The sequence below is a fragment of the Teleopsis dalmanni genome, chromosome 1, assembly GCF_002237135.1.
Source record: "Teleopsis dalmanni isolate 2A chromosome 1, ASM223713v2, whole genome shotgun sequence".
In the NCBI taxonomy this organism is placed as follows: Eukaryota; Metazoa; Arthropoda; class Insecta; order Diptera; family Diopsidae; genus Teleopsis; species Teleopsis dalmanni.
Window position 1 is genome coordinate 152,492,029 of NC_051846.1, and position 126,996 is coordinate 152,619,024.

The 126,996-nt window shown below is 28.3% G+C and overlaps 5 protein-coding genes across 7 annotated transcripts; 4 read left to right on the plus strand and 1 right to left on the minus strand.

The window, feature by feature from the left end:
- Positions 1–1,425: 1,425 nt before the first annotated feature.
- LOC119666466 lies at positions 1,426–2,748 on the plus strand. Its single transcript, XM_038075743.1, has one exon. The coding sequence runs from the start codon at positions 1,426–1,428 to the stop codon at positions 2,746–2,748; it is 1,323 nt and encodes a 440-aa protein (XP_037931671.1).
- A 43,648-nt stretch (positions 2,749–46,396) lies between these two features.
- LOC119669398 (pre-mRNA-splicing factor 38B-like) lies at positions 46,397–48,387 on the minus strand. Of its 2 annotated transcripts, none has more exons than XM_038079275.1 (6): positions 48,169–48,387; positions 47,975–48,094; positions 47,759–47,883; positions 47,399–47,534; positions 47,137–47,243; positions 46,397–47,066 (listed from the first exon to the last, which is right to left on the minus strand). In XM_038079275.1, exons 1-6 carry the CDS (start codon positions 48,176–48,178, stop codon positions 46,476–46,478), a joined length of 1,089 nt encoding a protein of 362 aa, XP_037935203.1. In that variant the 5' UTR covers positions 48,179–48,387; the 3' UTR covers positions 46,397–46,475. The 2 variants fall into 2 exon arrangements, with proteins under 2 accessions (XP_037935203.1, XP_037935204.1); XM_038079276.1 differs by having other exon boundaries at positions 46,978–47,066; positions 47,126–47,243.
- A 2,121-nt stretch (positions 48,388–50,508) lies between these two features.
- LOC119669399 (raf homolog serine/threonine-protein kinase Raf-like) lies at positions 50,509–53,930 on the plus strand. 2 transcript variants are annotated; one of them, XM_038079277.1, is made up of 6 exons: positions 50,509–51,380; positions 51,445–51,993; positions 52,053–52,178; positions 52,607–52,753; positions 52,837–53,210; positions 53,270–53,930. In XM_038079277.1, the coding sequence occupies exons 1-6, from the start codon at positions 50,967–50,969 to the stop codon at positions 53,844–53,846; spliced, it is 2,187 nt and encodes a 728-aa protein (XP_037935205.1). In that variant the 5' UTR covers positions 50,509–50,966; the 3' UTR covers positions 53,847–53,930. The 2 variants fall into 2 exon arrangements, with proteins under 2 accessions (XP_037935205.1, XP_037935207.1); XM_038079279.1 differs by having other exon boundaries at positions 52,640–52,753.
- Positions 53,931–56,020: 2,090 nt separating this feature from the next.
- On the plus strand, positions 56,021–77,841 carry LOC119669400 (homeobox protein extradenticle). The gene is made up of 7 exons (XM_038079280.1): positions 56,021–56,100; positions 56,400–56,430; positions 58,642–58,941; positions 74,129–74,275; positions 74,350–74,521; positions 77,222–77,484; positions 77,555–77,841. The coding sequence occupies exons 3-7, from the start codon at positions 58,674–58,676 to the stop codon at positions 77,839–77,841; spliced, it is 1,137 nt and encodes a 378-aa protein (XP_037935208.1). The 5' UTR covers positions 56,021–56,100; positions 56,400–56,430; positions 58,642–58,673.
- A 4,449-nt stretch (positions 77,842–82,290) lies between these two features.
- LOC119669402 (unconventional myosin-XV-like) lies at positions 82,291–121,678 on the plus strand (the record flags this gene model as incomplete). The annotated part of the gene is given in 4 exon segments (XM_038079282.1): positions 82,291–82,362; positions 110,374–110,595; positions 114,673–114,993; positions 115,061–121,678. Coding segments are annotated over 3 exon segments (7,065 nt in total), but the record flags the coding sequence as incomplete, so codon positions are not given.
- Positions 121,679–126,996: the final 5,318 nt, after the last annotated feature.

Here is a 126,996-nt window from a genome sequence, read left to right on the forward strand (position 1 = left end):
GTTACTTTTGCATTTAATCAATTAACATTATAAAAGGAATTATTTATTTTTGCATTTCTTGCATACAACAGGATTTATATTTAAAAGGACTTGCATTGAATGCTGATAGACAGGATATACTACTGATTTAAGACTTTTAAGCTTTTGCAAATAATTAGAGATATTGCTGAGAATTGGATAGGGTTAGTTGAGCTGTTTATATGTTTGTGTGTTTAATTGAATTAATATTACTAATAAAAATAAATTAACATAACAGGACTGCTAGATAATAGTTTGGGGTTTTTAAAAAATTATGTTAGTAAAAAATAGACCTTAAAATATCTAAAGGATATATACACATATGCATTAAGATTGTATGTGTTGAATAATTTTCAAATATAGGTAAATAAGCATAAAGAAATTTTTTTGTTTATATAAAATTATATTGTTTTATTATATTTTTAATTATTTTATTTAAATATAATTTTATATTTATTTATATGTAAATTTATTTTTATTTATATGTAATTTATTTTTATTTATTTTGTTTTATTTTTATAAAGTTTAACTTTATTTTATTGTTTTTTTTATATTACTTTATTTCTATTTTATTTTTATTGTGTGTAATTTAATATTTAAAAATTTTAATATATTTTAGTTCTATGTCATATTATTTTATTCAATCTTCTTTATTATTATTGTTGTATTTAAGGTCAGCTTATTTTAATTTATTTTCATATCATTTATTGTCATTTTAGAAACACATAAAAATGTATATTTTATATATAAATTCAAATTGTTAAGTTTAAGTTTGTTTTATTTTATTTCATTTAGTTTTACTTTCATTTAATGTTAATGAAATTTTATTTTTATATTAATTTATTTTATTTTTGTTTTATTTTGATTTATTTTATTTTTATTTTATTTTCATTTATTTAATTCTTATTTTATTGTGTTTTGAAATTAATTTTTTTCTATACTATTTTATTCACATTATTTTACATTTTTTAATTTACTCTCTTTTATCATATTTTATTAAATTTTTTTTTTATACAACATAATCATAATTTATTTTTTTTAACTTTAATTTAAATTTTAGGTTTTACTTTAATTTACATCTTTTGTTTAAATTTATCTTATTTTATATTACTTTATATATAAGTAATATATTTATATTATATATTATATACATAATTAATATATTTTTTTTATTTATTAAACCTTCCGGATAAAATGTAATTAAAAAAAAAAATATTCTAATTAAAGGTCATTACAACTTGAACCTTCAGACCAACTTTATATTATTAATTTTATTATTATTTTATTATTCATATTATTTTAATTTTTCTTATACAATGTTTCCTATATATAAATTTTTATACCACAATTAATCATATATATAATCAAAACTATTATTCTTATTACTTTCAGAAAAATTTCGTTGCAATGCTGAAATGGGCGGTAAAAGGTGCAAGACAATCGTACCTTCAAACACTTGAACCTACTCAAAATGAAGGAGCCCATACCAAACGTTACTCTTTAGATGCACTAAGTATACGTTGTGCTGAGACACCATCTGTATTGGTTACAACAACTGAGAGACGTAAACTGAAACGCAAATCCTCAGACATGCACTTACTCCGCAGACGCACACAATGGTTAGAAAAAGAAAATCACATGACTTCCACACCTCTTAATTCCACTCATAGTTATGCCTCTACCACACACATACGTCGTCTAAATAGCCTTAAGGACTTAAGTAATATAACACCTGTGCAAGACACCACTTCACCCAAATGCCGTCATAGCCTCAAGTACCAACACTGTGCCCAAACGCCTTTAGCACAGAAGACGAAACCTACTAACAATATGCCCAAACAATATGCATCCACCTTACCCACTTTTGATATACAATATTCACCTTGTGGTCTAGTACCAGGTCCAATGTTAGCGTTACGTGGTATGGGTATAGCTGATACTTACTTCGAAAAGCCACGCTATCTAAATGTTGAACAATTGAGTAATAACACAACGGAGCAAATAAGTAATATCGCCGAAACGAAAAGTATTACGAATAAAACTGCCGTTCGTGTTGAAAAAACTGAAGAAGTATCGCTAACCTCATCACAAATGGGTGATGTGACGCTGGAACGCATGATCGATGCTATACTAGAAAGTACGCGAAAAGAGAAAAAGTTACCAAAACATTTTAGGCAACTGCACGCTACTGCTGTCATGTCACCCACTTACACACCAGCTGATGATCCTGCAAGTGATTTGCATGAGTTTTGGCATAAGGGCAAATATCATCAGGAGGGTGCAGGGGCTGAGCAAAAATATAATGAACGTGAAGTGCGTTCGCCTGGTATTAGTACTAGGGTGAGACGTAATAATAGTTTTCATTTGAGAAGGCAACGTGCTGTGAGACGTAAACATAAATTAAATAAAATCAATTCAAGTATTAAAAACTCTGCGCAGAGAGTAACCGATGTCAATGATCCTCAGAATAGTAATTTATACAGCAAACTACTACAAAAGAAGAGACTTACTGAAAAGGCTAGCACAGAGCAAGCCCCAGGTAATAAAAATAACTGCTTTGAAAAACGACCGAATGTGAGTCCTGATAGTGGGCACAATTCTTCTAATGAGTTGGAGGATTATTTATTAGAAAATAACAGTCTTCAAAGTGTTGATTTGGAAAATAGAAGTAATATATGCCTAGATGCCACCAAGCGACGTCTCAACTTTTCAAACAGTAACATAAATTAAATTTAAATATATACAATATATATATTATTGTTAACATATATGTTAATATAATGTATACATATATTATTTATGTTTATGTTTTTGTAAATATAAATAAGTGTTAATAGTTGAATATATTTTTTAAAGTAAATCAAATTTTTTATACACATTAAATTAAATGATATCCTTTTGAAATATTTATTTGGACTGCCTTGTTTAAAAGAATAATTATATATCAAAAATTTATTTAAATAAAAAGTATATGTAATAAATTATTTTATTATATATATATTTATTTTGTTTTTACTAAAAACAATATATTGTTATTATTTTAGTAAATGTGTAATTTTGTTTGTAATATTTATAAAATAAATTATGCAAAGTCAAATGCTAATCTGCAAATTGAAATATAAAACATGTCTTTTATTTCTAATATATAATTGAATAAATAAATATATTAAATCACAAAAAGAGTATAATATGTGTACAGAAAATATTAAGAAATACTATTTAAAAATATCATCCAGGTGATTGATTATATTAGAAAACGTAAAATATTAATTCTTAAAAATTTTTCTTCTGTGGAACTAGATATAAGATATCAATATTAAATCGAAGATATTTATGTCATGGAACAGTGACGAATTTTGATAATTTGTCCTTATATATAACACTATTTTTCCTTTTGATAGCTGGGGGATTTCTGCAGAGTTCCACACATCTCACTAACTAATTTGTGTATTCCTCAGAAGCTTTGTGATTACTCAATGACTGATCTAAGATCTTCGTACCGCTCTGTACGGTTAGAGATTACTTTGAGATTAGATAGTGCTAAGTAGGGCAGCCTGTCGGTTTTCGCATATAGCTTCAGGGCTCTGTCCCTTACGTATTTTTTGACTGAATCTATTTTGGAAAATAAAAACTACTAGGATATGCACTATGCCAAAAGTAATATTTCATATACCAACTTAATTCCTAGAAACTTCATTGATCACACAAAAAATATACATTATTGTTTCAAAATTTTTTCCCTAAAAACCCGATCTTGAATAATTCTCTCTAATTTTTCATTCTTATGAAATATCCAAACTCAACACAAAATAATAAAATAAAACATATAACAATAAAAGAAGTAAAGCACCTGTGCGAAGGATATCATTCATTGTAAACTCAACTGCTATTATTTACATCCTGTTACGCTTTGCCATAAGCATTTATAAATTTTCCGCTTCTAAGACCATTGCTCCTAACTGCTGTTCTGAATATTTAAAGTTCTTGCACATTTCCCTGTGATAAATGGAATATACTTCATAATAGTGCACAATATGTATAACTTTTGCGGCCACCATGTGGCATTATGGGATATGCTAATCAAAACTAAGCAAACCATAACTAAAATATGCTCAATACGAAGGATACAATTTTCCATACAAGAGTGGAAAATTTCTTATGTTAGCTGCCCAGTATTAAAATTATATTTAACTTATAAGCGCAGTTTTAGAGTATTAACTGCCTCAAACACCACGTTCTTTTCACTAACTTATATTATTTACATTTTAATATCCTGGGAAAGTAATTTATTTAGGCTCATAAAACTGTAACAGTACAACTGAAAAAAATACCCTTACATCTATTCAAAATTTATAATTTCATATTATTACACTCATATTCATATTCACCAAAATATGCATAAATCATATTTAATAAGTTATTATCAAATAGAAATTATTATCCTGCATTAATTATACTTAAAGTAATCCTTCAATAAAGCATTTGAATATGTCATTAGCCTATTTCATGAATGCAGGGATGCATAAGCCTGCACTTAATTAAGTAATTAGGTAAAGAATTTGTATTAAAATATTTTATAATAACTTTTAAAATACTTATACTTGGGAGAGACTACGATATTGTAAGTATATTTAAGTAGAGCAAGGTTCGGATGAATGATAAAAAACTGGGATTACATAAATTTTGAATATATAATAAGCTACAAAAACGCAATATTTTTAATCACAATAAAGTCCATAAAGAAATACTGGAATATCGATAAAGATTATAATGATTCCATATGATTATAAATTACCATTTTTAATATATAAGGCGCAAAATAAAAAAATATCAATATTTCAAAAAACATCCAAAATAATTTCAAAAAATTCTGAGAAAATTAGATGTTTCAGAAAATTGATCAATATTAATTATAGGCCTCATGATTATCTGGAAATTTTACTTCAGTAAATTAAAGACTTGGATATTAAAGATATAATAGTTCTGTTTATATTAGATTTTTGGTCATAAGAGTTTAGAGGAAAATTAGATGGTAGATGACATTGGGCATTATTATTATTATTATTTGAAAAGGTGTTGCACTGTTACCTAAAACACCTATTGTGCTCTTTAGTCGGATTAGAGTGTTTCTCCAAGTCTGATTTCTTTAATGAAAGGCAATATAGAGACTGTATTTCTTAGTCTTGAATTCTTATGATCCATGAAATACCCTCCTAGGTGTATGTTCCGCTTGTGCATCAGTGCCGGGCACTCCCAAAGCGCATGGTATGCAATTTCTCTCTCTTCTCTACGGTATCTGCAGTCTAAGTTGTTGAATTTCTAATTTCGTTATGTGATTATTCAAGCTCCATTGATCGGTCAATAATAAGTGCACCTGATTGTTCCAGCCAAGTATAGACATGGGATAAATTGGTGCTAAATTTGTCAAGGACCAATCAAGAGAAATAAGTAGATGTCTGAGCGATATATACAGATATCTAAGCGAACACATGTTGAAGAAGGTAAAAGGTAGTTGACATAACTTTAACACTTGAAATGTCGCCAGCATCATGTGTAAACACTTATTTGGTAACAAATGTGCCAAATTGGTGTTATAATAATGTTTATTTAAAGGTTTACTTGGTAAAGCTAGTACTAGATATTTTATATGAGTTTCGAATGCAGGAAATATATAAATCTAAGCATTAAAGTAACTCTTCAAAACTTCATCTGTTTCTATGCAACATTTTGAAAAAAACATGACTACAATTCATTGTACAATTTCGAGAGACTTAACTTTGTTTCTGATATTGGACAGAAATATCTTTTGAAAATCGCTAATGGAATACAAATTTCAAGCAATGTTTATAGCATTAACAGCTTTTAAGAACTTTAATATGGTGTCGCTACGAATCTATTAAGCATATGTATGATCTTAGATAGCCAGCTTTACCTACTTAACTAATAAGGAACTAAAAAAAATTGCTCAGTTTTAAAGATAATAACTCTAATATACCCATCAAAAACTATATTTCCGTAATCCTCTAGCACTTTTGATAAGGAATATTTCTTTATTATCAGTACTGGATTTATTATAAAAAATAAGTCGCACTTTCTATTTAGTGTTCGTCCTATAGCTAATGAAGCATAAAAAGTTTGGGATACATTGATATATGTAAGCATGGGAGCAATTTTAAATAATTACTTTAAATGATATACAAACACTTCGAAATACACCAAATTTAATCTTAATCTTTAATTTATATGGAATAAATGACATTTGTTCCGAATTCTATTTGATGACACTTTGATTCAACTTTAACTATGAAGACCTCTTTCTGATTAAGCACAAATGATATTAAAAAGTGCAAATAGCTCTCAAGTTAAAATGATTGTATTTGTTAGATATATAAATGTTTCTGACATTAAACGAAAAATCTCATTTTTATCTTACATCTTTACACCTTTATTGATAGAAGATTAATCTGCAGTGATAAGCAGTAATATTACTTCTGGACCAATTAACAGGAACAACAATAAATAGTTCTCTTAAGTAAATAAAACATAAATCCCGTAATATAAATTGCTTAATGAAGTTGATGAATGAAATTGAAAACCTACTCATATGTATTTGGTTGATATTGCATTGTAGTCTTGGTCCTTCGAACATTATCAAATATCGCTGCTACTTAAAGAAGGAATAATTGAAAAAATAAAATAAAAATCAAAAGCCCATTCATATGTATAGACTCCTGTGCAGCTGTTCCAATTTTACTTAAGATATGTGACACAATTCCGGCAAATCCTTTTGTACACAATTGCGCTATAACACACGCATATGAAACTATAAATGTGAAGGAGCAACTGTAAGGTATATTCCTCGGCAGACATACACAAACCGACAGTAACAAATCTTTTCTCTCAAACGGAGAAACACATTTTTGCGCCAAAAAAAGAAAGAACTTAAAACATCCTTAGGCGCTGACTGGCACATGCCAAAGGAAATGCAAAATTACACAAAACAATAACAAAATCTACAAGAACAACACATAAGCAAATTCAAAATATATTTATGTGTACTTTAAGGACATCTGTCGTTTAGCACAAGTCAAGGACAATGCGGGAACTACTTGAAATGCTGCAAAATTACGCATGTCGTCAATTGTAGGAGGAGGTACGACCATACATTTGGCTACTTTGTTGTTGGCGGCTATTTTTATTGGAATAAGTGCACTTCAAGTAAATTTTTATAATTAAAATTTGTTATAGAAGTATGTGAAGTGCAAGTTAAAAGGTAAGGGTTCGGAAGCAGCAGGAGTGAATATTTAATCCTGTTGTGAAAGGTGTTCCGTTGACGAAGAGATTGCAGCGATATAATTAGGATATCGCTAATTGTAGGAATTAATATTTATGCAATAAGATTTTATTGAAGTTAATTAATATGATTGACTCAATACCAAAGATACTGACACAACCATAAAAGGCTTTTTCAATTCAAGTTTAATTAGAGATTTACAAATTTTTGATTTATAATTCAAAGTAGAAGTTTTAAAGCTGCTTTCTTTTCTTTTATAATATATTTTGAAATATACTAAAGCAAATTAAAAGAAAAATATCTAAATTTATTTGATAACCATAAAATAAATCGAATGTTGTGAATTTTCAATTCTCAGATTCATGGGATACCTGCATATAAAATTTGCTGAATAACGCTCATCATTGTTGTGTTTCAGATAATAAATCAGAAATTTAATAAATTTAATGACTATTAAATATTCTATATCTCAAGTAAGATATCGTTATAAAAAATATTATTTTTATTAAAAACTATGACAATACTAATAACGACTATTACAATGGAAAACTCTTTTGAACGGTACTCCTTAATAAATAATAAAGCTTATTTTACATATCACACCGAATGCTGTTAAATCACAATTAGAATAAACAGATTCAAGTACACTATGAAATAGGTTGATTTATCTCGTGAATAGGATCATACAATTCAACCTGTATTAAAAAAATCTAAAATTGCTATCAATACTCCATATAGAATAGTCACTATGTCACGCAAACACATTCCATACTGCACGGACTGCACATATTGCGTGAGCTTGCAATGGACACCAACATAATACAAGCATAAAGTATCTTGCAATTGTTTACAATCTTGCTATACCTAAACTCATGTATATGTGCTTGCAACGAAACAAAAAAGGAAAAAACAGCTGTTTTAACATCTGATGCTTCTCATGTGCATGAGCTATGCTGCAAAAACAGCTGTTTTATTTTGATGTTGCATTTCAGAATTGCTCCATTTCATATGGAGTTTCTAAATGAACTGATATCTGAAATTGTTTTGAAATGATTGCTCTAATCCATCGGCTACAGAGAATGATAAAATTGCAACGAAATCTTTATTTTACAAGACCTTCAAGAGAAAAAAAAAACAGAAAGTATCAAAAAACAAATGAATTTCAGGTTTTTTAAAAAATAATTTTCCAAGCATAACAACTGAACTACTAAAAGCTATATTTCTTTGTTGAATATAGTCACTTGCATTAATATATTTATCAACTCCTAAAAATAAACTGATCATTTAATAGTTGAGCTCAGACCATCTTCGATGAAATAATAACTTCGTTAGATGTTATAAAAATAATGTTAGACGACAAGGCCCCTAATAATCGAAAAAAATGTCCATATTTAAGGTTTTTCAAGATTTTTATAATGTAACTAGATGCCAGGGTACATACAAGACATTTATTTTACAATTCTGATAACATAAATCAAATTTAGTGTTGTTTTTCATATTATTAGTCATATTATTTTGTGTTCAAAAAGTTTAACATTGAATAATTGACAATATGATGAAATATCCAGAGACAAGAAGCAATATCATGTTGTCTCCAGATTAAAACATAGAATCGATAAAGTATATTTTGATATTTGTTTTCATATACAAAATTTTAATAAATTTTTTAAAAAAAATATAATTCTTATATATTTTTAAATAAAAAATTCCATTATCTTACTAATCTCAGTACTAATAACAAAACGGGTAAATTAATGTCATTTGTTATGAAAACAATTGTTGCACATATATTTTATATACATTTTTTGATCTTTGTTATAATTTTTTGTTAAAATTTGAAAAGAGCCACAATTACAAGCATAAAGAGGTTCACCTCTCCTTTTATCTGCAACATCATGAGAAAAAGTGCTTATCTACAGCACATGATCACGGTATATATAATGCTGATTTTACTTAACACGACAGATACAAATGCGTATGCCACATACACTTATACATACATAAAATAAATACATACGGATATGATATTTGACATACATTAGCGATACACTTCCTTCCTTAGATTGCTTCAGATTTTTTTTATTATTGGTTATATCATAGACATATTCAGGCATTTGTGCAACGATTAATCAATGTGACGTGTGAAGAATGTATGCATGAAATCTTGAAGAAGCAATGAGAAGAGCACGTCATTGCTTAGGTCGCACACAGTAGCTCAACTACTCGTATGTTAGCATTCATCTATGGGTATTTTATTGCGCCACAAAAAATTATGATGATGAATTACTTTTTTCAGATACTTTTTTTTCTGAAGTTATTTCTTTTAATTGATCTACTTTACTTACTTTTCCGTTTGTTATAGTTTTTGCGCCTGAATTCATTCAACTGCGTTACTTTCCTTTTGGAAATTCAGCTAAACAACCTTTTGCGTTTTTTTTTGTGTGACGAATTATATTCCAAATATAGGGCATTTATAGGAATCAACTAAGGAGTTTCTATCATGAGTATTATGAAAGAACAATATGAGTATGGGACAGTTAGATAAATAATATTACTTTTCATTTTTTGCCTCTGGCAAATCACTATCATAGTAGCATATAAAATGTTGAAATCAAGAATACAAATTAATCAATATTTGATTTCTATTGTAGAGGTATAATAAGGGATTGTGTAGCACATCGCTGTTATATTAAAATTAATATTAACAAAAATGTTTTTAATTTAAAAATGTCCCTACTTCATTATAATAATATTGTATGGTTAGAACTTTATGCATACAAAACCAATTTTATTTAAATATTTGATCTAAAACAACTTATGTAACATCTTACTTATATCTAACATTATACAAAACAAATCTCCAAGAAAATTTCAAAACTTGACCTTTCGATCGCCGTTCAATCTACAACGCACTATCATCATTCAAATGTATGCTCTAAATCAGGGCTGTCGAAAGTCGAAATCAGGGCCACATCCGGCCCTAATGTGGCCCTGATTACGCAAATTTTCTTTTGGTGTACTGATAAAACTATATCATTTTATTTTTATGGTATACTAAATAAATTAATTTATATGAAAAAATTAATAAAACTTAATTTAACATTATAACCGTGTTTTTATTTTTGTTGAAAATAACTATAAACGTATGTATTTGTTTCTGTGGCCCTCCAAATATGTACAGTGATTTATATTGGTCCACGATCGCATATGGTCTGGACAGTTGTGCTCTAAATCAAAGAACAATTACATTTGAGTAAAGAGAGAATGCGTGCGTAAAGCTCTTCGGTACGCAAAATAAAGAACATAAAGTAAACCAATGCGTATGCGCTCAGAGAGCAAATCACAAAAGTTAAACTTTTCCAATAAATTTTGATTTAATCTATTGGTAAGGTGACCCATGACTCAGAAGAAAACGTGTTCTAAACTTTTAAAATCGATGCCGCTTATGTGGTTTGCTTTAGACATGTATGTACGATTTAGTTCTGCTCTTTACATACATAACTTGATTAAATTGTCTCTTACTAGGAAGCAGTAGGAAGCAGAGAAGTCACTGTTAAATTCTGACATACGCCCAACGAGTATTAATGCAAGCATGTACTCATTGAGATATTAAAATTTCGAGAAAACAGTATTTTAATAATATTTGTAATTTAAAAATATTTTTTGATAAGAATAAGTATATAAGCAAATAAAAAATATTGTAAGATTTTACAAAGCCAATGCCTTTTAACAAAGTCCTTATAAGTTTTGGTTTTCATTATTCAACCAATTTATTTATTTTACTAAGATTAGTATTAATATTTGAAAGTTATATAACTTTTATTTAATATTATGATAAAAAGTGTTTTAATTACTTTAATTTATTTGTTTTAATATTATTTATATTGCAAAAATATTCATAAAAGTTCTTATTACCTATATAATTTTTAATAAAATTGTATTTATATAATAAATTCGTTTACATATTCCATATTAACAAAATAAATCAAATGGTGTATAATATTTTTTAAATAACATAATATTCGTATTTTAGACTTACCATTTCCGTATTAATTATCACCAATATCACACAATCCACAAAAGTAATTGAAAGTATTGAAATAAATATCACAAAATTAAGCTATTCACAAAATAATATTATAGCAAAAAACTGATATAAGAGAACTTGGAGACACATACACTGAAAGTTTTCAACCAAAACGCTCAACAATCTATTCAACCTATTAAAAACAATGGTCTTATCAATCACATGAAATATATATCAGATGTTGCCAATATTTCTTTTCCGAGGTTAATACAATTTATTACATCGACAAAATGATTTAGCAGTGCTGATAATTTTAATTCGATTAAAAGTTATATTAGAATATAATTTGAATTATAGATTCATATCGATTAATGATAGATATTAAAAAAGAAAAGCTGATTAAAAATGCTGTCAAATGAAGTATAAGAGATCGATTTAAATTTTATAAGAATATACCTAGTATCTTTATATTTCTTTGTTGTTTATGTTCAATTGTTCTAAAAACCTCTAAAATTATCTTAAATCCCCAGCCTAAACTGTAATTAAACATTTGAAAAACCAGCAGAAAATTATAAAATAATATATACACATTTAAAAAAAATCAGAATCAACCTTGAAGAGGAAATGTGGTAAAGCAGTTTTCTTAAAACGTTGAAAACTTGTGAAATCTATACAAAAACAATTAAATGATTTGAAAATTATAATGTATTATAAATCAAAAATAAGGTTATTAGGTTATTATAGAGATTCTAGTGATTAGAAACTTAAACCTAAACTGAATACAAAATAGTGCCACCTTCATAGTAGTACAAATACTACTTTGTTCTGGTCATCAAGCAAGACACAATTTGTATGATATTCAGCACAAATCCATTAAAACCTATGTGGTAATATTACCACATAGGCTCTAAAATCAGACCAGAAAAGAAAAAAAAAATTCTATCAGAAAAGTTGCTAGGTTATGTGTTGATAAAGGTAATGAGAACAAAATAAAATTCTTGCATTCACAAACCTATCTTAAAAACGTATACCAGCTAAATTTACGATTAACAAAGGCATATGTATATTAGACTAAAAATTGGGTATATTTGTGTTTGGAACTGGGTCTTTCAAAAAATAGGTTTTCAGAGAATGAACCTTGTACAATAATATTATAGGTTTATACAAAATGTGTGAACATAATTCCTTTGTTTTAAATGCCAAATCGTGATCTACCCTACAGTTGCAATATACTACTATACATAATATTTATTATGAAGACATTCAACACATATTCTGAATATTTTTCAAATGTAGAGGTAGTCTTTTAAAGCTAACCTCATCTTCAGTCCGCAGATGAGGTTAGAGTCTTGTTAAATGGTAGCAATACTAATAATCTGTAGAAATTTATAAAACGTATTTCATATTACAAAAGGCTAATTAATGAAAAATTTACATAAATAAAAAAATAAAAATAATAAAAATCAAAAATAATGTTAATAATAATGCTGATTTTACCAACAATAACAAAATTTTTTTACTGTCTCCTCTTACAGTATATTTACAATTCCTTGCATCATTTTTAAAGTACAAGTAAATAAGTGAATCACAGTCAGAAGCTTAAATCATTGAGTAAAAATACTTTAAAAACATTAACAGATATGTTAAAATGCACTTACATGTATGTTAAGTGATTACATGTGCTGTACAGCTCAAAAAAAAAAAGGAAAATTGCTATTGAAAAAGTTATGAATGAAGAAAGCTTTGAAAAAGTATAGCATTGCAAAAACAACTATTAACAGTAAGTATGCCGATGATCGATAACATGCTCTTTTCTATAGAAAAAGATAATTTGTTATTGTATTTTTGTTTACCTGTTAATGTAAGAAGCTATTATTTTTTGTTGTTATTTATTGCTATTATTGTTTTTTGTTTGTCTCCTTTTTATCAAGACAATTACAATCACAAACAAAAGCGAATAAATATTAAATTAATATGTAAGTATCATGATTACAACACTGCCTACATAAGTTTGTATATACGATAAAATATTTCTGAGAGCTTTTATCATTGATAAAAAGTGCAGACCGACAGATCGATATATTGGATTAACGGATTTATGTATTGAATATTACATGAATATTGTTGAATGAGGTTGTGAAAAGTGCAGGTCGGTTTACATATTGGATTAACGGATTTGAATATTGAACATCACTTGTATATTGTTGAATGAGGTTGGATGAATTCACTTGAATTCCACTAACAAAATATAAGTGATGTGTAATTTACATGAAGGTGACGCTTCATTGCATATCAGTTTATTTGGTATCAGTTTAAGCGCTTCCAAGTTCTCTTTTGAATTTCAAAATCTTATTTAAATTTATTTAAATTTGTTAGACACTAAATATATATAAATCACTTCTGTTTTTAATTAAATTATAATTTACACTTATAAAACGACCGTAATGTTTTTTATATCGGCACTTATAAAGTATAACGGGAACTTTTTCGCGACTTTAACGCGACGTCAGTGCGGAACTAGTCCAATATGAAAACTTCACTTTGGCATGCATTAATGACTACTGAACTTGGCTTTCTCATCAATCATTTTTGTTATATTATTGATGAAGAGAAATCATTAATAACGGATCCTCCAGTCAAGCAATTGACTAAGCTTATATTAACTTTTTGCAATGTTGCATTTTGAAAAATTAATATTTAAAAAATTGTTACAATAGAAAACATGTTAAAAATTTATTTAAAGTAATTATAAATCAATTTTTTCAATAAAATGTTGTGATTTCAGCGATAGATATACAAACAATACGAATTCATTTAAAAAAATGTATAATGGAATAAATTTCTAATGTTGAAATTAAAATTTGAGTAAATAAAAAATTTAATTTTTAATTTTCTAACATTTATTTAGAATTCTCGCAGAGTTTTTAAAAATACCTTAACCAATTTATTTCAAATTAAAAACTAAGTTTTATATCTTTTGTAAAATAAAATGTATTGTTAAAATAATAATAGTATTTGTTGTAATTCATTATCATCAAATTTAATGCCTTAATACTATAAAAAATGTTTAACTTATAAGAACACAAAATAAACCTTCAGATAGTATAGCATCGACATCCAAATAGCTTAGATAAATATAGACTTCTAAGATTCTTTATTTGAACTTTTAAATCTAACTACTGGAATGCTCTTTGGAATGGTGATAAAACTGTCATGCCATCATTCCTAAAAAGTGGTTTCAGTGGCTTAAAGTCTCACTTTGTGATTGTCGGTGGCTTTTGTCTAGTGCTGGAAAAAAATCAGTTGGAGTGTTTTTATCTTTTATTTATTACAGAACTTAAAACATTTTTCTTCTTATCTTATTCTTATCGCTTCTTATTTGCCTCGTATCTACATCCTTACTAAAAAATACTACCATAGAAGATATACCAGTAACGACCTTGCTTGTCCAGTCTATGTATAAAAAATGTTCAATTAAATAATTCTGCAAATATTGTAAATAGTAGCTATAAGTTAGATTAAGGTAGTGTTAAGATAGTTTAAGTAACTAACAATGATATTTTCGTTTCATTTAAAATTTTTTTGTAATAAATGTGTATACATATTTCTTTTTATTGAAACATTATAAGACGTACAAAGGTTTACCGTGATAGACATATAAATGTGGTAGTTATATACGTTATATTGAATATTATTGAGCGTGCGCCACTAGTTCAAAAGGTTTTCTACGTTTCAATCGTCTTCAATCGAAGTATAAATTAAATTCCAAAGTCAAAAATATTAAAATAAAATGGGAAGAAAGTGTAAAATACTTAGGTCTAACTTTTGACAAAAGTTACACTTGTCTGGATAATATAAAAGTCAAAAAACAAGCTTGTAATATAACTCTGTATGCTCTAAATCTATTAATACAAGTAATATTGAATGTGAAAAATAAAATTCGGCTCTATAAGTAAATAATTATCAATGTTTTTAAAATTTAAATTAGCATTCTGTATATGTCAGAAATTTGCCTTTGTTGTATATTGCGTGGTCGGTAGCGAGTTTTATAACCAGAGCCACTGCAGTAAAGATGGAACAATGTAGTGTAACTACCAGTCCAGTCCAGTCCAGTGGTGATAATGGAGCCATTTTGTTCTATAATTGCAAATGTGACATGATTTTCAGTTTTTGAACCGTCTGCGTACAATAGAATCTAAGTTACCTTATGGCTGGGAGTCGAAAGTGTAAAAAAAATACTTTCCAAAACGCTGAAATTGTTTAATTCTGCGAGTGCTCACAGTAATTCAAAATTATACTCTCTTGCAACAAATGCAACATATACTCCGTTAGGAGGATATGCTGGACTCTAAACTATACTTCTACAAATACTCACAAATAACGCATTATTACAATTTAATGGAGCTCTTGCTACAGTGGATCACAGAGTGGTTACAGACACTTTTGTAAAGTAAAAGTGCTTTAGACACTTTAGACACGTTGTATCAGGCAACGAAAAAGGAAATGAAGAATCATGTTATAGTTATAATAGTTTATATATAATTTCACGAGTCTTATATACGCAAATAAAGTTACTTATTACTATTTACAAAAAATAAAACTTTGAAATATTATTTGATGGAATATTCTTATTTTTTTTTAAGAGCCTAATTTTAGTGCGGCCCTATGCTTCTCCTAGGAGTTAAAGGATTCAATATATACATATATATATTTAGTGATAACACATGCGCACATACACAGTGCTGTATTGGATATTGTATTGTGTATACCTGTCGCGCCTTTTTAAGGTGTCATAAACATCTGCCTGCCTAAAAATCACAATCACACTCATCAACCAACGTATATGAAGTATTTTTTATGTTATCATAATTCTTGAGCCAAATATTGTAAAAATTGTAATAAATTTTCTTAAATATGTTTAAGCTGCCGAATGTTTTGAAATTTTCCATCACATTTTTCTTTTTTATTTTTATTTAAATGAAACAAACAACAATGAAAGGATTTTCTTAATTTTGCTGTTTTTTATGATTTGTTGTTTGAATTGCTTCTTATTTATGCAAATTGAGTTTAACGTTACTTAGTTGCCCATATCCTTACAGGACAGCGCCTGTAGATGGGTGCGCTTGCGCACTCACAACTTGAGTTGCTTCTGCCTTTTGCCTCTTGACAAATTATTTTTATTTCTACCTCAACAGGACAGCAAATACACAGATTCGACCACAGTTTTGATTTTTGTATTATTTTTGCCTTTTTCCTTTGAAGTCGACTACGACAGTCGTAGTCTTTAATTAAATCAATTTCAATGTTACGAAAGTTGTCAATCTTTGTCAGGCGAAAAAGGGTTTGGTTTGGATGTCTATGGTATCTGTTTTGTGTCGTCTGTTGTCTCTTATCTGTTATGTACAAAAAGGGTTAAATGTAAATTAAACCCAAAACAAAAATCTTGAGAGAAGAGAATCAGAATCAGAAACAAAATGCGATGTTAGAAACAAGAAATGATCTTAATTTCAAAATTATGCAGGGCAGTTTTTGACTGATATTCTCACATGGGACATGAGACATATCCTGCTGAGCTTCATTTTGATGATAGTAAAAGAATAAAAACGGTGAAGATGTAACATTCTGAAGGCAGTCTAAAAAATGGACAATTGGATGAAATTTGGTATTAAGATGCAATGTTGTGTTTATTAAATTAAATTTATGTAAATACGAGTAATGAGTTAGGCAAAGTTTTACTGAAACTGAAAGCGGGACGATACATGTTTGCGCATGTGTAGAATTTGAAAATCCTGCAGGCAATTAAGAAAATTAACATTTTTACATTTACCTTAACTTTAACTTAATTCTATTTAAAAAAAAAGAAGCAGAAAAAGTACATCTGCCTTACTTGACATTTTCTGTTAAATCAAAACAATAAAGGATGCTCTAAACAAACAACAAATCAAGCGACTTAACACTTTTTGTACCAAAAATTTTTATCAATTTTTTAATTAAAGTACTTTACTTTCCAAATCAAGCAAACATAAATGAAGGTCCTGTACCTTTGACATAACTTTAAACTATTTCTTTTGTCTCTGTTTTCTTTATATCACGTGTGGAATTAAACCGCGAAAAGCCTAAAGCGTTTGATGATAATTAATCCAGTTTATTATATTTTTATTTCTCTTCCATAATAAAATTTAGATAAAAGACAGCTGACTGTATTTATGTATTGTCCTGCACAAAAAGGACATCTTTCAACTAAAACATCAAACCGCTGGAAAGTTAACCAATGCGTGTGCTACAGCTCAACAGTTTTAATCCTTCGCGGGTAAGACGAGGAAACATAAATAATCAAATTTTTAACATGAAATACAGCAACGGGGCGTGTGTGCGCTGACCTCTTCATCCTTAAGCGTGCAATCGTCTTAAATGATATTTTCTTAGTTTCCTAGTTTTCATGCGTAGATCGCGTTAAAGAAATTCTACAAGATTTCCGCTATTACACCGGCGGAACTAATAATGACGAGTTCACCAAATTTGACACCATCAGCGTGGAAAATCAGCAACTCACCCAAACTACAATATCTTCTACGGACTACAAGAACTTCTTCGAACGAACACACCCTTCTTCTTTTTGACTATTCGACTATAGTTCGCTTTGCAAGTGAAAGACTCGAGAGATGGTCATTACTGTGTCCATTTCATTGTGAAGTCGCGATAATAATAAAATTTTGATTTGGGAAACACGTTTAATTGACCAGTCGACATAATGGAAAATAATAAACAAAAACTATAAGTTCATGTTTACGTTATTTACTCGAATCATAGACAATACCCAATGTATTCAAATCAAAGTCCATGATAAGGGTCAGCGTTGCTATTTGAAATATTGACCCTCTCTCAAAAAATTTAATAAATTACTTACTGGAGCATGTTTAAATGAACTTTTGCAGCTACCGTTTGCTCTAATAGTGTAACTTATTTTGTTGGTACCTTTTTTTGACAATATTTTGTATATCAAATATTCACGCTCCACTGAACTTTACCATGGGAACTTGTTCCAAATGAAATTTTTATCGTTTCTAGTTTAAATTTAAAGAGACGTGCAATATCACATTAAAGGAACCCATTAAACTGATTTTCATTTTACTTAGAGTGCAAATGGTTCCATAGTTAGAATGTGTTTGATTTTATAAGAGGACTTTATTTTACAATGATTTAGATTAGAATATTCTGTACTACATTTCAGATATTTTGAAGTATATAAAAATATATTAAATCAATGTTACATTATAGAGCGAAAATGTATTTATTATTATATTTATTTTCATATGCTTCTGTTATTATATTTTAAATATTATAAAAATAAATTATGGATAGAACTTTCTATATACCTATGCAAGATTCTTCTGAAAATATTTAAAGATAACTTGCAATGACTAAATTATAAAAACAATGTATAAAAACAGTTTGTTATCATCTCGATGTAAGTCTCGATTTGTAGAAGTTGACGTACTGGTACAACCACATTATTTTATTTTTATGGTATACCAAGTAAATGAATTTAAATTGATAAACTAATAAAACTAAATTTAACATTATAACCGTGTTTTTATTTTTGTCGAAAACAGCTATGGTATGAACGTATCTATTTGTTTTTGCGGCCCTCCAATCTGTACAGTGATTGGTATTGACCAGCGATCGCATCTGTTCTAGACAGCTCTGCTCTAGAGGATGATAGGATTTTTCAAGTCGTTCGACATATCGCTGCTTTTATATATTATGTGTATTATAAATATATAATAAAAATTGAACTTTTTTAAGTTTATGCAATATTCTTCTGAAAATATTGAAACGTGCCTTAAAATAAATAAATAAACAAAAACTGTGACTGAAAACTGTTTGTAAGCATTCTTATGTAAATTTTGGAATATAAAGTATCACGAAAAATGATTCATTGGTCCAATAAGCGAAAAAAAATCGCAAAAGACGTGGATGTATTTATAATAATTACTGAGATTCAGATACAGATTGTAAATACCAAAAGTTTATTTGAATTTATTCACAAGATTGTTGAAAACCATTCCAAATTCAATTATTTTGTACTAATTAATAAATAATAAATAATTAATAATTAAATTAAAATAATTCATAATTAATAAATAAATATATACAAAACCCTCAATTGCAGCAATAAAATGCCCTAAAATATTATTACAAGTAAAATATAATTACTTATGTATAATGCGGTATACATATAATACTATGGTATATAATATAATATAATTTAATACGATATAAAAAATGAATACTGTTTATATGGAAGATATGGAAAAATATAAAAATTCCTTTAAGTAAACATGTTTGTACCTTTGCAAGTTGTTATTAAAAATTATTATTTGTACACTAAGAATATCCTACAAGAACTTGTAGTTTTGTCCTGGGTAGAACTAAAACTAGTAGAATCTTAGATTGACAAATTATTAACTAAAATTAAAATTCTATTTATTAGAAGCAAAAGCAATGAAAGAATTTATTTATAACAAACATTTAAAAAAAATTTTTTTAATTTTCTGTCCAGAAAATTATTTGTTCTTACATATTGTTCTTTCATTACAGCTTACAGCGACTGTTCACTTCCTCCACTATTCTTCTCTAATTGAGTGGAAGATAGTAAGATTTGCCAAATTGTTCGGCACTTCGTTAATTCATCCTTTCTTAGGCAATTAACAATATTTTTCAATATGTTTTTAATTTTAATTAAAATAACTCTGAATAATTTTTCCGTAACTAAATATAGAGTTGGGGACGCTAACTCTCTAGTAACTTTATAGTTTACTCATCCCTCCTGTGCTTCTACATAACATAGAAGCATGAACAATATTGGGTTGATTTTTTACATTTTGTGTTAAAGAAATTAAGGAGTTACTGAAGCAAGTGTTGCCTACAGATGTAAAACCATGACGTGAGATTTAAGACCTCGTAATTTACTACCAGTAGAGTAATTTTGCGCAAACATTAGAAGTTACGTCTCCAACTTTGGACACAAATATTGAGTGTGATATTCAAAGGGCATAGTCTTAAATTTTCGGAAAAAAATATGGGAAATAGGATTACCATTACGTAGTTTATGAGATATTTTATCTTTCACGTCATTAATGTTATAAAATTATATGTCGAATAAAATAATATTTGACTTAATTGCTTAAATTGTGCTTGTTCTCTTTAAATTCGAAATCCTACATCTCTTAAAAAAAGTTTCACCGCTGCAAATGTTGAAACTAAAATATTAGCAGATATCGGCGGTATCGTCGATATGTTCTGCTAATTGTCAAATTGGCACTTCAGCTAATTAATGATTAATTGTTGGCCTCATTTCACCCCACTTGCCACTGCTAGGTATAACAGTCATAAATAAATGATATGACATATGTTATATGTTTGAAAATAATATGATACCGCATATATATTTTTAAGATTTTAATATTAAATATGTTCGGATTAAATAATTATAATAATATCATATGATTATTTGATTATAATATACTATACAATTATATTATAATATGATTACATTATATCATACGTACCGTATAATACATTATTATGATGTATTTATGTAGTAAGTATATTAAGTATAGTAAGTATATTTTGTAGAATATATATACAGTATTATTACCTTTTATGGTAGGTTAAGTATTAGGTGTTACTTCACTTTAAATCATCCAAGTACTATGAATAGTATCGGACATTTGTAAATAGATAGTTGAACATATACTTTAGACAAAATAAAAAACCAAGTTTCTGAAAATGACCATTTCATTTGGAGGAAATCTTAGACATTGCAACGTATTTCAACAAAATGTTTACTAACTAAAAAAACCTGTGTGTTTTATTTGTAATACTATAAATATAAAGTGGATCTAATAACCCACAAAAAACTATTAAATTAAATAAAAAAAATGCTTTATTTATATTGACCTACTGTTTGATCTAATACAATATATATGTTGAGCCTTTTCCGAGTTAGTGCATCTGGGCACTTTTACTCTATGATGGCTGGGGTGTTTCTGCAGAGTCCCACCCATCTCACTGACTAATTTGGATATTCCTCATAGTTTTCGTGATTATTCAATAATTGATCTAAGATCTGCGTACCACCCCGAGCGGTTAGTGATTACTCTGAGATTAGATAGTGCTAAGTAGGGCACATTTTATATAAGGTATATATCCAAGACTGATAATACTAAACTAATGATGATACATACAGCCTACAATAGACTGTCATGTCATTTATTTATTGTACTTTATGTTTTATTGTACTTTATGTACTCTTAACAAAAGTAACATGGTCTGAGTGTGCCTTCGGACGGCCCCAGTAACTTAACCTAACCTAACAAAAGTAACAATAATTTTTTAATAAATTATTTTCACAGTTTAATTTCATTTAACATCAATCACTACACAGTGTTATAAAAATTAATCCGTGAATTGTAATTGTGAACTCTAAACTATTAACAAGTTGCAGATGAAATATTTACGACACTTGAAAGTATTTAGAAAAAGGTTTCAATATTTATTCGCATTTAATATCCAATTTCACTCATTTCCTAACAATACTAAAACCCTTGAAAAGAAGATAATAAAATTGATTCAAAATTATTTTTGCGACTTAATTACGCTTTGTGTAGAAAATTTAAACATTTATAATTTGAAATATTTTTAATGGATCGATTATTGCCATTTGATTGAGCTATAGTTTGTTCTAGAGAACAAAGTAAAGAATAGATTGAAATTCTACACTAATGCGATATGCTTGCTGCTCCTGCTGCTGCTGCCAATGCTGCAATCAATAAACTAGAAAACATTTAACAGCTACTGGCCACCAACATGAGCACGTCGACATAACAAAGTTCATTGTTTGTCATTGTTTTGCACTAACGAATCCATATTGTAGATACAGATACAGAAACCGAAACAGATACAAATACGAATACAGATACAGATATAGAAACAGAATACAATGTACACAATACACCATGGTGGGTATTAAAAATTAACTGACACTTAAGTCAACGCACCTTTACCCGCATGTAACTGCACTTTCACCGGCTCGAAGGCACACATGGACGCACGCGTCAACTCAACTCTCACTGGAGTCATTTGCAACATTGTGCCTCAAACTGACACGTAATTATCAACAACAAAAAAAATAAATAAATAAATACAGGAAACAATTCGCGAACATGTGCAAAATATATATTTAGTCATGTAAACACAAGAGGCCTAGCACTACCAGGATGAATTCTAAAGTGGCTGCAAACCAACAGGAACGACAGGAACGATAACAACAGCAAATACTCTTAATGCAATAATGAATATGAATTTTACAAAACTCAAGGGATACGAACAAATGTTACTTTTAAGTGAAAATTATGGAATTATGCTGGCTAAAATGTAATTCCATACCTAAAAACATTTAATGAATTTGGTGACAACTCATATACAACATTTAATGATTACAAGTGACGTTTGAATGACGATTTTATGATATAATGAATGCTGCAATTTTAGAGGAGTGAATATATGAATATTTATTGAAATAAATTTTAAAACATTTCTTTATTAATTATTTATGCTTTTATATAATCAATCAAAGTTGTAACTAAAACAAATAACAGATAAGTTAATTAACTGATTTATTAGATTTTAATTAACGCACTCAGAACTTGGATATCATCGTAGATTTTCTGGAATGCTAAACAGAAAAGGTAACCGACTTGTCACAGGGTTTCTCACTGGGCATTGCGAAGTCAAACAACATCTAACGAATCTAAGTATTACAAGGAACGATAGCTGCAGACTTTCTCACGAAGAAGAGGAAACAGCAGAATACATTATATGTCACTGTGATAGTCTCGGCAGAGTCAGACTTCGGTACTAATTAACTGCCTATCCACTTATAACGGAAATATGAGTATCTCTTACTTACTGCTGTCATTATTCTCTGTTTAAAACAAATAACACTGAGAGTATAGTTTAGTATAATTTCCTAACAATAGAAATATAACATATTTTATGTCACTGTGTTAGTGTCGCCAAAGTCAGACTTCGGTCAGACTTATCAAATGCCTATCCATTTATAACAGAAATACGTAACATCACTCCAAAGGTCATATTGGGATTTTTAAATGCTACGCGCCTATGTAACTAAAGTGGGGTTATCACAAAAGTCCTCAAGGAATGCAGTGACGTGGTAACTTAGTTCTCAAACCTTTCTAAATCTAAATCTAAATCTAAATCTTGGATATCAATATTGTGATTATCAGTGTTTTGCACTTATATCATTAGAAATTTCTTATTTGCTTTTGTTTCCAATATAAATGTTCTATAACAGGAAGTCATTTGATGTTTCCGTCTGATATTATCTGTACAAAAATGACCTATTTGCTATTACTTTGCTATAACATCAGATCCAAGCATTATTCCCCAATAAATGAAATACTTGACTCAAGAACCACATAGTTAGACTTTTTCAAAACTAAGATAAAAAACTATATAATTCTAGAATCAATATTTATCTATACAAAATTAAAAAAAATTTATATATTCTATATTTTAATTATTAATCTAATTTTGCACTTTAAGAATGTAACGAATGAAGAGTTCCGATTTTCCATATACCTATACATCGCGCTTTCAGTGCTAAGGTTATTGATCTTTAAAGTGTTTAATTAATGACCCAATATCAGTAACAAAAAATTAGGTTAATGAAATATTTTATCGAATATATTCTAGTAAAACTCATAAATTTTTAACTCCAAATTTTAACAGACTGTTTTAAACTGCAGGTTTTAACTGTTTGAAAAGTGATGTTATGAATATCAACACTTTTGGTCGAAGCCAACTGTTGTCATTGTTTACAATATGGCAATTTCTGTTATTCTTGCTGAAATATTCCAAATGAAATAAAGGAGATTTTAAAACTCTACTAGGGTTAACACCGCCAATCCAGTAAAACAGCCATTCTCTTGACATTATAACCGCTTCGTCTGGCACAGATAACGATTGAGCCTTTCACAAGGCAATTACTGGCAATTAATTTTAAGCAACTTTATTGTAATTCTAATTTAATAAAAAAGTGAAATCAAATGAAATTAAACTTGTCAACAATTTATTGATGAATCCGCAAAATTACTGTGTACTTACATTAATATTTTAACTAAAGCAATGTGAATTAATTTTAATGCCATATTGTAGCACTTTTTTTCCTATCTCTATATAAAGGCGAAATGCAATTAATGTTAATGTACAGTTATTGTTTAGTATTTAATATACCTCTAATATTACAATATGAAACATATTTTCGGAATGTATTTTTTCGAAATATTCGAAATATTCAATATTAAGATATAATTATATAATAGAAAAAACATATTCTACTAGTCACAGAAAGAGAATAATAAAATTCTTTAGATTAGATCACGGTTGCCACTTATGGTACTTTAGTACCAAAATTGGTACTTTTTTTTTTTTTCGTTTGGTACTCATGTTCAAAAAATGATACATTTTTGACGACCCAACTTTATTGTGGATATTTCCAATTAATTTTTTTATAAATGCAACTTTGCACTATTTTATATTTTGTTCATTTATAACACTATGAAAAACACAGAACGAGAAAATAAAAAGGTCCAAAAAAATTTTGGACCTTTTTTTACAGAAATGGTACCTTTTTAAACCAATTTTGGTACAGAAAAAAATTTCCAAGTGACAACCGTGGATTAGATTTTAAGATGAGCTGGGAACTTGTCACCATGTCACTGCATCTTTTGCGGATTATTGCGACATACCCACATCAGTTTCATAGACGAATAGCAGTTAAGAACGCCCATATGTCCTTTGGAGAAATGTTGCCTAACTCCGCTATACTTGGATGGGCAGTGGATAAGTATCGAAGGCTTAGTCTGGCAAGATTATCACAGGGACACAGAATGTGTTCTGCTGTTTCCTCTTCTTCGCAACAAAGTCTGCAGCTATCGTCTCTAGTAATACCTAGGTTCGATAGATGCTTTTTAACTGCGCAGTGTCGAGTGAGAAACTCTGTGACTTCTGTTCAGCATAAGTAGCTCCCTAGTTCTGGCTTTTGATCGATACGGCATGGATTCTTTGGTTTATCTGCTAGCAATTGTATTATCCTAATCAGTCTGAGCTCCTAAAAAATAATATAGTAATTATATTATTCTTATAAATTTATCAATAGTCGAATAGTAGAAACTCTACTTAGGACACTCGGACTGCATATCAAATAATTCGAACAAATATTTTATCATGAAATGAAAAGATAAATTCAAAAACTGAAACACAAATTGTTTAACACATTAAAATTTATATCACATAAAATTATCTATAAATATTTTATTACTATACATACTCATGCGAGTGCTACTATTTGAATAGCAAATCAAAAAACATCTGTCCCCATATGAGTTCATTACTATTTGCGTAGTTTAAGACTTCTCCATGAACGTAGAAATATCCTTCAAAGTGCGTTCACAGTGATTAAAACCACGCGCCATTTATTCAAATTTACCGCCGAATGTCGACACTGTTGCGTATGCATGTCCTTGCACCTGTTCCTATTCGGACGTTAGTTGAAAATAATAATAAATGGCCTATTGATTTGTTATCTGAAGGTTGTTAACTTCGTTTCCATTTTCTACTAACGACGATGATGTGTTCAATAATGAAATACTTTTCTCTCCTGCTTAAACGTATTCGAATGAAATTTCGGTAACAGGTGATTTTCATGACGGTTACATAAAATAAAAATAAATACTCACAATTTTGTCTGCTACTCTGAAGTTGACTTCTAAAATAAAAAAAAAAAATTTAATTAACAACACAATTTTGAAATGAAATAAATTGGTTTGTTCTGTATCCTTATAAACAGATGACCGGCAGGATGCTACTTAAGAGTTCTTGAAAAGGGTTGAGTCGAATGCGAGACTTTCATTTACAATGAAAATAAACTATGTTTATTATTAATTTATATAATTGCTTATATTGCATTAAAATATAATACATTTATAGTATAATAATAATAAATTTCCAACTATAGGTTCTAGATATACTGAACATACTGAACTGAACATTTTTACAATGATCAAATTGATAATGTTTGTTATTTAAACATATAGAGTTCAGTTTCGAGAGTTTTTATTCTCGAATTGGAAATTTGATTTAAAGAGCATAAAGGATACTAAAAATTATAAATGAGTATCTTATACATACTACTGTTATTATTCCCTGTTTAAAACAATTAATACTGAGGGTAAAGTTTAGTATAATTTGTTAACAATAGATTCAGAAATAGAAATAGAAATAGAAATAGAAATAGAAATAGAAATAGAAACATAGATGTATAACTCACCTATAATAGGTTTCACATGACTTAAGATGCCCCGACAGCAGACTGTGAATGAAAAAACTATTTTCTTGCTGTAACAAAACCATCTTATGTTTAAGTTTAATATATCAAATAAATAATTAATGGTTAAGTTTATTTCTATAGCTGTTGTTTATGCGTTAGATTAAAAAATAATATAGCAAGGGCAACGGGTTGCTTGCTAATAAACAACAAAACTTAACAAATCTTGATACTTGAATGATACATTCACTTTCAAACTTAATAGCCCTTGATTCCTGAAATCTGCAGTTCAAAAAATATATACGGACAATTAAAACGAAATATGTTCTAATGAACACTAATTATATATTTTTGCCGATATTCGGAACAGCTGTATGGTGACGCTAAGAATTCCCTTATTAAACAGCAAAAAAAAAATTGTTCGATGCATAGATTTCTTCACTATTCTTTCCAAAATAGATACCTGAACTTCAAACCTAAAATTTGTGATGACAAATAAATAAACATAAATACTAGTTCCGAACAGTGAAAAAAATACAGGGTTCTGATTTGGTTAAAGACTGATTAAATTAAAATTCTTAGCGCAACTTAATCAATAAGTGAATGATAGTAGCAACATGATACTTACTGGTAAAATTTGAGTAAATTCTCTTGATATTTTACTGTTGGTTTGTGTAATATTACTTTGTAAACGAAACACTTTGTTCTACAAAAACAAATTGAATTATATTGTAAAGTGCATAAAAGTAGCGCAGAATCATATGAAATGCTAAATATACCAGGAAACGAATGCATGTCCCATGCACAGATTTTTCGCTAGTTTAATCAATTCCGAAACCGCTAACATGTCCTACGCATGGATTTTTTGTTGGTTTGATAATCAGCTAAAGTCACAGTGACAGCCGTGATGACTTTGAAGACGCTGATCAATGATCAAGCACTGGTAGTAAAAACTACTTTGATCAAAGATTTCGGCAAACAAGGCAGATTCTCCTGCCACATAAAGACGAAAGAGTTCAGCATTGCGAATTAGTCATGTCTCGACTATTGTAACTGGCATTGTAAAGTTGTGTTTCCGAAAAGATCAGCAAACAAAACTTCCAAGTGCAATATGAAAGTCACTAGTAGAATAAACGAGAGGCAAAAAGAAACTATTTTGAACAAACAAGAATAAGACATCAAAATAATAAACGCTTCTTTATTTTTTTAAAACTAGTCTCATCGCATTTTGAACAGACTATGTGTAACTTAATTTTTAACAAAATCTGATCTTTAACCTCGAAAAGAGTCGTGTACTTTTCATAACAAATGTTACAGGCATGAACTTGAAAATCTGGTCAAGATACATGTCATTTATTCGTCCCAAAATGTTGAGCAGCAACAATGCAAATATAGCTTTTCTTCCAACAATATTTTCCTATGAGAATATTTATTCTACTTCGTAAGTTAATGGCAATCAAATAGCATACCTGCTTCTAAAATACAGCTTGAGGTGTCTTTTATATATCATTCTGGTATTATAAGTTATTCTCAATTGTGTTGCTGTTGATGATAAAAACAACTTGTGTTTTTGGAATTATAACATGACACGTTTTATTAAATTAATAAATGTAACTAGTTTATAATAAATTAATCAGCTATTATTTATATAAGTTATTCCATTTGTACTTTGAGATAGAAATACCTTTGAAGATCTTGATAGCTGAGATATATGTACACTACGTAACAGCATATTTTGTTAGCCCGTTTGTCCATATAATATATTGGTCAATACTCCAATAAATAACAATTGTCTACTCTCTTCTTTATTTGCATACTAAAGACAGGTCTTTAATATGTCTACACAGTCTTTTAACCGTGACGATTCTATCAATTATATTAAGTTGAACTGATATTATCAGTTAGTCAATTAGTTAGTTCTTTGGAAAAAAAAATATCAGTTAGTTATATTAGTTTAATTAATTATAATACTAATATAGCTGAATTGCTGCAGCTATATTATCTAATATAATTGATAACCATTTTAAAAGTTTTATTTGCTTAAACTATATAGTAAGATCTACTGGTTTTAAACTGTAACATCAGATGAGGTTTACTATTGAAAAGTGCTTTAATGTTGTAGTTATAGTTGATTGCAGTTGATTATTAGAGTTGTCCTTCAGAACTTATACTATTTTCTATCAGTGAAAACTTGTACTTGTCTTATTATAGTTGTATAAATTTCGACATTTATTTCCACACAATTTTTAAAATCTTTTCATCTATTCTATAACTTAATAAGTATATGTGGTATGTTGACAGTGAATTAATAAATGAATCTATCAGTAATAGCATAATTGCTATTTTGGCACTATAACTTTTTAATATATTCGACTTCAATAAACACATTTTTATGTAATATTATATCGCAATAATTATTATTGTAATTTTAACTATAATTTTTAGAAATCTATCTCAAAAAAATTAAAATGTAAAGAAATTCTTATTTCTCTTGGCGCACCCTATTGTAGTGAAACTTGCAGTCGCGTAAGATGTCATGATACCTTAGTACCTTCTCAATACACCACTGTAACCAGTTCAGCTAGGTTAGTCAGGTTTGTGTCAGTTATTGACAGTGTCAGTTTAAGATTTATCTATTGGAATTTGAAACACTTTTTTTGATAAATTTAATTGATTTGAGTAAGGTCCGTCTATATACTAAGGTCCGTGCTCATAAAATTAATTAACGGATGAAAATTTTTCACCTTCGATATGTCCACTTGATGCAACCGAACACAAACGTGTCACCAGACACTTATAAATAGTTTTATATTTTTAAATAATTTTATTAGACATTAAATTATATTTAATTTTTAATAACCAATTAAATTTCTTTTTTAATGTTCTAAATTTATTTTTAAATTTATATAAGGAATACTTGCTTGATAATATATTTCATTGTTTTTTTTCTATGGCACTTCAGCTGTAGTTCGGTTGTGGCTTTCGTTTTTTTATTAGTTTTATTTAGTTTAATAGTCAAAAATTATAATAGTTTTGTTTATTTTGTAAATACAACACAGAACAATGTTTCGTACCCAAAAAGTGTGAACATAAAACGTTTTATGGTTTACATATCCTGAACATGCAAGTCCTCAAAATAGTACTTTAAGGATATTTAAGAAAGTAAAACAAACAAAAATTATTATTCATTTAAAACACATTATCTTCTCTACTACAATACTATATTTTTGACGCATTTAAGGAATAATTAAAATCTTATTGCGTGTCCTATTCCAAACAATTCAGGTTTCATCCATAAAAATTTTAAAAAACAAATTTATAAAAAGCAAAATAGAGTAGCCCCTTTAGGTAATTCTTACTACATAACTACAGATCCTTGTACTTGCTTTATAAAAAAAAAAAATAAAGTAAGGAATTGTATTAATATTTAAAATTTATGTCAAAAAAATCGCCTGTTAATTCCATCGAAGCGGAAAACTCGTTCCATTTACTTGACTGTCCGTCATTGACGAAAGGGTATGTGAGTTTGACGTCTTTCATTCATGTAAGGATATCTTGTACCATATGGTATATGCAAAGTGTAGTGTCAAATAGGAAGTATAATTGTTTTTACCTTTTTCAATTATTAAAAAAATAATCATGTTTTAGTAAAAAAAGTTGTTTTTTCCACTATTTGACTGAGAGTAAGAAAATATAACGAAAATAATTTTAATAAATTTGCAAATTTTTTTATTATTACAAAACTTTTACTAAAGTTTATATTATTCACATCTACAGAATAGTTTGTCAGATATTTAGGGAAGAGAATCCTACCTTATAAATAAAAGTTTGTTAAAATTAAATGTTAGTATTGTTGACTTTCTTTCAATTCCAGAATACTCTATCAGAGAGTATTTGCTTTTAACCCTCGTCTCTCTTAAATTTGAAAAAAAAAAGTTGAACGGAATTGAATTCAATTTCAGAAAAGATCTTTGAAAAAATTTCTTTCAATTTTACATTCAATGAAGAGTTGAAAGTAGATAATATTTTATAAAGTGAACATATTAACATCTAGAAAAAATAAATTACGGGTTTGATATGCAGTGATAAAAAAAATTACTTAAATTCATACTTAATTTTTAATATAATTAAATTAATTTTTGTATTTTTCAACATATAACCCTTTATAAAATTGGAATATCGAATTTTTTCAAACTTTCTGAATAATACTATTATCACTATTATTAGTAATAGTGATACTAGTAACTAGTAACTAGTCATTATTAGTAAATAGTAATAGAAATTGCGTCCAAATTCGTTCAAAAAATCCTATCAGTAAGTTTTCTTTTTAGTTGTAAGTATATAAAAATTAGATGGACTCAAATCTGGTAAAAAAATAGCAATAGTGACTTTAAAGGTGAGCATGAATGTGATAGAAATGAGATGGCCCGAATCGAAAAAAATATTTATTTATTATGCTTTCTAACGTCCAATCACATTAAGACTAAAAACATATATTGATATATTGTATTAGACCCATATTATGTAAAGTGCGATAGACTCGTCAAAATCAAAATTACTGTTGTTTTCAATGCAAATAATGAAATTGAGAGTGAGAGTGATAGTGAGAGTGAGAGCAAGACAAAAAACAATATGTCGGATCAAATTTAGTCATGAGAGCCGAGGCTATCTGTGCCTCGCCACTTATGCAAAGCAGTGTTTTCAGTAATATTATAAATGTCAACATATGTGTCTTCTAGTAGGAAATTATTACAATTTTTGTGACACTGCTTGTATGCATTTATATCATAGCCCAAAGCAGCCAATTTTGACAACAACATAACTGTCTACATAAATGGCTCTTAGTCTACTTTTTTACTTTACATTTTATTTGCAAAATCATGCCTTAAAGTTTGCAATCATAGTTAAGCCAAATGCATCTCAAAAAACCGAAGCCACATTCTTTTTCGCTGATGGAAGTGTCTTTACCTTTTTTGAAACACGTTCATAAGAAGAAACTCCTTGCCCAGGTGTTTTGTTATGTACCCAAAATTTGTGCAGTTCTTTAGTAATGGCTTATTGCATACCTCTTTAACCTTATTTATATTTTTATCACCCTTTTTGTTATTAGACTAAACAGAGTGTAGACAAACTTTTTCATTAAAATTCCAGATTCAATTATTAGATTGGCGCTAGTGCTTCTTTCACTCATCTTTGCTCTAGAGAAGGGTGACATGTTTTTAATCTACAATTACGCAAATTGTCTTTTGGAGTGCTAAATAAATTAATTTATATCAAAAAATTAATAAAACTAAATTTATCGTTATAACCTTTTTTTATTTTTGGCGCAAACAACTATGAACGTGAGTATTTGTTTTTTCGGCCCTCCAATCTGTATAGTGATTTGTATTGGCCCACGATCGTATCTGGTCTGAACAGCCCTACTCTGGAATAACTTTTAGCACAAAGCAACAATCTCAATAAAATATTTAACAAAAATTATTAATCTGTCAATTATCAAAAAAGAAAAAAATTGTCTAAAATAATTAACCATTATAATTTGATACAAATTGCAGTAAGCCGTCAAACGTCTAATACTTTTTGCCCAGTATTATATTTAATATTTAATTTATTAATACTTACTTCAAAGAAAATATGATTATATAAAATACAATCATATCTTTTACGGTTAACGTTTATTCTTGAGATTCATTTCATTTGTATAAATCAGGAATTATAAAAATATATTTTCAGCAAACAAAAAAAATCTTTTCAAATGAATTAAAAGATTTTTATGTGCAATAAAATTTTTATGTTTCTGCTAAAAAAAAAAAAAAATTTTTAAGACCTTAATTTTATTTTAAGTAAATAATCTTTGTCATAATATTGAACTACCCTGAATGATAAACTGCAACCAAAGTGTAATAAATTTTTTTTTTGTAATTTTTATTACAATTATTTCACTATTTTTTGACACAATACAAATTAGACAATTTTAGTTACAAAAAAAAATTTCATTCAACTCATATGTCAACTTAACACCGAATTGGTGTGTTTTATGGTTTATTTTATTTTATCACGCAAACATAAAATTTACAAAAATTACAATCAATTTTATTTGAAGTTCCAACTCCATCATTAAGTAGTCATAAAGATGCTATCAACAGCGAGCGATAAACCGACATACGCGTGGCCAACCAGCACAAACCACAAAAGGATCAAAAATCCTGCAGCAGCGTCATCAGCACTAAAAAGGACATTACCACTTTACAACCGTTTGTGGAATCAGTCATAATGTCAAACGCTAGACAATATATTACTTTGTGGTTTACTGGTTGTTGATTTTTGTCAAAAATTTCATTTAAACTTTGTTCAGTGCACGACAAATGTTGAAAACGCAATTGTGCGACTTGCACCACCCACAGATGCAGTTGACTGATAGCTACCAAAATGACAGCGTTCCAACAAAGCACGCAAGATTGTTTGCTTTACTTCCTGTGGTGTGCGCTACGTAAACAAACTAAACAATGCGTCAAGCTTGGCTTTGCAGTACATAAGTGCACTTAAGCAATACAAGTAGTTACATATGTGTGGCTTAGATGCTCTTCGACACCCTCATATGTCGAAGAGCAGTTGCTGTTGTTGTTGTAGTTAAGCAAAGCCTTTACGACATGTAACCTTTAAAATTTGATAAATGTTTTAGGCGCCATAAACATTTAAAATACGGCCAAAAACAATTAGTCCTAGGCTTCACCTCTGCTGCTACTGCAGTCACAACAAGAAGTCATTAGTTCTACACAAACCTACGATTTTGGACTTAATTGATTTTAGTTGACTTCAACATTAACCCTACACGGAAGAAGATTATAAGAACTTGAACGGACACATCGTTGAAGGTAGAGACGGTGTGTGAGACAATCAACAAAATCCAAATGATCTAAATTTATATTTTTGATTAATGGTTTTAATATAAAAAAACACATATTATGAATTTAAAAATAATTAAAATTTTTAATCAAACAACACAACCACAGGGGCCTTAACATACACATTTAGAAATGTAAACATTTCAGCGTGGGTTCCATTTTAACACAGCTGAAATGAATGCTTATCTAGTCTATTTCTTTTTCCATCAATATTGACAATATCGTACTTGTCTAAAGAGTAATTTTTAAGAACAATTATTGTGTGGAATTATACTATGAAAGCACTTAAATGAATCCATATTTCCTAGACAAATCGCTACTGATGCCACCCATTCCACTACAATATATATGCTTAAACCATTAAAACCAAAATTAAATAACAAAGATAATAAAATTCTATAATTTAATATTAGATAATATTAAATGAAACATATCAAAATCGATCCAATCAAAAAATACATAAGGGATAGCGCCTTGAAATTATTTACGAAAACTGACAGACTTACCAACATCGCGTTTTTAAATCTCAGAATAATTACAGGCTCCTTGGGGAGGTGTGCGGCTCTGAGGTCAATTATTGCTTAGTCTAATGAAGTGATAAACAATAAACCAGTCAAGACGTAAAGAGGGGTATTGAAGATACCTCGCAGTTAATAGAGAGTAAATGTGCTCAAGTGCACTGGCTCAAATAGCTTCAACATAATAATATTTAGCATTAACAATATTAAATAATATTATATATTATAATATTATAGCATAAATAATATTAAGTAAAACATATCTATCATAAATCACAATAGTATATGTATTCATTTGCATCCCGAATTTAACTGGTGTCCCCTAAAAACGTACTGTGATTATAATATATGGAATATATTCGTCTAGGCAGTCACTTACAGTCCTTCTACAAGTAGCATCTAAAGCGTGACAGAGCCACTCTATCGCATTTTGTCACATCATCGTATATAGTACATATAATATATTACTTAAAATTAGATTCCTGATACTCAAAAAATATAACTAGTGAACCAAGTGTTTTGAAGATAAGCCTTTATTTATTTTTGTCCTTATGAAATATATATATAGTAAGACCAGATCTACGAGATACTTATAGGGTTAATTTTAGGGACATTTGCAAAATATGCAACTCTTTTTCACAAATTAAGTGGTTATTTCTATTTTCTACTCCAGATCTTGATAACCCTGTAGTACACATGGGGTCAAAATGAGTAAAGCATTATTCATGACGGTTTTTGAACAAAAGATATTATATGAATAAATAAATTATTATTATTAATAATAAAATAATTATTATAATATTTTTAACACTTATTAATAAATTTTTAGTGTTTATTAAAATACGTTTCTTAACCATTTAAGTTACTATCATTATCAATTTTACAACAATATGAATCTACTCTTCCTTGCTGATACTCATTCTTCCCCCATGATAACGCTTAACAAAGTTTATACTAGAAGCAATGGCTTATTAACCACCCTAAAACCAACTGCTATAACAATTAAGTTATATAGCATACTTTCTAGAATTATCGCCTAGAAATCAGTAATCCACTATTTGGATACAATTTATAAATAAAAAATAAATTTTGTATATTTAACTTTCACAACAAATTAACAAAACTCTAAAGAAATATGCGAACATAAAAGTCAAATACGGCTTTCAGGTCAGTTGGATAAGGTGCACTGACTCTGAGCTTCAAATTTGGCAGGACACGAGTTCGATTCTTGTTACTTGCAGACTCAATAACTTATTTACGATTAATTAAATACAAACCAAAATTCAATTCAGCCAAAAACTCAATTAATTAAAATAATATAAAAATGAAATGTTGTTGTTGTCTTTCTCTACTTTTAAAAAACTTCTTTGACATATTTAACAAATTTGCTAGTTACAAAATGTTAAAGAATTGAATAAATTAGTTCTACGCTTGTCAAAAATTATCATTTAACTGATTGTTTCTGTGTTTTATTCTTGTATAATTATTTATGATTAAGAACTCAATCTGCAATACCTCTCTAAAAAAAAAAATAGTAAATTTACTCTAAAACAAACATCTGTTACAAAATTTTCCTTAATTAAAATATTAAACTTCTCTAAATCTAATAGGCTCTGACCTATAAAGTTATTTGGAATAATTATGCGAATTATCCGGTTTGACTGCACAATATTAACTTTAATAAAATTTATAAAAAGTTGCCTTTTAATTAACCTAAAATAATCAACATTTCAATGAATCGTGTTTGCTTAAGATTAATTGAAGCGTGTGCCTTGCCTAACCCTTCACGCAATGCTCCTGCAATGGCAGGACGCTTTTTATATAAAAATCCTTGTAACGAAAGTCGAAAAAATCGTGAAAAATATCGCGCTCAGTACTCAGCATTCGGTGGTCATTTCAACACATTCAATCACCGCCGTATCACGTCCATTCAAGGGGTGGGTCAGTGCGCTCAGCGCACGCGTGCCCATTGTTTATTTAGGCAAAAAGGATCATTAATTTTTACATCAACAAAATCATACCAAGCACTGACGCATATAAGTCACATTACAGCATTGACGGACTCATGCCAAAATTCATATTTTCAGAATTCATAAAATCTGACGGACTTGTGTAAACAGGTCCATCATCAGCATGAAAATTTTTAATTTGTAACGGTCGTTACAGAGTACATTCAAAAAAAATATTTTAAATTAAAAAAATCCAGAATATTTATTTCAAAAAATAAATTTCAAGATACTTGAGCCGTCGCAGCACAATCGCAAAAAAAGAAATCACCGAACAATGGCTCAAGGTGTCACTTCTGTTACAATGCGATTTTCAAACGTTTCGCATAACAATGGGCGATACTCTAAAGATACTGTAGACAATGAAAATAATATAAATGTTGCATTTTATTGAAACATCGATAAACGTTTGATGTCTTCCTTAATCCAAAAAACGACGATATTGCATCCATTCACTAATATCATGGCAGTAGTGTAATGTTTCTATAAAAATGTTAACCTCAAATTCGTTTACCTATAATTTGAGAATTCATAAATAAAGGAAAAGTGCACAATCACTTTTCGCACTGCGATTTCGTACCCTTCCCGCACCATTCTTCTTTCACTGTTTAGCATAACAAGAAAACTTCTTGGTCCTAACAATCAAGCTGTGATCGGATAAGCAAATTTTCACATCTTCGCGCGTTCGAACTTACGAAAAAAGGGTTTTTAATGGTTCCGCTGTCAAGCGATGCGCACTTAATGCGTTTGAAGTGCTTTTCGAAATTTCGTAGGATTTTCGGTTAATGGATATGCAAAATATAATTTGCATGTTTGCATGTGTTTGGTTTTTCTAATTTAATGATTTACACGATGCTAAGTTATTTATACAAAGATACGGAAATACACATAAATAAAATGGTAGATGTTAAATGAAAGATAAGATTCGATATACAGATTTTACATAGGGAAAGGATTTCTTAAAACTGTTGAATATAAATTAAGAAGAATTTTGGAATAGAAAAAAATTTAGTGTTGAAAAACATATAAAATTTTAATCGTTAGTATATAGGATATAATATCGTTCTATAGACTCATCTTCGACAAAAGCTATGAAATAAGTTCGATAAGTTTGTAAGCTAAAAAGAAAACAAATTGCTTAAAATTATATAATTTTATATAATTATTATAAATTAATTATATAAAAATTATATAATTTAAATTGCTTAATTATAATTAATGCTGAAGAATTCAACACAAAAATATAGAAATTTTTAAAGTTTTCGAAATAAATAAATAAAGATAAAATTCTCTAAGAATGAACCCGACTTCATCACTAACTACTCAAAATGCATCCTCTATGTTTCTTATATGTTGCTTAAATAGTTATGAATCATCAAATTTGTTGTTGTTTTCATTAGATTAGGTTTTTTAATTTCAATACTTGACAACTTTATTAGCATCAAAACTGGCAATAGATGTCCCCGAGTAAATATACTGACAGTACAGGCCCTAGCAATCTAACCTAACTAACATTGAAAGCAACAACAAATGTGATGATCGATAATTTGTTCGTCTACAAAACATAGTCTGTAGAAAGTAAAAACCGTCTTCGTATTATCAAATAAATGCGATGGAATTATTGACTGGAAACATATCACGTTTTAAACTTAGGTAGGTCTTATAGACCAATCATGTATTTGAAAAAATTCCTAACTGAACAATTGATGCAAAAAAATATGATTCGATACGATTGACATTAAATATGTAAGTACCAGATGGTTTGTTATGACAGTCGATAGTCGTACTCTGTTAATGTTTTTGCACCGTAGATTCATAAGTGAGTAAATGCAAATGCCTACTGTGAAAAAATTTTAGAAAGTGATCTGAAGCCAATGCCGTATATAAGGATAGATTTTGCGGCTCAAATCCGCCAAAAAATATTTTGGACCATTTTACATCCGATATAACGGATTTCCTTCAAATGTTTTAAATTTGCTTTAGGTTAGTTTGCAAGTTACAATAAATTATGTAAATCTCCAAGTGTAAAAACGTATGTAACTAAGGAACTAGAGTGAGTCGAAGTTTCAACAAAGTTCTACACCTAATTTAATTTAAAGTTAATATAAATTCTGTAGGTTTCCATGTCTAAAGCTGTATGTAATTAAGGAATAAGAGTGATTCGAGATTTGAACGAAATTCTGCACTCTAAAACTTACAATGTTTCACAACTCATTTCGACCGTATAGTTGCAATCCCAATTGCAATACAACGGGCCATTATTTGTACTGAATTGGGCCCGAAATTAGTATGCAAGGCCAATACTCCTCCATAGAAGCAAATCTAATCGAATTTTTAGCATAATACATCAAGTTTAGTATTTATAAATACTAACGTGCTTAATAAAGCCCTTCGTTGTGAATGTATCACGACATCAAAAATCCATAGTCCTTGTCAAACTCAATCAAAGTCTCATTGACCTCACAGAATCGAAGTATACGCTCGGTAACACTGGAACTAATTTAAAGTCAATCATTAATTCTCAGTGAGTTACGGGTAAACTACTGGTCGACTGACAACGAGAGCCATTATTGTATAGGTAAAAGGGTATATTGTTAACTATTGTAGTTTTATGCGAACACATAAATTCTTTGTAAAATATTTGTTAACATCAGAATAGTGTTGCAATTTAATAATTAAAAATAAAAATATAATTAATTAATTTAATTATTCTACAGCTGGTTTATGTTTTCGTTTTAATATAAACACAGCAACGATTAGTTAATAAAACTTTCACAGCAAAATAAGAAAAAACTCCAGAAAAAAGTGCGAACAAAAAAGTTAAATACGGCTTTGGGTCAGTTGGTTAAGGTGTGTTGACTCTGAGCTTCAAATTTGGCAGGGCACGATTTCGATTCCTGGAACTTGCAGTTTAAAAAAACTATTTATGAATAATTAAATACAATAATTATTTCCAAAACCACTGATGAAGGGTATTTGGTAATACTCGAAACAGCTGTATGGTCAGCCAAAAACTCAATATTTTTAAAATAATATAAAAAAAAAAATTTTGTTGTTGTAGTTCACTACTTTTCGAAAAACTCTTTATTAAACAAGTTAATAAAAAAAAACTACTACTATGTGAATAAAACTGCAATTACATACAATATAATTAATATGATTTCAGTGTTAATTAATATATTAAACCCATGATGTATTAATAATTAAATGAATAATAACCGCGAATTAAAGCATTAAAGGGAGTCGTTACAAGAATTAACATACAAGTCCTTCTTGTTTTTTATACATATTTTTTTATTTTTTAACTCTCCCATAATTTATAATATATTAAAAATATAAAAAATGAATAATGAACAAACTTCACAGCTAATAAAGAACAAATTTTTTTTCTGTTATCCTACGTGCAACTCATTTTTCATAATTTATAATAAAAAATGTACCCCTTGATTTTTTTTTCTACTTTTTAATTTATACTTAAGTATAATATCATATTATATTATTTACAATATTAATATCCTTTTATACATATTTCATAAATAAAGGCGCAAAAAATGTCTCTCCATTTCTTACACAATCACACGCAATCACACCTTCTTTTACAGCTGCTGGCACCCTCTTAAATAACACTGGAATCAAAACGTCCTTCTGGTATTTACAGGATACGTACGCGCACATCGCAAACTTAAGAAAGTTTTCAAAATTTATGTAAATTTACAGCAAGGATGTGTCGTCAAAACAGCTTGACTCGCACTCATAATTGTCAAAAATATAAATTAAGGAGTTCAATAATTTTTTTCACTTTTAGGTTTGATATAAATTAATGCAAATCAATAAATAAAAAAATTAAGAAAATAAAAAAGGCAAACATCAAAAAGGGTTGATGTCTGTAAAGGATATGGCACGTAAAATACTGATCAATCAAAGCTGGCAGAGGTCGATCAAATGAAATTCAAAACAACTTAAAAACGGACCGACTTTTATACACATTACCGGAGTTAGAAACGTTTTTATGTCCTTTGAAAAGATATCAAGAGTTACGAATTGAAGGATCGCATTGAATTAAAATATCTATATTAAATATAGCTGAAGCAAATTTTCCCCCCATAGTTCAGCGCCATACGACCATTCAGATTTTAAAATTTGATTGTGTAGCAAAATATATCTAAGCCCATTTGAAAAAAAATAGAAAGTATTTAAACAACTTTTTTTGAATATTGTTTAAGAAAAAAACTATAAGGATATTTATTAAAATTTAAATTTAAAAAAAAATATGTAAACTACTTAAACCACCTACGGATTTTGAAGAAAATAAATACTTTTTCAATTTGTATGCTTTAAAAAAAAATTTAAATATTAAATACTGCTTAAGCAAATAGTATTAACACCTAGTCAGGTGTTACTAATCTAAATTAAATATTGCTGGGCAAAGGATAAAGTAAATAGGATGTCAACACCTTTACCCTGCTTAATGGATTTTTAAATAGTTTCATTTGTTCTATGCCGTAGGTGGTGCTACTATGAATTTTGCATAATTAATAAGGAAACTGTCGCAAAAAAGGATTTTAAAAGGATTTTCTTATTCAATATTTCTACTACTAGCTTCATTAATGACCTGCTGTCATTCATTTGGAATTTCAGGTACATCTACTGTGTTAACTATTTCTGAATGAATAGGTTATAAATGAAAGTCTCTACTGCACAAAAAAAGGATTAGAAATGCATTTATTTAAGGATAAACCTATTTAAATAGGTTACCAATTTATGTAAGCAGAAGTATTTAATCATATACACAGCATGCAAATAATCTTAGATAATCGTAAAAAAAATGGAAGATATAAATAGCTAACTGGGACCATTCCATTGTATTTACATTGACAAAAAAAAATAGATTATTAGCTTGCTACTGGCAATGAATGGAAAATTTTAACTACATTAATACAACGGCAAATTTTATAGACATACATATATTACATAGAAAATATATTTTACAAGCACATTTTACGTTAGGTTAGATTATGCTGGCAGACCAAAAAGGGCACGCGTGGACCATTAAGGTCCATAGCGATACCAGATCAGAGTCTTAGCGATAGTGTTCATCACTTAGGATGCACGTGTTATTAGTTAATTATATTAGGATTTCAATAAAAACCTCAGATATGTGCTCCAGTCCGGTAACTATCAGCCTCCAAGTATTTTTGCCGAATTCTCGAGAGAGCTGGATAGTTACACAGCAGATGCTTCAGGGTTTCTTTGCAATCGGCTCGTTGCATTTCCTACAAGCATCGCTGCGAATTAGGTTTAGTTTCTGCGCATATGATGCGACCAGACAGTGACGTGGTTACTAAATTTAACTTTATCGCCGTATTTTTGTTATTCTCCAGAAAAATTATAAATGTTTGTATTTACGTATTTCTGCTATTTGTCCAGCCTATTCAATGATTTGTATTGGCCCGCAAACCTATCTGGTTTGAACAGCCCTGATCAAACTTGTCCTCCATCGTGCTGCTTTAAAGTCATATTAATCAGAATACTTGCTCGAAAAATATCTCTTACATGTTGGTCTTGCTCACAATATAATCTGCACTCTTTAGTTTAAATAAACTATAATCTATAATAATATAAGCTATAATCTGCACTCTTTAGTTTATATAAACTGTATGGTACTGTACAAACTGAAGACTTGAGAAATTCTCAATCCTGAAATATTCTCGTGTCCTTAATAACTTCTTTATAGCAATCTTCGTTCCTTGAGAAAATATTAAGTTATATACTAAAATGGAATGGAGTTAAGAACACAATTATTCGAAACGAACTGAGCCTTATAAATTTTCAGTAATCAATCAGAAAAATGTGCTTTTATTAGGTTCAAGTCATGAGAAACTGGCTCATAATTTTCGCCTTACATAGTTTTTAGATCAAACTACTCCTTAGTTTTCTCGTAATTATCATCAGTAAGTTCAGTCAGATACTTCCATACGTATAAACATGGACATCATCGGTATGTTTTGATAAGTAATATAAGAAACCTCCACTAGGAATGGGGTTACACCTAAACGAAAGTTAACGTACATAGTGGCCTCGTCTGGAAAAATCTATTGTTGGTCAAATAATCCGGGTAATGACACAGGAGTGTCAACTTTTTTGATAATAACATGGATGAAGAAATACGTGCATAGTTTTTAAAAATCAACAAATTTCACTGTAGTATTAATGCGTTTAATTAACTGACACCCGCTTGTAATAGGGATTGATAATGAGATTTCTTTAAGGTGGCCTAGACCGGACAGAGGTTGTAGTGTAATGGTTTTTTGAAAGCTGAAATTATCTTAATCGTTGCGTTAACAACTTAACTATACCATTTGATAACTTATAAGATGTTACCATTATTTATATACCTATGTATATAATTAATTTACTATTATCACTAAAGTTGATGATTCGCGGGAAGGATTGAAACGATTCTTTGTGAATTTCTTTAATATAAGGAAGCAAATTATTGTAAGTATAAAAATGGCGAAAAATGCTTAAATAAAGGACTTTCAACTCGTTTTCTAGTTATTTCTCAAAAAAAATTATTATGTATGAAGAATTCTGAAAAAGTTTTTCTTGTTGCTAGGCATAATTGAACTTCAAGGAGAAGTAATTGGATATTACTAGAATAATATTTATGACAGCTGCGATTAAAGAAAAAAATGGATCTCATAAATTGCATTCGCCATTAGAGAGGTTATTCAGGTTAAATGCGAAATAATAAACCACCAAATAAAATTTAATATTTTGCTTATTTATATCATTTGTATGCTTGTGCTTATGCTTTACCTTAAAATCCTTCATATTTTGATTTACTACTTAAATCCTGGGTCCGAGAATACAACAACACACTGCAAGCCACAAATCACATCTGCAAAAATATGAAAGAACAAGAAGTAGTTCTAAGCTGGAAATTTATGGCATATTTTCATAAGCAATCATATTTAATATTTTTCCCTTCGCCGACCAGAAGATCTTTGCAAAAAAGAAAAAAAAAATCTTTTAAAAAATATAAGAATCTAATTTTACACACAAATCAAAATTAAATTTAAACAAAGACTTCTTCATGCTGAAACAGTGACACGTCCGCAGACAAACGTACCTCGGTTATTGGGGTAGGGAGAGCGTGCATTTATAAAGAAAACTCTAAGTCAATCCCTCCCTGTTAGTTGCATTGTTTTTCCATTTGCAGACACTGCATGTTTCTGCCATCTCATAACTTGAGTTGGAGTTGGCATATAATTTGTGATCTTACGTCCTTGCGTGCACCCTACCCTCCATGTTGTTAGTTTTTTCCTTATATATAAAGAAATGCAATTATTTCGCAAGGACCCTTTTTATGATTACTGTGGAGGATACTACCCGCTTCAATTGCATCAGCACATTTGCCAAATAACAAGGAATATGTTGAGGTTGTGTCTTGCGTTATGTATTTTTTCCTTTGTTTTTTATTATTCGATTCTGATACACTTTTTTTTTGTATTGCAAAAAGCGCCTTGGGTGAACCAACATTTGAGATTTATTACAATAGTTTTGGGAATAAAATATTATTGAACAAATAGTTTTGTTATATAAAAAAATTATAGGGCACTCTTGTGTGAAATTATTTTAAAATAAACAGTAGCTGACATCTACAAAGTCGAAACTTCACACATACATAATTGCACACAACAGGACTTCACGCTTTACTTATACGCCCATTACTATCCCAGTCTACGGCAAGGATCGTATTACGTATCCTAAGCTCTTTTTATTAAAGAATTAAGAAAATTTTTCGTTTGAATTAAGTTTTCGATTAAATTGATTGTTAACGTGCACAAATTCACATTACAGATAATCGTATTATATGCAATATGTATATATAACAATATATAATATTACACTATTTAATATATATATATGTATATATTATACATATATCATATATATGACAATTTTCTATTTACTCCTCAAGTAAACAAGTCCGTACAGGTCACATTTAATACTAGATGATTTGGTTGCACGCCTCCCTGAAATCAAATCTCCACAATTACCATAGGCTGTGGAAACAAATTACTTCCTAAGTATACTTACCTCTATAGTAAATTGACATTGAAAAATCACAATTTTAAAACGCGGACAGCTTTGGATCTTAAACTACGAAATTTATTTTGTTTCCTCGGTCAAAATACTTAATTCTCATTAGAGAACCAGTTTTTGATCTATAATAGCGTGCTAAAAACCGTTGGAAATAATGGACTACAACCATGTGGAACCGCGGAAGATGCAAATCTGTCAATAATCCAACGTTTTAAGTACAAAACATTCTGCATGATCGTAAATACATCGTGATATATTACTAACAACCAATAACACAAATAGCTCGAAGTCATAACAATTTAAGAAGTAGAAACGTCTCAAATTAAAGATAACCATAGAATATCAGTGTTTCAGTATCAGTGATCGTTGGTAAACTTTACTATCATAAAATATTAACTAAAAACTTAACATTAGAAATTTTCTCTACATAATAATTCATAACAAACAGAATGATATAAACCGTTTTTCATATCAATAGCTTTTACATTACAGATTGTCCTTTTTATCTTCATACAATATCTTTACATTTCAATAAGTTTGTATGGACATATGTATATAAAAGAACATGTTTAACAAGTTTCTGATGTATCGCTCATCTTAAAAATAAGTCTACTGATAGACTCATCACATTGCTTTTTAATCTATATTCTATGAAATCTCTACAATGCATAAAATTTCTTAAATTTCAATTGGGCTGGAATATTATTTTCCACATATTACCCGCTACCTATTACTGTTTCTTGATAGTACTGTTATAAGGTATAACTTTCTGTTAATCAGTATATTGTTTCACTTTATTTTTTGTCTTGTTAATTATACTTTTTTTAATATATAAGCATATGGACTAATAGTATGCAGATACATATATACTATAAAAACATCAATTCTTTAACAATTTAATCTGAGTTTATATCAGTTTGAAGTACCTAACATATAGAAAGACTCGAATCAGAAATATACTTTCAAAACAAGCACGTAGTATATTTACTCTAATGATACTTTTAGGTTTTATAGCAAAGAGACTGAGATTTCAAAACACGTGCAGAACACAGAAGTTTCAATGAATGAAAGAAGTACCTAGCTGGGCATCTCATATCAGATAAAGATAAAGTTCAATTCTACAATTTATAAAGGAAGTTGGACTAACAAAAATAATTTAAGTCCATGAAAAATGCAGAATACTTCTCGAGGTCACAATACAAGTTTCCCAAACATAATAACAATATATAGTAGCATCAAATATTCATTTCATTAACCCAAAAAAGAATTTAATAATTTAGTTTTATTTGATTTCAGTACAAAAAACGAGTATAAAGTTTAAAAAGACTTTAAAAGTTTACTTCCACGAACGGCCGGATCTACGGACAAGGAAATGTCGTTCACCACCCCGCAAAGGGATTTTACAAGCAGGCTTCAGAGGGTTGTTATAAACAGACAAATTGTCTACTTATTTCGACTTCTGTGCGAAAAAAAGGATCTTAATGTAATTAATTTGCCAAATCAAAACTTTATCAAATGACATCATATTGTACGCATGCACATATTAACCATATATTTTGAGTGAAGATTACTTATAAAAATTGACACAACTTAAATAAAATATTAATTATATTAATTAATCATAATTAATTATAATCATAATAATTATAATTTATTATAATCATAATAATTATAATTTATTATAATCATAATAATTATAATTTATTATAATCATAATAATTATAATTAATTATAATCAAAACTTTATCGAATGACACAATGTACTCATTCACATATTAACCATCTATTTTGAGTGAAGATTACTTATACAAATTGACACAACTTAAATAAAAAGTTAATTATATATTTAGTGTTGAGTTGAAGTAACCGTTTTATTAGATAAAGAATTAAAGAACATTATATTCTGCAAAAACAAATAATTGTTTATGCAGTGCGTTAAAAAAAAAAGTTCAACAATTTACCTGAGTTTAACAATCTGATTGAATATTATAATTAGATTAAAGGTTTACTATGGCTTAAATAACACACTTACATTAAAAAGTTAATTCATAAAAATTCTAATAACAAAAAGATTGTTTCAACAAATAATTTTTGCTATTTCTTTGTGTTCATGTTGAATAGTTTAAATAATAAATTGTTTTTAACTAGTTTTGCATATGAATATTCATATATATGAATAAACATATCTACCGATATCTGCGTTCTTCGTAGTCATCACGACTTTTAGTGTGACCACTACGTTCCCGTTCATGTTTGCGCTCATGACGACTGTGACTTTGACTATTGCTTCTGCTGCGTGAATGATGCTTGTGCTTACGCTTTTTCTTGCTTTTCTCATGATGTTTTTCACGTTCGCGACTAGAGCGTCGTTCTCTTTCTTTGGCAGGCGAGGAATATTCATGACGGCGGTAACTGCTGGACGAAGCGGTTTGATAATAATCTCTTTCCCGCTCCCGTCCTCTACCACGATCTCGATCATCATGTTCTGTGCGATAATTAGTCAAAGGTGGATAATCACGTTCACTATTCATATCTCTGCCAGTAACTGCACCACCGCGACGATTATAGCTATCATCGTTATAGCTATTATCTTGCGATGCTGCTGCCACGCCACGCCCTGTACTTAACTGGTGCAAAGTTATTTGATTTGTACGACAATACAGTTCTAGTTTTTTTTCAATTTGTTTTTGTATTGGCACAGGAATTCGCGGAAATAGTGTAGAAAACCAATCAATTTTGGTTAGAAACTGATAAACCATTTGACCAATCGTAATCATCTATGCAATGTAAATATATTTAATAAATTTTGTATAATTGTAACAAAAGCATGTCATACAATAAACTCACCTGCCCACCACCGGCTTTAACATCAATTTCTTCTTCATCTTGTAGGTAGTCCTCATACCAATCGTACAAATCAGCCGGTGGTTGTGTATAACGTAAATACATAAAACCTATGAAAAATGAATCACTTTTTAGTCATAAAATACTTTTCAAAATTAAAGCATATCTTGCCATTAATTTACTGGCAGAGTTGCCTAGTTGGTGCTGTACGATTTCAAATTTTGGACAATTATTACTCGAAACGTTCATTCGACTTACCACTTACCTAGTGCGCGTATATAAGGCGAATCTGTATGGTTTAATAATCCATTAACTTGCTTGCGTGTTAATCTCAATGTATACAGCTTGTAAAGTAAACAGTACGCCGTCGATACAATCCCTCCAGCACCTACACCACGCACCTAAAAGAGAAATAAAAAAAAAATAGGCATAATTTAAAATACCACGATATCCATTTATAAAAGCAGTTAACTTAATCAAATTACCAAACAATTAGAACATTTTTTCTAACCATGAATTTTATGCACACATTTTTTCTTCTTATCAAAACCATTTAATTTCATCATTTGGTAATATGAATAGGCTGACTTATTTCAAAACGAAATGCTACATTTCATAAACTCACTCCGCCACACATGCCGGTTTGTCCGGATGTTTTTCGAGAGCCGCGTTCCCATGGTTCCATGTGTTTGACTTGGTAATAAATCTCATCAACAACCTCATGGTAAGTCTTCAATTTAAACAAATGCACTAAAAATACAAAGAATTTAAACGCAAGCTCTTTATATATAATAATTTTTGAACATTTCCGGGTCGATTTACTATACCTTTGCGGACGTACCTTTAAAATAACTAGAACCTTGTATATTTGCAAGTATAAGTGGATTTAAATTCATGGAGGCCTCATTTCCCCACAGTGGTAGCGTATTATGTTGCTTTCCAACTTTTTTAGTTGAAGTCGCTGCAAAATTAGTAAAGTATGTTAAAATGTATGTAGAGACGCCGAATTTAGGTTAACTTTACACGCTACCTTACCTTCATCCATTTTGCGAAATTCACTATAAATCTTCCTTAATTTTCAGTCTATTATTTTTTCTAATTTATACCCATTCCAAACACCCACAAATGTTTAAATAAATTAAAATTTTTTCAAGTAATATCAAATCGCAGACAACGCGTCAAACATGTCATACTAAAAATGGCGAGGCTAGCTGTCGTTTTCTATTATATCGTATTTTTTTTCAACTATTCACAGTTGTATTTAACTGACCATTCACAATAATAAAAACTTACCAACATATTATTCCACGGTATTATACTACGATAAAATGATATATGAATCTCCATATATTTTACGATAAAAAAATAATATATGATATTTCAAACTCTATTTAATTATTAATGAAGATTCAACTGCAAACTCTTCTGCTATTTCTTACAAATTATTATAAACATTAAACAAACAGAAATATTTTAATACAAAATTTTGAAAATATAAATACCTAATTGTTAATTATTGTAAGTGCCTTTTGTGTATTGTCAACCGCTGAGAGACAGTAGAAATTTATAGTTGATAGACAAAACCGAATTTCAATACTGCAAATTGCAAAACACTAGAAATATTTTTATCAGGAATAGATAAATTTTTGTCACAATTGACAAATGTAAATCACAGACTACTATAATAAAACATAAACTAGTACCACAAAAGAACACCTCACTTAAGTTATTCTAGAAATAACATATTTCAAATATATTCTACTTACAGTTTCTACACACTTAAAAATCCTTGCTTTGTGTTGCAATCGATCGGTGGTTATATATTGTTAAATCTGTTATATCGCCACATAAATTATTATTCTTACAATAACAATTTGTACAATTATTCTCATACATAAATTTTCAAAAATAGACCTTTTCGGTGGCTCGCAAGTCTGACAAAAAACAGCAGGTTACTGGCCTATACTGGCGAAAATGTACGTAAAACAACAATACTATTTTTTCTAGCAGTATACATAAGGCGTATTCGGTGGCTCGCAAGTGCGGCAAAAAACAGCAAGTTGTTGGCCTATGCAGGCCTATACTGGCCGCAATGTATGCAAAACAACAACACTATTTTCTCTACCTCGGCCAGCATAGTTATGCGGGCCAACCACATCGGCCAGTAAAACAAATGTGTTACCAACGCAATAAGCGAACTATTGAGAACCTTCATTGGAAATTCCAATGAATATTGCAATCATATGTCAAAAATCAAATGTTAACAAAAATTCAAACAAAACTCAAAAATTTCATATATATAAAAATTGGAAATAAAGAAATATATAAGTGTTTTATTTTGAAATTTTCACCATTCTAACCATTCCTTATAATTCTATATTCATTTATTTGCATTATGGTATTTTTGTTATTTGCCAAACAAAACATTTGACAAATTGCAACAGTGATGCCAATATCTCCCGTAGCGAATATAGGCTACCATGCATTTCTTGCCATATTTGCGAGCCTCCGAAGAGGAGTAATATGGTGGGGCTGATTAAAATATTGGTTGTTATCAAAAAGGGCCATGTTATGATTGCAATCACGTCACACCATTGTTGTTGCTTTACAATGCTGTAGTATATTCGATCTTGGTAACCCTGTATAAAGAAATAGGTGAAAAAGGTAAAATACGAAGTGCGTTGTTGTTCGTCGTTGTGGTCAAAGGAGTAAGCGTGCCATGCCGTATAAACTATTATTATTATTAATAAATTGTAAAATTTATATAACTTTAAATCAGTAAAGTATATAACAAATTCAAAATAAAGTGAGCTGTTAATATTTATTTTGCATTGTAAAGCAACACGAATTGGGTGACGTGACGAATTATAACATGCCCCTAAAAAACTATCTAAAAACTAAATATATATATACGTTCATATTATGTTAAGTTCATTAAATATATATAATTTACTAATTACTTATGTTTCCATATTCTGACTCAGTTATTTTAATTTTCATTTTTAAAAATATGTTTAATATATGGTATTAAAACCTATATATAGCTTCAATATGTATGTATCTATAAGTAAATATTAGAACTATAACACACAAAAACATGTTTAAAAGAACGCTGAAGCTGTTTCAGAAACAGAGCTTTGAGCACTCCTAAAAAATTTGCAAAATTTACATCTTTACGATACCAGAGTTTAAATTTATCTATACGTGGCTTTTATATGTGTATTTAAAAGGCATAATATCGTTTGCTTGTGTGTTATCAATTATGTGAATTGAAAGTGTCCGCTGAGAAATTTTGAATTTTGCAAGCTAATGGCAACTCTAGAAAGGTAAATGAAACACTGATGCAATTATTAAATTGTCAAATTATTGATTATTGCGAAAAGAATTTAGGAACTTGTTAGGTTTGTTTAAACTATTTTTTGACAAAAATTTATAATCGCAAGCAAATACTGAAAGGCTTGTAGAATTCGATTAAAAGCAATACGATTTTTACTTTAACTCCTACGTAGTAATCGAATGTTGGCTTATGGAAAAATTATTGAATAAGTAAAAAAGTCCCAAATAAGCAACTTAATATAACTGTTAAAGTGGCGTATTTCAAATATTGCAGGTTGCTAAATTATGCAAATCTAGTTTGTTCCATTGTCTTGTATATATGATATGTGCAGATGATGTTGAGGGGCAAGGCGTTCGTCAAAATATTGAGTAAGCTTCAACGAACCAAAACAAGGTATACCTCACAAGGTTTTAAACTGTTCAATCAGCTTTAACAAATCGCACCGTCACGTTTTCGTTTGCGGTTTAAGACGAGTACTGCACCATTTTCTTGTCACATGTATAGCACTACCGTTTCGGTACACAATAAAATGTCGAGTAGTTCATCTAGTGATGAAAGTGACTTGCAATACTTCGACCCGTTGGCTGAGGAGATGCGAAACATACAATCGGTGATACACGTTACTAGAGAAAATATTGATGCACTGAATGCTAAATTTGCGAACTTGCAAGAACCACCTGCAATGTATATAACTGAATATCAAGAACTTACATCAAAGCTGCACGAGTTGGAAGCGAAAGAGCAAGAATTAATGGAACAGCTAAACGCACAACAGGAGGAACATAGCACAGCAGAGCAACAGCTCAAACTAAGTGACTGCAATAATCATCCACATTATCAAAATCAAATACAATTACAACAGACTTATCGCAATACCCAACAGCAATATGGGCATGCTACAAGTGATATGGTAGATAATGGCATAATTTGTATAAAATTAAAAAATTAATAAAAAAAAATTTTGTTTTCACTAGACGGATAGCTATATGTCAACAAACAGTAGCAGTCAATGTGGCACTCTAACTCGAATGCCAAAAGTATTATTACGTGCTCACTTACCTAATCAACAACGCACATCTGTAGAGGTTGTTCCTGGTGTACGTTTATGTGATGCTCTAATGAAAGCATTAAAGCTGAGACAATTGACTCCGGGAATGTGTGAAGTAACAACAAAAGATGGACGGCATATTATATCGTGGGATACAGATATAGGTTCATTGCAAGTGGAGGAGGTTTATGTTAGACTTTTAGAGTTTGTCCCTATTATGACACATATTTCGCATCAATTTGTGCGCAAGACTTTTTTCTCGTTAGCGTTCTGTGAAGGCTGTCGCCGTTTACTGTTTACCGGTTTTTATTGCAATCAATGTAATTTTCGGTTTCATCAGCGTTGTGCTGACAAGGTGCCAACACTTTGTCAGCAATTTCCAATGGACAATTACTATCAGTGTTTGTTAGCTCAAAATCCTGAAAGCACAGTCGGCATTCTACATCCAGGACGTGGTGGTGCGATTGGTTACCATGTATGTAACTTTTGTGTGTTATTTATTAATCTATAAATATTGATGGAAATAATTTTTAGGGGCGACATCCACGTACTATAAGCCAACAAGATCGCTCAAATTCAGCTCCTAATGTTTGTATTAATAATATACGTCCTTTAACGGATGCTCAGCGACAATTAGTACAAACGCATGGTCCTTTACAGGTAGGCACTAAAATTTTTGACTTCAATTTTGTTCTGCACCAGGGAATCATTCCTCTATATCCATTTGATATTTGGAAAACCTCAACAAGAGGCATTCATACCTTTATTCGAAAAGCTGAATATCTGTTAGTTATTTAAGTTTAGTTGATAGCAAAAAGTATTGCTCCGCCTTATTGGAAACCCAGAACATTTTTTAAGTTTATTTTAAATACACGATAAATTTAAAGTAATAAAGTAAATAAAGTAAATTATTAAATATTATCAGAATAGATTATATTATTATTTAATTGTTACGCATATATATCTTTATTCGTTACATCGTTTTTATAATTGACAAAGTTTGAAAAAATCTACTTAAATCAATATCATATATTTTATCAGATCATATTAAACCCTGAATTTCTTACTTTACATTACCTTGTATGTAGCAACCATGTAATGATCATTCTAACTCAACTCAGGCATCTCCGACGAGTACTTTAAAGCATGTGAAAAGACAACGAGCGCGTTCCGCAGATGAAAGCAATAAAAATCTATTATCTCCACGTGATGCGAAAGGATCTGAAGAGAATTGGGTATGTTCTAATAAATAATTGATATTTATATTTGTGCTCTTGTCAAATTATAATATTTTTTTATATATTTTATAACACACAAGAATATACAAGCAGAAGAGATACTAATTGGACCACGTATCGGTTCGGGTTCTTTTGGAACTGTATATAAAGCACATTGGCACGGACCAGTTGCAGTTAAGACGTTAAACGTAAAAACACCAAGTCCCGCCCAACTACAAGCATTTAAGAATGAAGTAGCCATGTTAAAAAAGACTAGACATTGCAATATTTTGCTTTTTATGGGTTGTGTGTCAAAGCCTTCTTTAGCTATTGTAACACAATGGTGTGAAGGTAGTTCCCTTTATAAACACATACATGTTAATGAAACAAAATTCAAACTGAATACATTGATCGATATTGGACGTCAAGTTGCACAGGGCATGGACTACTTGCATGCGAAAAATATTATACATAGGTATATATGGTTAATAAATATATATGAATAAATATTAATAATAAATTTTCATTATTCAGAGACCTGAAATCAAATAATATATTTTTACATGAAGATCTTTCTGTAAAAATAGGCGATTTTGGTCTGGCAACTGCGAAGACTCGTTGGTCCGGTGAGAAACAAGCTAATCAACCCACTGGCAGTATACTTTGGATGGCACCAGAAGTAATACGTATGCAAGAGCTGAATCCATACTCCTTTCAATCCGATGTTTATGCATTTGGTATTGCTATGTATGAATTATTGGCAGAATGTTTGCCATACAGTCACATCAATAATAAGGATCAAATTTTATTTATGGTTGGACGTGGTCTTCTGCGTCCAGATATGTCTCAGGTACGATCCGATGCACCACAAGCACTGAAACGCTTAGCCGAAGACTGCATAAGATTCGATCGCAACGACAGACCATTGTTTCGACCATTACTAAATATGTTGGAGAATATGCTGCGCACTTTACCTAAAATACATCGTAGTGCCAGCGAACCAAATTTGACACAATTGCAAAATGATGACTTTCTCTATTTATGTCCAAGTCCTAAGACACCAGTTAATTTCAACAATTTTCAGTTTTACAATAGTGCTGGTAATATCTAGCGCGATTAATTAGCTACGAATGTGATAATCCTAAAAGTTTTATTGAAAGTTAAAAAAAGAGTAAAAATTTAATCAAACATTTTTTGAAGCCTATGTTTTTTTGTTTGGATTTAAATATTTAAAACTATAAGATCAATAAATAAAAATATAGAAGTTGAAACTCAAGAAAGCAGCTATAAAAGACTTTATGCATGTAAATAATGTAATTCCTTTTTATTTGAACACTAATAGTCTATAGAACTATTGCTGTATTATGTGGCCAATAACGTTTTAAATGTATTTAATGGACTTTTTTATGGACTTAATCAAGTTGACAGCATGTGCATATTACTTAACTAACATTTATATTCTAGTTTTAATACTTAAATCATACAAATTATACGACAACAGTTGTTAACTGATATATTTATTTATTTTAATCTTAATTTATTTATACGATAAACTATCATAGAGACGCCTTAAGAAATTGATTAATTTTGTTAACTTTGTAAAACTAATTTTAATGAAACGTTGTAAAGCCATGAGTGCAGTAACTAAAACTTAATTTAATAATGCAAACAGAACTAAAACCTAATATATTTGCAATTAATGTACAACAAAAATACTAAAACAGCAAAATAAAACTAAAACTATTGTAAATTAGAAACAAAAATAATTTAATTCCAAACAGATAGTTTTAATGAATTTAAATCAGTTCTAGTGAGAGACATTATCTCGGTTTAAGAATTAGATTCCCGACACACAGTTCGTAAAAATTATGTACGAACAATTAAACTAATAGTTGTCTACAAAAACACCTGATGATGTATGTATGGAAGTCCTCCAACTGAATATTTAGCTTAAATATTCATTTAAACTCTGGGATTTGTACATTTTTTTACCATGCTCCACTAGGAGAAAAGAAGTAAGTTAGTATTTCTTCACTATTATCCTATATTCTATTTGAAGACAGATTTCTTTTTATGAAACATATGAAGTATATCTTATATTGGTTGAATCCGAAATAGCTGTATAGCCATGCCAAGCGATCATTATATTAAAAATTAAATTACTTTCTCACTGTTATCCCCATTTTTATACGAAGATAGGTATCTCGTTATAAAATACATGAAGTGTATCTATTTGTTAGATATCAAATTAAAATGATTAGGATAGATTGATAAAATACATTGTCTAATACTATACTAAAGGAATACTAAATACTAAAGGAATCAAAGACCTTCAACTTGGAAAAGTATTGATTATAAGTTATCTTTGAACTATAACCAAATAGAAATAAAAAACCTATAATTAGTTATTTCTATTTATGTGACAAGTTAGCCCGCTAATAAATTATTATATAATATTTTTGATCACAAATAAAAGAATTTAAAGAATTATAATATGATATTAAACATAAATATTTTTATTTATCTATTTATTATTATTATTATATTTTATTATTGATTAATAATATAATTATTTTGGTGTTATTTGGCCATTTTCTTATCTTTTTCATAATAATTATTTTCATTGGCAATATAAAAGAATTCTGTTGGAATAAAATATATTAATTAAATATATAAAAAAAACTATTAAAATATTTTAACTTTACCTACATTACAAACAAAAACAATTATTGCAAATTTAATACAAAAGCAGAGAAAACAGGCAAAATAATACTAGTATAATTATGTAATTAACTAATAATTTTATATAGTAGTACAAATAGGTGTAATATTATATAATATATACTTATGCATATATAAATATATATATGTATATATATGTGTAAGTATATAATATATAAATATTTAACACAGTTTAACAAGTATAATTTTTTATTTTATTTAAAAAACATTTTTAAAAAATTTATGTGTTAAATAAACGACCGAAGCCCAATAATAAAAAACTGATTGAATATTGGTCGTAATAACAATTTTTAATATATAACATATATTAGAAATATAATTAAAAACTTTTTAATTATTTTAAGTATATATATTGTTACTAAAATTTATAAATTCTTATGTCTACTACTACTTAATATTGCACTAATAACACATTGTTATTGTTATTGTTATTTTTACTAAAATTTATAAATTCTTATGTCTACTACTACTTAATATTGCACTAATAACACACTTTTTTTAATTACTTCATTTTAAGACAATCTGTAGTAAAATCATACATCTGGCAACGCTAGTAAAACAATAGCAGTTCTGTGAGGTGTCGGGTGCCCTAAAGTGAATCCGTTTTGTGTTTATAAATTTTGGTAATTAATATGTTTATTTTTTGAAATTGAAATGATTTTATAGTTACTACAATAAATTACAAATAATTTAAGATAAAATTTTAATCAATTGTGATATTTTAAAGTATATAAAAATGTAAAGACATCGTTGCATTTTTTGCGTCTTCTTTAGTCAGAATATTCTCTTTTTTCTCTATTCATATCGGTTGTGTTTTTTTCTTACCACATTAAATGTTTTCAATGCTTTTTTATTGTGTGAATTATTGTTAATATTTACTTTCTTGTTTATTTTACCAAAAAAAAAATAAAAAAAATTACAGATTAATTAATTGCGAAGCCGTATAATAAAAAGTAAGTTCATAAAATTTATATGCGCTATTAATAATTTTATGATAAAACATGCATAAAAATGGGTGGTACATACGCAAAAACAAAAAAAAAATGTTAAAAGAAAAACTTCAACGAAGTATTTTCAAGTGCTTGTGAAGTGTTAAATGTGAAGATGTGTCTGTTGTCTGTTGGATTGTTTGCCTTGCGTAGAGGAGTAGTCGTAGAGGAGTGAAGGAACTGTTACACTTGCTATTGTTATATCGTATTCATATTTGTTTTTGTAAATTGTGTATTTTTAATGTGCCGCTCATAAAGATTTGCTGCATATGATTTTTGATGTTTGATGTTTGTTGTTTTCAATGAGTTAAAATCTAAAATATTAGAAAATGTGTTTTTAATATTTTAAAAACTTTCTCTTCTTATTTTTAAAAACATATTGCAGCATTAAATTGTATTAAAATAATATTCATAACTCAAGGTCATCTTTTGCTTTCTAATTTTTAATTACGGTACTTGAGATAATTTAAAAAAAGGATGAAAAATCGCTTTGGTGCCAATATTTTTGGTGTTTTTTTATCAACACAAAATCACATCAAGGGACAGAAAATAACAGTTATTTTAAATTTTTTTATGGAAAAAAGCAGCAACAAAAAGCTGTCTAAACTCTTATTTAAGTAAATAGTTATCATTCTAACAACTTTTATCCTTAATATTATGAATGCTTTTTATATATAAGCGTTTTAAAATAAAAATCAAAAAATAATAATTAAATTTGATTTTTATTATATTCATCAAAAATAATTATTATTATATGCCTTTTATTTTTTCGCGCAGAAATAACTCTTAAAATTTGCTTCTTATTTTAAAACTCACAAATAACTGGTATACTTGCGTTATATAATATAAAAATCAAGAGTATCGCGCAAATTCTGCGCGATATTTTTAAAATGAAAATATAAAATGCAATTTTCATACAAGGTAGTTGTTTTTGTAATTCCATAGAAAATGCGGTTATTTTTGTTTTTTAAAATATACTAACTTTTATTTCGAAAGTTTTTTTGTGTATCTCTACACGTGTTTCGGCAAATTTTCTTTTGCCTTCATCAGAAGAATTCCTAATATTAAAACATCTAGCAATCTTACGATTCCATAGAAAATGTTTTAAAAGGTTGGTGCAGGTAAAGATTTAGTTCAGTTTTTGTTTTTGTATTTTGGATTCATATTTTGTATTTATCTTTGTATTTTGTAGGAGAACAAATTTGTATGCAAAATACAAAAACAAAAAACTGAACTAAATCTGTACGTGCACCAACCTTTTAAAACATTTTCTATGGAATTACAAAAACAACTACCTTGTATGAAAATTGCATTTTATATTTTCATTTTAAAAATATCGCGCAGAATTTGCGCGATACTCTTGATTTTTATATTATATAACGCAAGTATGAGTTTTAAAATAAGAAGCAAACTTTAAGAGTTAATTCTGCGCGAAAAAATAAAAGGCATATAATAATAATTATTTTTGATGAATATAATAAAAATCAAATTTAATTATTATTTTTTGAGTTTTATTTTAAAATGCAAATAGTTATAACAGTTATACAAACAGATTTTTATTTTTTTTATGATAACTGTTACGGTCCCTGATCACATCACATCCTGGTATTTTTTTATATTTTGAAAATATTATTATTTTTTTTTTTTTTTTTGGAAAATATTATTATTTTTTTTTTTTTTTGGAAAATACAATAATACAAAATACGTATTGAGTTATTTGAGTTATTATTTGTATCCACTTGTGCGCTTCAGTTGCGCCTAAGATTTTATATTGTATTTTTCTTCCGTTTGTGTTCACTTCGGTGAATGTTTGATGAGAGAGCACACATCACAAGATTTGTGTTTGGTGTTTGGTAAAAGAGAGCAGCAGCGCATACGGTCCATGCATATATGCTCCTTTTACGTTTCATTGGCCAAGCACTTGTGTGCGTGTTGAATGATTCCAGCTTCAGTTATTGTTTTAACTTTGCGGCAACAAGACGTGTGCGTTTCGGGTTGAAGTAAGTCCAGACCAAGTGCACAAATAGTTTAAACTGTCAAAATGCCTGAGTAGCAAATATTATTCGCAATAGAATTTACTTATCCTTATCTTAAATATAGTATTTCGCATTATATTGTAGAAAATTATTAAAACTTTATTTATAATTTTATTTATTTATTGTTATTATCTTTTAGCTTTGGTGCATTCCCGTTGTTAGTGGCACACCATGGAGGATCCAAATCGTATGATGGCACACACAGCCGGCGGCATGATGGCTCCACAAGGCTATGGGATGCCTGGGCAAGACGATGGCCAGAATGCTGGTAATGAAAATGAAGTTCGCAAGCAGAAGGACATAGGCGAAATATTGCAACAGATAATGAGTATTTCGGAGCAATCACTAGATGAGGCACAGGCCAGGAAACACACTTTAAATTGCCATCGTATGAAACCGGCTTTGTTTTCAGTGCTGTGCGAAATTAAAGAAAAAACCGGTAAGCTTAAATTTATTAAAATTTTTTTTCAATTTTTTATTTTTAATTTTAAATTGACTTTAACAACAACAAAGAATAATGTTCTTCACTTTGACACCTCAAGTGCTCTGTCTCCTCCGTCCACCCCAACAAAAACAGCTTATTTTGAGAATTCTTTTTTCTGAAATTTTTTGAATTTCAAATCCACATTTTCGTCTGATTTCATTTTATTTTATTATTATAAATAAAATATTAATATAACAAACAGGAGAATTCGAATCACGTTTCAAATGCTCCAAATAATGTTTACTATGCTCTGTTCTTTTCATATTTATACAATTTTTTTGAATATTTCCTTCCATTGTATTAACATATAACGAGCTTATCCCTATCCCTACTCGGCAAAGCGCAGTAAATGTAGAAAAATAACAAATATTTTTATTTTATAAAGAAAAAATGTACCTTAAACTTAAGTCGAAGAGTCCAGATGTTTTGAATAGCATCTTTTTCCCCCTTTACACATAACCATTCGCTTCACCACCCCCTATCCACCACCCAACTCGCGTTTCCAAATGTGTGTTTGGAGTGTTTCTGTGCTTGCGTTAACCAAGTTGTGTGCAATACCTTCTGCCTTCCATTGTGTATTGGCGACAATCTTCATTCTGTTAACTTAACTTTGTAAAGATATTTTTGTTTCTGCTTGTAAGGGAATATGGAGTGGGGTGCAATAGATGGAAAGTACCTCTGGATGCTACTTGCCTTGTATTCGTTTATTTGTCTGTGGCGCTTGATTTGATTTTTTGCTCTTTTAAATGAACGTGTGCAAAATTATGTATTCGTCCAGCAAAATCTTCCTGCGTTTCCTTCGTTCGGGAACGTGCTTCTGTGGTAGCTCAAATATTAAACTTTTGCTGACTGCTTATCTATAGCTCTGTAGCTTGTTAAAGGAATTTAATTAATCTCACTGGATTTAATAATCAAAATATTGCTTTCAATCTTGATTAGTTTAAATAATTCTTTAAAATTTATCGTCATAAAAATATTATAATTGCTTTATTCTTGTATTTATTATGCTTTCGCACTGCTCTATTGTTGATATAGAAGTATTTAATTTATAAATATTGTTTGTTATTGTTGTAAACTACATAGGTAACTATCTATTTGGCTCCCAATTGGGAAGAATGAGCAGCATTTGGTAGTATGGATTCGTGTCGTTCCTGGAAACACAATAGATCTTAGAAGTTGTGAAGTAGTGTCATTGATGTATTCATAGTTTAACAATAAGACACCGTTAATATATGATGTCTTAAGTGATTTCATTCCATTGAATGAAATTGATGTATTCATATTTTACAATTAGACACTGATAATATATGATGTCTTAAGTGATTTCATTCCATTTGGTTGAATGTTCCTGTAAACACAATAAATTGTAAAAGTTGCGAAGTATCATTGTCCGTTGATATAGTAATAGTTTTAGCCTGAGATATATATAATATACGTTGTGTTAAGTGATGCCATTTTGGGTACTTATCCCATATATGTAAAAAATATTGTGGTAGTGGCAAACGGTTACCGAGTTGGGAGGGAAGAGCAGCAATTGGACAAGTGCCTCCAGAGCTTTCCTGGAACTACAATAGATTTCATAAATCGTAGTGCGTCATTGCCGGATGATGTATTAATAATTTCGCAATAAGATATATATAATATGCAGAGTGTCAAGTGACTTCATTTCGGCTATTGAAGCATTGATCCAATAAACATAAAAAACCTGGTATTAGCGGCTTTTATTTAAAATATTTTAATACCGTAATACTAAATGTCAAAGAGAAACCCAAATACCATACAAACTGAAGTTGAAGCAGTGATTAAACCATTACAAACACAAACTTATTTTTGGTTCCTATTACAATCTATAATCAATTAGAATTTATACATTAGATATATTAAAATTTTCAACCCCAGAAATTCGCTTAAGGTGGTCTCACACATATATTAATCCAAGAAATGTGCTCAGATGATGTGTACGAATTTTTAAACAGCGTATTTCGTCTAGTATCGGTTTAAGTAAAAATTAATTCATCAAGATTTTTGTTCAGAAATGATATATAAGATTCCAGAGCTAAATAAGACAGCTTTAATATAAAAATATGAAAAAAAAACTCATTTTTATATACTTCATCTATTTCTCACAACACTGTGCCTGTATTAATTTACAGTACTGAAAAAGATACATACACAGTAGTATAAAACCCATTCATACATCCTATGTAATTAAATGTTTAATTTAAAATGTTAAAATAACATCGTTAGTAAGAATTGATTTTACAATCATAGAATTAGCGTTAATAGCTTTTTTGTTGTCTATTCTATTGCATGTACCATTGCCGTCTTTATTAAATGCAGAATTTTTCCTGTTCATTCGAGATTGAAGAAAACAATATCCCTAAACAATATTGTTGCCAAATTTTAAAAAGAATATATATCTTTGGGCAAAATATAATGCTTTATTGGGGCGATATTTATAGAGTACTGTATTTAGAAGGTTAGTTTTTAAAAAAGTTAGTTATATAGAGGTTTCCTGCTCTAAGTGGTCTTTATTCAGAAGGTTCGTTATTTAGTGGGTTCATTATTTAATGAGTTCGTTATTTAGTAAGTTCGTCATTTATAGAGTTCATTATTTAGAGGGATAGTTAATGAAAAAGTTAGTTAGATAGATGTTTCCTTATTTAGAGTGCTATTTATTTAGAAGGTTCGTTATTTTTAGAGTTAGTTAGTGGGTTCGTTCTATAGAGGGATAGTTATTTAAAGAGTTACTTACATAGAGGTTTACTTATTTTAAGTGTTTTCTTCATTTAGAGAAATCATTATTTAAAGTTTTGGTTATTTAAGTTTATTTAAGTTTTGTTCGTTATTTAGGGTTTCTTAATTAATGTGATCGTTATTTATAGACTTTGATATTTATAGAAATAGTTTCATCTGATATTCATTTAAACGAATCTTTTTTACTATATTTACTAAATTGACAATAATAACCTGCTATCAAGTTTCGGCGTGACGCGTCACTCCTTTCCAGGTGTTTCTAATGCGCCTAATCTTTATTTTTTTTGTATGTGAAGCGCAATTAGTGCGAAGGTCTATTTTATATTATTTTTTATAGTTCACTCAAATGTTTCTTAATCTAAAACATAGCGAATTGGAAAAATATTCAATGTACGTTACAAAGATCGATAATATATATAGTGTATTTTGCAACTATCAGTTCTAATATTTTCTCATAAAACAAAATTAAATATATAATATGCTACGGAGCGGTGGTATTAAGAAGGTGAATCGGCTACCTGATTAGGGTGGACGTTACATAGGCCGCTATTAGCACTATCTGATTTTGAGAAAATCTGATTAGGAGCACTATATATATATCAGAGTTTTTCTATTGAGTGTTATATTGTATCATATTTACAATATATCAACTTTAGTTTATATTTTTCCTTTTTGTTCTAAAATGAACATGTTCTTTTTATCAGAAACTAATATTACACGCCCGAGAAAATTGTTTTTCTTCGCTGTTTTCTATCTTTTTCTCAATCTGGCAATTTACATGTTTTTCCTTTTACTTTTCTTATATTTTCATTTTAAATTTAATTCAACCTTTTTCTTCGATAACAGGCAACAATTGCAATCGTCGTAAGAAAAGAAAAAGAAAACTCTGTATGTTCAACCCTTTTAAATCATTTGCGTGTCTAATGAAGCATTTTACATTGGAAAAATCCCTCAAGAAAAATTTTGAGAACTGTGGTAATAGCTTTTCCGATTCATAAATTTCAACAACTTTACATAAAAACGTTCTCGAAAACAAACATAACAGCTGAAATAAAAAGTAAAACCTTTAAAAAAACCTTTTTTTATATTTATAAAAATGATAAATATCTAATTTAAGTTTAAGCTTATGATTTCCTCAAGAGACATTCATTTTGGTAATAAAAATAAATTATTATTATTATTTTTTTATAAATAAATTTCAATTTTAAATTTGTTTCAATTGCAAATTTAATTCTTTTCATCATTAAACACAGTTTTAATCATTCTTATTTCAATCAATTATGCATACGGAATATTTGAGGTGAAGAGCAAAACGGGTCGAGCCAGCAAATGCAACAAATCCTGTTTAAAGTCAAGTTTTGCTTTCTTATTTTTATAAGGCGTTGCGTCAAATGAGCCATAAAATACTATAAAATATGTTAATGAATGTCAATAAATAAAATCAATATTCCTTTTAATATCTTGAATTTAGTATGTAAATGCTCAGAAAAAAGATGAAGAGAATGAAAGTGGCTTCGTCATTTTCGACTCCATGTGCACGGGCTTCAAGCTCACTCCAATGCCTCTCTGCATCTCTACCACTTAATTATGATAAAGGCACGATAAAAAAGTTTTTACACATTTATGCAATCTGTAAGATCCATTGGTTTTGTTTTTTTTTCTGTTTTTTTTTCTGTTTTTTTTTATTAATAATCATTGTATTTGGATTATATCTTTGTGTGTATTAAAGAGCATTGGAATTAGATTTGTAGCATCTCAACATATTCACTTCGAATAGATTTGAAGTTACTTTTTGGCTTCATATGAACTTAGTCAGTCAATTTCATGCATTTAATGTAATCTTAGATATATATGTAATAATAAATAGTAATAAATAAATGTGTACAAAGTAATTAGATAAATTTTATTTCGACTTAATTTATTTCCTTAACTTCAATAGATACTACCGTTGGTTCACTTTAGTTTACTTGTAAACTTACTTACAACTGCGCTTGTCTTTTGATTATATAATTTATTTATTTCCCTTATTTATGATTAAATAAACCAAAATTAAATAAAAGCAAAATAATTTTTAATAAACAGAAGCGGTTACCTTTCTTGTTTTCTGAAATATAAAAATTCTCCTCAAAATTTTTCCTTATCAGTTTGTAAATATTGAATTAATTTTATCAAGACTTTTTGTGTAAGCCATACCACGTTGACGATAAATATTGCTTTGGTTAAAAAAGTAGAGGTATATTACATATCTCATTATACGTTTAACATATATAAATTCATAGACATATCAAATACTTATCTTTGGGTGCAATAAAATATTTTAAATAAAATCGCTGAGTACATAATTAACTTCAATTGTCGTAAAATTGGGATGAGAAGCTATTTACACTGTTTCATTCTTGCAAAAGATACAAAGATATATTTGCTTTGAACTTAACATTTAAATTAATTTTTACTACTTTACTCTCTTATGTGCCGTTGGCTTTTTATTACTATTTGCTTAATATATTTTTAATTACTTGAATATTGTATATTTTTAATTACTTGAATATTGTACTATTATTGCTCCAAATAATTATGACACGATTAAAGTGCAATATTTTTCTATAAGATGAAATCTTAATTTAAAGATATTGTTAAACAATGTTTGTTTTAAAATTTTAACAAAAGATAAACATTTATTGAAATTAAAAAAATAATAATAATTTTAATAAAAATAAATAATAATAATATTTATTATTTGATTAATAATTATTAATAATTATAATAGTTATTATTAATTTTCGTATTAATAATATAATATGTAGAATATCGAAGTTTCTTCTAATACAACTTAATTTTATTGAACTTTTACTCGTTTATTTAACAATACATAAATTAAAATAAATTTTGGTCCTTGTCTTTTCTCTGCTATTCGAATCCGTCTAACTTTTAAATAGTTTCGTTGTCATAAAGACGCATCAGTTTCGGCAAGCAAAAATTAACATTAAAAAAAATTTTATTAAATATATTGTCAAATTTAGTTTTATTTTAATTTGTAATAAAGATTTTTGGCCACAAACATTTCGGTTTATTTCCTAATACGTTTTCATATTAATTAATATTAATTAATTATTAATTATTAATTATTAATTAATATCATACCTTAGAAATTCATTGGAGGAAAAATATAGATATATAATTTTTATTTTTTTTAATTTATAAATGTTAAATATATAAAAACAAATATAGCATATCTATTAGTTGTTACAAACAACAACCTTTATTATTGGAGAATACCTTGCACTTATACAATACAAGAGAAAAATATTTTACAAAGAATAAATCAACGAATCGGAGTAGTCAAACATAGATCTTGAAGAAATTAAGACATACAGTTGAAATGAAAAGAATCCTTTGTTAATTATGGATAAGATAGAATACAATAGTTCATCAATAGACACAGTGCCACAAACAAGTAGTGTTCGAACACACCAAATTATAATACCATATAATATACATGAATGCTTCAAATATTATTTAAGCCGTTCGAAAATTCAAATGTTTTCTTGTTTGAGTATGCTAGCACCCAATATTTGGGTCGAGCTACTCGAGCAACAACCTACTCGAGCAACAAGCTAATCGAATATATTCGAATAGTTCCAAAAACGGCCGGGTTTACGTACCTGAACCACTCGTCTTATTCGATGATTAAGTTCCGTTCAATATTCTCTATCAGGGACTACACAAGCAGATTTCTGAGGGTTACAATAACAACAATATATTCGAACACCTTATGCTGCTCAAGCGTTTTCTGTTATGTGTAGTTGTATAAAATAAAAAGAATATTGTGTGTAACAAAAGCAGATTTGTTATTCTCGTAGCTTTTGTGAATAGAATTCGAATTACTCGAACTGCTCGAAACAGTTCGATGGTCTAGCGCTTTGAAACACTAATATCCATACTTGCGGCTGACACGTTATAATTATCTTCAACTACATTTGTCTGTCATATATAACGTTATCTTCTGAATGATCAATGGGATGCGATAAGGAAAGTAATGTGGAAATTGGAATGAGTTAGGAAAAAGCTACAGGTAGAAATTTTAAAAGTAAGATGGGTAAAGATGAAAACAATTCCAACCAAAACTTAGGCCAATTATTTCTCATCCTCAAAACTGTATCTTTGATAATATTTTAATAGTCGTGGAACGCAGAATTTTTCCGAACTCTTAAAATGCATTTTAAGACAAAATCCAGACTTTATTAATCAGGGCTTAATTTTTTTGCTGGTTTGGTCATTTTGGGCTTTTATTTTGCATTTTTATAATAACTTTTGTTCTCGATATTTTGTTTCTTATATACAGGTGTCGTCAGGAGTAACTGTCAATAAAATCAACTTTATTAAATTAAAATTTATTATCTATAATGCAGTTCCAGTGTGTTCCCATGTTGGCTCCTTTGTTGCATATTTAGAAACAACAAGTTAACTAAAATAAAGCACTTATTTTAGATAAAATGAAAATATTAATTTTTAATTTTATATATTATATTTTAAATATTAAAACATTAATAAAAATTAATGTTTCTATTAACTTAGAAATTCTACTCAGAGACGGCATGTTTTATATTATATATAGAACTAATCACTCAAAAAGCGATGGCAATTAATCATAATTTTACTAAAAGGGGCCGGATTTTTGAACAAACACATAATAATGGGTTTTTTACAAATACTTTAGTGTAATCTAATTATAAAGATTTTGACTAATAATCATAAAGGTTTTGTATAGTTTTCTTTTAAATTCTAAGATTTACTGTCGATAGTAACATAAAATATTAATAATCTATTATAGATAGCTGTCCTATCCTAACCTAACCTAATCTAATATTTAAGATGAAAACAGTATAATCTGAACATCGTTTGCTTTACATGATGAGATGTCATGAACGACACAGCTTTTGATATAATATCTCTGTCTGTAGATATATAGACTCACTTAAGTGATTAAGTTCTGCTCTAAAGGCTTTGTAATGATTTGGTAGTATGCAGCTATGTGAACGATTAAAGTTATTCGACGGTATACTGCTCCACACGTTTTAGTTTTGAGGCGTTATTTTAGACGTGGACATTCCAATCTTATATCAGTATTCGATTTCTTGTGTATGTTATTAAAATTTGTATTGTTTATAGGTATAACATAAGTCATAAAAATACCGTCGGTAACGGGTAACAGATTCTGATAAATGTAAGGTGCTTTTATCGGTGAAGCTATGACTTCTAATATGAGACAAGTGACCAATCTTTGAAGAAATATATATTGTATTTTTACTAAAATTGGAACAATAATCTTAAAGGCAGTTTTTTTTCTTTTTGAGAAGTTGGCAGTCAAGGTATCCTAATTTAGAATCTCTTTTTGATGGTGTTGCATGTTAAGTAGTATTTACACTAGTGAAAACTAAGAAAGAATTTATAAGGTTTATTAATAGTGAATTGTAAATTGTAAGAATGCAAAACGTAATTAAGTACAGAAATAGATAATAATTATTTTGTTACCTTTCTTAAATGTTTTTAAAAGTTTTTCTATTAAAATGTTTATCTGATAACAAGTTTTTATGTAACATATTTGTCTAAAAATGTATAGTAACTTTTCTACATAAAATCAAACCAATGAATACGAGTAAGAGCATGTGTTTTGGTATTAATATATGTAACCACGTCTATCTTTAGTACTTTCCCTGCTTTTGCAAGTTCGTATTATATTAATAAAGACATTCTAAATTAAATGTAAAAAAATTAACAAGGGATCTATTATTAAATTTGTTGAAAGTATTTTCTCATTGAAAGGACATCTATTGAAATCATAACAGAATTACGTGTTACTTAAGCAATCATTGCACATTAAAGAAGTGCATTTCTATAGCATTATGTCCGATATATCTATTATTTATTTCTACCTTACACATATGTTGTCCTTTAATGAATTATTTTCATAAATTTATTAGAACTTTTTCTCTCAAGTTTAATACGTGAAAGTAATATCGAGATGGGAATGAGTAAGGACAGTTGGCTTTGTATCTTTTAATTAAATATTTATCAAAAATGTTCTCTATTCAAATGTGACTAATCTGTTAATGTATACTACATATGTATATACACATAAAAGTATCTTACGACCACTTTACACTTGCTAATTACATGAAAATTATGTGAAATCTGTTCTATTCGTATAGTTTTCTTATTTATTTTTGCACGTATCTCATATTCGATTTAGTGTTTCAGTTGTCTACACTCAATTCTTTCAGCACGTAGTCATGTTAACATTATAATATTTACTTAACTTGTTGCAAAAAAAAAAGAGGAACCAAAAAGGAACAAAAATGTAATAAAAATAATGTCAACTACCCCATTATCAGTTATTCCAGACAAGTGTAGATATGATACATGCAGCATCTTAAAGTCTTTTATTGACATATGATGCCATTAGAACAGACTACATCTTCCTTCATAACTGATATACAATAGATGCGATACATTCATTCTTCTGCACAAACTGTTTATTGCATTTGTTAGAAAAACCACTAGAAACATAAAATTGATTTATTGTTGGTAATATGCGCTATTGTTTACTATTGTGTTATCCTTTCAGAGTGTGCTCCTTCTGCCATTTATTGCACATTTTGTATAGCCTTGATAGAAAAAGGATTCGTACATGTATAAATTCTATCGTGTGGGTTAAATATGTTCATTACTTATTAGTTATTGCTTTTCTATCTATACGAGTTATTTATTTATGTATATTATTTAGTTCTGTATGATGTGATTTTAAATTATGATATATTTATTTACTTCAATGGAATATACGAGTAGTTGGAGCAGATTTACAATATAAAATTTATTATTTATTTTATTTAAATTTACTATTTATTTTATTTAAATTTACTATTTATTTTATTTAAATTTACTATTTATTTTATTTAAATTTATTATTAATTTTATTGAAATTTATTATATATTTTATTTCAATTTATTATATATTTTATTTCAATTTATTATATATTTTATTTCAATTTGCTATTTATTTTATATGAATTTATTATTTATTTTATTTAAAATTATTATTTATTTTATTTAGATTTATTATTTATTTTATTTAAATTTATTATTTATTTTATTTAAATTTATTATTTATTTTATTTAAACTTATTATATATTTTATTTAAATTTATTATTTATTTTATTTAAGTTTATTATTTATTTTATTGAAATTTACTATTTATTTTATTTAAGTTTATTATTTATTTTATTGAAATTTACTATTTATTTTATTTAAGTTTATTTTTTATTTATTTAAATTTATTATTTATTTTATTTAAGTTAAATTTTCTGGAATAATTTTTTAATCAATTAAAAAAAAATCACTTAAATCAATTAATCTTTACTTTATTCATTGATTTGTTTATTATATTTATTTAAATTTATTATTTATTTTATTTAAGTTAAATTTTCTGTAATAATCTTTTAATCAATTAATAAAAAATCACTTAAATCAATTAATCAATTAATCTTTACTTTATTCATTGATTTATTGATTATATTTTTCATGCCTTTAAAACTAAGCAACTCTTTGTCGTCGTTTCTAATAATAGTGCCAATCGTCACATTTCTGTGGATATGCTATCAATTTTTCTATAACCAAGCCTTCGTATTACTCTCTGGTATTGAGAGATTTGTCTATCCCTATCTATTGTATGAATGTCGACGTTTTTGCATTTTTAAAAGAGCTAAGCTTTAAATAGCTAAGGTTGAATAGTATGTGCTCATCTCTTCAATCATCGTTTTTCTTGATCTGTATTTATAATGGTACTCAAAAAAATGGTACCAACAATCTCATCATACATTAATTATTAAAATTCGACTGAAATTGGCTTTTAATAGTTCCTATACGCCATAGAAAGATATTATTCTATACCATTTGTATAAGTGTCGTCTTGTTTTTAAGTTTTTCGAGGATCTGGTTTTGTAACATCTGAGCTTAAGCATCAATAATAGATTTATCTGTTCTGCATTCACGTTGATACCCGTCAAATACCACATTTGCGGCAATTCTAACGTACTATGCAGATATTCCAACACATTAAAATTTGTATCGATTCGTTCGTTTGATTTCTAATAATTTAAATATTTTATATATAATACATTATTTCGAGAGCAATATTTCCAATAAACTTTAGTTGTGTTAAAAAAATAGTACAATTTTGTATTGATTTAGCACAAAATTTGTTTTTTGGTTTCAAAAATCTAACCAAATTCTCTACCGTATAATAATGGACTATAAAAAACCAAAAGTTACCTACAAAAATAAATAACAAACCACAGAATTGTGTCAAGATTGTCCCACGAACTGTACATGCATCAGATTCGATGTTCATGAGCCTGCCACAGCCACTGCCAGTGCTTAGATGCTCAGATATTACATTTGAACATCTGTCGCCAACCACAAAATTAATAGGAAAGGTTTTTCAGGCTCTGAATATGGGACTCCATTGCATGTTCAAAAAACATGCGTTTTCCCCCCTTTTCTCGATTATAGCAAAACGTTTTTAAATATTTATTAAAATAATTTTATTAATAAAAACATAAACTCAAATTTTATGTTTTCGTTTTTGAGCAATCATCACATTTTGTACAGCTGAGAATTGCTATTTTGATAGAAGGTAGAACTTACTCTGGCTATAGTAAGAAATTTTTGAAAGTCTCGATTATTTATTTTTCGTTATTGGCTTTAATTATTTATAATTAATACTTTTATACATATTTTTTGTGTAATTTATAAATAATAAGTTTCAATTCTTATACTATTATGTTATTGTGCATATATTTAGATACATAATTTTCCTCTCTTATTATGTATAAAATACTTCACTGATGTAATATTTTAAGGACATCAATGAAACCACTAAACAGCGGGATGTATAATAATGGTAATTCCTTAAATCCTTTTAAGTACTTACACTTAAACGTGTGTAGATTTCTGATAACTGCAGTTTTGGTAAAACTCAAATATTACTTTCTCTTCTTTTGTTTTTATATAAAAGTTTATATAAATATTTTTGAGAGGAGACTATAATTTTACAAAACTTTAAAAATTTGTTTTTGTTATATAAATACGTTCGAACAAAAATCAATTTTTATATCTGAACTTTAAATATGATTAATACTGTTAACAATTAAATAAAAGGGTTTTTTCTAGCTTTAGTAATTTAAGATATGAGTTTAGTTTCTTGGCGGCGCCAGAGCTACCATTTGTGTCCAAGAATTAACAAAAAATCTTTTTGAAAGTTGATATGACGTTGGTAATGGAAAAAGATTATTCTTTGAAAATTTACTTTTGTATGTCAATTTTTAAGATATATTTTATATTATAGAATCATTTGTTAATTTATTTGTTGTTAACAAAGCTACTTTGAAGGTTAAGTGGCATAAATAACTATAAAGTACGAATATTATGAATATTTTGGTCCATCGTAATTTTTCTTTAAACTATTCACTATTATAGAATATAAATTATATTATTAAATAATAATTATAGAATAATAATTCTATTATAGATTAATAATTCTATAGTAGAATAATAATTATAGAATTAAAATTATAGAATATTAGTTCTCTAATAGAATAATAGTTCTGTAATATAATAATAATTTTATAATAGAATAATAATTGTATAATAGAATAATAATTCTATAATAGAATAATAATTCTATTATAAAATAATTTTATAATAATTAACGACTTTGACTTCAATCCTAATTTTCCTTAAGATTATAATGCTTACTTATACCTATAAGATAATAATAGTTATTAATAATTATATACTTAAATTATGAAATTTGAAAAGATATAAATATTGTCGACTGTGTGAATAATATCGACTAAATAGAATATTTGTCTTTATTTTAATTGCATCATGTTCTGTACTATCTCCTTAAAACCTAATTTAAGATAGGAAAGCACTCATTTTAACACAAAAAAAACTAATTTTGAAGTAATTTCACATTTTTTATTTAAAAAATAATAAATCACTAAATTAAAACAGAAAAAATTGGAGTGGAGAAGTTATATCATGTGGGTATCATCAAGACCCCACAATATGTTATTGTCTATAACAAGTTTACAAAAATATTGACACATAAAACATTATATCCCATCCATCAGTTTCTGATATATAATTATTTGTTCATTTCATATATGCTGACTTTTTTTAATTAGCTTTATTATAAATGAGTGTTGGGCTATCAGTCAGATTTTGTAATTTGGTTTTTTAATAAAAAATTTTTCTTATTATATTACTTATTTAAAATTTATTTCCGACGTTTCGGTTTTTTAAAACCATCATCAGGGAAAAAAATTTAAAACAACTGAATAGAATAAAATTTGTATATAAAAAATATTTTTGACAAATGTTTAAAATAATTACAACGGAGAATATACAATCAGTTTATCTTAAGAATGATTTTTCTAGCAATGCACAGTAAACAACAGAAATATTTTCTATATCTCGCCGCAAATTATATGTGGGTTTAGTCATTATATGTAAGGACTCTAGGGTAAGACGTCGAGACTGATAGCCCAACACTCATTTATAATAAAGATAATTATTTGTGTTTTTAATTCACTCTATGTATGCTTAATATTGGGTAATGGATTATTGTCTATTACAAGCTCACAAAAATAATGTTATATAAAACAAATATGTATATGTGTCCTTCGTTAGTTGGTTGTTAATCATCATTTTTGTTTTTATTCTTCTTTGATATATATGCTTAAAATCGGTTATACAAAAATGCCTTAATAGTTATTATAGGCTTGTATATTAGTGGACTCTTCTTTAATAGAATGAGCGGTAATATTTAGATGTATTGCAAGATATCAGTATTGTCTTTTTATGTCTTTTTTGGAAATTATTTTCTTTATGTTTATGTTCTTTATGATCCTTGAACTTGAACTTAATATGACTAACTTTGTTATTTTGAAACCGATTTGCTTGAAATTTAAAATCTGTTATATATTTATGATTAGTTGTTTTCGTTTATATATATTGTATTTACCCCTAAGTTCTATTTTGCGTACTTAAAGTTTTCAGGACCTGAAATAGATATGTTATAAAAAATACAACATGTCTGTTATTTTTTTCGTTGTAATCTTTTAACATTTGGCTATTCATAAGGAAAACATTATGGAAAAACTCAGAAGAGGGCACGTCTGAAAAACTATTTTATGGAGAATTTGATTTTATTATTTCAACTAGTTTAGAAATAGCGAATTTTGATCGTTCTATATTAATTCTGCTATTCCTTTTTTGTTGAAAAAGGATGTTGCTATTCAATGTTTTTTACATATAAACAGATTCTTTTGTTGAAGCTTTCATTTTAAAATGCAGATAAGTCCCTAGATCTGTTCTTTCGTTAAAAAACAAAACGATAGTATATATATTCGTTAATATTTGAAGTACCTTTAAGAGAACAAAAACCACATAAAGCTAAAAGTAAGAAAATTTTCATTTTAAAATTCTCACATAGATTTTATAAAATATTAAATGTTTTAGTCTTGATTATTCAAAGAAAAAACAAATTTAAAACTGCAAATGTCGCAAGTTTCCTTTAACTCTACTCCCTTGAGAAGTTGAAGAACTATTCTGAAAAATAAAAAATAAATGAAATAAAAGAGAAATATTTGATACACGAACAACGTTATTAAGTTAGTATGAAGTATAAAGAAGCCTTGAAAGTATTTTGCGTAAAATGGCAAAAACAACGACGAACCCAACGACGACAACAACTTCTCAATTCCCAAGACGTGTACGGATGTATGTTGGATCGCTAAACAACGACAATCTGTTTTGCTGCTGAGAAACTTTTTCCTTAGTTGACTTGGCGTCGATTTTGTTTCCAGATTTTTGCACAAGCAAATAAAATTTTATGTTGGTCTATAATACGACAAAAGAAAATTTCTGCAGAAGAAGGAGTGGAGCCCTAACGGGCGTCTTTCAGAATTTTAAAATGGGTAAATTGTTTGAGTACGTAAATGTGTACGTACACACGTAGGGCACGTAAGCATGGGAGTTACACTTTTGTGTAAATCAGTAAATGCTAAAATATTTTTACGTAAATCGTTTTTACTTTTGTTGTAAAACAAAAATCGAAATACTAAAAAGGATTACAAAATCTTCAAATTTAAAACATATTAAACTTGAATCCTTAATCAAGTTAATGTTATAAAAATTACTAACACTGTTTAGCATAATTACTTTCTACTCTTAAATAATTAAAGTAGTTATTAAAAGGAATGAATAGTACATAGTAAAATAGTTAATTTACTTAATTTTTCTTATCTTATTTTATTTTAGTTCTATCAATTCGTAATACCCAGGAAGAGGAACCACCAGATCCCCAATTGATGCGTTTGGATAATATGTTGATTGCTGAAGGTGTTGCTGGTCCTGAGAAAGGTGGCGGTGGAGCAGCTGCTGCTTCCGCTGCTGCAGCCAGTCAAGGTAGATATTATATATTTTTAACTGATGTACAGAAAAAAATAAAAAGAATTCTAATTTCTTCCATTTTAAAGTAGGTTCTTCCCTGTCAATTGATGGAGCAGATAATGCCATTGAACATTCAGATTATCGTGCTAAGCTTGCTCAAATCCGACAAATATACCATCAAGAACTGGAGAAATATGAACAGGCATGCAATGAATTCACTACTCACGTAATGAATCTACTCAGAGAGCAGAGTCGCACCAGGTATAGTTTGATGTTAATTACTTTTATACTATAAATATGTATATGTTAATCACCACTAAGACGTACAAGCCCACGGTTAAGTTTGTTTAAGTTGTTAAGTTTATTGCAGTTCAATATTTCTCAGTTCAATATTTCTCAGTTCAATATTTCTCTATTCTGGGTTCTCGGTCATAGGGATATTTTCGGCAATTGCAAAGCAGTTCTTGCGATATGCAGGCATCTGTATGCAATGTGGCCACAGACCAACAATAGAAAATCGAAATCTCTCTTAGAGATGCCTCGCAGAGATATCAGTCTTGTAGTAGGTTTACTAACAGATCATTGTATTCTAGGTAAATATGCTAGGAGACTGAATCTCCCTTTCAACGATTTTTGCCGCAGTTGTGATGAGGATGACGAAACTGCCTCCCACCTGCTTTGTTTCTGTCCGGCACATACGCGGCGTCGCCTCTTGTGGATCTTGGCGAACTTCGAGACCTTCCACTAAATAGCATTATAAGCTTTGTCAAAGGTTCTAGATCGTTTTAGTCCTTGGGTTTTCAGTAATACGGTTGCACAATGGGCCTATGGGCCTAAGTGGATCCCCCTGGGATCGCCGGTATAACCTGACCTAACCTTAGTTTATTGCCCTAGCAATTTGGTAGAAAAGTTTGTGATTTGATGATTAATCAATTCGTACATATTATGAGGTTGTTGTTGGAGTAGTTCGATTAGAAGTGATGAGTGATTACAAGGAACATGAACCCATTTGCTCCTGAAACCTACATATTTTAAACGTATTCTATTCAATATCTTTCGCTTTTCTAACATTTTTTAAAAGTTTAGAATGATTTGTTAAAATATTATAAATAACCGTTTGTTATTCATATATTTTATATTCGAATCAAACGTCTTTTAATCTTGCATAATTCTGAGTTTTACGAAAAGATAGTAGACTCGGAATGTAGATTGTAGATTATGCCAAATGTGGAGGCATGTAATTTGTTAATAGCATAGATTTTTGATAAGATGTCATAACCATGAAAAGCAAAAAACTTTCAGTTTGTCGTGTGTCTATTGAATAATGAGATTTTATTTTATATTAGGTTGGGTTAGATTGCATTGGCGCATTTGTGTCCAAAAACTCACATACGCTAAAATAATACCCCATTTTAATACCATGGATTAGTGCTGTTCATGCTCAAACTAGAGTAAACAACCCCGAAAGGCACGACTCCGCAATTTAAGTGAAAATAAATCAAGATAACAAGTGTACAAACTTGTGCTAAGTTCCCAATTTAAGATTTTAAATCTTCTAGTCAATGATGTACAGTTTCTTCCTATCCGCAGACGCACAACCCCAACAAAATTAATAATAGGATAGACTCAGACTCATAACATTTCTTTCCAATAAGCAGTAACCTGGTACTGAAAATGTAGTGCTAAACAGTTGAAGTAGATACCTGGTACGTTTCTTGTCCAGTTTGGATCTGGTCTTTCTTGAAATTTGACAGAAGGGTTATTCATCTGTCCAATTTTGTTTAGCTATTTCTGGTGTAATTAGGTTTTAATATAATTATAATCTACAGTATAATATTTTACTTTATCACGTATAAAAACTAAGACCTACTAGTTATAAATCAGTAGCTTTCAATATGTGAATTATTTAAGGTCTCACTTTTTAATATACAGGACTCACTGCCTTCAGTTATATATAATTACAAATAAGTAAATTTAATTTACATAAATTATTGTTTTGACGTTCCTAAAAGGATTGAATATGTTCACTTAGGACATATTCGCAAAAATTTCCCACACCGCATTGTCAAACCAATTGGTATCAATTATAAATCTGACAAGTTGTATTAAGTTCATTGTGCTCAATTTTGCTAGAGAGAATCAATTACTGACATAACAAATGTTACACCGCTGTCTTTGTTCTCTCTTTGTGACAGCTTCTACAGAAATCTTAACTGTGAGCACTCAATCCAGTCTCGATATACCCATTAAGCATTGATCTGTAATTTCGGACGTAATCGGATTATCATACATCTCTTATAATCAAAACTTTTTTATTTTATTGTTTATTGTTTATATCTAAGAAAATATTTTATATTATATTTAATTAATCCCAAATCTACAGATTCTAATCTGTTTATTCTAATAAGCAGAAAAACAATAAATAAATAACAATAAATGTGTTATAAAAAATATACAATATAAAAAAATATTAAGACGTCTAATAATCCAAATAATAGTAAATAGAGATAACGGTTGTATTGTTTTACATTATATTTTGTTATTATATATTTATTGTATTGTTTCTATATATTTCAATATTTATTTAATAATTACACTTACTACAAATTAATAATTGAGTTAAAAAACATTGTAATAAATATAATTTTAAAAAACCGATAGAAATTTCTGAACGATGGGTTAAAATTTTTATTCTCAACTCAACGCTTCCATTTTATTTTAAATATCATAGCCCTTTTATGTTATAATTGTTTAATTGTTAGACTTTACTATGCGATAGTGCACCTGTAGTCTCAGGTCAAATTTAAAGTTTACTTAGGAAATAATATTCATAATATTTTTGAATTAAAAAAAATGTTAATACTGTAAACTAATAAATCGTAATAATTAATATTTTATATTTACTTTATATTACTTACTTTTCTTGATATTAACTTTATACTTTTCCCATTTATTTTATAGACCTATAACTCCCAAAGAAATTGAGCGTATGGTACAAATTATCCACAAAAAATTCAGCTCGATTCAAATGCAGTTGAAGCAGTCTACTTGCGAAGCAGTAATGATATTGCGATCACGGTTCCTAGATGCCCGACGTAAGCGTCGTAATTTCAGTAAGCAAGCGTCGGAAATCTTAAACGAATATTTCTATAGTCACTTGAGCAATCCTTATCCATTCGAGGAAGCCAAAGAAGAATTGGCACGTAAATGCGGTATAACAGTAAGTATTTCAGACTAAAATAATAGTTTAGTAATATACTAATATCTTAAATTTTTTGATTTTTTTCATGTAAGTGTCACAAGTTTCTAATTGGTTTGACAATAAACGTATACGATACAAGAAGAATATTGGTAAAGCTCAGGAAGAAGCAAATCTATACGCTGCAAAGAAAGCAGCTGGAGCCTCACCATATTCAATGGCCGGCCCACCTAGTGGTACAACTACTCCAATGATGTCACCAGCACCACCTCAAGATTCTATGGGTTATTCCATGGGATCTGGCGGTTATGATCAACAACAGCCCTACGACAACAGCATGGGTGGATATGATCCCACCTTGCATCAAGACCTCAGTCCTTGAGGGCGTTACTTTGATAACAAATACTAAGAGTTTAATGCTTGGAGTAAAATAGTTTTAATAATTTTTTTATAAACTTTACACAATTATTTGCAATCAATAGTGGGCAGTTAAATATGCTTTTCATTTTAATTTTTGTCTTTTCATATAAATTTTTCAAATAAGTTAACAAGAGCCCCACAGTATTTAATGTAGCTATATGTACTAGGGTAGCAGCAGCGTACAAAAGTAACAAGAAAAGTACACATATTGCCTTTTTTTATAATTAAAAATTATTATGAAAAATGCTATTATATTTTCAAGCTGTATTTTCTCTTTTTGTTCTAATTTTATCAGCTCAAAGTATATTAATTTGCAGCTTAGCATTTTTTATTTGGTGTTTTTCTTTTTAGTTGGTATATTCTGCATGTTTTGATACAATTTCAAACCCTGAAATACGTAATAAATTTAAGTGTTAGTTATAAGTCTTGAAAGCAACTAAATTGATGTATACTACATTGCAATCATGTATACTGTTTACAACTTTAAAACAAAATATTTATAACTAAAATTAAATGTATACCAACAAAACGAAATTTTAAATATACCATTTTTTGGCATTTGTCTTAAATTAAATAAAAATATTGCAGTTACTACTATATACTATATAACAGATCTATTTAAAATTAAAAAAGTATATATATAGATATATATATTTGAAAAAGAAGTAAATATTGTACCAGTAAAGCAAAAAACATTTTATTCTCAAGAGAAACAAACGAAACATGTATACGACATAAATTAAATTTAATTTGTTTCACATTAATTAGGTTTAATCATTATTAATTAATATTTCTATTAATATAGTAACTAAAATGAAAATGTTCTACTAATACTAAAGGAATACATTATTAATATAATGTGTACTAAATATATAAGAAAAACAATTTTAAAAATAATGTTAAATCAGTAAAATGCTTGCAAAAGATATGTATCAAAAAAATTAAGCGAAACTATTTGAGTAAATTTATTCAGAAACATTATAAGGGAAAAATAGAAGTATGTATTGTAAAAATACTATATATTTACATTTACAGAGAAACTTAACTATCGAGATACTATAAACATTATATTAAAGAGATGGATGCAATATATTTGTATAAGTTAAATAGACTTTAAAGCACAACGTAACCGAAAGCTAAGGACAAAAGCAGAAATATAAAAGTGGGGTGCTAATGCACTCGTTGTATGTTTTATAAACATTTTTTTAGAATACATATGTATAACGAATAAAAACAATGATTGTTGTTTATAAGAATATAACATTTAATATGTATACGATTTGCAAATAACTGCAATCCTCATTTTTATGTTTTAATTTTTTTTTATTTGGCTGCGTAAAATATTTATATTTTTTTCAAAATAAATAGAAATACGAGTATAAATTAAAAATTGAAAATTGCAAATTTGAATAATATTTAAAATGCAGCTAAATTTGGCCAACATCAATAAAGTATTTGAAATAAACAAAAGTATTGTAATAGTTCTACATACGTATTAAGCATACAAAAATTGAATAAATAATTATTTTAAATAAATTTCCTTAAAATATGGCAACTAAAATGAAACGTATTTTATTTATTGTATTGCAGAAAAGGAAATAACATTAAAAGGTGAAAATTTATAATTTTCAGTGTGAATAAATATATTATCCAAAACAGGAGAGAAGTATTATCCATTTCCTGTGATTAATAAGTTTAGCAGGTTGTTGCTGTAATCCCCTTGGACCTGCTTGTGAAGTCCTTTTGGGAGATGACGAACAGCACTTGGTCGTCGTTGTCGACGAGTGGCTCCGTGACGTAGACTTGGCCGTTCTTGGAGCCTTAGTAGGTCGCTAATATTAGACATCACTAATATTAGCGCCATGCCAGTTTACCTATGGTGGTTGTGGCTGTAGCCGTATGTAGTGTGAGCAATTCATATTGGGTACGTTTTCTACAGTAAGCCAAAAGCAAGTAATAACTGCCGTCAGTTTTGAAGTATCTCTTTTATTCCTATTTATTATTATTCTATCCTTTCATTCACGATCCGCTATTTGAAAAAATTTATTAGATTCAGTGACATCAAAACAATTTTGCAAAAGCTTTTTGAACGCTAGATCCTTTCTTTGTCTGTTCATCAGCCTTTACGTTTTTCTCAATGCTTAGATTTTAACATCTCTGGACTCAGTGCCAAAATGGTTTTGCTTTGTTCCGCTAGGTAGAGAGTTGTAATGAATAAGATTAAAGCAACGTTGTTTTTAGTCTGTGATTAGTAGACTACATGGCTTTCCAATTTATTTCCTTTCCACATTTGGCTCTCTACAGGCTTTAATATGTAATTTTTCCAAACATTGAGATGCATATATTTACCTAATAATTAATTTGTTCCATATATAAAACGTTACTTAAAGGTAAAAATATATGAACGATTTATTTAAAAAGTTTACATTATTTCAAATAAATATTTTGTTTAAAAGTTCGTCGTTGATTTTCTTTTGTTTATAAAATTCTAAGCATATTTAAAAGCTATAGTATAACCAGTAAAAAATTACTATATATATTATTATTTTTCATTTAAATAAATATTAAATCATATATTTAATTCTTCTTCACTTTATAGAATGTCTTCAGCGTTCGAATTTTTAAAAATAATAAAATTAAATAATTTTAATTTTCGTGCCCTACGCCTATAAACAAATGTTATTTGTACCGCTCTCTGTTTATTATTTCAAAAATGAAATTTTAAATGAATTCACATGGTTAAAACCAATATCACCAAGAGTCTTAACAAAATTTTCCTTAGATATGCCTAACTATCTCATTTTAAGCACTTTATATCTAAGGGTCCTCTCTCTCCTAATTGCCTTTTATTTACCAGAAGAACTAAACTAAATACACCACACAACATAAACAATTGTATTCTATTTTAAATTAACAGAAATAATATTAATAGTTTGCAGAATTACTAATATTAAATTTTAATTTTATGTAAAATTTATAAATAATTTAATAATAAATAATAAACAAAATTAAATAAAAATAAAGAAAAAGTTCTTCAATTAATTTTTATTAAGTTTTATTTATAAATAAATAAATATTAGTTATTAAAATAAATGATTTTTGTCAATAATAGTATATTGAAAATATGTAAGTATTTCCTATATGTTACATTTTTGTACAGTTATTGTGATTATGATTTTATGTCAGTATCTTAGGCTAATCTAGTTGTAGGTTTTTATAGTAAGTAAATATTAGACAATTTTTTTTATTAATTAATAGCATTTTATGCTATCATCCGACATTTCTTTAATTTAATTTTTAATAATTTCAACTTTCATAATAGTTGTAGTTATAATAATAATAATTTAACCATTCTTGAAGATGTTAGAAAACAACAATAAAATGACATTTTATTACATATTCTAGTAATATGAATTCAATGAATATTTAATTAAAATAATATTTTATTGATTTTTGTTGTTGTAGTTCACTACTGTTCGAAAAAATTTCTTTAGTGATAAATAATAAAATTAAAAAATATTTTATAATGTTTTTCTTTGTCATAAAAACCTAAGACCAGATTTGTCTAATATACTCATATACTAATGGTTTATTTAAAATAAATCAATTGAATGGATTTTTATTTCTTGTACTTGTTAGTTTATTATTATTATTTTTGTGAAACTTATTATTTTTGTGTTATAAGTTTGTATTTTAAATAAAAATACAACATATAAATAAAAATTATTACTAACATACGTTGTACAGTAATAACAAATAATATCAATCATGTTTGACAAACTACAGGAGCTTGAAATATTAACAGTTGCTGGTTTCAGTCTTTTTCTAATATTAGTTACTGAATTAACCACACAAACATACTGCAAGTATGGTGAATAATAATTTAAAGCAATTAGAGAGAGTCAAGTAAATCTTTTATGAGGTGAAAAAAACAATAGCAACAAGTCAAGTCTTCTATTTAAGCCATGGCAAAATAATAAATAAACATAAGGAATGTGAGAAAATATTTAAGGTGCGCTCCGCTCTCACAGCATGATTATACAGGTGTGCACGTACGCAAGCGGGTTGAACTGAGTTGACTGCACTTGTATTTGTGTCATAGACAAAAACGTTTAAGCTAAGAAAGAATGTGGTAAATTCAACAAGGTTTTAAATTTCAGTTGCTTGTTGCCTCTCGTTCGGAATTGTTGTGTTTGCGTTCAAGTTACGGAATATACAGTATACAAAAAAGTGTGAAACAAAAAAATACTTAAAAAAGTGCACAAACGAGACACGGATACTATTTCTACCACACCTTCAATATAACAATAAATAATTGTTGGATACGTGTAGATATATATAAAATATAATAATAAATAAGAAAATATTATAAATAAAGTGACATTTTTGTGTGAACAATGAAATTCATTGAGATTTCATAAAAAATTAAGAAAAATTGTGTCGTTAAATCGAAAATTTGTGGATTAATAACTGAAAATCATAGGTTTGTTAAAACTGCAATTTATATTCCTTTTTTTTATAAGTTCTTAATAAGATGAGTTAAAATATATGTGTGGATTATTTTGCTTTGAACTTCAAGAATAGAAGCTAATGTCGTGGCAAATGCCTCGAATTGCGGTTGCGGTTATAGAATTTTAAATATTAATTAACATATTTTCTAATATATACATATTTAATACGATAATCTTTAATTTAATATACATTAACACGTTAGCTTTGTATGTATTTGCATACAAATTCTAAGCCTTTTATTTCGGCTTAACTTAACTTAGTGATGCAATTAAACGTATTTTTTATCTTGAAAGATACTATATTAAAAAGGTGAATAGAGATCGAAAGAGAGCAAGCAGCCATCTTTGAATTGTCAATCATGCCAAAGAATTCCTCATTATTTACCCGTTGTTGTTGTTTGTTGTTGTAGTAGCTGTTGTTGTTATTGTTTTCATTAAAGTTGTTTTGTTTTTTCACTTTTGTTATTGTTGTTATTAGTACAAGTGCCATATTTGGGATAATATCATATTGTTTTTTTTTTGCGATAGAAGAAATTAAAAAATAATGAAAGTAACAAAAAAACTAAAGAAATGTGTGAATTATTTTGAGACGGAAACTAAACACAATTAAAATTTTGTTAAATTTTTTATTTAATCATTTATAAATAGTATTGTAATAACTTGAAACATATACATTTTTAAACATTTACTAATTTGTTTATATTATGAATATATGTATTTGTTATGGTTCATTATAATTACAGTTTATATAGCACAATAAAAATAAATAGGAATAAAATATCAATAAAACATTTTATGGAAGCTACTGTAAATAACCGTAGATTACGAGTACTTGTTTGATATTTATTTTACATATTATTTTAAATTGTTTATATAAAATAGAAAGTAATAATATGAGTTTGTTGAAATTTAAAGTGGAAGGACAAATTTACAATCTTTAACATTGAAAATGTTTATGCAGATATTTTTCACACTTTTTTCGGAAACTATTTTTATTTTTTATTATATTATTATTTTATATTTTTATTACATTTTTATTTTTTTAGTGCTTTTAACTATTATTTTGACATATATTTTTATGTGTAATTATTTAAGATAATAGCTTTCTCAACGCTATAATAATGAATTATATATAATATAATTTTATATATACACATAATATAATTATATATATGTAAAATATTTATAGTAATAAATAATAATTTGTTAGCTAAAAATATATTTATTTAACATTATTAATATTTTTTAATATATATATATATTTAATAAAGAGGTTTTGAAAAATAGTGAACTACAATAACAAAAGCTCTGTATATATTATTTTAATTAATTGAATTTTAATAAAGCTAATATAATATAAGGAACTTTTGTTGTTATAGTTCACTACTTTTTGAAGTCTCTCTATAGTTTCTTCATTAAGTCACTGTCGTTATATTCACGTTAAAATCAAATTATATATATTTAATATATTTTTAGCTTTTTCCGTGCTATAAGTTGGCACTTATACTTATGTAAAAAAGTTTACTTCGAAATTGGTAAAAATTGACCATCTTTATGAAAATAATGCTAAGCATTCTTGTTAATGTAATTAACTAAAAATTATATGTTATATAGCTATTGAATTATAAATTTCTTGTGTCTGTTTTCACGATATAATCCATGATTCTTCCAACGAACTTTTCTTAATGCATATATTTAAAACTATTTATTGTTGACATTAAGCAGGAAAAATGTTAATAAAATAATTCGTATATCTATAAATAAAAAAAACTAAAATTTTTATGATCAGTGTCAGATAACAATTCCAATACACGACCTTTACTTTGAAACCAAGTTGTCCAATTGTTAGCTTTTTTAGATCTATGAAGTCTGACATATATTGTTTTGTAGTTTTTAATTATTGTATATAATAATCTAGCCCGCTAAGTTTCAGCAAACCTGTAGTTTGTGTACTTACTGAAGTACTAATGGGACACTGTGCTATTGTGCCGATGCCACGGATGGTGACATATTCCTGCAAATAGATTGTACAGGTGTTGCTCCGATGAAGAAGTGTTAAAATCCGCTAATGATTATTTATGTTCTTGTCCGAGAATTTTAGATTAAGTGAATTCAATGATTTGGACCTGTTTCAAAACTGGCCTGATAGTGGTAATAAAAGTAAACTTGTCTGATTTTGTTAGTTTATATGGGCATAACATTAGTTCGTATAAGTAGCACCTCCTTGCTAACTTTAAGAGCATAACAATGAGCAATATATGTCTTAAAATTAAAGTATTGACAGTTATATCAGCACTTCTCAATATAATCTTAACTAATAATTTATGCATTTGATCCCTTCGATATTTTTTAGATAACATGTTTATCTAGTAAAGATAAGAGCTTATTTTAATACCAAGCCAGTTTAATTTTTTATTGTTATGTTGGGATATATGCTTATATCCCAGATCTTCTAACTCTAACAAGCAATCTTTACGACAAGAATAAATTTACTTGATGACATTTTGTTCATTTTATGTCTTAAGTTTGGCGTATTTTTTTATTGAATATTATTAAATGTGCTAAATAAAATGTTTAATGCAAGAGGTTACGTTTAAAAACTGAAAAACTTATATAAATTTTTATTATCAATATATTTTTTATAATCAATTAGTACAAGTTTTGGTTTCAATGCCAAAAGTGAATACCATTATTCATAGAAATACTTGTAAATATTAATTAATTGTTTTTCATTTAGTGCTGAATTTTTAGATATGTTGTGTTTAGCATAAAAATTGTATAACTTATATTATATATAAATACTCTTTCAATAATATTTAATATTTACAGCTTGGTTTGCCAATATTTGAATTTCTGCACAAACGTTTTACACGCTTTAATGTCGTGCCACCGTGTAATTCTTAAAATTCTTTAATTGTTAAAGATTATTTTTAAAAATATGAAATATTGTTTATATGAAATTATATTGACCTTTTAATATTTTAATGATTTTATCTATAGGTTAGTTATATGATAAAACAGCTATTGTAAAACTATTGTTAGTACAGGAATTTTTATATCGTGAAAAAAATAAGCTTTGATTGAGTAATTTTTTAGTTGGTTTTCTTTTATGAATCCTAACAATGATATCAATTATTAATATTTCCTATAGATAAACTAAAAATACTTATGACATTCTTTTAGTCATTATTATAGTGTTAATCAATATAAAATTGTGACATCATGTTTAAGTCTCTCAAAAAAATGATTTTAAGATAATTGAGTTTATTACTGTTTACGCAGATCAGTTTTTTGTTCTTAGTATTCAAATATTTTTTATAAAAATAAATATTTATATATTCTTAGATATTTCATAAAATAGTTCTTTATAAGTCTAAATAACAAATTTTAATAGCTTTTATCGAATGAAATGAAGTGAATAGTTTATTTAAAATTTTCTGATCTTATTTTTTTTCACTATTATTGAAATATTTTCGATACTCTATAGACCAATCTTGTTGGGATAAAATATTTATATATTTAATGTTATAATGAGAAAATAAGGTTTATCCACAATTTTAATGGCAATTTTTTTTTGTTTTTTTCTTCTCTGTAGTTGCTTTCTTACTAGTGCTGTTACTTTTATTGTCTTTAGTGTTATTGTAATTTATGGCTACATTTATATTAAAATATGATTATTAGTAAATCATAGTCAATATTAATTTAAATGTCTGAAATAATTTCCTCAATAATTTATATTGAGGTTATTACACTAAATTTCATTTCGCATGATCTAAATTCTTGTTTCTTCATGTATGTTAGTGTCCATATCTTGCGGCTACATAGGTATATCCTTAAATAGATATGGACAAAGTTTTGTAGACAAGTGCCTTCTTTGTGAATGTTAAATTTTAAATGGGAATAGTAAATATAATTTGATCGTCCATGACGGTGATAGACTCTGGAACGGACGATGTACTCTAGAAGATTGTCCATACACACAATATAAAAGTTTCCCTCCGTTTATTTGGCTCCCTGCAAAAAAACCCTATTATATTTTTCAAATATTAAGAAATATACATGGTATTAAGAGAGGTTTATAATATATAAGCTTATAAATAGTGATGACTTGTTTTAATAAAATTTTTAGTTCACATAACTTATGTTAAAGCTTACGTTAGAGCTCATAAATCAGTAAGTTTTCTTACATTATAAGTACAAATTTTTAGAAATTTATTTTTTATAATAATAGATTAGAATGATATGCATAATCTTACATTCCACATTACACTGTGTTCATGGCTAATCTTTTGTGCTTCTAACCGACCCTAAAATTAACAGAAGACAATGCAGACTTCAAATGCATACCAGAATGTCAGCTTTTTAGGACATTTTAATAGGTGTTAGTCTTAAATGGGAATAGGATAGCCTGTCCTAATAATCTCCTTCTGATTCAGATCAATTCCATACACTGACACAGAATGCGACTAAAGGTCTTAACCATTTCTAAGGAGAGTCGATATTCTGTTTTGTTAGACAGATCTATTTATATTATGGCCTGCGTTTTTTATTGATACAAAAATGAAATTATTTTATACTTTTTTTACTTTCGTAAAAAGAATTTATATAATTTCATATCCCTTAGATAGCTTAACTTTTCTTTAATTTGCTTCATAGCTTCCATAACAATAACTATTTATTTAATAAAAATATTCCACAAATAAATCAGGTCTAAAATTTCATTTATTAAATATGCATTGTAAAAATATAATAATAATAATAAAAATATTCCACAAATAAATCAGGTCTAAAATTTCATTTATTAAATATGCATTGTAAGCATTTAGATAGAAAATAAAATAAATATTTACACAAAATTCTTAATCGGTAGTCAAAGACAGTTATCATAAAAATGATACACTGAATAATTTCATCTTGTTCTCAAATAAATCTTTTATTTACTGATACTATTCAGATTAATCAAAAAAAATTAACTTCTCATGTAAACATAATCCAATAAAAATTTGTTAAATTCGCTAGAAAAATAACTGAGAAACACAACTACTGTAAAAAATCCACACCAACTGTCATTCATTGCGCACGGAAGCTGAGTTTGATCTCTTATCCTAGTTTCTTAGTGCCTCCAGGTGTATCAATTTTGTTATCAACAGAAGGTTATGTGTGTGAAACCAATTTATAAGAAGTGACTTGTTAAGAATAAATTTTTGCTGTCATCTAATATCTAAAGTAAATGCTGTTCTTCCATGTTTAACTAAATTTAGACTTAGTCAATTGACATGGTTTGAAACTTGTAAACGATCACTACTAGCACTACTAACGGTTTTTAAATATAAATATAACAAAATTTGTTTCAAATATTTAAACTTGTGTATTTAGATTTTCTTTTTGCTATATAACGTTTTTTTTTATTAACGAAGTTTAACTATCACAAAATATTTATTATGGTTGTTTCTTAGTTGTTTCACTCGTCTGGGAACCCAGACTCATTCCATTTTTTTCAATATGGATTATAAACTTTGTATTTTTTTTTATTTTTCATTTTGTTAGATACAGTCTTTTATATAAGACGGAGTTTAATAATCATAAAAGATGTATAAAGGTCTTAACATTTCATTCCTCTAAGAACACAGAAATATTCCATTTTTTTAACATGGATTACAAACTGTTTATTTAAACTTTGCTTTTTTTATATTTCTTTTTGTTATATATAGTCTTTTATATAAGACGGAGTTTAGTGAATATAATATATATATAATGGCTTGGTGAGAACTCAAAATCATTATATTTTCTTTAATACAAAGTATAAACTATTAATCAATGTATTTGCATAACAAGCTTGCACAGAGAATATCTATATATATAATCAATATTATAATAGATTCTATCCAATACCGATTTAGATATATTTAATATAGTCACGATGGAGTTCCGGTTTATTTAAAAATGATTATAATTTTTTGTATTATTTCAAAAAAATTAAATATACACAAACTGTGAGTATTTGTTTATATTATTTAAGGTCATTGATAATTTAATGAATTACTTTAAATAACGGTGAGAATTTTAATGAACTCCCAAGTTTTCATTTTCCTTATATCCAAACTTATTTTTATTTAATTTTTTATTTAATCCATTAAACCATTAACATGTATATTGCATGATGTTGGATCATAAATCTTCAAACTATCACGAATATAAATCAAAAAATTACTAGCAATAAGTATATTAAGTTTCTTAGCTATTTAATTTTTAGTAAAACAGCTTTTGTATCTCACCATAAGAGATACTTTGTCTTATATAATTTTGATCTAAATGCAATATAAATCAAATTAAAAAATGATTTAATGTTTAATCAAAACCAATATAGAAGAAGTGTATATATTAATTACTCATCTTTTAAAAGCGGATATCTTAATAATATCTTTTGACAGCAGATAATTTTTCAATCATAAAGTTTGAGTTGTAGCATCAATATTTATATTAATCTTCAATAAATATGTGAAAAGAGACCAAATTGTGTTGTAAGACTTCCTGAAAATCAAGTAAAATTTAATTGAACAAGAATTGAACGATTTTGAGTTGTGCGCAATTTTGAGTAAACTACGTCTCTTCGGCCAGTTACGTTGTTAAAAAGTACATAAAATTTTTAATATGAAGAATCAAAACAACTGAAGAAGAACGGTACCACGGTACAACAGTTAAGAATTCGAAAAAAGAAAACTAAACAATCAAGCGTACATAAAAACTGGTTCCGGCTCTAACACTTAACATTGCTAATGCGCGTATCAGCAACAATCCAACAAAAACAACAGCAGCAACGGCAACAACAGCAACAACAGCAACAACAGCAACTCCAACAACTTCAATAAGAACAACTTCATCGGTAACATCAGCATTGGTTAAGATATACGTAAGATGGCTTTAAGCGCAAAATACCCCACTAAGTATCTAGCTACATAGTTCTTCATAAGCTTACTCTTCCACACACACAGATACAAACTCATAAATGATGTGCATGAAGGTTCTTTAATTTTCGTTGGCGGTCATTTGCTACGGTATTTGGCGGCACAATCCAGAGAGATGCTGTGCCAAATAACTTACGCCGATATGGTGGGTAAATGACGCACATGACCGATGGGCTTAAAGTTGCTGAGTATATATATGCAATGTACATATATTTTTGTTATTATACCTAACGGATATTGTTACTTTTATTTATGTTTCGTATTCCTCTCTTATGGTACATATTAAATTTTTTTTGCAGTGTACAAATATCTGCCAAAGTTCGTCGCTTAAGTCTTTTGTTTTAGTGTTGTTTACTAACATTTTCTTATTTCTAAACCTTTGCCATGCATGCTATTATTTTGTTTTATATTTTTATTTTATTGCATGTTTTGCATGCAAATATTTTATTTTATCTTTAAGATAGAGAAATTAAACTGAAATGAAAATGAATTATAAATAAAATTCCAGTAAAAGAGTGTCGTGCTGAAAATAATTTATTGTTATTAATAATTTCTACACGTTTATTCAACGCACTTTAATTGTGAGTGAGACTACACTTTTGAAATATTGTCTATGAAATTGGAAATGCATTTTTTTCCATACACTTGAGCAAATAGAGTTCTTATAGCCTTTTTAAATGGCATATTATTTACATTTTAAGCCGTTCATATATGTATTTATATGTTTTCGAACTACTCATAATCGCCATTCTGGCATTGGTTCGAGCAGGCAATTTATGCAAACCGTTGTATTCGTGGCCGCAAAGCATTTGTCGCCATTGATTCCTCAATCGTGTTGAGCGTTTTCTGTGCGCTAAGCGGCTTATGAGTTTGTAGGTGCCGGCAAAAACAGCGTTTAACTTTTCACACAGATACGGCTTAATACAAGCTCACGTCTTCACATGCTATCCATAAAAATATAACAAATTCGGTAGACTAGCCAAAGCAGCAAGCAGTAAGCAGCGGCGATATTGCCACTTCTTTCAGTGAAATCGCTTATACGGCTTATATATGGGCAGAGGGCATTAAACCTTCAGCAACCGTAAGTCTGCTCATGTGTGTTTATCGAACGGTCATGAAACAAAATTTTTACTTCAATTTTTCAAGTCCACTATTTTTACAAGTTAATTGATTTCTTTTTGCCGTAATCAATTTTAGGCTGCAGTTATTTTTCAAAAATTTTAACGAATCGTTGAGTAATGATATTTATTGTTTTTTTTTTGTGTGCATAAAAGTGCATTTATTTATAAATTAATTAATTTTCAATTTTATATTAATATTATTAAAAATTTTGATTCGAGTTTTGGTTCACATAACTTCCTTTTCAATTCGATTTGAATCAGGAAAATAAACGTGTCGAAAATTGATTAAGTGTGAAGTGTTAATCTATATTAGATATATAACATATATAGGGTGCAACATACTATTTCTCATTTTAGAAATGAAAATAATATTTTAGTCAAGTAGCGTTTCAGCAAAAAATGATCTAGATCATCTTTCCTAAAATGGTAAGCAACATAAATGAAAGTAATTGACAAAGCATCATATTTGTGAGCTCTTCATTTGTTGTTTTACCATTTTACTTGCGGCTCCCTGTTTTTATCTATAGCGCTTATTTCATTTTTAGCTCACCATATCATTCAAAAAAAATCATATCAACGATATAAATATCAACTAGATCAATTGTTGCTGATATGATAGTGTATCATATCATATAAAATCAACGACATAATTGTCAACTAGATTAATTACTAGTTCGCCGCATTGTTATTGTTTCATCGTTTGCTGAAGCAGAGCTATTAACACAAATACATGGCGTACCCCTGATAAAAAAACTTTAATCAAAAAGTTCTTATTATTTTAAGTTTACTTCACGGAAGGTGATTTTAGGAAAACCTCAAGCGGTACGTAAAAAATCTTCTCCCAAGAAATATTTGTAAGATAATGAGGTATTGTATTGCGAAAAATGAACCAAAAAATTTATATCAACATTTTGAAGAGCATTTTAACATCAGTTATGATGTCAGTAACTATTTTGCTTAATAGCAACTATGGTATGTATGAGAGAGGTGTCGAACAGTAATGAACCATAATAACAAAAGTTTTTAATTATTTTAACTAATTGAATTTTTGGTTGACCATGTTATGTTAGTCTGGTTCTATGTCATCTCTTAGTCCAGTGTCTTGTGAATATCTTAGATACTTCAAACTAAACACTTTGGATTATTTCAGAGGTACATATTAAAAGTAAATAGGACAGAGATTTTATTATTCTAATAAATTTGTTATTTAAATTTATTGTTATTCAAACAGTATTTAACTATTATAGATATAGTTGCGCTTACAGGTATTAAAACAAACAAATATTTATATTAATTTAAATCCATTACGAATGTTTTGAGAATAACAACGTAACTTGTTGTACATTGTATCAAAAATATCCGTGAATATTTTTTGATGAATTGACAATTAAAGATCATAATTAATAGGCAAATTCCTGTTAGTCTGTCACGAAAAGTGATTATATGTTAATCTTCGTCTGTAACTTGTAGGAACGGTGATTGATACGGAAGGTCAAAGAGGTTTCCGCTATATTTGTATATTTAATAACACAAACCAAAGTTACTTTGGAGTTACCTAGTAAGATGATTAATCACTCACATTAGTAAAATATTTTGGAGAAGCTGCAGATCGTTGAAAACGTTTTGAAGTTGCCTGCCTGTACATTAGATATCAAGCGAAAATTTCTGTTTGACATATTTATGTGGAGTTGAAAAGGTAACAGGATTTAAAAATCCATAAGTTAATGGAATAGATTTCGGCCTTGTGTCGTTGTCCGTGTTTGACCCTTTTTTTTGAATTGCTACTTTTTGTGTACTTCGCTGACCAATCTCGTTGTGATTTCTACCAACTGATATATAAATCGATACAATTTTATAATATTTCAAAGCGTTATCAAGGAGGAAATGTTAAAATTCTTAACGTATGTTTATCGACCTACTTCCTTTTAAAGTAATAATGTACAGCTCGCAAATACGTATGAATATTCTACTTATTTCAAATTATAATTCAATTTACTTAAGATGTGTGAATTAAGTACTTCAAAGCTAAATTTTACAAACCAAGTTGATCCAAACATGGTATATTCAGAACAAACAACTTGTTTGGATCATAGACTGTTATAAATGTTTTATATATGGGTATAATAGATTTTTGAAATTGTGAATAATGTCGAAAATATATCATTATTTCGCGTATAAAAAACGGAAATTTTTACTATGGCAAAACGGTAACTATTTAATGAAACAAAAAGTTGCCTTAATGCTTCGTTGTAAATTGAAGTTATGTATATTTCACAAATTGTACCAGATGTTGATTAATGAATCAACTAATGAACACACGTATGTTGCGTTCGAATCAATTCATTATGTTAAATATTGTATAAAACTCATACGAACATAGTTTGATGTGAGTTACTTATGATTGGCGATAGCTTGCGTTGTTTAAGCGCAATTTATAGTTTATGGTTAAACTTGAATGAGTTGATTCTTACAGCTTCAACATGTCATTGAAGCTGATAACTGACTGGTACGTACTTAGAGATACTTCTATATCGACCACACGTAGCGCTCCAGTCTAGGCAGACTTGGTGTGTATTACTTTTCCCGCTAACTGAAGTGTTAGAAACTCCGATCTGTTTCTTAGTTAAGAATATAACTTAATTAAATGTTTTAAATAAAAATCATTCTTCTAAGCTAAAAAAATGAATAAAAATAGTAAATGTGATTTTATGCTTGAAAAAACAACAACTTTCTAACACGACAAGTTTAAATCGTTATCATATAATTTCGACATGATTCCAAATTTCCGACCTCTGTTTTTTTAGTTTGTTATTTTAATTCATTGATCAGGTCATCAAGTCATATAAAAAATTGTATGGTTTTCTATTTTATCTAAGGTGATCTGTTATTTCTTTCGCCAAAAATTGTACGAATTTGGAATTTTGAAATTTGAAATCTTTCCGTTTTATGTTAGTCATGCATATCTTTTCTGAATCAGTAATTTAAAAGTTTTATTTTGATAATTTCACTTAACTTTGTTTTATGAATTTTCTATGTAAATAAATTGAAAGTTTATATTTCTTTCTAAAGTCAACACATTTGTATATTTAGCGCTTTTGCTTGCTATTCCATCTGAGCAGTTTCGATATTGACACTGTCAGTTCTCATTTCGGATGTCTGTGCCAGCTCAGAAAATAAACAAAGCTAATAATAAACTCAATTGTTGGCATCAACTTCCAAATGCCAATCAAGCAAAGTCTTTGTTTGGCTTAAAGTTAAAAGTTGATCACTATCTTTGCCTCAAATTGATTTCATTTTGCTCGTGGAATTTCTGACACACTTTTTTTTTTCAAAGAATAAAGAAAAAAAAAATTGGAAATAACAAAAAACTTTCGCTCAATTTTTATTGTATCGCACGGTGCCTTTAATGTAAAACTTACACATCTGCGCAGAGATTGTCTTATGAGCTGCACTATCAATCCGAAATGAGAATTTAACATCTCTGCAATAAAAATTTTACACGAAATTCAATCAGAAAAACGCTTTGCAGCTTCACTTGGAAAATCTTTTATTACACAAATATTTTTTTATTACCCGTTCAAGTTAATGTAGATGACTACAACTTTATATGTGAACGCATTTAATTCTTTTTTTTTTTTTGAACACTCATAAGTTGTCTATTTTAGTGTCGTTCATCTAACATTTTTACTTAACATTTAGTATTTAAAGTTTTATTGCCTTTAAGTCTCTAATAATTTTACAGCCTGCAGTTTTAGATTTTGGAAGTATTTTAAGCACGTTTCGTTGCAGAAAACAAGTTTGAAATTTTTTACAATTTTATGGGCAATTAAGGCGTGTCAGGTGTGTGGCTTAACCTAAAACTTCAGAGAAAAAAACTATAATAAAAAAATTCATAATTTTTATTGGGAAAAACTTGAGTTACATTACTTTGACAGGAAATTAAATTGATAACATCATTGTTTATTAAATTCAATTATTAATTAAATTAGTTTTTGTTGTTGTTGTTAATATGTAAACAGTTTTGTAATTAAGTTTTTAAAGTTCGATAATTAAAACTGGCATTACCTCCAGCTGTAGTCATTGTAGACTAAAAACTGACCTTGAAACTAAGTGACAATAATTTTTTTTTTGAAACCAATAAAAGTATTTACTCTGAATTTGTGTCAACAATTATTTAACAAATTATTATTAATTAAAATTACAATGTTTTAAGTTAACTTTAACACAAAAAGTTAACAATTTATTTTACTTACATTATTTTTTGTTGATAATATTATTTTGTTGATAATTCTTAGCAGGGACCGAAAATAATAGTTATTTCAATATATTTAAAAAAAAAGCCACAAAAACTTGTCAAAATTTATATTTAATTATATAGTTATCATTCTAACAACTTTAATCCTTAATATAATACATTTTGTATGAATTACAAAAACAATTACGTTTCTAAAAATTTCGATCAGGCCAGTGTGTTATATTTTGTTTTCCTAAAAATAAAAGTTATTCTTGATTTTTATATTTATAAGGCAAAAATAACAATTATTTATGCGTTTTAAAATAAAAAGCGAAGTGTAAGAGTTATTTTTGCGTGTAAATATAAAAGGCATATGATAATAATTATTTTTGAAAAATATAATATATAGCAAATTTAATTATTATGTTTTGAGTTTTATTTTAAAATGCGAATGATAACTGTTATAATGTAATTTTTATTTTTTTAATATTATTTGCCCCTAATTCTTAGAAATAATTTTTAAAAATTTTAAAAAGGATTAAATTTTTGAAAAAATAGAAAAATATTTTTAAGAGTGTATTACTTAACTATTGATTAAATAGCCCGTTTTAAAACAAAATTATTATTTAAAAATGTTTGGTATATAAAACAATGAATTGATAATTCTGATAATCAGATAATATACTAAAACGATTTTCAAATAATATATTTTCAATTTTGTTTAACCTTTTTTCTAATAACATTAATTCAACATATTTTAAACAAAATTTTAAAATATAATTTTACAAATACATTCAAATAAATAGAAAATTGTATAAATATTACTTTTAAATTGATCCATTTAATAAAATTAAATTAATGTTAAAGTTAAATTTAACATTTATTTTGCATTAGAAAAATATTTCTAATGTAATCTAATGTATTTTGAATGAATGAACAGAAATATAATATCTAATATTTCTTTATGATTCTTTTAAATATGACTGTAGAATTCTGTCATTGACGTTTTCAAAACTATGTAGTCATTTAAAGATACATATTCTCCTCAAATAATTTTAATAAATTTTTAATCTGTATCTGTAACAGCTTGAAGAATAATACTAAAGCATTGTTTGCATATTTTTTTTTATTTTTTTATTTATTTGTTTTTTCGATATTCGTTGTGTGATGCACTAAGAATTCCTTCCGGACGGTCAAATGGTCAATAAGGAGTATTATTTAGCAGTTATGCGTCGTTTGCGTGAGGCCGTTCGCAAAAAGAGACCAGATTTATTGAAGAAAAACTCATGGATTTTACACCACGATAACGCACCGGCTCACACCATTGTCTACAACCTACACGCATAATATGATTATTATACTTGAATCTAAAAATGTGACAATAAATATATTGTAATTCTCATTTAATCCTTCAGAACCTTACACATTTTTACATATAATAGCAGCTACCGTCTTTCGCCACAATTTGAAGAGGGTCATGATCTGCTATTCTAGATTTTAATTCTTCTGACTAAATTAGTATTCCGTCTATGACATGAATTATATCTACTACACTACATTGTTATCACCTATAAAAAATATTTATTTTAATGTTATATTCCCAAATCTTCTGAAGTTGTACCATTGCTTTTTAGTTACTATTAATTTTTTTTTTATTATAATATATATATTTTTATTTATTTATTTATTTGTGAGTTAACATTTTAATAAATTTTAAAGTTAACTATGATTAAGGGACTGGACTACTAGGTAATTCGCACTGATATATATTTTTATATGTTGGTATTTATATATAAATTTCATAAAATGTCGTGTTTCTTTTGGATTTTACATAAGTACTTAAAATTAGTTTTTTCATGTTTAATAGATCAATAATGATGGCAATTTATGAGTACAATACCCGAGTTGCTGTTTTTTTGCTCACTCGTTAACAAAAGAACATACTTATAAAATGGTTAAATTACTTAAACCTTAACTTTAATCATTAAAATAAATATTTTATGTTATGATAAAATCTTAACAGAAGATAGTTATAAGCGGAAATAATTTAAACTTCCTTATTGGTTGCTAGAATAATAAATAAATTTTGAAACAGATCCTATATGTTAGCTTTAATATATGCTATGTTATAATAAAAAAATTGTTGGCGAAGATTGTAAACACTCATATTTTGAAATCCCATTGGTTGCTATATTAAACAAGATGCTGTTAATATTTATTGAAAGATTTTGTTATCTATATTCGAATATTAACTTCTACTACGAAAATCTTATTCAATATTTAATTCTTTAATATAATTGTTACATAAATTGTCATTATTACCTGTATTATTATTATTTCTCAAGCTTAATTTATTTATGTGTTATGTTTCTAAAACCCCTCCAATATATAGTGTTTTATTACCAATGTGGTTCTTGATCTGAGGAACAAAAACAAAATAAAATAGAATATTGAAAACCTATTTAAAATGATTAAAGTTCTATCAGCAATTAAGGTATTTATAAGTAATATTAAGCTAATATAAGCTCGACATTAAATAACAAACACAGAAAGTTTTTAGTTAAAGAGACCTGATGAATTTAGGTTAGGTTAGGTTAGAACTATTTGTCCCTTAAGTGGCTACACTTTTTTTGTCAATGTACGGAGTACTTGAAACTTTATTCCTATTAAGAACAAAGCTTGTTCTTAAATCATACCTTAGTCATATTTCTACACAGACCTTGTCTGCCGCAGTTTAAACATATATGCATCATGCTATAAGGGTGGGTCTGATTAATTGAAATTGAATAAAAACAGAATTTATTGATGATTCAAAAAAATTACTTGATTTCCAAATTCCATAAAATTATTTTAAACTATTTTTGGTATTTAAATAACATAATAATAAACTTAGTAATAATTATTCATAAAATTCAATTTTGATCAAACCATTTGATATGCATATTCTGCCACAATGAAAAGTCAAAACAAAAGTAAGGCAGATTGTTAGGTTATCAGATTGTTTTGATAATAATTGCATACATATGCATTACATAAGGTGTAAATTGTTCATTGTTTTATAAAGTTACGTACATATTGTTTTTGTTTTCCGAATTATGAATCAACTAAAATGCATTCAATCTGCCATTTTATTTACTTAGTCGTACATACCCAAGCGTCCCACAAGTCTTATGACAAAATATTTCGCAAATCATCGTATGTTAAAAAAAAGGAGTGTTTTCTTCTGTGAGTAAACTCTTTGGTTGGAGTGTTGTCTGTAAAAAGTCAAGGAAAAATTATATAAAAAGTAGACAATGACAGCATCATGTAACTTGTAAGATTTTAGAAGAAAAAAATTCGTGTTCGCATAATTTATGTAGGGCCAGGCGTTCGAGTTTTAAGCGAAAAGTTTCAAAATTTTTGCTATTTTATATCAAAAATTCCAATTATTTAAAAAAAATGCTAATGTAAGCAGAATCTAAAATTTTTTACACATTTAGTATGTGACTGAAACTAGGTTTAATAACTTGAAAATAGGTTTGAACTCGATTTGATATGAAGGTGTGTACTTTTGTCATGTCTTTATGTCAGATTTTTATGTCACTGGCGTATAATGAATATTTTTATAAAAATACGAACGGGCGTAAAAATTTTTGTAGATAATTAATATTTGCTAAAATATTTCGTAATAATTAAATAAATAAAATTTATAAGGTCTTAAGTAAAGATTTCTAGATATATATACAATTAAGTTACATAAAACAGCACAATATCAGTAGTTCAACTGATTCATATGAAACTCAATAAACATATTATATATAAATACATATGTATAATTTAAATATAATATTTATAATGAAAATTTTTTATGTCCTTTGACGAAAAATCTATTAAGAATAGACCATGGAATAGAAAATATTTTTTTAAATAATAGAAAAAAAAATTAGCTATGATTTTATTTGATATAAGTACTAAGTAGCACTCAATTTATCATATAACATATCATATATAATCTCAATAAAATACATAATTAAAATTTTTAAAGTCCTTTGACTAGATATCTTCTATTCAGAATAGATTAAAGAATAGTAAGTAATAGTAATAATAAATATTAGAAAAAAACATTAGCTATGACTTCATTTGATATAAATACTAAGTAAAGTTTAAATTTATCATATACTCGTATGTATGATATTTCAATAAAATGCTTTTAAATGAAATAATTTAATATCCCTTGAGAAGAAATCTATACAGAATAGATTAAAGGATAGAAAATATTTTTATAAATAATAGAAAGAAATCAACTGTGATTTTATATTATGAAACTCAATAACTTAATATCAAGCATTATTTACATTTATCATATATCATACCATATGTAATTTTAATAAAATACATTTAATTAGAATTTTTATGTCTTTTGACAAGAAATCTATAGATTACGGAATAGAACACAAATTTATAAATAATAAAAAAATTTAGTTGTGATTTTTAAATTCATATGGCATGTGTGGGATATGATCATCCGATTTATGTATGGATATTTCCAAAAAAATGTTCAAGGTTAATTTCAATAAATAATCGTAAACTCTCATATTTACATTGTAAATTAATAATGTTTTTATATTAAAATATAGTATTAGAAGAACTTTTTTTTAATAAATATTTGTATTGATGTGATGTTGTGTTAGGTTATGTTGTAAAGTTCTTATAAAGTATATACATAAAAAAATTATAATTATATAATATATTAATTGAAATTAAATATAATTAAAGAAATAATATTAAAAAATAAATAAATGAAAAATGTGTGTATTAGGTAATTAATAATTGATATATGTAGAAGTTGAATTATTCATTCTTATTTCCCTTTAAGAATTTTTTTTTTCAATCTTATATCAATATTAATTGCTATAATAGTTTTAAATATATGTTTCTGATACTTTTAACCAAAATTTTAATATGTACCTCTAAATATGTATATTTTCTATAAGTTTTTTCTATATATTTTCTCAGTTTAAATAATTATTTCAAAAATAATAAATAATAATAATAAATAATAATAATAAATAATAATAATAAATAAACAATAAATAATAATAATAAATAATAATTAAAATAGAGCTGCAAAATCTTTATAAAAATTTAAATCAAAATTTATTTAGAAGGATAGTATAAGTACTAGCCATAAATGATATACACATATGAAAATTTTATAATCGTATATATGTTATTACTTTACCAAATTAAAACACTTTTTTTCATTTGATTTTTTTCTATATGAAATGACTATATAAAATTATTTAAAATTATTATACTTCAAATTTTGACCACAACATTAACTCCATAGTTAAATTATTTATATAAAATCTACTACAGCATTGTTGACCGCTACGATACATAAATTATTATCTGAGCAGATCTAATTTACTTAAAAAATTACAATTTATTATTAAATTCAAGTGTTGAAATTTTTGCTTTAACTTAATTTATTTAATTTCACCCATTGACTTTTCGTTGGGTTAAAGTAATTTTAAATTTTGACCGTTAAGTTGAGTTTGTCAATGAGATACGTACTTCTGACTAATTGAAGTTTTTTCCATAAAATTAAAAATATCTTATTTAGTGGGCAATAATAAAAATTAAATTACATAAATTAATTACCCTAATTTCAACTCACAGTCACTAACTTAAATGATTGATGAAACTACTTGAAGCTATTTTGAAAGAAACTGTTTTTATAACCTTCATTCTGCTGTAAAAATATGCATATTCAGTTCATTAACATTTTTGTAACGCAATGAAACAAATAACCAAATACATATAAGATATATTTGTATTGAATCGGTTCAATTTATTTGTGATTATATTCGCCTTGACTTCTCTTTTGAAAGTAATGGACATGATATGTGCTATTGTATGGGATTCTTTGTACCAGCTAGAAGGATACAATCACATACGTACACTCTATAAACGTTTCAAAAAACTGTGGCTATCTCCTTTTCAATTACCATCGTTTTTTTTCACGTTCTGGAGTATTAACGCAGTCCATAGTTTCAGCAATTGCACAGATTTATCTATTTCCAGTGCGTAATAATATTTTTTAATAAAAATATAAAATTTATTCACTAAGTAAAACAAACCCAATTAATAAATATCACGAAACGGTCGCTTTATAGTCCACAATTAACATTGCACAGATTTTTTCCATAGCTTTATCATACCCTAACAGTTTGTGTAAAATTTAAAAATCTTTACCGTTTACAATGTTGTGATCTCAACAAGATTGTTCATTTTTACTTATTGATCAATTAAAATAACATATAAAACTATATTCATGATTTCTGATGTAGTAGTCGCATTATATATGAATATACCATGTTTTCATTCTTTCATAACTGCTTTGATTTCTTTCTGTGTTAAACCTTTCTTAGGAAATCACTCGGAATACCTTAACAATCTTGGCATATTGCTAACATCATGCAAATTCTTTGTGTTAAACTTTTTAACAAAAGATGGGAAGACTTAATGATATGTAGGCATTTGTTTGCAATCTGGCTATGTTCCATTCAAAGGAAATCGAATATTCTCATTCAGATGCTCCGCAAAGATATCAGTCTTGTGGTAGATTTACTCACAGTTGCAGATTAAGTTAGAAGATTGAATCTCTCTTTTAATTATATCTGTCGTAGTTGTAGAGAGGACGATGAAAGTGCTTCCCATCTGCTTTGGTCTTATCCAGCACATACGCTGCATCGAGTAACCACTCCAGGGGCGTTCTATTTTGAGCATTTTCATCATCTGCAACACTTCCCTTTAAATATTATAAGCTTTGCCAAAGATTAACATAATGAGCCTATAGGCTGAAAAGGTTCTTTGTGGATCGTCAGTACAATCTAACCTAACCTTTCATATTTAAATCTTTAATCCGTCTATAAATGAATTATATATTTATAAAAAAAGGTTTGTTCTTTTTGATCATCTAAAAAAAGAAATAATTACACGTTCCAAGAAACTGGATCTTAAAAATTGCAGTTGGAAGATGCTGCAATATCATTGTAGGTCTCCTGTTTTTTTTTCTAATTTCTCCTGCAGTTGTTATTACCTTTATTGCTGAAATATAAAATTCGCCGATAAATAAAACAAAGAACTTTTGCATAAGTTGTAGTTATTTTTATTGCTATTTTTTATACAAATATATATGTTATAGGAAAAGTTTCCTAAATTATTAAATAAAAAGTAACATAATTATTAATCAAATAAAGTTATTTTGCCTTCTTTAAAGTAATAGACTTCATCGACTGTAATACAACCATCCCAGTGTTTAAACCAATCCTATGCTTCTGCTGCAAATATTATTTTTAATGCTATTACTTACATATGTTCTTTTAAAAGAGCTTCGTTAATTATTATATAAGAGGTAAAAAAATTATTAATTAAATACATTTATTTTGTCACCTTTAAAGTGAGTTTTATTGAATGTAAAGCAATCATCTCAGCGCTTCAACGATTCCTGCATATACATTTTCAAATGGTCTTAAACTTTTTTAACGTATTTTCTTCTATCACCACAATCAATTTGAAATACCCTTTTCGAAGTAGTAATTTTAATCATATGGGGTAATATCAGCTATATACGTCGCTAATCATCCATTTAAGTTGAAATTTTTTCCAATAATTTTTGTTTTGTATCGTCATTAGATGAGAACCCGTGCTCAAATCTTGCATGGTAACATAGTGTAGTGATGGTAATGGTAATGGATTATGGGTTAGATCTTTATGTACTGCAAACAGCTTTCCCTATTGTGCATCCCTTCGTATTAAAAATTTTAGTATATCGAGAAAACGAACCAGCATTTTCGGAGTAAGCTTTTGAAAGTCTTCAGCCTCTTGTTGGTATGCACCTAGAGTATTGTGTATCCGAGTGCATCACAGTTCTTGATTCGTCGTAGTAACTAAAAAAATAAATTGAAAAATTATTGTGTATCTTTTGAACGATTTTTCAAATTATAAATATCGAATACTTTTCATACGAAATATTTCGTTTACCTTTTAACTCACTTCTTATTTCTTACCGCCTAATTCAGTTATTTAACTTAGTAAAAAGAACTTACGAGATCAAGCTTTAATACTAAAAACTATCCATACTTAGTTTCATAATTTTGTATATTTAGTTTCATATACTAAGGAAATTAGTAAAGCAAAACCGTACTTAAGTATTTATTATTATAGATACTTAAGTTGAGAAACATAAAAATTACTAAACAAATTTGTTAAAAACTGAAAGTCATTGAAATATTTATTAAGTGAAGTTTCCATTGATAATTTGAGTTTAAATATTTAATAAATAACATTCTTTTATGATTTCTGTTTATAACATTAAAATTTGTTTAAAGAGGAAAAATAAAAAAGCTTTTTTATTTAATGTTAATATTTATATAAATATTGCATATTTAGTGATATTTTGTTATACGTTAAAGCAGAAACTTTGGGAAATTTTATATTGTACTTTTGTGTTTAAAAATGTTTATAGCTATTTTTTCTTATATTTTGTAATCAAAATGTCTGTATGTAATTTTATATATTTTACCCTTTCTTAAATAATCATGGCCAATAAAAACTAAATACTTATTGCTTTATAACGTTTATTTTACAATTTCTTTTTTATTTGCTGATTTTATTTACTTAGTTTCTTAGAACAATTTTTTTTTAAGATTTAATTAATTATTTTTTGTTTGAGTAATTTGTTTTAGATTATGAGTCACAGTCTCTACAGTACACACCCAATAATTTACACCAACCATTTTTCATCAAAAGACTATTAAATAAAAATTAAAATCTCATTGAATACTTGAGCAAATATCTTGCCTATTTGTTATTTTTATTAGAATCTTTGTTTAAGTTCTTCTGCGGATAGTTTACATAGATATCTTTTAATAGAAATTGAAAGAATTTAAAATGGCTTTTAATATTTATAAGTTTATAATTTTTTTTTCTTTATATGTAATTTAATTTTATTTTGACTTATGCTAACGTTTCTGCTATGGAATGCGGTCGAACTCGTAGCAGCAGCATGTTTGCTTAAAATGTTATTAGCATTTTTGTTCAATTTGTCCATAACAGCACAGGTTTAGATACTGAATGAACGACATGTGTGCCTGTTTCGTATCCGTAGATACGTAAACTTTAACGTATGTTCACAAGTTTGCGTTGCTTATATTGCAATGAAGAAACGAGTTCTTTCAGCTTTTCAGTGATATTTTTTTTTCGATTTTAGGTTTTACAAATACACTTTAAATAAGCAATTCGGCCGATGGAAGTGTGACTTTTTCAGAAAAACTTTAAGAATGCCTTAATGAAATTTTGACAGGTAAACGTTAAAGTAAGTTGTATAAAGTACAGGTGAAAGTTTTTTTCGCTCATTTTCACTTACACAATTGAACAATTCGGCTTTATAAAGTATAAACTTGTCAATCGCTTTAACAGCCTCAAATTAATCAAGTTAAGATTAATATAAAGAAATATTTGAAAACAAAAAGTTAAAAGCAAAAAAGAATAAATAATTAGTCAGTTTAATATATAAATGGTAAAACAAAAACAAAATATGATTAATTAAAATATGGGTTAGTGCAATTATCATAAGATATTAAGATCTACTTTCGTCGATTGAGTTAAATAATATGTAAATTTTAATTTAAATTTAGCAAATTTTAAAAATATCAATAACCTTTAATAATAAAAAAATAATTCTATTAAATAAATATATTATTTTTTTTAATATGATTAAAAGTAATTATATATTTATTTTGTTAATAGCTTGAAAAATGACTGCACCTACCTTTTGTGTGTGTAATAATTTTTGACCGAGTTTGTTGTTTAAGTCTTTTGTTTTTCTGTTTCTATACAAACCGCAGTGTCTGGGTATTTGTGTAAATTTGTGTGAAATTAGTGTTTTATTATGAATTTAGTGAATTTATGTTGTTTTACAAGAATTTATGCTCAAAAAAAAAAAACTTGCTGCTGCGGTTAACAAAATAAATCAATTATAATGTTTTCGTACGAGTTGTAGGAAAATTAATTGCAAAGATTTATTTAAATATTTACCCAAATGCAATCTTATGCGTGCTTGCACTTAAGTTATGTTTATGGCATTAACTATTTAACATATTTAAAATGTTTTACTAGAAATTGGTGTTGTTTATGTAAAATATTTACAAATCTGAATGAATGAATATTCATACATAAAGTAACTTTTGTTGCTAAAATGATAAATTTACCTTAAACATAAATATTAACAATAAATATTTATGTAGTTGGAGAAAGTATTTGTATAAAAAACTTACAACCGAATCGCAACTTAGTTTTAAGTTTCTGTCAATATTAATTTGTTTGAATTCATTGTTTTAGAGTTCATCAAAATTAAATTAATTTTAATTTAATATTTTATATTGTTATGTTATTTTTAAGTTTGCATGGTTAATTTGTTAAAAATTATAATCCATTTGATTTGCTTAATTATTATGAGATTAATTTAAGTTTTTCTTATTAATTATGTTCTTATAAGCTAAAGAAAGTAATATTGAAGAAAGGTTTGAATTATCGGTCATTAATAACTCAATGGAAAAAATCAGTTTTACGGATAGTGTGGGCTAATTCAAAGAGTTCCTCAAAATCAACTAATCATTAACATAAATAAAAGTGTTTTCAATTTCACTTCATGTCCATACACAAAGAAAATATAAACATTAATAACGATGTATGATAATAATAAGAATAATTTATGATTATATACTGCAAAACATAACTTGAAATAATATAGTAAGTTAATCAAATTAGTAAAATTTTGAAATATACATCAAGTCAGTTAGTTATATGTTTAACATTATTCTGTTTATCATATACTAAGTATCTTCGAGATACAAGGATGCTTCTTAAAACAATTTTATGATGTATATTTGATAATTTATTTATGAGCATAACAAATCAATTTTTTAAATATGAAAACTGGTATGCAATTCTCTATTGTTTCATTACTTTTTTTGTGATAAACAATACAATATGATTACTTATCTATCCGATAATAAAAACTACACTATCGACCTGACAAACCATCAGTAAAAATTATGACAAAAATGTTAAATGTCATTCTGTTAACAATAAAAATTAAAATGTCATTGTTCTTTGACATTTGTGGATAGTAAAATTTGCCATTTCATCACGAAGAGACTTACCTTCAACTTAGCTTAAAAATTAATTAAATTTATTTATTTTTTGAATTAAAAATTAAAGTCTTAAAATTTTTTGTGTATATCCAAATACCTTAAGTTGACAAAGTAGCTAAATTACATGTAATATTAGCAATTTAATAAAATTTAGAAATTTAATAATGATGTTTCAATCATTCCAACATATTCTTAACCCTAAAAATTTACTTAATTACAAATATTTTCACACCATAACACACTTTTGTATTGGAAATGGCTTTCTTGTTATAGGACATTAAATTCTTAATTAAATATGAATAAAAAATGTATAAAAATTATTTGTAGTAACTTTGAAAATATTTATATATTCAGTGGATTTGTATTTTTTTTGCATCTTGGTTTTAAAATGTAGGCTAAGGTGATTATTTACAGCATATAATTGCATGACTGTAAATCATAACAGTCATCAAGTTAACTAATGATTATCATAGGAGTTAAGTTTTGATATATGTTAGTCTTACTATATGTTATATACAATTATTATTATTACAAATGTAGTATACATTGGTGTATATAAATATGTACGTATATGGTATATAAAGTAAAATAAAATAAACTAATAAAAAATTTATAAAATAAATTTAATAAATAAAACAAAATTATTAAATAATTTGTGAAATAATTTTAATAAATAAAATAAAATTAATAAAATATTTAAAAAATAAATTTAATAAATAAAATAAAATTAATAAAAAATTTATAACATAAATTTAATAAATAAAATAAAATAACATGGTTCTGTTAATATTCTGTGCCAATAACTTTTTTGAGTTATTACACTTTCTTTTTAGGACTTTTATTTATTGCTTGCCATACCGTGTATAATCTTATGCTCTCTTGATAATTAAATTTAAATTTAATATGATTATGAATATGAATAAATAATTAAATACATCAACTTCCTACCTCTGGTATTATATTAATTTGTACTATAAATGCTAATACATTGTTTGACATACGAAAAATGAAAATCTTATTAACAATATTTGTTAGTTCATAGGTCCGTAAATTATTTTTTTGACTGCAAGTGTCATCATACTTAGAACGTTAGACCTGTTGAATTTAAAATAATGATGTCTTGCTTTTTAAATGAATATTTCAATTTTGCACAATTTTTACTTTCTCAGTCAAATATTAAAGCACTATCTGTGCTATTAATAGAATAAACACATAAACCACAGCTATAAATGTGATTAACTATTTTAATTGCTGTTGTCACACTTTTAATACTATTTTTTGTAGAACATTATTTTTACTTTCTGTATATAACTCCTCTTTTGAGAGTTTATAATAGAGAAATTAAGTTAATTTTTAATTCTATTTTTGTTTTAAGTAATTCAGAAAGTAGAACAAAACTATTTTTGTTCTTTTTTTTTGACATTTTTTTCTATCGTTATTATAATTACTTTTTTTAATTAAACTAAATATAATAATGAAAAATTATTTTTTATTTATGTATAGTGCTTTAATATTTTCTAGTTAAGTAATTTGTCATGAATCTTTGTCAGTTATACACTATAACTGATATAACGAATTTATACAGATGAATCGAAAACCTCAATTACTTCAATACGAATAATAATTTTTTGTTTGTTAATGCTTTATATATAATGTTTCTCTATTTTTTATAAAAGATTATAAATTTAAATTCAATGATACTTATCATAGGTCTGGTTTACAAAAGATTTGATGGTTACTATATTTCTCTCCAAATATACCAGAAGCACAAGTACTTGCATTTTATTTATCTGTCTTTGATATTCATTATTCGATTATCTTTTTCTTAGTACAAAAAATAAATTGAAAATATATTTACGATATCTGTTCTTATGGTTTAATTTATAATGGTCAATAGTTGGGTGTAAATTTCGGGCATTCGATATATATAAGAGCATTTAAGTACCTTGAAAAATTTTAAAGATTAATAACTAAATTCATATGCATTAAATTTAAATATTACTTATAATTTAGTAGGTTAATAGAAATTTGTATAAGCAATTTCATTTATTTTATTTGATATTTTTAATTATATACAAACTCGTACCCTAACAATATTTGCGACTGAATATATACAACAATACATATACAATAATACAATAACAACGACTGAAATGTCGACTTGGTTTGATGATTATACAAGAATGTTTCTAAAAATTTACGTGACTAGAAAATCAGTTTCGTGCATTTTAATGTGAAACCTTTTACATGATTATTTAGATTTAGTATAGAGATTTTTTTAACACTGAAAGTTGTGTCAGGTTCTTCACAAATGTAAATTGATGTCAATTATTTTCCAAGAATCCGTTGTCAATGTACATAGACAAAATCATATAAGTTTAAAATAGCAATTAATCTCCAACAATTGTAGTTAAACTCTTTTATTTCTAGTCTATACAGTGACTAGAGAATTTATTCCGTTTTGAAATATATTATAAAAATTCAGCTTACTGGAGGACGTATGAAAGTTCGTATGATAAAAAAATCTTATCGTATGATAAAAAAAAATATCATTATTCATATATTAATAATTTAAGTTGCATTTTGGTTTTGTCGTTCTGTCAACTATCTTGAATAATTAAAATAAAAATTCTGTATATTATACCAAATAGCTTAAATAAATAAACTATAGTTTATATATATTTTAATATTCTGAACACCTTTCTAGAATGCATGAGATATAACGTCTATATTATTTTTCATTATTTCATAAACTAAGATGTATGTTAGGGAAGTCTAAACAATTTTTTAATACATTATAAACCTAGAATAATTTAAAAATATGTATACTTAAACCATGTGTGAAAAAAATAATAATAGAAAGGATAGAAAAATTTGGAAAGTTAATAATATTTTATTTTTTAATTAGTTAAATTATTGGCTAACCATAAAGTTGTTTCGAAAATCTTCAAAATAGTCATCAATCGTAACCATTGGAAATCTTTTTGAATTTAAAGTTTATATTTACTATTAATGTTAGTTATGGTTATTATTATGACATGTTCTATAAATTTCAATCACAATTCAAGAACTTATCTATTCACATATGCTTTCCAGACACTTCTATTACGCGTTAATGCTCTAAGCTCGATTTTCTCCATGTATTTTTTGGTCGTCTACGACTCCTTCTACCCTGTGGATTTCATTCCAATACTGGGTGTGCAATTTCACTACCCGAATTATGCATGGTATGTCCCAGCCAGCCATATTTCCATTTCATTATCTACTTTTCAATCGGTTGCTGATTTGTAATTTCTCATAGTCGCTTATTGCGTATGGTTTTCGGTCACCAAATGTTTATAATCTGGATCAGGGCTGTAATAAGTCACTATTCAGATCCATATAACAACATATTTTTGACGCAGGCATCGTATATCGTAATTTTATATCGTAGATATCGTAAATGCTATTAGTTACGCACAAATAATTTGTTGGATTACAAGGGTGGAGATATCACCTTGTCAAATTTAAACTCAGCGTTACGTTAATTAGCCAACTGACCCAATGCTTTATTTGACTTATGTTGTAATCACAGTTTTGTCAATTTATTATTAGTGTTCACCAATAAATTTACTTTTTGTGAACGCATAAACCACAGGCATACATAATTGAATTAACTAATTATAGTTTTTGTTGTTAATTTTTAGTACTACTTTTTCTTTTATCAAAATTGACTTTAAACCTCATTTATAATTACCATTTCACTGATTGCCTATATTGCATCAGTGTTGATTAAAATAGTTAAAAATTAATACACAATTTTATTTTCATAAACTTCATAGATGAATAAATATCCACAGCTATTAAAAATAATTTCTTATCAGTATTGAAGAAAATCGAAAGTTCATGCTTGCCGATTTGGTTAAACGCTTTCGAATTTCAGTGTTAAGCGCTTAGTAGTTTCCAGTAATTTTAGTGGCAGCAATTGATATTTTAATGCTTGCATCCAGATACATTGTACATGAGGAATTCTGAAACTTAAACGCTTCACTTCGCAATGCCTTAGCGCAATTTTGCGCTTCATGAGCTTTCATTGACCTTAATTTTGTGCGAAAAAAATTGTACGCACGTTTTTTTATGTACTCAGTGCAAGTAAGTAAATAGTTGTTTAGTATGTAAAATATTTGCTTAAAAACTTCAATTACGTTAAATTTCTTTAAAATAATAAATTTTATGAGCACTTACACTTTTTGTTGGCATTCATGGAATCGTGTGTGTTTTATTAAAATTTAGCCGATCATGCGCTCGCATGCAGAGTAGAAGAAAGTACCATTTACTTTATTTTTATTAGCATAAAACAACTTATGAAGTTCATTATACTCTTACTTTTATATTTAAAATTATTTATGCATTCTTTATATATTATACTTATTAAAACCAATTTTTACTAAATTTTCCTTTCTTTTTTTCTTCTTTTAAATAGCAATGCTTAATTTAAAAACATAAATCATAACCTAAAATTTGGAATTGACAAAAATATCTTTTTGGAAAAGATACAAACGCAAACACATTTTATACGATGGACTGGGTGGAAGGTGATTTGGTATGGTTTGATCCCGGTGTGGGACATCCCATACCGGGTGAAATTCAAGAAGTGCATCGAGCTGCGCAAGTTATTGTAGTGCAAGCACTAATCAAAGGAAAGGTAAGAATAATTTTTCTTGTTAATTTTATTATTTTTTATATGTTTTAGCTAATTTAATATGCTAAAGATATATGAAAACGCAACTATTTATCTATCTATTTAAGTTTTTTATACTTTTCAACTGTGGTAAAGAATAGTTTTAATGGGGTAGGCAATTGGTTAATCCGGATTCAATCTAGATTTACTCTCGATCTGTCAAATTTTATTTTTTTAGTTGTTTAGTAGATATTTATATTTTTTACAAATACATGTATCGCATCGAATCACAATTTAATTTGTCAAATCTTATAAAACAGCAGTTAATTTTAGGGTAAGTTTGCTACTCTAGCAAAATATCTAGAGTGTTATAAATTAATCTCAAATGTTATACATTTTGCCTAAGATTTATCAATCCAAAATGAAAATTGCACTAAAAGCGCATTAAACGAGTATATCGATTAAAAAAATCACTCCAGACTTCAAAGATATTTGAAATGCAATATACCACGCATATCTGAAGGCAAATTACACTAAATTTAAATTTTTTTGATTTTTTTACTTATTAATATATCCAAAATCCAAAAACTAGTGTCTTTTTTGCTAATATAAAACAACAAATTGTTATAAAATATATATAACAATATTTAATTTTTATTACATTTTTTTTCTATGAGCCAGTTTTTAGATTCTCAGATTAAGGTTCTGAGTCAATTTATTGGTTATTTGTTTCATTTATAAAAACGCATTTCATTTATAGTTTGTTAGACATATGACTATAAATAGCTTAGGCGTTTAAAAATGTCTTATAATATTATAAGATATAAACATAGCTTATAATATTATATATATAATAATAAGTAAATCTTACTTATTAGGTCTTCATTTGAAAAGAAGCAGATCTACAATCTATATAAAACGGCAAATACTTTTGGTTAAATTGCTTCACAAAGCGATTATATACATAAAGTTGAATTATTTTACAAATCGATTCTATATAAGAAGCTAGATCAAAACTATATATCGAATCATTCTTAAAAGAAAAGTTTTAATAAATCTTTTTTTTAACATATCGTATTCATATTCATATTCATTGTTGCACTTAACCTATTTAAATTGCAATATGCTTTCTTTAGTAGTTGTATATTGTTTGAATGAACATCTAGATCTTTAAAAAATGGACCAGCTAGTGTTAATTACTAATTCTCGTTCATTGTTCATTTTGGATTTTTATACGGACAAGAGAAAAATATTCAAACGATGTTAAAAAGTTAAAATAGAATACATTAATTATTTAGGTCTATACTACCTATTTGGCTGTTGATGTGTAAAACCCTAATACTCTTATCACTTATTCTATTTCCTTTTTTTTGAGAAGTACCATAGCTATATTGCTCTCAGTCTGAGCATCTAAAAATGATAATGATTATTTTAAGGTATGCGTATCACAGTTATATGTCTCTCTTTCTATGAATTTAACAATGATCAGTATGTTTACTTTAATGCAGGAAGCTATTCCGTTTTGTAGATTTCTCCATTCTGAAATATACTTTAATATTTGTATTTTCAGAAAGTACTATATTTTCATTATATAAAAATTGTTCAGTATTTTTAATTTTATATGAGGCTTCATTTGTAATGCTAACTCTAATTTGGAATTGTTGAGGGACCTTTGTTAGTAGATCAATAATTGATCAGTCTTCTTCGGAATATATTATAAATACGTTATTATTTGTAAAATGAGTTTCGAAGTGATTGTACACGGCATATTTAATTATATTGAAATATAAATAAATTAGAAATAAACATTATTTATTTTGTTGTTGTTCTTTGTAGTCGTTCAGTTTTTTTAAGAGATTTCTTACTGGATTGTCTTTGTTGACTGACACACTTATTCCATTTAGAATTATGAGCGGTACTTGATCGTTCGCGAAAAGTGATTTGTGAACGTAGACCCGGTACCTCTTTTAACTACATATAACTTATTTTGAAGACTTAAAGATTTTGAAGATTTTTCACATAGAATAAGCAATTATTTTTTTTTTTTTATTTTGTTCTTTTAGTGGTTAATATCAGATTGGACACTAATTCCATTATTTTGAGATCTCTTTCTTTGCATATAAAATAGGTGACTTTTAAAACTAGTATAAATAAAATATTTGAACAATTGTTAAGTTTTTTTTAACAAGGTATAGGTTTACTTAACAAGGGATGTTCTTAAACGGCGTTATTATATGCATTGTAATATATAAGTACGTACTTATATCAGTAATTGAAGCTATGAGTACACTAGATGTTTGAGACTTCTACCTTTACGGAGGTGCTTTACGTTGGACATATAGGCGGTTCCATAACTGTGGTAACACTAATGCCATTAATTGTGCTTAAGTGAACTTTACGTTGAAGGTTCTTTATGTTGGACATATGGGCGGTTTCATGACCGTGATAGCACTACATGCCATTAATTTAATCTAACCTAGATAAGTAATTACATGTGTTAATAAAATCTTTAAATATATATCTCTTGAAATAACTGTAAGTTATAAACTGTAAATTTATAACATAATGGCATTTGAAATGTGGTCACAACTATGAAACGAAAAAAGATCTCGATAATTCAAAAACTTTTTGCAAATGTGGTTTTAAAAAATTTTTGGAATGTTTATGTGTCCATAAAAATTTTATAATAATTTTTATTTATTTCTACTTCTACGATTGAATATTGTTTAAACCAATATGTGTGACTTCGGCGTGAGTGCGATTTTCAAGCCAGCCAGTCTCAAATTACAGGTGCAGTTACGACTACGGCGCTACCAAAAATGCAGGTTCAGCTTAGCTCATTAACCAAATTACTTCATCGTATCTTTTTGTTGAAGTTGGTGTGCGGGCTTATGTGCGCATAAAGATACATAAATGGTTTCAGCGGAAGTTTATTAATTTGGCATAAAAATGAATTGAATAAAAAAGTGGGCAGGTGTGGTGAAAATATTATACGTGGTGAAAATAAAATGTTAATATTTTAATTTAAAAAAAAAAGATTGTTGGTCTCTTAAGAGTTTTTTTGGTAATGTAACATATATCTACCTTAAAGATGATTTATTTTGTGTTAAGACAATTAACTGCTGCTTTAGTTTAGTTTTATTCGAAAGCTGTTTGTTTTTCATCTTCAACTATTAGAAATTATTTTATGTTTTTTCATATTTTTTTGTTATGTGTATTTTAGAATTTGCACGCCATTATTAATGCAATACAATATCAAAGCCATAAAAGAAAGCAAAGAAAATTTTCAGGTTAAACCAGACCACTGGAATTGCAATTACTGCGCGTAAATAAGAATTCACAGAGTAGATGTTGATTAGCCACATGGTCACTGCAGTTCCATTGCTTGTGCGGCCTCTGGTTTAACATGTTTGCATCTTGCCACAGTTTGATTTGAAATTTCTCATCTCATTTGTTACTACTGTTGACATACTGTGGAGCAGATCTTGCACTGGCAATAAAATGGCATAGCTTTTACTTGATGAAAAGCTGAGTATTCCTTTTAGTTTTCCATTGGTGTTTGTTATGCGAATATGTTGTTCTTTGAATTAACGGTTAAATTAAAGTTTATTTGTTCAGTTAAATTTTATTTCGTTTTGCTCTGCAATTAAACCAATTATATATACTACTTGGCACTTCCAATTAAGTGTCGAAACTAGATCAATTTTTCATATGTTTTAGTTAAGTTGCGTATGCGTATTGTACGCTTTCATCTGGAACCATGGCAGCGTTGTGGTTCTATAACGCCCAGTCCTGCACCATCTCCCTCGATGTCCATACTATCGCCGCAAGTTTTGCGACGTCAACGACCAGCAAGTATTGAAGATTTCCCAGACATGGCAGCCAACTCCGAAACTTTGCGCTTAAAATTTTTACGCGATAAAGCGCTTAAACAGAAAAATCGTTATCCGCAAAGCGTCAAAAAGCTTTCTATGCTTTGCAGTAATGTCATAGCAAAATATGTGTGTTATTAGTTGATATCGATTCGTTATTATTCATTATTAAGATTAAATAATATTTATTGTATTTGAAATTCTTATTAATTTTAATCGTTTCTTTTAGCCACAAACATTTGCGCTTCAACCAGGCGAAGGTAACTTAAGACCACGTCAAGACCTGGGCAGTACTGGCGTGGAGGATATGACGCTTTTAGATGATTTGCATGAGGCTTCTTTGCTTTGGAATTTAAGAATACGTTACGATAAGGGCATAATATATACATTTGCCGGTAGCATACTAATTGCTGTTAATCCATATAAAATGTTTCCGGATTCTTATGGATTGGAAGTAGCAAAACAGTATGCAGGTAAACCCTTGGGCACCATGCCACCACATTTGTTTGCAATTGGTGCTGCAGCACATGCTGCTTTACCATCGCCACAAGTAAGTCTTAAAAATCATGTCAATAAATTTTTTAAATTTATCTTTAATTTTTACTTTTCTCCTCTAGGTGGTTGTCATATCGGGTGAATCGGGCTCAGGTAAAACGGAGTCAACCAAATTAGTTATGCAGTATTTAGCTGCAGTTGTACCAGGTGGTGGTTCTGCATCAGCTGTTATCACTGAACAAATTTTAGAAGCTGCTCCATTATTGGAAGCATTTGGTAATGCACGCACCGCACGAAATGATAACAGTTCACGCTTTGGCAAATATTTAGAAGTTTACTTTAAAAATGGTGCCATTGTTGGCGCTAAGATCACACAATATCTTCTCGAGAAATCACGTATTGTTACACAAGCGCCAGGTGAACGTAATTACCACGTATTTTATGAGATGCTCGGTGGTTTATCGGAAGCGGAACGAAACAAATATGGTTTATTGGAGGCGGATAAGTACTTCTATTTAAATCAAGGAGCTACAGATTGTGCACCGGGTAGAGTTGATTGGGATTCATTACAAAGCGCTATGCAAGTCTTAGGTGTTTTAGAGGGTGAACGGGAAGGTATTATACGCGTTTTAGCGTCCGTCTTGCATTTGGGCAATGTCTACTTTCACCGTAGACAGCTACGTCATGGTCAGGAAGGTGTTGAAGTTGGTTCAGATGCTGAAATTAAATGGGCAGCACATTTATTACATATTTCAGCTGAAGGTCTACATCGTGCTTTAACTAGTCGCATTACAGAGGCGCGTTCAGAACGTTTGCACACACCACTTGGTATTGATCAAGCGCTTGACTCAAGGGATGCCTTTGCAAAAGCCTTATATGCCGGTTTATTCAACTGGCTGGTATCACGTATTAATTCTATTGTACAGAAAGGTGGCACCCATGACGCACATCGTATTTCTATACTTGATATATTTGGCTTTGAGGATTTGGCCGAAAACTCATTTGAGCAACTTTGCATAAATTATGCGAACGAAAACTTGCAACTTTACTTTAATAAACACGTTTTCAAATTAGAACAAGCGGAGTACTCCCGAGAGCGCCTTGAATGGACACCTTTAACGTGGGATGATAACCTGCCAGTAATACATTTGCTTGCTAAGAAACCTGTAGGCATTTTCCATTTATTAGACGACGAATCAAATTTTCCACGTGCTTCTGACATGAGTTTTCTAGAAAAGTGCCATTACAACCATGCACTCAATGAATTATATTCACGTCCACGTATAGGTGCACAAGAATTTGGTATAACGCACTACGCGGGTCAAGTTTGGTACTGCGTTGATGGGTTTTTAGATAAGAATCGTGACGCTTTACGAGGAGATGTGCTCGAATTACTTGCATCTAGTAAGTTGCAATTGGTTGCTGATCTCACCAAACAATTGCGTGCACAGCGTGACTCTGGTAAAACATTACCGAAAGGTAATAACGGTAGATTTGTCACAATGAAGCCACGTACGCCAACAGTAGCTGCTAGATTTTCGGATTCTCTCCAGCAGTTGCTGCAGTCAATGGGTCGCTGTAATCCATGGTTTGTACGATGCATAAAACCGAATAATGAAAAACATGCATTGAAAATGGATATGCCATGCGTTTTACAACAATTACGCTACCTTGGCATGTTGGATACGATTCAAATTAGACAGAAGGGTTATCCTGTTCGATTGAGATTTCAACATTTTGTGGAACGTTATCGGCATCTAATGCATACGCCATTACCGCGTGGTACACCATATCGTGAGTTATGTCGAATTCTCTTAGAATCCTTGCCGCATACGGGTATAGAAGGTCCTGATTTCCAACTGGGTGCCACACGTGTATTTCTGCGTGAAGCTTTACATCGTTCGCTTGAAAGTGGACGCTCAGATCGCCTCAGAACAGCAGCAATTGTCATACAAAAGAATGTGCGCGGCATGTTAGCTCGTCGTGTGGCTTTGCGAAAGAAGAGGGCCGCTATTAGAATTCAATCGAAGTGGCGTGGATATAGAGATAAAAAGAAATATGTGCACCTACGTAAAGCAGCAGTCAAAGCACAAGCACTATGGCGAGGCAAAAAGGATCGTAAGCGCGTGGTGAAGTTACGTGCTGAATATAAGAGGCGTTTGGAGGCACAAAAAGCACAAAAAGAAAGAGAAGCTAAACGAATTGCCAAAGAAACGATGGAACGTAATCAAATTGCATATCTTGATATACCTGCTGAATTGGCATTCATATTCTCAAAAACCGAAGGGTGGACTCCGCTTCATGGAGATCGACATCTTGTTAAAGTTGTAGGTACAGTACCAGGGCCGCCTGTAGCATCTGACATACCCAAAGACTTGGATCAATTTGCTTTTGGTAAATTTAGTTCGGTATATTGCAATGGGTTACGTTTGTCGCCGAGACGTGAACCTATCTCTACACCTTTTTTGTCACGAGCTGCTTCTCGAGATCAAGATTTTCAGGACGCTTTAGCTGTTTTCAAATTAATTTTGCGTTGGACAAATGACAAAAATTTAGATGGCAATAAGGAAAAAATACTGTCGGATTATATTGTGCATAAAGGTCTCTCCTCACGTGGTCTCCGGGATGAAATACTTGTGCAGCTATGTAATCAAGCCTATAACGCAGATGAAGTACAAGCTCTGCGTATTTGGCAGCTTATGGCTCAATGCCTGTCATGCTTCCAGCCAGGCCCTGCATTTAGCAAATACCTTATGAAATTCATTGCAGATAATGCTCCAATATCTATGAAAGAAATTTTGTTAAAGAAAATATTGCGTAATACAGGGTATTCGCAAACAAATGCATGTCGCACTTTTGTGCCATCTTGGGTAGAATGGCGTGCTATATCAAGACTATCAGATATTGCGGTTGCATTGACACTGCCGGATGATGTTATTCAAACTGTAGCGATTGATTCATGGACTTCGTGTGAAGAAGCTGCATCATTAGCTATATCAACATTAGGTATATCAAATCGTGGTTGGACGATTATATTGGATGATGGAAAAGTGGTGACTGATTCTTGTGGCTTAGATTACGTGCTAGATTTAATAGCTGAAAAAGAACTTTGTCCAGCATTCCCAGCCGTTCGTAGCGATTTAATGAAATCAGGTGCTAAATTTACAAGAACACTTATGCCGGAAGGTGAAGTCAGTAGTCCTAGGCGACCTCAAGTACCTCCACCGGAACCACCAAAAACCAAATCAACATCATCGAGAGACTCACCATTATCAGAGCCTCCAATTGATCCGCCTGTTAGAAAAACTTCGCGTGATTTACTTTCTAGAAGTTCAGCACTAAATGAAAGATATTTTGAGCAAGAAAAATCTAGATCTAAATCATTAGATGATTTGTTGGCAGGCGATGCAACTGAACTTGATCCAATACCCAAACCCGAACCATTAACTAATTTGGGTCTCTCTGAAAGTCGTCTTAATGACCGATATCATTCAGCAGAACGTTTGGCACCTATGAATAAAGAACCAGGTCCCCGTTATCAAAAATCACAACATGCCGGCCGACGTTCTCACGCTGGCTCACATTCAAGTAAATATATGGATAAATCGGAATATGCTACGCGCTCATCAGCTATGTCTGATACAAGTGAAGCGCCTTCCTTAGCATCACATGTCCGTCGGGTGCGGGTACCTTCGCAAGCTTCAGATGTTGATCAATTTCTTGATGATTTATTCAGCCCAGTTTTGGATGGTTCACTGGATGAACTATCTGATGCACGATCATTGGCGGCAAGCATAAGAGGAGGCAGAACTGCAACATGTAATACTAGTTCAGAAACAACAGACCACTTTGATTTTCTAGAAGCACCCGATCTAATTGATGCCGAAGATAAGCTTGATTGGAGTGCTGCGGTTATAAGTAAAAAAATTAAAGGAGGTGGTGACCAGCAGGGTGAGAAACCTAATGGAAATTTAGACGAGTACATAACTGGGCTCTTCAAACCGATATTTGTCAACGAAGAAATTAAAATTTTAACCGAACAAGCAAATCTTATCGAAACTATTAAAGGCGGTGGCACTACACACACGCAGAGTACTACAAGTTCAGGCTTTGTTAGTTCTCCAATTGTGAGTCCCATAAGTCCATTGGTAGGCAATTCTGAGAACTTAATGCAAATGATAAATATACCGACAGACGCAGATCCAAACGTCTATCAACATCAGGTGCAAAGAGCTTTTCTTCAATCCGCAATGGCGCAAAATTTACAAATTCAACAACAACTTTTGGCACAAAACCAAGCTTTGCAGACTTTGCTTAGTCAACAAGACGGAACTGCTGGTACAACTTCACCGCCTCTTGCACCACTTGCACCAGTTCTAAACTCAATGCAGCAAACAACGAATTCCACAACGAGCATCAACAAATCAGTTGTAACAACTAATAGTGTAACCAATAATGTCAATAATGTACGGAAACAAAGTGTCAAAAACAGAATTTCACAGTTTTCTGAAAGTGAACGTAACAGAAAAGCTTCTAGTGATAGTGGCGGATCATTGATTCCACCACCGCCACCTCCACCAATGCCACCACCAGTTGAGGGTAAAGATCCGTCTGAGACGCGTCACTTTCTCGATCCCTATGGCCGAGCTAAAACTGTGCGTATTGGTAAATGGCGTTGGCCTCCACCACAAGATGGACCACAATTTGAAACTGAGGAAGACTTTTTTGCATTCAAGATGCGACAAAATCAAAGAAAAAATACACCACAATCACAGTTTCACAGCAGTAATGGTTCATTAACTGGCTCAGCTATTGAATGGGAGGAGTTTGAAATCGAAACTTCAAAAAGTCCGTCTCCACCGGCCAGTATGCCAGTTCACACCTCCCATATGGTGCGCACATCGATAAAAATAGAAACAAGTGGCGGCAAGAATTTCAATAAGGAAATAATTGAGCAGCAACAACAACAGCAACAACAACAACAGCAGCAAACAATAGTTACAACGAAAATTGCAAAGAAAAGCTTCGAAATTGGTGCTGATAGACCTCCACCAGGTAGTGTAGGTAAATTGAAATTAAGTTCTGAAATGCGACAACGGCTAGAACAAGTCACAGCTGGTCATTCTATACGTTCAACAGTCAGTACAAAATCCGAGCAACGTACACCAGCCAAATTAGAAGATACACGTAAGCTGATGCTACAGCAGCAATTGAGTGGTCATTTTGCTAATATGAGTAACGCACCAGATTCACCTTCAGTGCGTACACAGATTGAACGAATGGAAGGAAAATTATCACCACCACCGACTTGGCCCACAGTCGTACCACCAGCACCGACTGTACCTGCACCTCCACCACCCATTCGGCCACCAACCGTTGCACCACCAGCTCCACCACCAGTGCCTAAGAGTCCGCCACACAATGTACGTGTTGAGCTTGAAGACGAAATAGATTACCGTGGTGCAGGCAGTAAAGATGTACCTGCATTTATACAACGTCAAGAACGAGATACTTTTGGTGCACGACACAACTGGCATGAGACAATGGAAACAAAAGAAAACTATGATTCTTGGGGTAGAACTCAAGCAGCCAAACTTGACATGGTGTATGAAACGAGTTTTAAAAAGGAAATTAAAAACGATCGCGAACGATCTAGATCACGTTCTCGTTCACGTGATCGCGATGATTTTTCGGAGTCAGTATGGGATCGTACTGAGGTTGAAGGTCCAGCTTCAAGTGGTAGTGATCGTGAAAGAGAAAAGGAGCGTGAAAAACGTGAACGCATATATGAAATACGACAAGTAGAACGTGAAAAAGAAAGTAATAAAGTCTACCAACCAGCACCTCCAAAAGTAATTACAGCTACAGTAGAACGTCACGATCGTTCAGTAATTTCCAATGCAAGTGAACAAAAGTTTTCTTATCCATCTCCGCTACCATATAGTAAACAATCATCACCTGTTAGTACGAAAGCAACAGCTGCAACTCCAGCAACATTTCGAACACATATGGCACAAAAATATGAAAAAGAAAGAAAACGTAAATCATCCGCATCGACAACAATCTCACAGAGCACAAGACGCGATGAAACCGAAACGGATGTGGGTGAGGAATGGCCATTACCAGCCATACCAGCGCCAGTACCAGCGCCTGTATCCTTTAAAAATCCCGCAACAGCTTGTCTAACGTACAATCGAGTGCCATGGAAATTGCGTGTACGCAAAGAAGTCTTCCATCCCAATGAGGCAATTGGATCACCAGGCGCGCTTGATTTACTTTTCGCACAAGTTGTATCTGATGTCTTCAATATAACGCCGTGTTTACGTCTAACGGCACAAGAAAAGACTGCAGCTATTAATATGCTTAGCAGTCATGGTGTGACTATAGAAAGTATACGTGGTCAAAACGTGCGTGCGATTGTTAAACGAAATTTGATTGACATGGCACGAGGTTGGCCATTGTATTTCGCACGCTTATTTGCTGTGCAAGGTGCGCCACAATTCTCCGAAGTTTCGGTATTGGCTATATCGCACAATGGCATATATTTGGCTCGACGTGATGCTGATAATCTTATAGTGGTTCAAGCGATATCATTGAATGATGTACAAAATGCTGTGACACTGCCAAGACCGGCTTCATTGCAACTGAACCTACGTGGTGGAGAACATTTGGCTTTGCATGCGATGAGAGCAGCTGCTATACAAGCAATGGTTACCACATTTGTACAGGAATTTAGAAAGGTAAGTGGTTTTTTAATTTAAAATAATTAATTTAATTAATTAGTAATTAAAGAAAACTTTTTCAAACAATTGAAATGAGTTAGAAAATATACTAAAAGTATTTTTAGAAAAAATTCTGTGGTCTTGTACAAAAACAAATACATATGGTTCACTAATAGTGTGTTGATATCTTTTTAAAGTTTTTAATTTGACATAATTAATTGAAAATATCATTCAAATATTTATTTAACAAGAAGGTGATAAGAATTTAAAAACCAAATAAAAAATTCTTGAATATGCTCGTAAGTCAAAAATTTTAATTGCTTCAATAAAACTGCATCTTTCACTAAATTTATATTTTATATTATCAAGTAATATATAATCGCCCGTATCTAGTATCTGCAATGCACATATCCTATATTGCTTTGGCTCGGGTGTGTTGTATTTATGCACTGCATTTATTGTCTTATTGAATTGATATATACATTCGTCTGAATATATAAAAGTTATTATTTATTTAATTTGTTTGTTTTAAAAATATTTTTAATGTTTATTTGTTGAGGTACGTCAATCGTATGAAACTACCAAAATTTCTGAATGATGACTGCAAATAAATTTTTGTATTTAAAGTGATCGAATTTTTCATATACAATTAGACTTTGTATTGCTAAAAGTTTTAAATTAAATATGAAAAATAAATATTTAATATATATTTTATGAATTAACTTTCTAAGAAACTTAACCTTTTATTGAAGGCAATTAGTTATGCCTTGCTTAAGATTTGTATAAAAAAATATACAATATAATACTGTTTAACAATGCTGGACATTTATGAAGATCAACGACATCTTTGTTGGTTATATGATATTATTATCAGGCTTAATACAGAAAAAAATTAAATAAAATTAATATATGAATTTCTGATTTTTACTATTATAGAAAGAAATGCATTATTTTATAATTGTTTATTATAAAATAGCGTTATTAAATAATAGTGACACTCCAAGTATTGCTAAGCACACATTATCAGTGATCTTAGGAAATATTCAAATTTCTTAATTAGTTTATCGTCCGTATAAAATTTGATTGGACTTTAAGTGCCAGGCTTGAAACTCGTGCCTGTCGTATTAGACAATTAGACACGATTAGTCATCACTTCTATATATGTATATGGTATATATTATTAAATGAATTCTATTATATGCGATGGTATAGTATTCTATATAACATATAAAATTATATAAATAATTATGTTCTTTATAATGAACTAAAAATTTATTTTGTCCTATAACAAAATATTTATTTCGGATAGAGAAAAATTTTTAATTCTAAAAAACTATATAAGTGTTAATCAAGCAAATTCTTGGACTGATTATTCAGCTGCTTACTGTTAAATATGCAACATTAGTAGTCTTTGGAAATATGTATTGGTTTAATTGTTCCTAGGTATTTTTATGATCAAAAACTATAAAGTTTTTTAGTTTTTTTTAATTTTTCCTACTATTACTCCATTATTTGTTATAGTTAATATTCGAAACAAAAGTGTGCCGCTCCAGTCACTCATCTATTGTATTCTATGTGCTTAATATTTCAATAAACATTAAATATACTAAATATTCAATTTAACGAAAAAATCCTTTCATTAACGATACTATATAATGAATGCGTAATGATAGCGTAGTCAGTTCCACTATCTACTCTTTATCTACCTACGCTATGCCCATGCTTTCTGGCTTAGATAAACCTAGTCCCCTAGGCACTAAATCTAATGCTCATATCAATCCTCCCTGATTACAGGAGGAGGCAATGTGAATTTTTCACATTGCCGTGGAAATCTTCTCCATTCATTCCCAAGAGGCGGTTTTAGTGGGTTAAAGCATAGTCAATGTTTTGATGACTACTGTGAGTAGGGCTATCCAAACCAGATAATATTGCGGGCTAATACAAATCACTAAATAGGTTGGAGGACCGCAGAAGTAAACACGTTCCGGAGAATGTTAAATTTAGTTTTATTATTTCTTCATTATTTTATCTTTTATAATTTTAACTTTATTAGCATTATATATATTAAATATTTTATTTTAAAATAATGTTGTACAAATTAATATAGTATATTAAAGCCTTTGTCAATTAAGTAAATTAGAGTGAAGTGTAACATATAAATTATTTAAAATATTTTAATTCATTTATTTAGAATACCATTAAAGTAAAATAATGTGATGTTACTAAAATATAAAAAAATATAAATTTGCTTAATTGTGGTAAATTAGAAAAATGTCGAAGCCCGTGGTCCGTGCTTTGGACAGCCCTGCTGTAGACAAATACAATTTTTCTTTAAAATAATACTTAAAATGTCACACCAAAATGCTATGAAACAATCAAGGATGGTCAAGGATACAATGGTCTACGAAAGACAATGTATGTCACATAAAAATTATAATTTTATAAGACCTACAAAAGCAAACCATAAAAAATTAATAAAAACCATCTAGAAGTAAACAAATTAAAGTGTTTTCTCAAAGTAACTACTGGACTACTGAAAGCTTACAATATTTTCCTATTTAAAGTCTTCATTTATTTGATTTAATGAATTTTACCATTTAACAAATGAGCTGTGTAAATACTTTAAATTAAACATCTACTGTAAACACTGTAATTAATTTTATTTACGGTGGAAATTTACGATTTAATTCTTTTTTAATTAAATTAACCAATTGTTATCTGCAACTTGTACTGTACGTACTTCACATAGCCTTGTTCAAAGGCTAATATTATATGTTGTTTATTTAAATTTACTGTTGCAGTATCTTCGAATTTTACCTCTTATGTTAAGTTTTTTCAATAATCACCTCCGAACTCAACAAATGCTATAGTATTTCTGTAGAAAAACTCAATCTGCAAATATCTCATAATCGGTGCGAACTGATTATAGGTTTTTAGTGGGTATCAATGAACTAATTTCGGCAAAAATAAAATATTTTTTAAGTGAGTGAGTGCTATTTATTGGTTTACTTTCTATTTATTTATAACACATTGAAAATTAACTTTTATATGCGAATATGTTTTCTGGTTATTGTTTATAACAAATGGAAAACGAAATGAAATTGTTTAAATAAAGGTGCAGTTTCTGTGTTTCAGTTTTTTGCCAACAATTGGTTTAGCAAATCCGAACTGGTGCAATATGCGCTTCTGTTCGTGTAGGAATTTAACAGTTTTCGCACTTTCGATAGCAGAGCTGTTACGAGCATTAAATGAATTCAATTTCTTTTTACTTAATTTTACTTTCATGTTAATTGTCTTAAACGAAGTAACGTCAACTGTCGTTGTTTTAATTGCTTTACATTCAAATAACAGGTAATAAAACCACAAAACTACTGAAATCTCGCTGGCTAGGCAAGCAAACAAGTAAAACGAGCTCAGCAGCTTCACGGAAAAGCTCGAATTGCTCAAAAACTAAAGTCAAGGGTATTTGTAAAATTTAGAAAGGATTTTATTGTGTTTTTAAAAAAGGATAAAATGAAAATCTAATAAAATTACAGTAGAAAAAAAAATAATATATATGCATATCTGAAGCCAATTTTCTTCAAATGATGAGAGTAGTGTTTTCTTAAATGTTTTGATATGAAGATAACGTAAAAGAAATAAGTTACTATATTTTTCGTACAAAATGTGTGGGAAGGGTATATTAAATTAAAAGACTAATCAGTCACGGACTCCACGTAGATCACTGAAAGTTAATATCGAGTTAATAATTAATAATATCAAGTTAATAATTAATAATATCAAGTTAATAAAAATATTTCTAATACTTAGAAGCAAACGATTAAAACCGCATAAGCTATAATATGTCGATAAGAATGATAAAATGTATTGAAATAGTGACGTCTGTCTGTCTGTTAGATTCTCCAACTGCCTAGTTTATTTATTCGTCGTATTTGACTGCCCACATATCTTATTTATTTCTCTGCCTATTATCCTGTTAATATAAAAAAGCGTCTTTCAGTTTTTATGCTAATCGTAGGACTTTAAAAAGACAGTTTTAGGAAATCTAGGCACCTCACTAAATAAATGTATAAAATTAAGGTCGCTAATTTAACGTCTATAGAAAATAATAGGGAAAACAATATTAAATATATGTCAAATTGATTAATAACGAAATTATCTGTTTGAAAGGAATTAAAGATTCACTAAAATTAAATTTATTTTATTCATATTTTATATATAATTAAAAAAAGCTATTTTTTTCATATATTATATATAATAGAAGATATTAAATTGATGTGTTGATTATTATGATTTCCATAAGTTGGAATTTATTTAATGTTAAATTTTAGTTTTAAAAAAGTTGAAATAATTCTTTTTTTGTCATGTTTAATTAAAAACAGTATATATTTTGTCATATAAGTCTATATTGTTCAATTATTAATCAAAACAACAGTATTCAGTAGTGCGTGTTAAACAAATAAATATTTTTTAACGAACAGGAAATATATTTCAAGTACAATCTTTTCAAGTGTCATTGCCCAGACTTTTTTTATATAATATTGCGAAATAATATCATTTATGATTTAAATCATTTTTGTTTTTAAGTGTAGTTACAGTAGAATAAACTAATAATTGAACTGTTTTTAGTCAGACAAATGTTATAATAATAATTTAAATAATTATGTTTTGTTTAAATATAATTTTTAATTTTTTTATAATTTACAATTTTTTTTTAAATATATGCATATTTTTTATATTACAAGTTATGCCTATAATAGTATCTTCATGAGTTCTATATCAAAACGTTTAAAATTTTATAGAGTCAAGTCTTATAAAACACTCTGTGTACTCAGTTTTTAGTTCAGTTCAGTATAAATTTATATATAGTGTGACAGTCAAACTTCCATAACTCGAACTTCTATAATTCGAAATTTCTATAACTCGACCTAAATAGACGGCAACATGATTTAGAGACCAAATTACATACAATTCTTTTACTCAAAGTCTCCATAAGGGGACCCTTTACTTTGCAAAATGGTACTTCGAGTTATGGAAGTTTGATTGTACATTAATTAATATAAATTTTGTATATATATTGATTTAATGGCATGTAACTCCAATTATGGTTCTATAGCTTACATTTTAAAAATCAAAACTACTCAATTTCTTCTTTTCTATAATTTCCTTTTTTATATGAATAAACCAAATAATATATTTTTTAAATATATGAATAATCTGACCGTGTGATTTCCAATGTACACAAAGCATATAAAACTGCCAACGAAATTGATAATATCAATTTTATAAGGCAGGGACTTTCTGAGACTTCCGGAAAACAAATTTATTTAATAAAA

Coding starts and splice junctions, on each gene's coding strand:
- LOC119666466 (XM_038075743.1), top strand. CDS start 1,426: ATGCTGAAATGGGCGGTAAAAGGTGCAAGACAATCGTACCTTCAAACA.
- LOC119669398 (XM_038079275.1), bottom strand. Junction 47,884..47,974: donor AGGTTCTAGTTATTTTAAAG/GTACGTCCGCAA, acceptor TTGTATTTTTAG/TGCATTTGTTTAAATTGAAG. Junction 47,244..47,398: donor GCCTTATATACGCGCACTAG/GTAAGTGGTAAG, acceptor CATTTTTCATAG/GTTTTATGTATTTACGTTAT.
- LOC119669399 (XM_038079277.1), top strand. CDS start 50,967: ATGTATAGCACTACCGTTTCGGTACACAATAAAATGTCGAGTAGTTCA. Junction 52,179..52,606: donor AAACGCATGGTCCTTTACAG/GTAGGCACTAAA, acceptor CCTTGTATGTAG/CAACCATGTAATGATCATTC. Junction 53,211..53,269: donor GCGAAAAATATTATACATAG/GTATATATGGTT, acceptor TTCATTATTCAG/AGACCTGAAATCAAATAATA.
- LOC119669400 (XM_038079280.1), top strand. CDS start 58,674: ATGGAGGATCCAAATCGTATGATGGCACACACAGCCGGCGGCATGATG. Junction 74,276..74,349: donor CGCTGCTGCAGCCAGTCAAG/GTAGATATTATA, acceptor ATTTTAAAGTAG/GTTCTTCCCTGTCAATTGAT. Junction 74,522..77,221: donor AGAGAGCAGAGTCGCACCAG/GTATAGTTTGAT, acceptor TTTATTTTATAG/ACCTATAACTCCCAAAGAAA.